General features: G+C 32.6%; 6 protein-coding genes across 6 annotated transcripts in view; 4 read left to right on the forward strand and 2 right to left on the reverse strand.

Annotated features, from left to right (window-relative positions):
* Window positions 1-2,810: 2,810 nt before the first annotated feature.
* LOC129225793 (BET1-like protein) lies at window positions 2,811-19,379 on the forward strand. Its single transcript, XM_054860302.1, has 4 exons — window positions 2,811-2,990; window positions 3,512-3,585; window positions 7,507-7,563; window positions 18,913-19,379. Exons 1-4 carry the CDS (start codon window positions 2,969-2,971, stop codon window positions 19,078-19,080), a joined length of 321 nt encoding a protein of 106 aa, XP_054716277.1. The 5' UTR covers window positions 2,811-2,968; the 3' UTR covers window positions 19,081-19,379.
* A 167-nt stretch (window positions 19,380-19,546) lies between these two features.
* LOC129225791 (tubulin gamma-1 chain) lies at window positions 19,547-60,267 on the reverse strand. The gene is made up of 11 exons (XM_054860301.1): window positions 60,131-60,267; window positions 59,911-59,961; window positions 59,680-59,741; window positions 59,357-59,524; window positions 57,653-57,801; window positions 36,954-37,167; window positions 34,365-34,514; window positions 32,721-32,873; window positions 27,259-27,420; window positions 21,941-22,132; window positions 19,547-21,235 (listed from the first exon to the last, which is right to left on the reverse strand). Exons 1-11 carry the CDS (start codon window positions 60,177-60,179, stop codon window positions 21,215-21,217), a joined length of 1,371 nt encoding a protein of 456 aa, XP_054716276.1. The 5' UTR covers window positions 60,180-60,267; the 3' UTR covers window positions 19,547-21,214.
* Window positions 60,268-60,629: 362 nt separating this feature from the next.
* On the forward strand, window positions 60,630-119,165 carry LOC129225535 (PAX3- and PAX7-binding protein 1-like). The gene is made up of 19 exons (XM_054859973.1): window positions 60,630-61,081; window positions 63,686-63,861; window positions 70,021-70,120; window positions 71,403-71,532; window positions 72,445-72,569; window positions 80,974-81,062; window positions 82,883-83,082; window positions 84,426-84,615; window positions 90,445-90,568; window positions 92,684-92,783; window positions 93,546-93,661; window positions 98,322-98,521; window positions 107,180-107,330; window positions 110,878-110,996; window positions 114,694-114,770; window positions 115,235-115,301; window positions 117,171-117,317; window positions 117,966-118,117; window positions 118,954-119,165. Exons 1-19 carry the CDS (start codon window positions 60,802-60,804, stop codon window positions 119,057-119,059), a joined length of 2,649 nt encoding a protein of 882 aa, XP_054715948.1. The 5' UTR covers window positions 60,630-60,801; the 3' UTR covers window positions 119,060-119,165.
* An 11,993-nt stretch (window positions 119,166-131,158) lies between these two features.
* On the forward strand, window positions 131,159-132,719 carry LOC129226607 (ubiquitin-like modifier-activating enzyme 5). Its single transcript, XM_054861235.1, has one exon. The coding sequence runs from the start codon at window positions 131,215-131,217 to the stop codon at window positions 132,391-132,393; it is 1,179 nt and encodes a 392-aa protein (XP_054717210.1). The 5' UTR covers window positions 131,159-131,214; the 3' UTR covers window positions 132,394-132,719.
* Window positions 132,720-140,715: 7,996 nt separating this feature from the next.
* Window positions 140,716-142,344, reverse strand: LOC129226096 (uncharacterized). The gene has a single exon (XM_054860689.1). It carries the CDS (start codon window positions 142,262-142,264, stop codon window positions 140,852-140,854), a length of 1,413 nt encoding a protein of 470 aa, XP_054716664.1. The 5' UTR covers window positions 142,265-142,344; the 3' UTR covers window positions 140,716-140,851.
* Window positions 142,345-142,793: 449 nt separating this feature from the next.
* The window catches only part of LOC129226915 (regulator of MON1-CCZ1 complex-like), a 2,365-nt gene continuing 979 nt past the window's right edge, over window positions 142,794-144,179 (forward strand). The window contains exons 1-2 of the mRNA XM_054861545.1: window positions 142,794-142,798; window positions 143,115-144,179. The exon at window positions 143,115-144,179 is cut by the window's right edge and continues 979 nt beyond it. Of these exons, the coding sequence (XP_054717520.1) occupies window positions 142,794-142,798; window positions 143,115-144,179 (1,070 nt within the window). The remainder of the gene's footprint in view (window positions 142,799-143,114) is intronic.

The raw sequence follows: 144,179 nt of genomic DNA on the forward strand, positions 1-144,179 counted from the left end.
AACGAATACGAGAGACGCCTGTATATTTACAAGAAAATTATTCAGCTTTATATATTAAAAAGTTTTATTAAGAATTGTTATTTAACTTTATATTTCACATAGAGTTTTATTAAGCGTTTGTCAAATTTTAATCTATTCAGAATTCTATCATGTATCATATGAAACACATTACTTGGAAAATACTTTTCTATTTTAAACAAGTGTTATCGTTTTTTTTTCTCCTTAATCCGTTTGCTATATGAACATTTTTCTGTATTAAACGTTTTTTTTTTTTTTAATTACTAAAAAGTCATAGTTTTGATTTTTTTTTTTTTTTTTTTAATGAAGGCTGTTTTGAGTGTACAGGCACCTGACAGGCTCGTCATTTCAAAAAAAAAAAAAGGGAACGATGCGGAAAATACTCAGTTTCTATTGCAGGAGAAAATCAAGAGTAGGGAATTTTTAAACGAGGAGGGGGGGGGGGGTGCACCCCTAGTCACGTTAATGTTTGTTAATCATGGAGTAGGAGAGGATAGGAATTTTTTTAGTTTGTCAGTTTGAACATACATTTGCCCTTTGTATACTTATATGCACATATCATATAAATTGGGCTAAGTAAATAACTTGATGAAGTAGTAACTTGCTCCTTGCCTTTTCGCTGCAATAAATTAATAAATAATAGTTTAACATAATAAATCGGTGGGTAGCCTTAAGTCCAGGTAGGTTTGCGTTTTCTTTGAAGTGGAAGGGGTGGGGGGGATTCTAACATATTCTCTATTAGGGGGCAGCACAATCAGAAATATTTTTCTGCGGTCCTTCATTTCGAAATTTGACATGGAAGGAGGGGGGTGTGCACTCAATGGGAATTGACTTGGAGAAAACAACAAAAAACACGCTCGCTATCCACTTATAACTAATAAAAAGCATTATTTTTCCAAAGTAAGGGGGACTTTCGACCTTCCTCCCTTTCGTCCACATGGAGGGGGGGGGGCAAGTGGGGGCTCAAGCCCCACCTTGGAAATTAGAACTTCCTTGCTTTTAGTGCTTTTTTTCTAGCAAGAAAGTAAAAACATTTCTTCAGCCATTAATGAATAAATTATTAAAAGTGTCAAATTTTAATAACTCTAATCTGTACTGAAATCGGTTTCTATGCGGAAAGTATCTTACTAAACCATGGAAAAAATATCTGACCCCCTCCCCCTTTAAAATTTTGCTTATGCGCGCCCATGCCCCGAACCCCCTAAATGACGACGGACTTACTTGTGGCTCATTAGCAATCTTCGTGTTTTCATAAGCACTCAAGGATTAGTAAGAATTGCTTGAGACTCAATGAAGGTGCTCCCCCCCTCCCAAAGCCCAATATCTAAGGTTGTGCTTCTGTTTTTGGGCATCCACTGATGTCCTGTGATTTCTTCATTTGCAAGGAAGTACTACTTTTGCTATTTACTCACGTTCTTAATAAGTCATACATATCATTTTATTACCAATCTCTGAACTCTCAATATTTATTGCCACAGTATCCAACTATTTATTGCTGCTTTTTCCAAAGCTTATGCATAACGGCATGGGGTTGGAAAAGCGATATACAGTTCATTTTGACACAAACGTTAATATTGTTTCTCTTGAAAGTTGCGTATGCTGTATCTATGTTACAAAAAAAGAAAAGAGAGAAAATATTAAAATTTTTAATGAACCATTTCTAATGAAAAATGTTACAACTATTATTTTGCAGAAAAAGTTTGCAAAATTACTGCATCTAGGGGTTCCCTCCCTCCAAAATAAGACCCCATAACAGGGAAAATATCACTCGAAATCCCCCCCCCCAATAACAATTTCGATGGTGCAGTGCGCCATGACCTCCCCAAGGTGGGTACCCCTCTGCATCTATATGTTTCGGAGTTGTCCCCTCCCCCCAATCGGGAGCAGCACCCAGGATACCCCTTAAAATTTCTATGGTACGGTTCGTGCCACGATCCCCCTTGAGTGGGCACTCAAGGGGGTCAATTAATATGTTATCAAAATTAAGGTAGTTAGTACAACGAGGGGGCCTCCGTAGCTCTGTGGTAGAAGCTTCGTCTTCCAAGCCGAAGATCGTGGGTTCGATTCCCGCCTGTGCCTTGAGTGTTATTTCCTTCTCTAGTGTTGTAAATCTTTCCTGTGTGTGTGTCCGGAGGCAAGGCGCTTGGCACGCAGTCCTCTATCTATGTGAAGCTGTCTAGCTTCTAAATAAATAGATAAATAAAGTGCAACGAGTGGGACTTCAGAACAGACAGCATGATTGAAATTTTTAGGGAGAGGAGGGTTTGCTAAAAGTTGTCTTTGTCGTTTTTAGGGGATCTCATTTTGGGGATGCATTTGAGGGGAGGGGACGTCATTGTTCTTGAGGGGGAAGATTAGCATCTCTGATTTAGGAAAGATTTTTTTGGTGCAAATGGAATTTCATAAAAAATGCGGAAAAACTGTAACGTCATTTAGTTTGTTTTATTACAATTCAAAATATATAACTTTAGAATACAGAACGGACCTTGTTTATTTTCTTAAACTAATTTGCATTTAATGATGTTTACCATTCTTGAAAATACCAAATACATGAAAAAAAGTACACTTAAAATCGGAAAGAACATACTCCTTCAGGAAGTGTTTCCAAAAAGGAAAAATAAACTGCAACTGTATTGCTTATGATATCGCACTTTTTTTTTGGCATCATGTTCGTCATGTTGATAAGAACTCGCCTTGAAATAGATGAAGTCGCCAATATGGTAACCATGGACCCAGGATCGTTCCTGCATTGACCGACGTGTGTAATTTTCGGTTGTTTACCGTGGAAATGACGTCACGTAACACAAGGCTGGTCGGGATCTAACCACTCATGAAATTTTTGTCGTACAGTTGTCATGTAATGTTTTGATTAGTATTTAAAGACATAGATTGATGCAATATTGTAAAGAAAACGAATCTTTTTCTCAGTACTGACGGAAACTGTATAAGTATGAAGCCACCTAGACAAGTGGGTATGTATTTGTACGTCGATGTTAAAAAAAAAAAATTTATGCAAAAAGACAACTGAAATTTAATTAACAATTATAAATAAGCTGTCAAAATGTAAACAAATCATAAATTAAACTGTGATTTACATTTGTGCTTGCTAATTTATGTTAATAAATTAGTTGTCTGGATCATCTCTTTATAAAAATCATTATTTGTTTTGATGTAGGCAAAATATAATCTATGAACATGAAACACAGGCTTATGATGAAAATCCTTTTGTAGTTATTATTTATGCTGATACGTCTCATCTAGACACTTCTTAGTTGACTGTGACTAAACAATTGTTGATTCTCCTATTTCCTTAAGTTACAAAAAAAATCTCTTTCGGATTAGTGGTCCTTAACACCAGTTGTAGTTATAGTAATTATGAATTTTCAGAAAACTTTCTTCATTCCATGTCATCATTTTTTCATTCATATCCTTTTGTTTCTTACTAAAATTCTGAATGTGATAATTATTAGGCATTGCTTTTTCCATTATATAGGTGAAGATGCTTTGGAAGCTCAGAATAGATTCCATACTGAAGAACTTGCTAAGAAAATTTCTAAGCTCAAATCTGTAAGAGACTTTTGTTATTTTTCAGAATTTTTACTTTCCATATCTAATATGTAGAAAAAAGTATTAAATTAATGCAAGTTTTCGAATTTTGATGGTTTTGAGGTGTGCTGAGTCCATTTCGACCATTTTTGGAAAATGTCTGTCTGTGTGCGTGAATCTATGTGTGTTAGACATGAGTTCGGGCTCATTTTTGAGAGCCCGGGCCAGCCCGAGGGATATTGTCTCGGACCAAAATCCGAGTCCGATGGAACCTTTCTTGTATCAAAAACTGAGCCTTCTACAGTCTGACAGGATCTCTCTGTTAATGAAAAATGTTACGTCAAATGTTCTTCATTAACAGAAGTTTCTAAATTTTCTTAAAATGCTCCACTTCAAATGCATTACTGATGACATATTGCTATAGTAATCGCAAAAAAACACTATAAATAAGCGTTAATTATTTTTTGGGAGGGGGGGGGGTAAATTTGACATTGATTGAACTGATTTAAATGTTCCTTTCATTTTCTCACAGTAGGAAGATGTTTATTTGCTTTGAATTTGTATGGAGATTAGCGATTGAATATCTGCTTGAGCCCGAGCCCGAAACCTATTTTCGGTTCTAGAGCCCGAGCCTGTCTCATCTCTAGTGTGTGTCATGTATGTGTGTGATCAGTTTTTTGTGGCCGCTCTTCAGCAAAAACTACTACTGCATGAAATCGAATGAAATTTGGTACACATATGTGCCAATTTCTTTTTGGCACGAATTCCTCCAAGGGGGGTGGAGCAATGGGACGTTTCTTGAATTATGCGTGACTGCTATTCCCCCGGAAGTAATTGGTGGAACCAAACAAAATTTGGTCTATATGTTGCCCCTAACAGGTACATGTGCTGATCCATTTTGGTGTCAATAGCTCAAGCGGGGGTTGAGCTACAGATTGTTTTATGTCGTCAATTGTGACTGCTGTATCTCAAGAAATAATGAACAGAATCAAACAATAACTTATCGACAAGTAGCCCATAGAGGGTATAAGAGCTAATTCTATTTTGGTGTCAATAGCTGAAAAGGGTGTGGCGCAATCGAACATTCTTATATTCCATTATGAGTGCCATATCTCAAGAAGTAATGCTATGTCCTGAATGAAATTTGGAATAAATGGGAATCCATATGTAAACAGGCGTTGGTTCAATTTTGATGCAATCGCTCCATGGGGGGCTGATTTTTTTTGTGTGTGTGAATAAAAATAGCTTTATAATTGTAACAATAAGAAAGATAAATTGTAATAGACTGTCGTCTGCGTATTTCTCGTGATTTTAATTGTTGGAAAATGACCAGAAAATCCCAGTAATTTAAACTTTTTAATTGTTGCCATCTTGTGTTTGTTAACAAATAAATGTTTGTTTTGCATGTTGTTCTAAAAATGTAACTACAGTAGACCCTGTACAGTAGTTTTACGTGGGTTTATTTTACGCAGTTTCGATTATACACGGTTTAAGGTTTGACACCTTTATTTTATTTTATGCGGAAGAATTTTGGCTTTACGCGGATGCGGCAATGCAAACAAATAAAATTTTTCCCTCTTTCAAAATCCCAACTTCTAAAGATTGCAGATTATACGTAATAGACTGCATTTTGGCGTGCTAATAATCAAGCTTGGGCCACTGGAGACATTTATAAAATGTCCAAAGTTCTTTTCAGAAGTAAAGTTATTAAACTCACATAGTTCAGAACTTACTGGAAGAAGAGCTTTTAGGAGTGACAAAGGAGGCTAAAACCAACGAGGATATCGACGTCGATGACACACAACCAAAAACGTTCACATTGAAAATTTTGAGCCATTCCTAGACAATAGAAATGATCTTTCTCATTTGTTAGTGAAGGAAGATTCTATCATGAAAATGATGCAAGTGATCATGGATGTGTTAATGCTCTGCAAAAGAATTATAGAGAAAAACTCTTAATGACTGCCAAAAGACTATCATTGCCTCCTCCCCCTTATAAACAGAACACAAAATTAATTTATGTTTTCTTTATGCATGTTATGCATAAAAATCAATATAAGTACACATTAAACTTATGATACAATTAGTCATAACTAGAATGAAGTATTTTTTTTTTATCCACGGAACCAAACCCCTATTTTTATTCTATTCTTAGGTCTCAATTTATGCGGCATTTCCGTGAAACGTTACCCCTACGTAAAACGAGGGTCTACTGTATACTCCAAATGACGGTTTTGGGTTTTGTCATGTTTGATATTCACACAATTTTTTATGTATTAATAATAAAACTAATGTTCATACTTCAGAAGAATTTTAATATACCTTGGCAACTCCTTTCATAAAGAGAAAAAAAATGATCATTATTGTAATTTTTAATCTAGGTTTTTTTTTTTTTTTCAATCTTGTCTTCAAAATTCCATGTAAAGGTAAAGTACTTACTATTTTACAAGACAAGTAATATTTTGGGGAGTGGGGGTACATGTGGATTCTTTTTTTATTTTATATAAAATTCTAAACTTTTCAGTTTATTTCCTCAATTTATTTACAAACCATAACACTAAATTTCTTCAAATGTATTTGCACAAACATTAAGAGATGTGACAACATTCTATGAAAAAAAAAAAATTAAAACTATACAAAAATTGTCCACATATACATAGGTGTAGTCAGAGGGGGGCAACTAAAAACCACTATCTTGTTGCGCCTATGTTTGCCCCTCCTGGCTACGCCCACTACATCAAGGGTGCCCACCCCCTAAGGGCAAGAGCGCACCCCCTCAATATTGTGGATTCCCGCCCCCCAAAAAAGAAATACCCCTCAGAACACCCCCCTAAAAATTTTAATCACGCCGCTTAGAGCAAGGGCGCATCCCTCTCCCTAAAAATTTCAATGGCACCTCCTAGGTGGGCACCTTTGGTACCTCAGAGCCAGAAGGATGTAAGTCACAATTTTACAGCAGAGAAGAAAACCTTTTTTCTGGCGCATGCTAAGGATAGGATGCATGCTCATTTCATTCTGGTAAAAATATGAAAAGGATTTTTTAAAAAAGTATTATGATCACATGGCTCAATGCGGAATAGGTGCCTACATACAATGGACTAATAAATGAAAAATCACAATTTTTGGACTAATGGCAGTCTGGCTCTGAGGTACAGAACTGTTTTTTTACCTTTTTCCAGAAATTACTTTTGGACTAGGTGGGAATATTGACATTTTAGACTCATCAAAATTTAGAAATTTGCTTGGAATGAACTCGTATTGCGCCGTTATATATTCCAAGCTTTCGAATAACCTAAAACTTTAAAATGTGCATGAAATATTTCTCCCACATATTATTAAACTTATGTGAAAACTGAGCTTAAATTTGGAATAGAAAGGGAATAAAATCGAATTTTTGAAAAAAAACTTCAAGGTGCTCACCCCTATGCTGCAAACTGATTTTGTGTCAAATTTCATGAAAATTGGCCGACCGGTCTAGGCCATACTCGAGTAACAGACAAACAGACATCCAAACTTTCAGCTTGATTATTAGTAAAGATTTCTAAATAAGCTGTTACAGATACTGAGAAATTCACCAGTTGTAGAAATTGAAGCACCTGATAAATGAAAGTAATGTTACTTCCTTTAAAAGATTAATGTGATTTTAACGACTTCAAATTCGCAATTCAAAATAGCTTCCAAATAGTAACTTTATATTTGTTTTACTTTACAACTGGCTGTGTACAATTTTGCGAAATTTCTTCCTAAAATAAAGAGTGGAAAACCGATTTTATAACCCTTATTAACTTTACAAAGTTTAAAGTTAAGGAGTGTACGCCTCCTAATGAATATTAAAACACTGAAATGTAAAAGTATGTAATTTATGTATTTTTTAATTAATGATAACTTTTAATTATTATATCATTTTCTTTAAAATATTCCTTTATCTATATTTGATAACAGGCTGCATATGACATTGAAATTGAAACAAAGGAGCATAACAGACTACTGGATGATGTAGTAAGTCATTCTTTTATTAGTTCAAAATTCTCACAAAATTGAAAAAAAAAAAAAATCTATATTAGAGAGCTTTTTTTTTACATCTGGACCTCTCTCTCTTCTCTTCTCTCTCTTCTCTGGGATGGGAGGTAAAAAACTCAATGTCCATTTTTTTTTTTATTGAGATTTATCAGCATTTTACTCAACTTTTTATACTTGATTCAGAGCTATAAACAAATTTTCATTTTGTAGGTCCATAAAAGATTAAATAGAAATCATCACAAAAGAAGAAAAACTTTCAACTCATCACCTGGCTAACTTTGTTTTTGTGACTTAATGCTCTTTAGCTCCCTCTGATATATATATATTATATTGTGATTTCGATAGAAATTTAGATAAGCACTTAATTGATCTTAGCTCAAACATTGTTTTTTTTTTTTTTTTCATTTAAACATTTTTTTTTCTAAACCATATCACAAATTTAGATTTTAAATTGCACACATGATTTTAGTCTCTGATTTTTTGTTATTTTTTTAGATCATTTATTTCAGTGTATTTTTTAAGATCATGTAATCAAGGCCGACAAAATGTCATGCCAGCCAAGCTAGAAACTAAGGGCCTGGCTGGGAAGCAGAATAGTATAAATTTTATGGAAGAAGGCAGGGGTGCAACCAAACAGTCAAGACCTTGGCTCTCAGCAGCCCTGCATGTAATCAAATTAATCCAATAGAGGGCCAATGGTCATACTAATGTCAAATGATTTTCTCATGCGTGTGATTTCCCTAAATGTATGGATTTAGGGGACGTACAGAGAGTTAATATTTCTTCTTTTTTTTTGCTGCAAACCTTTAATTTCTTAATTCTGCATTTTATTTCAACCATTTTTGCAACTGGAAGTATGCATCTAGAACTAACGGTTGCAAAAATAGAGGATTTGCAGATTAAACATGTATTAAAAAATAGTGGAAGTTTTTTTTTTGAAATGAGATAACTTGGCGGCTGTTGTTTAAAAGAAAAAAAAATCAAAACTCAGTCGTTACTATATGACAATAAAAAACTGAAGCTCTGCTCTGAAAACAATGTCATACAGATGAAGTCCATTTTCTGCAATGCATCGAGTTTGCCGTTCAAAGTTCTGCATCACCTTCTGTCACAAGTCAATATCAGCACTGCCAAGAGCCATGGTTGGCCCCTTGTTAAGCTTGGTCACTGGAGCCATCTTTTCGACTAGGCTGATATGATTTCTCATTAGCCCTGGTCAAAGTCTATTGCTCTAACTTGCACTGAGGTAACGTCCTTAAACTCTTGCAGTTTTCTTGGTTTACCGGCATACGAGGTCTGTAAATTAAATAGACTGATTTTTTTAAATTTTTTTATTGAAAAAGAATTACAATTCTATATTGTCACCTTCAAAATAACTTCCTTCTGAGGCCACACAGCACTAGAGACGTTTCTTCCATTCCTCATAGCAGTGCTGGAACTCCGATACTGGAATAACCTTCAGCTGGTCGGTTACAGCCGTTTGAATGTTTTCGACTGTCCCAAAATGATTTCTCTTGAGGTGATTTTTCAACTTTGGGAAGAGAAAAAAGTCACAAGGACTCAAGTCAGGCGAATAAGGAGGCTGAGGAGCCACAGGAATGTTTTTACTGGCCAAAAACTTGTTTATTAAAATTGCTGTGTGACAAGGAGCATTATCGTGATGCAACACCCACTTGTTCTTGATGTTTGGTCTCACACGAATGACCCTTTCTCGAAGTCTTTCAAGAACCTCTCGGTAAAAGTGTCGATTGACCGTTTGACCCTGTGGTAGAAACTCTTTGTGAACGATTCCGTGAATATCGAAAAAACAAATCAGCATGCATTTGATCTTTGACTTTGCCATCCTTGCCTTTTTTGGCCTCGGAGAGGTTGAAGTGTGCCACTCCATGCTCTGGCGCTTGGTTTCTGGGTCGTATTCAAACACCCAAGACTCGTCACCAGTAATGACACATTCCAGAAAATGGGGGTCATTTTCAATTGAATTCAAAAAGTCAAGGCACCTTTCCTTCCTGATATTCTTCTGGTCTTGCAAAAGGTTTTTTGGCATAAATTAAAGTTAAGTTTAAAATCCAGAAGTTAAGATATTTAAACTAAGCCAACATTAACTGGCCGTGTAATGTCAAGTTGGAGACAAGCAAAAAACATGTTTCAGAAAAATACATTTATTAAATATGACTAGAATAACATCCCCATAAAATACACCCCCAAAATATCATAACAAAGTGGTAGCAGAGCTCGGTCGAATGTCATTTTGGTTGGAGACAAATTTGCAAAAGTTTTCAGGATAATGGAAAGGGACTATCGAAACATTAAGAAACTTAACTCCTGCAATTGGGCAACATGGTCGAAAAATATGAAAATGGTACTGATAGAAAGAGATTTATGGGAATTAACCCAAACAAAAGTAGAAGAAGGTATTTCGGCAGAAATAAAGAAACGGAGGGGCCAAGCAGTGGCGATTATTTACCTCAACATAGAGGATGAGTTAAAACAACTAATAGATGATTTAGACGATCCATATGCTGTATGGACGTCATTGAAATTGAATTTTGAACCTCCGTCTTTAGCCCGTGTTGCCGGATTGTGGGAGGAGTTTTTTTCTAGCAGAATTAATGAAAAAGAAACTATTGGAATGTTCGCGGCTCGATTGAAGTGTTTGCTCCGACAGTTGGAGGAGAATGGCTATAAAATGGATGAGAAATTAAAGGGATTTCAACTAATACGTAGTTTAGATCAAAATTTTAGGGGAATAGTACAAAATATTTATAGATGGGATGAAAGTAAATTTAACTTTTCAAATGTTTTGGATGAACTTTTAGCAGAAGAGGGGAGATTAAAATTTTTAGGAAATGAAAATTTTGGAAATAGTAGTTCAAGTGTTAATGCTTTTTCAGTTCAGAATAAACACCAGACTGGGCGGAAAGTTGAAAATGTAAATAAATTTGAAACGAGAGTTTGCTTCACATGTGGGAAAAAGGGGCATATTTCGGCTCGGTGTTGGAGCAGAAAACCAACTAATCAAAATAAAGGTAATCGTAATTTTGTCAAACAAAGTAATCCCCCTAAGGCTGGAATGTTTTGCACCATCAGTAAAATATCAGGAGTGCAGGCCAACAACACAAATTTGAAGGAGGAAATACCAGTATTTTTACTGGATACAGGTGCCACGGCACATTTCTGTAAAGATAGGGACTTGTTTTGTGAATTGAGGCCTGTTAAAAATACAAAAATGGAAGTAGCTGTGGGCAATGTAAATAGTCAAGTCGAGGGGGTAGGGAAAATTGTTTTCGAAATTAAAACAGATGGTAAGCTAGTAACCATCACATTGAATGAGGTCTATTATGCTCCAACACTTAGACGAAATTTGCTTTCCGGATCCAGGATAGACAGTCTTGGTTTTTCATTAAGGTGGTATCCTGGTAAAATATGTATTTTTAATAATGATGGTATCAAACTTTTTTCTGCATTTTTAATTGATAAATTGTATTTTGTAAAACCCACTTCATTTTTAAGTAATCAAAGTAGTGACTCACCACCAAATGTAAATGTAACCGAGGTCAAAGGATTAGACCTGGAGTTGTGGCATGAACGGTTTTGCCATATTAATTATGACAGTATCTTGGAAACTGAAAAGAAGAACTGTGTCAAAGGACTTAATATAAAAAGTAGAAACCGGCCAGATTGTGAGCCTTGTATTATTGCAAAGAAAAGAAGGTGTTCATTTAAGCCCACTCCAGGGATAAGGTCTAAAAGACAACTTGAGCTTCTTTTCATGGATCTAGCAGGGCCATTTCCGGTGGAGTCACTAGGGGGGAAAAGATATATTTTTTCCATAATTGATGATTTCTCAAGGAAGTCCACTATTTACTTTCTAAAGTCAAAAGATGAAGCTTTTGGATATTTCCTTAGATACCAGAGGCATGTAGAGAGAGCCCTCAACAAGAAAATTTTGGCCATAAGGTCTGATAATGGGAGGGAATTCACAAATTCTAATTTTGAGACCCACTTAATTAAAGAAGGCATCAGCATAGAAAGAACCAACCCTTATACTCCCAAACAGAACGGGGTAGTAGAAAGATACAATTTGACATTAATGAATGGGGTTAGGGCAATGCTGAAAGACTCTGGACTAAGGGAAGAATTTTGGGCGGAAGCCGCCTTATGCTTTAATTATGTTAGGAATAGAACAGTCCTAAAAGAAAGGGGGAAAACCCCATTTGAGCTGTTCTGGGGAAACAGGCCTTCAGTAAGGCATTTCCGGAGGTTTGGATGTATTGCCTACAGAGGCATGCAAAAACAAAACCTAAAGAAATTTGACTCGAGAAGTAAGAAAGGCATAATGGTGGGCTACGCAACCCAAGCAAAAGGGTACAGAATTTGGGACCCAGAGCTAAAGAAAATTTTTGAAACTATTAATGTGGTCTTCAGGGAAAATTTAATTTGGGGGAAATCAAACTTGAATGGGAATGTAGACAATGATGATGATTATTCTTTTATTAAACCTATTAGTGAAGTTCTCTTAGATAAAGAGATAGATGAAAGAAAGGCTCCCACCCCTTGTGAGGAAATTGAATGGGTGAGGGATGCAGTAAAAAGAAAGAAAGGGGACCGTACTGATATCTATTACTATGAAAAGGGAAATAAAACCAGGTTAAGGTCACCCAATGATGTAGAAAAATATTGTAAGAAGAATAACATTGTTTACAATCCTGAACTATTTGATTTCAAAAGTAAAAATGTACCTTATAATCCTTTGTTTGATATTTTTAATTCTCCTAAGGAACAAATGGAACCCGAGCCAGAGGCAAATTTGTCAGAAGTGCTAATTCCACAAAACTATAATCAATGCTTGAAAACCCCAGAAGTAAAACATTGGCAAGAAGCCATGTCAGAAGAAATGAAAGTGATTCAAGAAAGGGGGGTGTGGCAGTTAGTTCCCCAGCCAGTTGGTAAACCAGTACTTGGTAATAAGTGGGTCTATGACTTGAAGAGGAATGCTAAAGGGGAAATTGCCAGATTTAAAAGCAGATTGGTTGCGATGGGAAACAGGCAGGTGGCAGGTGAATCGTATTCTCAGGTTTTCTCCCCAGTTATCAATTTCTCCCTGATAAGAATGTTTTTCTCAATTCTGGTGATATTCCTGGGTTGGAGCCATTTTCAATTAGACGTAAAAAACGCATATCTTTATGCTGATTTGCATGAAGAAATCTATATGCGACAACCACAGGGTTTTGTAATCCCGGGAAAAGAAGACTGGGTATGCCGTCTAAAGAAATCGCTATATGGTCTCCATCAATCGGGGAGAAATTGGTACCTGGAAATTGATAGGGTTCTCCAAGGTCTAAATTTTTTGAAATTTAAATGTAGTAACTGTGTCTATACAAGAAACAGAAATGTGTTTTTATTGATGTATGTAGATGATATAATAATTTTTGGAAAAAATGAAATCATAATTCAGGAAACAATTCAGGATTTATCAAAACATTACGATATTAAAGAATTAGGGAGAACTAAAAAATTATTGGGGGTAGAATTTGAAGAAATAAATGGGGGAATTTTTATACACCAAAATTCTTATATTAAGACAGTTTGTGAAAATTTTGAAAAGTATCAATACCCATACTCGACCCTCCCAATAGCGAAAGGTACAATTTTGTCTTTAGGTGATTGTCCAAAAACGGACCAAGAAATAAAAGAAATGGAGAAAGTACCTTATCGCAATTTATTGGGATGTTTGTCCTATATAGCAGGGAAAACTAGACCGGATATTGCATATACAGTTAATTTATTATCTCAATTTCAAGCAAATCCGGGTAAAAGACATTGGCAGTGTTTATTAAGACTTTTAGGTTATTTAAAATATACAAATTATTATAAATTAAGTCTATCTGCAATAAATGAAATTAAAATCAATGGTTTTTCTGACTCAGACTATGCTGCAAATAGGGACGATAGGATTTCGATGGGGGGAATTATTATTTACATTGACAAAGTACCTATTATCTGGCGAACATTTAAACAAAAGTGTGTTTCATTGTCCACCATGGAAGCTGAGTATATATCTTTGACAGAAGCAGCAAAAGAGGTGGTGTGGTTAAAAAGAATTTTAGAAGAAACATCACATTTTGAAATAGCTGGATATAAATTTAACGGGTCTGTAATTAATTGTGACAATATAGCTGCAATAGAATTTTCAAATTCCCCTATAGAAAATTCCAGAACAAAGCATATTGATGTCAGATATCATTTTTTGAGAAACTTAGTAGAGGAAAATACATTTGAATTAAAATATGTGAAAAGCGCAGAAAATCCTGCGGATACGTTTACCAAGCCTCTGACTCGGGGTACATTGAAAAAAATGTGCAAACTCATTTTCGGTAATTATGAAAATGTAAAAGTTTAATATTCAAATGTGTAAATTTTTCAATGTTTCTCAAAAGTGTTTAAAAATTTTTTTTAATTGTTGTTTGAAATATGTCAGTTTTCATGTCGTTTTGAAGTGTATCGTGCTGTGTAACCGAGAAGGGGGGAATTTGTTAGCATAAAATATTATTTTATTTTATTTAGTTTTTATTCTCGGTCCACAGCCGATAATTTAAAGAAAATAATTTAAAGTTAAGTGTACCTACTTTAAGCCCAGTCTGGTAAAAGTAGAACCTGTCAACTAGTTGGTGCTAACACTTCAATCGACGATTCCCCCACGCCATAATTAATGGCGACTGTTTACTGAAACCATCGGAGATTGCATGTCTCGATGTGTCGATTCAGAAAAGTTGAGTTGTCACCTGATCGACTCGAATTAATTCCACTTGTTGACCGCACGTGCTATGGAGAGGAGTACGAATATTCGCGGTAGTGGAATATGCAAATGAGTGATGGTCGAAGTAGAAGTTAGTGTGGTGACGTCATCGAGGCATGGAATCTCATTGGTTGATAAAACATATATATTGTGGCGAGTGGCAGCAAGCGATCGCTCTACGCTCTCGTTTTTCTTCTTTCAACGATCCCCAGTGGTTGGTTCTGATCGTGAAGCCTAGTCCGGCTCACGTGTGGGGGGTTTTTCCCCGCGATGCTAGCGGGGGTTTTTGTGGTATGTGATGTTTAATCTTCCAAGTCCTGGAATTAGTGAGTCCAGGTGAAGAACCTGTTGTGTTGTGTCCGGCCAATTAAAATGTCGGGGATGTGAGTTCCACGTGTCTACCTGTGATGTTTACCGATCTACGTATTGTGTAATGTTGCCTGTTCAGTCCGGACATTCCTGAAGTGTGATTCGGCGGACCTTTTGTGCGTTTTCTACCTGATCCTTCGGAGTGGCAAGTGACTGCATCGACATCTTGGTGACATTTTTCTTTATATTCTGGAACCACTTTTGTTATGATATTTTGGGGGTGTATTTTATGGGGATGTTATTCTAGTCATATTTAATAAATGTATTTTTCTGAAACATGTTTTTTGCTTGTCTCCAACTTGACATTACACGGCCAGTTAATGTTGGCTTAGTTTAAATATCTTAACTTCTGGATTTTAAACTTAACTTTAATTTATGCCAACAGGAACCATTTTTGCGCAGATTTTTCTCATCCCCAATTCATTAGTCAAAATTTTATGAAAGGTGGTGTGAGTCAAATTTAACTCTTCCCCGATCATTCTGATTGTCAACCGACGATCTGAACGCACAAGATCCCGGATTCTATCGACATTTTCATTGGTTCTTGAAGATGAAGGCCTTCCGCTTCGTGGTTCATCCTCAATCGACTCTCTTTCTTCTGAAAATGCCTTAAACCACCGAAAAACCTGGGCTCTTGACAAAACACTATCTCCGTAGGCCTGCTGAAGTTTAAGAAGAGTTTCCGTTGCACTGTGCCCAAGTCTGAAGCAAAACCTGATAGCACACCGTTGCTCGAAATTGATGTCATTCATTTTTAGAACACAATAGAAAAAATTGTTTCAAAAAAACAATCGCTACGCACAACCAAATGACTTGAACGAGGTCAAACTCGTACTGAAGGTGGATAACATGTTCCTCTGCCGCCCCACCAAGCCCTGAGCTTCCAGTGTTGCCAGATCAAACGCAACGTTGCCAGTCTCATTACTTAATTTACAGAAATCGTAAACTCTAGATGAACTCATAAAAAATGATCAGGAGCAGTGAGATCATAGACAAAAACTGCACTGAGCTAGAATAGCAGACTTACCGTATTTTCGTGCATATTATCCGGGGCTTCTAAAATCGACCTGAATAAAAAAAAATTCGTATAATCTGCGGATAATACAATGTACAAAAAATGAAGTTTTGATTTAACATACAATTTTAGCAACTAAATTAAAAATGTGAAGAAGTAACAGGGTTCATACTCTATTTGGATGAAAAAAATTCCATGACTTTTCCAGGACTTTTTCATGATTTAATGAAAATTTTCATGACCTTGTTACATGAAGAGAATAGTACTATTTAATATCAAACTTGCCCTTTTTTTGGAAATGAGCATTAGCAAAACTTCTATGTGAATGCCACTAACTGATTGAAAAAATATCAGTGTACACCTAAAAAACTGAATAAATCTTGCCTGTTTTCATCATATAAGTTTAAGTTAAGTAAAACTACAGTGAATGATGCTTAAATGTCGACTTTTTTTTTTATAAACAGGCAGAATGATAATGATTGGGGAAAAGGTTGAATGAATCATTACTAAGTTTCAATAAATTTGCTTCAAAAGTTGCCGTTTTAGTGTCAACTTGACAATTTTTTGGTTCTTTAAAATAAAACCACATTCTTTAGTAAATTCATGTTTCTAAACCAGATATTTATTTTTAAAAAAATAAAAACATTTCATAGTAAATAAATCTTTTGATTTAAACTTGTTTACTTATTTGTACATTTTCAAATGCATATAAATTAATAGGTTCAGAAATTCCAGAACATGTTTGAATAATGACACTGAACGTACCAGTGGGTCGCATGGATTAGTTTTGAGGGGCCATATATTGAGCACTACTGTTTCTGAGCATTAGAATTCCCCTATTTCTGTATTATATCGTCTGACTTAAGATTGTCCAAAACCTTCAACAAATTGAGATAAACTCTGATAAATTTTAAAATAAAGATTTAGGAGTGATGGAAACGAACTTGAATGCAATGTTTTTTGAGATTGTTCAATTTTCCAGTTTAAATAGCTTTCATGGTGCAGTACTAAATCACTCAAAATTTCTAATACTCTTTTTAGCTACTGTTACTTTTTCCCAGAACATTTTTCCATGACAGGAAATAAATTTCCATGACTTAGACTGAAAATTTCAATTTTCCATGACTTTTCCAGGTCTGAAATTTGCTTATTTTTTTTCCATGACTTTCCAGGATTTCCATGACCCATACGAACCCTGAAGTAATAACTTATAAGGTATAATCAAAATCAGGGTGGCGACAGGAACTGGAAAAAAAAGTACCCTTACTTTTCCCTGATTAAGTTCACCATATTTCCCTGATTTACATTACTTATAATAATGGTTCCCTTTCTTTGCCCTACCTGAAAAGCATTGCATATTAAATAAAATGCACTGTTTAAAACGGTTTAAGCTGTTAATTAAAAATATATTTTGAAAAGATGCTCCTTTTTTTTGGTAAAAATAGTTAATTAAATTATCGACGGAGAAATATTATAGGAAATCTAAAACAAATACTTTACTTTCAGGAACCAGTGAAATATGAATTGTAAGAAATTATTAAAACCACTCTTAAAGACATATCTAATCATAATAAAACTAAAAAATTTAAATGGAAATAATTTTGAACTGAATTTTCAAGCAGTATAATTGTTGCTGCAAGGATAACAAGTGATAGTTAAAGTATAGAGTAATGTAGCTTGACTTACGTACATAATACTGCCGTCTGCAGGTAAGCAGTAGTATCTGCAGACATTAGTTTTCGAGATATTTGAAGAAATGTGTGGTGGATTCAGTACTAACAATAGGAAAATGTTAGAATTAAGACTCTTTTCGCGCCTCTTTTTCAGTGTAAACCAAATGAATGAGTATGTACAGTAAAGATAACGTACCATATAATGACAAAAAAAAAAAAAGTATGTAAAACAGATTGAAATCTTAGGTTTTAATGAATGGATATAGCATTTTAACTATTAAAAAAAATAAAAATATATTCACTTATTTACACAACTCAATTTCAAATAATTTCATTAGTTGTCAAAAAAAAAAAAAAAAAAAAAAAATCATAGATTACTTTAGCAACAAACATTGAAATGAAAAAAACAATTAGTAATCATTTCAAAATATATATGTATATGGTTTTAAAATAAAAGAGTTTTGAAGTCTGAAAAAAAAAAAAAACCCCTGCGTGTAATCTGAAGTGACAGCGAATAATACCATGGCAAAAAACAAATTTAATTTTCAATCAAAATTCAATTTTAATACAACAAATAATTGGTGGAAAATTTGTAGGAAACTAAAATACTTGCAAAGAAAAAAATTTTTTTTTCTTCATCTGATCAATTTTCCCTGAATTTTTGTTATTTTTTTTCAATGTTCCCTGAGTGATAAAATTCCCTGATTTTTCCCTGATCTGTCGCCAACCTGAAAATTAATCTAAAAAATAATGATTTCTTCTTCAAATCATGATTATAGTACCGTAATTACTTTAAGACAAAAGTCAAGACAAAGGAATATACCGTCTAATCTTGCACACATGAGGGCTTCAGCCTTAAATGTATGTTGTTTTTTTACATAGCCTGAATCGCATAAGAAGAACATTCAAGCTATGTAAAATAAACTACAGGCAGCGGAAAAGTCATCATTGATGCACCTTACTGTAGTGGTGTTCCCATAAGGTATACTCCATGTACGCCGTATACTCTCAAACATTTCTTAGACACATGGCATATACTCTCAAGCTTCGAAAAATTTCATTTTTTGACATTATGTACATGATCGCATACATATATTGGGCGTAATGGAGGACTGGGAGCATATCCTCAGAAAAATTGATGGGAATATCACTGAAAGAAAAAATATTGAGAAAAAAATCAGGTAATCTGCACCTCATTAACTTGACTTTTTTGAAACGAAAATTGATGGATTATATGCAGAAAAATACGGTTCCTAATTCAGGTAGTCCCCCCTCCCAAAAAAAAACCTTCCATTCTACCCCACTCTGTAATTCAACATTAAAAATCCAAATTATTTGCCCTTAATGTTTCTGAAAACATTTAATCTTTTAGTGTCAATTTAATGTTTAATAAACTCTACATAATTCAAATATTGACTCTTTAACAAAATCAATATGATGTTGAACTTATTGAAACATATTTCTTCTTTCAGGGAAATGAGTTTGATAGTAGTCAAGGCTTCCTTTCCGGAAGTCTGAATCGAATGAACAAAATGATGTTTACTGGAAGAAGTGACAGAAGACTCATGTGTTATGTTTGTCTAATAACTGTTGGTCTTTTTATTGTATTTTATTATTTAGCTCATAAAGCAACACGTTGATCAAGGACAAGTTACGACCTAGTTGGTCAACATTAAGACCTAGACAGAAGTGTACATACATGATAAAAAGTTGTAAATATGTTGTACATATTTGCAAAACAAAAATTCATTTTGTTATGAAATGTTATTTTATTTATTGCAGAATAATATTTTAAGCATTTTCCTTACATTTTCTTTTTTGTTATTTTGTAAACCTACTTGTACAGTTCAAAAATTATATTAATAGATATAGTTTTCATTTTCGGGTAATTCTCAAAATAGAATTTTTTAAAAAATAAAAATCTTAAAACATTATTGCTCCTAAAATTTTTGTAAAAAAAAAATAAAAACATGGAAACTCCATTGTGTTGTCAGCAGAACTAAATATTCATAATTTCACATCATTTTTTTTTTTGATGTGCCATGCCAATGAAACTAGTATTTATGCATGCTAATGACAAGAACTAGAATGAAATTATAAACCACAAATTTTCATGATAATCGCTATTCATTCTAATGATATAGAATTGATGTACTCATCTAATATTTAACAAAATATTACAGATGCTTCTATTTGCACTAATGGAAGCTTTGTAAAATGGCTGCCTGTTGCCTAGTTGTAAGTAAAAATTAAATATGGAGAAACACTGATTATTTTGCCATGTATTATAATTAATTTAAAAAAAGGAATTATTGTTTTAAACTTATGTATTTTTTTACAAAGATATTTTATTCTAATACTTCAAAAATTTATACATTAAACAGACATAGCTGCTGTAAATATCCATGCTAATGACATTTCAAACATTTATTCTGGTGTTTCCAAGTGTTTTTAATTGAAAAGAGAGTAATTTTTTGGTTCATAAGAAGAAAAATAACAAATATGAAGTTTAGAAGAAAGTTTCACAAAGCCTGCCTTGTTATTTTGAATGCTGAAGGACAAAGATTCTTCCCTATTTTGGGAATAACCAATTCAGAATACTGCATTGATTACTAAAATATTGGACAGAGTAATCACTTTTGCAAATAATATTGTGCTCCATTAGTGGGCTTCACCAGGTGAACTCTCCCTTTCGTGTCACCACCTAATGAAATGACAAAAATTTTAAGCAATTTTCTGGAACACATTTTGAGATAGCGTGAACTACTTTTAGGTAGCTCTATCTGAAAACAATTTTTTTTTTCTTTCTGACAAGCTTTTTTTTTTTTTTCCAATTATTACAACGGTTATTCTATTTCATATAATCAAAACTGCAGCATTGTCTACTTTCAAACAATTACGGAGTTTGCCAAAAATTATTTTTGTTAGTGTCTAGCTTAGATGTTTAAAATTCTTACATAAATCTTTCAATTTTATTCCAATAAAAATTTAATGTCATGTTCGACTGTTCTAAATGATTCGATTTTTCTTCAGAATTTAATCATCTTATCACTATTAAACAACCAACTTGATTTATGATGAAATTTCAGCTCTGCCAAGTGGCAAATTATATTTTCAAAATGAATTCTGTACAATATATTTTACAGAGATATTACTCATAAGAAGCTTAAAATTTAAAACATTCTTTAAGGTAGGTCAATAAAAGATGCAGCAACATTTTTAAATCAATAACACTTTTATTTACAAGAGAAGATAAAATTTTAAACTTCTCATTCACTAGTGAGCAATAACATGTATCCAAAATAGTAAATGCAACAGGAATTCCTGCATTTTGAAGTTGTTAGTATTTAATGCAAGACACTGGCATTATATTGTGTCTGAAAGTTTTTTTAATGGTTTGACTTCTTATACAAAACATTTATGATATTAATTTACACATGAACATGTTACTAAAATTGCCAAGAAAGTTAACATAAACCTTTACATGCAAATTAGACATTAAAGTAAAATGTAATGCATCAAAAAGAAAATAGTTATTACAAGGAGTAAATCTGTCAAATAAATAAGAAGTTTTCTGTTATAAAAACGCATTAGTATATGTAATTCAAGAAATATCATTATTTGTTGAACAAGCTTGCATTTCTTACTGCACTAGTAATTAAGTAAATTAAAATTTCAAAACTGACATAAATATCAATTTCACATAAAGATCAGTTTACTGGTTGATTCTCCTTGAACAAATATTCACATCTGTACATGTTTGATTTTAGGGCACTAAATAATTCCAGCTTCAGCCTGAAAATATCATAGAAGTATAAAGTAAATATTATTCATTTTTTTAAAAAAGAAAATATGAATGAAAAAATGTAGTGCATTGTATAGTATATCGTACAGTATAAAAGATAATAATACAGTGTTAATAATAATAAGCAAACATTTGCAGGAAAATGCAGACAAGTGAGTTGAAAGGATTTCTCAACAAGAACCATGGGTATTAAAGCAATCAATTATTACTTTACTGCTTAATACCCAAGCTTTGCCTTCAATTTACGAATTGAACGCAAGTTCTTGGTTCTCGCTGGTGAGAAATTTCTGTTATCTACCAGTTTGTAGGCACTCTCAGCTTCAATGAGATGACACCTTCCTCCACAGACCAGCTACATTACATTACATTACATTAGCTACCAGTTTGTTTAGCCCTCTTGGCTTCCATAAGATGTTTTCCATCTCCAGCTCAGTCACTTTCCTATGCCAGGCTGATGAGTGCTAATAAGCACGAAACTGCAGTCCTCGGCTGGAAATGACTGAGCTGGCGGTGTAGTTCATGTATTTCTGCTTTAGCCTTGGCTAATGGGCGGTAATTTACTGAATATCAATGTTTTTGTTAAAAAATACTACTGAGCACAATATTCTAAGTTTCAAGAACCAATTTAGCTTAAATGCAAAACAAGCTGGAGTCAAGTGCTGAAATTTAAAGAAGAGAACAGGAAAACACAATACCTGTTTCATTCCCCATGTCAAGAAGTCGGGTTTTGTAGCTGCCACGTACTCATCAATTAATTGCTGAACAGTTTCTCTTGATTCATCCAATTCACTAAGACTCTCTTGAAACATGGTTTCTTTCCTGAATTGTTCCAAAAAAGCTTCTCGTTTCCGTAGTTTATCGTACTGCCTTAGGGTTCTTTCAAACAGCTGAAAAACTCAATAAAAGTGGTGTAAACTGGGTTTTAAATTATTAACTCACAGAAAGAACTAAAAATTAGATTTGGGTCAATCCATTTGAAATCACCCCAAAAAGAATAAAATTTGTTGCTTGACATTTTTGATTTTCCTAATTTTTTTTTTTTTTTTTTTTAACCAGTTATTGTTTACTACTAAGCGAGTTCAAAAGTATGTGCCTAAAAGAAAGAAAATTTTTTAGGCACATACTCTTTTTAACAGGCTATTTTAAGTTTGCTTAGTAGCCGTTTTTGGACCAAAAACAAGTTTTACGTAAATGCATCTAACTCTTTTAATTTTACAGCTATTAAGACAAAAGAAAATCCTACATCATCAGAATGATGCCTTAGATATGATTTGCTTGTAAAATATTATTTAAATGGTGAGATAGGGGAAAAAAATTCATAACGAAAAACTGAAAATTAGTGTAAATTACGAGGTTTTAGTGCAGCAAAATTGGTAAAAGGAGGTGAGTCTCAGCTCTAATTTTATTTTCTTGTGTATAGATATAATATAGAACTACTTGTTGTAGAAATTTCAAGCTTGAGAACTTTGTCATTTTTTTGTACACTTTTTCAAAAATGGCAAAATTTGTATTTCTGCAAAGTTTCTAATTAAAATATCTCAAAGGGGACTGAGTGAAAAATTATGAAATTGATACAGGTAACACCTTTTCATGACATGAAAATATGATAATTTGCTGACTGAGACTCAACTAGTACTAGAGTTATAGAGCATTAAAGTTGGCCAAATATTGCATTTTCGAAAAGTTTAAAGAGATATTTCAAAAGGGCCTGAGTGAAAAATAATGAAATTAACATAGATAACACTTTTTAATATGAAAATATGATAGCAATTTGATGACTGAGACTCTATGGGTACTTGAGTTAATGTGCATTAAAGTTGATCAAATATTGCATTACACATATACATAACATTTAGCGCCATTAATGGTAATGATGCACATTTAAACCTAATATCACTGGATCTGAGAATTACAAAAATATAGTATGTGTTCATTTATTCAATCAATATGTGAAATTTATATCTTTTTCAAAGTATTGAAAATGTTAAAATTTTGGTGCTCAGTTTCTCTCTCTCTCTTTTTGTGCTTTCTGTCATGAAAACATTTTTCGTCAAGAAGTTATCTCGCTTATAATTTTTCTTTTATTAATTGGGTGGCATTTCACAATAAAAAAATGAAAATACTTTTTAAAATAAAAAGTTGAAAAATATGCTGAATATAAAACTTTATATACAACACTGTCATTTGTATACTCAGAAAAGAACTTACAGCTACTGAGACCAATTTTAATTTGAAATGCACTAAACTTAAATTAACTAACTCAGCTGTAAAACTAAAAGAGCTAGATGAATTTACGTAAAACTTTTTTTTGGTCCAAAAACGGCTACTAAGCAAACTTAAAATGGCGCATCAAAAAAAAAGTATGAGCCTTAAAAATTTTCTTTCAACACTTTTGAGCTTACTTAGTAGTGAGAAATAACTAGTAAAAAAATTAGGAAAATCAAAAATGTCAAGCAACAAATTTTATTTTTTTTGGGTGATTTCAAATGGATTGACCCATTTAATAATATTTAGAAAAAAACAAAAAAAACAATGCAATTAATTTCTACTGCTAAACCCTTTTTCAACACTAAACTGATGAACTTGTTATATACACATATAGGGTACTTGGAAAATATCGGCCCAAATAATAAAAACTCGTAGAAGGAATCCAAAAAATTCACATTGATACCCTAAGCCAGATAAGGCAAAACTACAAGCTATACGAAACAGTTCATTGCGAGATCTAGAGACTATACATTACTACATGAATCTGACACTTGCAGATATTTAAATGATGCATGTTTCCAACACCTTAACTTATTTAAAATCTATGTAGTTTCAACTACTAAACAAAACTTCGCCTATATATTCCAGAGCTCATGCAAGACTTGAAAAACTTTCAGGACCTATTTTAAAATTTTACGGCACAATTTTATGCAAACAAAAAGCAAGTTTATCAATGCATTTATATATCTATGTCAGCGGTTCCCAACTCATGGGCCACGGCCCACAAGTGGGCCGCGAACAGCGTGTTACTGGGCCGTGGACACTGGTCGGGAATCTGAACCAAGATAAAACTTGTGGTCTTAATTTCCGTTTTTCGCGAAAATTCAATTAGATATACTATTACTCAAAAACTCTCCAGGCTCATCGCCAATATGGAACTTTAGGATTAAGATTTCTTAGGAACTTTCCCCTATAATTGAAGATGAAACCTAATAAATCAGAAACTTCTTTAATGAAAATTGCCAAAGAAGCTAGTATTAGATTCAAGCTTCAAGTTAAAAATGATCCTCTTTTGCTGAACTCTGGCAAAAATGAATTGAGGCACTTGAGGGGTTTTTCGACAACCTACCTATTTGAATGAGACTTTTCATTGCAGTTTTTTTAAAAAAAATAATATAGAAATGCATTGAATGTTGCAAATTATTTGAGACTAAAATCATCCAGTTTCAATCCAGATATCAACTCCATCGTAGAGGAAAGACAATGCCGAAAATCCCATGGAGCTTTAACTTTGAGGACTTGTTTTTGAGTTTCCTTACAGCTATGCCAGCTAAGTGAATGCAATAAAGTTATTTTCTTCGTTGAAAAATATTTTGAAAATTGTTTCTATGCAGTGTATTTATATATGTTATGCAATATAAAGGGAAAAAGGGATTAACATCTCCAGAACTCTTGTTTTTAACGCACTTTCAGTCCTAATACGGTATATTATTCAGACTTAAGTACAGTTATGAACAGGCACCCTCCAGATAGTAAATTTTGGCTGTGCAAGTAATGTATAGTAGTTTGTGGGCCTTAATCGTGTTTTCTACAAAACTGGTGGGCCGCACAATCAAAAAGGTTGGGAACCGCTGATCTATGTCATTCTAACTTCTTCTGAAATGACGATCGAACCAGGTATCTATCGTTTTGTAATTTTTCAGACATCATGCTTAGGCAGTTTTTGCTTTTCTACACTTAAATAAACAGAGATATTAATTAAAACAAATTCCCCAAAATGTTAATAATAAATGCCAGTTAAATAATAAATACAGCACATTCAAGAACCAATATATTCATAAAGCCTGATTGGACAACTTCAGGATAAACACTTTACTTAGCTTAGCTTTAGAAACTTAGGGAATTCATTTTACAACACCATACTCATAATAGACAGTAAAAAGCAAAGTGATGCAAGTGCAAAAATTAAAAATTTGGAGATAACCTGTACAAACGGTAAGAGAACGTCTCCTCTGTTTTGAGGAAAGAGCTAGTACTAGTAGCCCTGGTAGGTACTGCTCTACAGCATGATTTAAAGAAACGTTTCAATAAAAGCCTACCTAGGACTGGAACTTTGAATGTGTTTTACTCAAAACTTTAAAATGTCCACTAACATCCTTTTGCTTCTTACTGCCTCAAATGATGTAAGTTTGTGTTAATTTCTTTAACATTATACTTCACTTAAGTTTTAGTTAAGTCATCCATCAATTGGGATAGATGGAAACGAACTGGTCATTTTTGAAATTAAACTACTGGTGAGGGAAGACTGGGCAACATACAGAAGTTGGGAGTTCTGCAAGTTTTCAACCAGCTGTGTGAACACCACGAAAAAAGTTACATACAGTGGATGCCGGTTAATTAAATCAGTTGCTTTAATGAATGAAATCATAAAAAACAGAACAAAATCCAGCTTTATTGAATTAACCACTTTATTGAATCAGCCACTTTATGGAATCAAAACTGTTTAGAACAAAAGTGATTCATATAAGAGGCAGCCACTGCACCAAAGTTTAGTGATCTTATTTTCCTCTAAACCAAATCCACAAACCCTATGTCATTGGTCACAACAACTTTTTTTTGTCACCTGGAAGGTTAATAAAACATTTAGTAATGAATTTCATCTTCCATACTATTTTTGAATTCAAGTGTTTCCGTTTATCCCATACATACTAAACTTGTCATCCTTCCTGTCTTTAAAGAGAATAAAATTTTGATGTAAATTAAACTTTTATATGATTTAGTTAATTCCTAATATTTTCTAGCATTATGGTGGAGTGAGAAAGTTACATTTACCACATTTTGCTTAAAATAGTAAAAGTTTACAATTTCAAACAGACAATGAAAAAAAAGAAGAAAGTTTCCGTTGTTGTTCAGTATGTTGTGTATTTTATGCTATTTGAGAAATAATAAGTAATGTAGAAAACCAAATGCAGAAGTTGAAAGATTGCTGATCCAGTACAGCAATGCTTTAAAATTTTGTAATCCTACTTTTCAAGCAGAAACAAAGGAACATTACACGCTTGGCAATCTTTCTGCATCCTTTACGAGAATCATGTATGTAAATATATTTTATTTCAACAGTTTATGATATTCTATTACAAAATAAGTAAATTCATTTTCTTTTACATTAGGAACTTATATTTTAAATAAAAAACAAGTAGCTGAAGTTGTTTAGAGTTCAGCTTTCAAACGTAATAAACTTTGAATTCAAGAATATTTTTTTTTTATAATTCTATTTTACTAAGTATCATACCTTTATGAACAACATTTAAATCATAGAAGCAAGGTTGATGAAAGAACGTCATTCATTAAATTTTAAATAAATGCAATACAATGTGAAACATTATACAAGGTATAACTTTACCAATGGTGTCATCCCTTTGAATTAAGGGGCTGTCCAAAATAAGGTCATGCCTTGAGGGGGAGGGACATTAGGAAAATATTGATATTTTGTGACAAGGGAGGAAAGGGTAACATGAAGTGCGACACACATTTTTTTTATAACAATCTGCCTTTGAAAACTGTGGCACATAACAAAGGGGGGGGGGGGTAAATTTTTTTAAAAGAGTGAGACATCCTTTATGGACAGCCCCTAACATAAAATTGCTTTCGATATTTCTAAAACTTTTTGAAAGTAAAAAAGCAAAATTAAAAATATTACATAGCATAAAAGTTAACACTATAGTTAGTAGCATTTTTTAAAAATAGCTACAGTGAAAAAACAGTTTAATTAGAAAAGAATTTTAAACTGAAATGCGTAACTTACTGATGAAATGCTTGTGTGATTTGCCAACATGAGTCCACTTACACGATGTGCTGTTTGAATGTATGGTGATTTACGGGAGAGAGCTACTTGAATACTGGAAGGTCCCCAAGGTATGAACTGAGCTAATTTTCTTTCTCTTATTCTCATTAAACTTTTGTGAAGCTACAAAATATAATTTTATATTCAATATTCACAGCTTTTTTAAATAATCATTTACATACATAAATGGTTACTTCTGTATGTATGTCTGTCCGGGATAAATTTCAAAACTACAGGACCAATTTTAACCATTTTTCCACCATAGATAGTTACATTATAAGTAGTGATGTAAAATACCTGGGTATTTATTTTTAGGGGTAAATACCCACAATGGGTATTTACCTGGGCATTTATTTTCAACTAAAATACTGTTCTGTATGTATTCCACTATGTATAGGATATACAGAGTGTTTTGTTTTAACCTTCAAAAAACCTCTATTTTCGCAACCGTTAGTCCTAGATGCATACTTCTAATTGCAAAAATGTTCAAAATCAGAGGCAGACTTAAGATATTGAAAATATGAAGTAAAAATAAAAATGAGTAAAAAAAACAAATTTTAACTTTTTACACGGGCCCCAGGTTCTCCAACTTATATTTAGGGAAATAATCTCCATTGAAAAACAATTCCAAGAAAAAAAAAAAAGATATGAAACGCAGCGCTTTGTGACTTACACCACTTTACACTCGCAGCCAATAACATCTTTTGGGGGAAAATACAGCAGTTAAAGAGTGTTTATATAAAATTATATGTGTGCAGAGTGTGGTTTTTCAAATTGTTCGAGGTTTTGCAGCCTGTTTTCGTATTATGGCATAACATTTGCATGAATTTTTGAATAGCAATGAAAAATGTAAATACCTTGTGTTTTTTACTTTGCCAACCTGTCATACTTCTGAAAGGTGTGATAAGTTCTATTCTCATCTTCTGCATGGTCCCTTTAAACTTTCAAATGGAATATATCCTTGAGTTTTGATCGCACAAATTTTAAGTTTTTTTGTGTCAGTAAGTTTTAAATGGAGATCGTTTCTCTAAATATAAGTTAGGGGACCTAGGGCCATATAAAAAGTTAAATTTTGTAGTTTTTGTTTCATTTTTATTTTTGCTTCAAACTTTCAATATCGTTACTCTACATCTGATTTTGAATATTTTTGTAACTGGAAATCTGCTTCTAGGACTAATGGTTGCAAAAATAAAGGTCTTGTAGGTTAAAACGGAACACCCTGTATTACCAACCATATACAAAACAAATTTTCCCCTAAAATTTGTATTTCGATCACATATTTAAAGAATTATTGTGTGAAACAATTCAGCAATCTGATATGATATTCGCATTAAATGTGTTTGATATGCCTAATCAATGTTAATAGCCAAATTTCAGACATAAAAAGTCATTCTACAAAAAGTAAAAAGTTTAACTGGTTACAAAAAAAGAAAAAAAAAGCAAACATCTTCTCCAATTATGACGTTGAAAAGAAAGATTCTTTGGTTCACAATATGTTTCTTTCATAATTTCATTAAGTCTTTCAATAAAAAATATAAACAGTGTAATACATATGTACAGTGGCTCCCAAAAGTGTTCGTACACTTTGAAATTTTTAGTAAAACCAAAATAACGCAAAACTGAATTCGAATATGAAGTCCAATATTTTTTCACATCATTCCTATGTCATTCTAAATACAACCCAGTAGTTTTTTGCAAAATATTGACGGATCTTCTTTTAAAAATGGGTAAAAAAAATGAAGAGACGGAGAAATAACTCTTCACAAAAGTCATGGTACATTCAAATATTTTCGAATAAATTCATGATAAAAATTATCATACGTCGTTTTTTTATTATTTTTGCATTGTGTTGACCCTTAAAAGTCATTTGGCTTTAATTTTTACTTTCTTCTATATCTAATATATAGAAGAAAGTATTGGATTCGTGCAAATTTTCGAATTTTGACAGATTCGAACGTTTTGAGGTGTGCTGAGTCCATTTCGACTATTTTTGGAAAATGTGTATGTGTGTGGGTGTGTCACGTCTGTGTGTGACCAGTTTTTTGTGGCCGCTCTACAGCAAAAACTATCGCATGAAATCGAACGAAATTTGGTACATTTATGTGCCTCTATGTAAACTTGTGCCCATTGGTTTTTGGCGCAAATTCCTACAAGGGGGGTGGAGAAATGGGACGTTTTTTGAGTTACGCATGCTTGCTATTCCTCAGGAAGTAACTGGCAGAATCAAACAAAATTTGGTCCATATGTTGCCATTAACAGGAGCAGGTGCTGATTCAATTGTGGTGTCAATAACTCAAACGGGGGTTGAGCTATAGAACTTTTTTATCGTCAATTGTGACTGCTGTATCTCAAGAAATAATGAACGGAATGGAAGAAAAATTTATTGGCAAGTAGCCCTTAGTGGGTATAAGAGCTGATTTTATTTTGGTGTCAACAGCTAAAAAGGGGGTAGCGCAATCACCCGTCCTTTTTTCCCATTGTGAGTGCCCTATCTCAAGAAGTAATGCTACATTCTGGTTGAAATTTGGAATATATGTGAATCCATATGTAAACAGGCTTTGGTTCAATTTTGATGCCAATCGCTCCAAGAGGTGTTTTTTTTTTTTTTTTTCGCGAATAAAAATAGCTTTATTAATGCAACAATAAGAAAGATAAATCGTAATAGATTGTCGTCTGCGTATTTCTCGTGATTTTAATTGTATGGAAATGATCGGAAATATTATCTCAATGATTTAAAATTTTTAACTGTTGCCATCTAATGTTTGTTAATAAATAAAATATTTGTAATTAATTCAAGCAAGGCTTTTAAAGTAACTTTCAATTTTCGCTCTTTGCTTTGCTTTTGCAATAATTCAGACATTGGGATGGTCGTCAAGTTTTTGCATGTGTAACTTTGTTTTTGTTGGGAATATTGCTTCCTCGTCAAGCATGGGGAAGGATCAGAAAAAAAAAAGAAAAATATAGAAGAAAGTTTTGTGATGGCCACAACATACTAGCTTGTGTATTTATTCTTTAACATTGTGGTTATTACTTTAAAATGGCTGGTATTCGTAAGAAACAACAAACACCACTCTAAATTTGAATTTTTTCCTCCCAGTAGCGATAAATTGGTTTGAAATGTCTTTAAATTTGAATTTTTTCTTCCCAGTAGCGATAAATTGGTTTGAAATGTCTTTAAATTAGTTAATTTTTTCCATTCTATAGTAAAGTGCTTAAGTGAAAGTGCTTAAAGAAAAGAATCAGACCGAAAGTGAGGTAAGAAAAGGTCAACCGGCAAAGTTGACAAAGCGTGATCGGAGATTTAAAGTTAAAGAAATTATGGAAAATACACATTTGAGTGCTTTAAAAGTTTCTGCAGAGTTAAATGAAAAATTTTACATTTAATTTTCACCTAAAATTGTTCACCAAGTTCTCTGATTAGCTGGATTAACATGGGACCTCTTCACGCAGACATTTTCTTGGTCGTGCGAAAAATTGAAAGCTTGAGCTTTTCGTCGCAAAATCAATGATAAATATGCAGAAAACGTTTTGAAATTACGTCTTACTTACAGATAAAAATGAATTCAACATTTTTGGTTAAATTGTTGTACAATTCTAAATAGAAGAAAAAATTAGGACCTTAATCTTAAGAACTTAGTTGGATCAATTAATCAGGACGGTGAAGATGTTCTTGTGTCAAGACGCATACCAGCACCAGGACTTGGTTGTTCGGAATTTTTTGATGAAATAATGAATCATTCTGTTCTATTAAATATTTAAAAAACCAATTTTAAACTATTAACCCAAAATTTGGTTATTGGAAACAACTTTGTTTTTTATCAAGATAACGTTAACAAGCACACAGTTTTCAACGTTTGCGTCTAGTGCCTCGAAAATTTTCCTTAACTTTAGAAAATACCCCCTCAATCTCCAGATTTGAACTTAATGTAACATATTTAAGGATATCTGGATGCTAGATTACCAAAATACGGCTTTGAAACGAAAATAGAGCTAGAAACAGTAAGACTTGAAGTGTGGTTGAATACTTACTCAAAAATTATGCAAAAAAAAAAGAAATAAAAAAGAATGAAATCTATTCCCAGACGTTTAAAAGGTGTTGTTGCTTCTCCAGGATATTGTACTAAATAAAAACTTAGTAAAAAGTTAGATTATTCAATAATATATAGACATTTTTTAAAGTGTACAAAGACTTTTGTGACATAAAATTTCCGGCACTTTTTGGTTTTTTAAAAAATAAGTTTTAATATTTTTTAAAAAAATTTCATGTAGTTTAGTTAAAATTTGATCATAGATCTTATAATTAAATAACTATTCCGAAATATCAACTCTAACCAATGGATAGGGGCCTATTTCATTGAAACTCGTAGGTGTACGAACACTTTTGGGAGCCACTGTATGTATCAGTTTTACCAATTATTTCATATTTAGATTTAAAAAAAAAATTCTTATTCACTTTTTGCTTTTTTTTTTGTAAAATACCCAGTTTTTGGGTATTTACCCAGGCCTTGGGTAAATACCCAAAAAATATTTACCTACCCGCTGGGTATTTACCCGATCCACATCACTAATTATAAGGAACAGGAAGTAACAAAGGCTATATAATTTATTTCTAGAAAACTTAGTTAAAAAAAGTTATTTAATGTTTTATATGATTTTTAGCAGGTTTTTGTACTATTTACCACATCGACCCAAAACAAATTACATCAGAAATTTTTTTTTAAACTAAAATGTAAAAAAGTAATTATAAATATGGTGAAGAAGAAGTTTTTGCAAAAAGACCTTTTTTTGTAATTTTTATGAATTTTTGATTTTTTTTTTTTTTTTTTTTGCCCTTTTTTCTGGGTTTTATTTTCTTCAAAAAGTATCTCAGCCTTTTTTCTAAAATTCAACTACGTAATAGTCAAAACATAGCCCCCTCTTGAGAAGAAAAAAGTTTCAAAAATATGCAATAGTTTTTTTCAACAACTATTTAATGCAGAAGTACATCATATCCTTCATGTATCGGTCAAAAAAAGAAAAAAAAACATTCCTCGCTCTTTTTCTGTCATTGACCTCACAGTGTATTTCGATTTAATATTAAAGCAGTCGAATCTTAATCATTACAATGTTTATGTTATAATAATTATTTTTTTTTTTTAAACTATTGCTTACTTCTATATTTTATGACACTATGCCCACGTGATCTATTGGTAGTGCTTGCTTTTTCTTTACCTTTTTTTTTTGTTAAGCGATTTTATTTCTTTTTCCATCCTCAGACAAAATTTGCCAAAACAAATGCTATATGTGCAAGGTTAAACACAAGCAAAAATACTATGAATGTTATAAAATCACAAACAGTAATTTCATAACATGAAATTGGTTAAATATTGTACATTTTTTAATAAAATATTACAATAAATGGCAGAGCAAAAATGCTTACTAACCTGTGTCGGGTCAACTTCACCCTGAATAATATTTAAAATGCTGATGTAACAATGATGAGAATTTCTATCACATGCAGTAGACACCATCATGTTTTTTGGCTGTAAGAGTCGTCGCATGACATCTAGAACAGTAGTTTTACGTATGCTAGTAGCCTAAAAAGAGATGATTACATTGAGACTAATGTCATTATAATTATTCCTCGTAAAGCTAAAATGTAACAAATTTAAAAGCAAGTCAGTTCTTGTTAAATGCTGAAATTAGTATGGGCTCAAGGGAGTAATAGAAATAAGAGCAGGCAAAACATGAATGCAAAAAAAATTTTATCTTCAAAAACACATTTATGTGAAAATAAATTAATAGACAACAAACCGTTATGGTTCTGGTTATGATTTAACAAGTCCTATTGAAAAGAAAAATTCTTAGAGAAGCAGAGAAGATTAGAACATAAAATAGACCCAGATAAAATATAAAGCTATCAACAAACTCAAACAGTAAAAATAAAAAGTTATATGCAAGTGGAATGCCATTAGGCAACCCCAACATGCTTTTTTAAAAAATTATAATCACTTCTTTTCTAAGTGATTATAAGTTGTTAAGTTATTATTATGTAATATCGTTAGGCATATATGCCTGTTGGCAACAAATAGTTAAGTTTATCTCATCAGCTTACAACAATTGTAAAAGAAAGATGTTTTCGTTACTCAAAATGTGTTTCTTTCGTAACTGCATGACAGGAAAAAATGGATAACAGCATTCATTAACATTGGTTGGATCCACTGAATGTTTGTTTCTGTGCTTTCAACAGCCTTCAGCCGTAAGTGTTGGTCAATCAGGGGCACTTGTTTTTCATTTTATGGTAAAATCCAACTTTAAAGTAAATTTCGAATTAATCTCATTATAACTGACCAAATAGTTTCTCACATAACTAAGTCTTGCAAGTGTATTATTTGAAAATAATTTCACAATGATAATCACAGAAACAAAAGGGCAAAATTAACCAATGTAGTTTATTTCATACCTTTTTTAAATCACTATGTGGATAGTTTTTTTCCCCCAAGTATAAATATTTTTACATTATTCATTTATACGCTAAGATTTTCTGTTTAAAATTTAAGTGACTCATTTTTTTTCCACCAAAGAACTCAAACCTATTTCATTAATGAGTCCCTGGGACCCAGGTAACGGATAGTTAAGCACGAACACTGCATTATGATGTAAAATGTGTTAAATGTTGCCTGGCTGCAATTAGTTGTAAATACCAATTTTTTTTATGACATAGTTTTTAAAATAAATGATAGTATAAGTATAGAGTTATGTCAGGTTTAATATTTATAACTTGTGCTATGAAAAACCTCAAATTTTAGCAACAAATTTGGTGTCCCCCCCCCAAATTTCGATGCCCTGGGTCCGTCGTGCCCATAAGTTAATCTGGACCATCTCTTAAAACCTAGAAGAATCAGAGTGATAGGCATGAACAAACAAGCAATGATAAGAATGATGGATAAATTAATCCAATTCCCATAATATAAGAAAATTTATTTATATTTGCTATATATATAGAAACATGAAAGTCAAAACAATCTGCATGAAGCTTATAGAATGGCATTAAGTTACTTTTTAAGTTTCATCAACAAAATACTTACTTCTTGATCCGTCGTCAAGGGTGTGTAACCAGTCATCAAGAAGTGCAGTCTTGGCATAGGAATCAAAGGAGAAATAAGTCCTATCAAATCATTATTCATATAACTAGGATAGCGTAGTGTAGCTGTGCTGACTGACATTATAGTAGAAACCTGGAAATATACATTACACCATTGCTCAAGTAATGTAGGCAAAAATAATTAAAGAGCTCAGTGAAGGAGGATGTAGCGACAAATTTTAGTAAATCAGCCTTGAAGTTTTTAGCTTACAGTTGTCTTTTCTTTTCTTTTACTTCAAGTGCAGTTGGTCAATCAGGATAAATTTCAACCACAATTTCTCTATTTTAAACTGACTCGCTCATATTTTAAGAGAGGAAAATAGGAATGTCTAAAAAGGTTTTTTAATTCTTAAGTTAAAACGTGAAGTTTTTCTACATTCGATTAATCAGTCCAATATATCAGGCTCGTGTCAGGAATTTCATAAAGGGAGGGGTTTTGGTTTCTATGTTTTTTCTTTTTTTTTTCATTTTACCTGCATTGTTAGGCAAACACAACAGTGTGCCAATTAATTCAGTTCTGTTTAATGTTTACAATGAGGAGTGTAGCGGTAGGCAAAGTGGCGAGGGGGGAAGGTCCAAACTTCCAAAAGCCTAGATTTTAATTAATATTACCAATTCTATTATTGTATTTCATACATATGTCAGGACCATGAGATTCACCTCCCAAACGGTAAAACCTGGCTGTGCTGGTAACCTTGGTATTTAATCATTGTACTGCTTGTTTAAATTCAAACCTTGCTATTTGTTTATTGTGCGGTATATTGCAACATGTACTAAAGAAATAAGCTTTCTATTCTAAGATAACAGTTAGCAAACTAAATAGGAAGGGATTTGTTGCAAATGCAAATTAAATTATCAAACAATTACTATGCATCTTCATAGCGGCCACACACATTTCTTTCTATGAAATGCCAAAGTCATCATAACATCCTTATAAGAAGCAATATTAAATGCAGTTAATGATTTGTATTGACAGCTCATTTAGCGGGTCTTCCATCAGTTTTTCTTAATTCTAAGTCAAATGTACGCTTTTCTTCATTTGGCTTTTCATTATTTTTTCCCCAATAGGAGGAGTTTGACCCCTAAAAGCCTTTCCTTGGTCACAACCCTGAAATATATATATATATATATATATATATATATATATATATATATATATATTTTTAAGTGTGAAAGTCTGTGGATAATAGAAGTTTATTGTAAGTTAAGGGAGATAACATCTTCATTCATTGCGCACTTTAACGATCTAATCATTTTAGATGCTGAAAAACAGGACATGCATAGAAAAATCTTCAACACAAACTGAAAGGTCAAATTCCATTAAAGCAGTAATACTTGTTTTTTGAAAAATAATACTAACAACATCATCAAATCTTAAGTAAAAATTATAACAACTTATTTGTGGTAAACATGATATTTAAATTAAGTTTAATACTTTTTTTAAATGAAAGGTTCTAAATTACACTGAATAATTAAAAGCTTTTTTACAGTATCATACAGAAAGGATTGTCTTATTTTGAAAAAAGTATTTCTGTAGGGAAAACCTTTTTTCAATGCTTACAGACATGATTGAATAAATTTTTAAATAAATGGTTACATACATGTAAATTATGTGATATTCACTTTTTTTTTTTTTTTAAATTGAAATATTAGCAAATTTCTCCCTACTTCTCTTTTTTAAGTGAAAAATCAGAATTACCCCCCTTCCACTGAAGGGATGATGCATCAGCTTAGCAGGTTGTGTGTGTGTGTGTGTTTTTTTTTTTTTTGAAAGTCGACCCTGAAAACTTTTGGTTTAGCATTTCTAAAATTTATAAGATTAATCAAACTTAATTTTAATGAGAAGGTTTCAAGAAAAAATGAGAGAGTGATAAGACTTAGAAAAAAAGCTTTCAAAAGTGAAGAGGAAAAAATAATAAAAATAAATACAGTAAAAATCTTCAAAAAATGAATTTAAATTGGAAAAAGTCAAAAAATACTTTATCAACAACTTCCGGAGCATACCTATGATGTTTTCACTGGTCATAAAGTTATCAACATTTTTCAGAGCTAAAAATATACACAAAACAAAAAGGATCAATATTGACGAAGCAGAGTCACAAGCGACTGAAATAGAACAACAAAGAAATAGATGGTCTGGGTTAATGCTATTTCATGCACTATTTGGCAAAAGATAGAAACTTACTGCCCAATTTGGCACTTTTGAAAAATGAAGTAAGATTTAATCAGAGTAGAGCTCGTTGCCTTACAAAGAGGCTCACTCCTGCCATGAAATTATAACTTCAGAACATAAATGAAGAGTCTCGATTTTTGAAACCCCTGGATTCATGTAATACATTTATTCAAAAGTATGAATGAAAAATGTGGAAGATTTTACCATATGTACTAAAGATAAGGTTTAAAATGCAGAAAGCTGCTGCAAAACCTAAATGAGAATGTTGACACACACAAATTAGAAAGGAATCATGCAATTACATAGTAATATAACATATATCAAGTATTAAAAAGCTATATTAAAAGTATAAACTCTTACTAAAGTATTTATTTGAGAAAAACTGGGGTTAGATAAGTGAAGTCTTTCGGCTGCTATTCTATTCAGCGCTGTATTATCCAACACCACCACACAATCAGCGTTCTGTGTTAATCTTTTGAGGGTCAAGAGAGAGTTGTAAGGTTGAACAACTACATCGCTAATTTCATCTTGATTTGGGAATACTGAATATGTTTCAATGAGCTTCTTTGGGAACCTAAAAATATGAATTACTAATTAACAGAGAGAGGACATACTATGAATTATAAAAACTTTCTATCAACTCCATAGAATCAAAGTGTGAAATTTTCAGTATAATTATAAATAATCAGCTAAGTGACGGATGAATCAGTGCATACTAGTTAACACCTTTTAGATAGTTTTTACAATAAAGATCTTAGCACATAAGCTATTAATGAAATTTTTCACGTAACCAATTTAAACAGAATTCATTTTGATATAAGGTACTTCAAGACAAGAAGATATAGTTTAGAGGGAGCCCCCCCCTCTCCCGGAGCCCTTGTTTTCAACACATATTTCCAACTCTTAATATGGTAGTTTATATACATATGAGAGTTTATGGCCTAACACCGAACCCAGTAGGTAATTTCTGGCTAAGCTACTAAGCTCAAAACACCTAAGCTCAAAAATATTAGAGGTTTGCAAATCATTTATTAGTATGCTAAGTATCCAAATCATTTCTTCATATGCATGTATTAGTTGTTCCGCCACCAAGGTATTATAACTGTTTTCAAGATTTAATAAGAAAGAAAATATTTTATTGAAGTCGCTACATCCATAAATATGCAAATGCTGCTTAAATGATAAATACACTGAACGTAAATTTGAGCCTGACTTGCTGAATTGTAAGCAATTAATATGCAAGTTCAGATTCAAAAATATATATTTTCAAATTGAGAATACTCATTATGAGTATTTTCAGTAACAAATACAAAATAATTTAGTTTTTAGTTTTTAAAATAAAACTAAATAACATAATCTGCGGTACGGCGATTCCATGAAAAGTGGTCCTAACTCAATGAAATATTTTTTTTTATATAAATTGAAAACAAATCTTTTTTTTAGATTATCTACTGATATTAAAATATCTACTGTTTTCAATTTCAGCATCAATTTTGTGATGAAAACATTTTTTATATCAGATTTTGGCCATATTAGGTAGCATGCAGGCAGCACAAAAAAAAAAAGCACAGTTATAAATTTAAAAGCCATATTTTTGACTTTTAATAAAATTTTAACCCTAAAAAAATACTCAGACCATTTTTTTTTCGGTAACACACGTAACGCATAGTAGTAAAGTTTCTCTCCTAACCTAAATTAGCAGGCTAAAAGAAAAATGTTTCATATTATAAATTAACTTAATGTGTCAGTAATATACCTGAAGTTTCATGTTTCTACATTTGGTAGAAAATATTTATTACAGCTTTATAAAGGAGGTAACACACGTAACGTTTTTGTATGATTTTCTTCAAATGTTGGATCTTTACATTTGAGTGTTAAGAAGAGGCTGTTTTAAATGATTCATCTAAAAATATTGTGCGCTGATTCTAAAACTATGCCCCAGTGAAAAAAATCAAACAATGTTTAATGTATGAATATGAGCTTAAAAAGCGTTGTACTTGAAGAAAGAGAATAAAACCAAAGGGAAAATTATTTTCATACCTGAGTCATTCCATTTCAAATCAGGCAAGCAGGTATGAAAAGTGTCATATGACCATCACCGATTTTTTTGAAAAAAATACAGTAGTTACAACTAAGGGACATATGAAATATCCCAAAAGGATTTTGCGAGAAAATTTTTTTTCTTCAGTTACAGCCTATTAAAATTCTGCACAAAATCCGCCATTTTGGAAAAAACCGGCAAAACACTCCATTTCAAATGGACATTATTTCAAAAGTATTTAACCTATTTGAATAATTCTTTTTTCTAAAAATAAATAAGGACCCATATATCCTCTAGACATCGTTTTTGAAAGTTTAGTTAGGTTTTTTGATAAAGAAAAAAAATAATTTTTGTCGCGAAAAAACTGCATTTTTACCGATTTTATGATTTTTTTTCTCCATGAAAAAAAAGTTTTTTTTTACTAAACGGAGATGGCAGTCTAAAGCCCTAATATGATAGTTTCATAACATATTTTATTATAATTCTTGGATGCATACAGCCTCAGAAATAAAATTTAAAATTTTGAAAATTTTCAAAAATTAGCGATTTTTGAAGTGATTTTACTCAAAAAACCCATTTTTTAAAAATCTAAAAATTGGCTCATTTGAACCCCATATAATGCTTAACAAGTGGGTAGACAACGCATCCCGTATTTTTTCCCATAAAATGTTTTATGATTTTTTGAAAGTGACCTTATCGCCCATGGCATGCATGTAAAATAAAAATTTCTAATAATTTCAATAACTGAAATTCTGGTTATATTAATGCCTAATAACTACAATAAAGGTGCCCTTTATCAGGAACAACTAAAATCTTACTAACTTTTAATAACATATCAGTAACAAACCGCTGTTGATGACCTAGTCAATTCGTCTTTTTGTAAGACTCTGTGTGTAGCATTTAGATAGAAGAAGAGCCTTTGGTGATTATATTAATGACTAATAGCTACGATAATGATGTATTTTATCAGAAACAGTAAAAAGCTATATTTCTTTTTATAAATATTAGTTTATTTTGTCTCCAAAGCTATGCATTCACCGTTACTTTTTATATGCAGCAACGAATCGTATTTTTTCTCTTTCAATTCTCTTTCTCTTCAACTCAATTACGCGACAGGGGAAACCATCAAAGGGAAGAACAATACAATGCATTTAAAACGATTAAGTTAATTTCGTGTTTTGGTTGACATATGCGAATGTTGTCACATAATTTTTGGATCCTACCTAGTATGATTACTTTTATACGTAAGAATATGTATACTAAATTCATACCGCAAAACTCACTTGTAGTTTAAGAATTTAAAAAGCCCACTGTTTTATGAGAGAAATAATTAATTGAACATGGTTGTAAGTTGAGGTAACCAAACAGATCTCACCAAAGGTAGCTATTATAGCCAGGGATCCAATTTCTAACAAAAGAAGGTCAGGATCCCTATAGTCTTCAGAACTTATTTTAATGCTTAAGTGGCCTGAATTCGGTCAAAAATACAAAAATTTGAGTGAAACAAATAAGGAAGTATGGGATCTCAGCTCCCATAACAATTAGTCACTGATCAGCAGAAAAATATATTTATTTAACAAAGTACAAAAAGACAAATTGACTGGGTCATCAGAAGCGGTTTGATACTGCTACATTATTAAAAGTTAGTAAGATTTTAGTTGTTCCTGATAAAGGGCACCTTTATTGTAGTTATTAGGCATTAATATAACCAGAACTTCAGTTACTGAAATTATTAGAAATTTTTATTTTACGTGCATGCCATGGGCAATAAGGTCACTTTCAAAAAATCATAAAACATTTTATGGGAAAAAATACGGGATGCGGTGTCTACCCACTTGTTAAGCATTATATGGGGTTCAAATGAGCCAATTTTTAGATTTTTAAAAAATGAGTTTTTTGAGTAAAATCACTTCAAAAATCGCTAATTTTTGAAAATTTTCAAAATTTCAAATTTTATTTCCGAGGCTGTATGCATCCAAGGATTATAATAAAATATGTTATGAAGGTATCATATAAGGGCTTTAGACTGCCATCTCCGTTTAGTAAAAAAAACTTTTTTTTCATGGAGGAAAAAAAATCATAAAATCGGTAAAAATGCAGTTTTTTCACGACAAAAATGATTTTTTTTTCTTTATCAAAAAACCTAACTAAACTTTCAAAAACTATGTCTAGAGGATATATGGGTCCTTATTTATTTTTAGAAAAAAGAATTATTCAAATAGGTTAAATACTTTTGAAATAATGTCCATTTGAAATGGAGTGTTTTGCCGGTTTTTTCCAAAATGGCGGATTTTGTGCAGAATTTTAATAGGCTGTAACTGAAGAAAAAATTTTTTTCTTGCAAAATCCTTTTGGGATATTTCATATGTCCCTTAGTTATAACTACTGTATTTTTTTCAAAAAAAATCGGTGATGGTCATGTGACAGACCCTGCCTGATCTGAAATGGAATGGCTCACCTAACAAATATTTAATTTAAATTTTTGCTTAACTACATGCATGGCAAAGAGGTTAGTGACAGAGTGAAAGAAAAGGCAAAATCTTTTTTTCGGCAGAACAGTATCAATAAATTGAGTAACATAAAAATTCATTCATCAACTGATTTACTTAATATAATGAAGTATCCTACACATTCAACAAAGGTATTTTTATTCAATCAAGTTGATATTAACTTGAAGATAACCTGTGCAAAAATGTAAAATATACTCCAGGTATCAAAGGAGTGAATGTTACGTCAGCTATGAAGGGCAAAATTATAGCATGCAGATGCAGATGATCTGCACTAGATTTAATAGTGATTTTTGATGTTTGATCAAATAAAACAAAGTCTACATGTGAAATACACTGCCAGCTCAGTCATTAAAGCCGATGACTGCAGTTTCGTGCTTATTAGCACTCATTAGCCCGACTTAGGAGCTGACTGAGCTGGAATAAGCACGAAACTGCAGTCCTTGGCTGGAATGACTGAGCTGGTGGTGTATTTCATGTATTTCTGCCTTAGCCCTGGCTATAGGGCAGTAACTTACTGAAAAAAAAAGTCTGTTACTGAGCTACAAGTAGATGACTGGTGTTATGTGAATAAGAAAAATCCAAACAACATAACTTACCATAAAGGTTACCATCCCTTTCCAAAGAAGGTATCCCATTCACCTGGAACTCTACAGAGCAACTCTCTGCCCCCCCCCCCCCAAATGGCATAAAAAAACCCCTATTAAGTGAATTCCTTTAAAATATTCAATGGCGCTGTCTGCACCATAGCCCCTTCCCTCCTGGGTGCCGCTAGTTAACAATCTAAGGGGCTTTTAGTTCATGTGATTTGAAATTGACTTAAATAAATCATATTTTAGTGCTCAAATGACTTTTGAAACATATTTCACATGAGGCCGCACTTGTAACTCTTCCAGTGGCGCCGACTCCATGGACCCTGAGGGGGCCCGAGTCCCCTCAAAAATATTTTTAAGGGGGCAGAGCCCCCCCCCCAATAAATCAAGAAAAGTATTAGTTATATTATGTTTTCTAAACTCATAAATTTATCTTTTATTTTCCTTGTTTGAAGATAATTTACCTTGTAAAACACATTCAGTAATGAGTTAAAACAAATAATTATTAGGGTAGTAAGCAGGTTAACTGAAAACGAGTAGTGGGAATAATGATGGTGTTATAGTGCTGCAAGCACACTTAGAATTTGTCCCAGTGCGCGAACTTACTGGTCAAATCTGTTGCCGGTGGGCAGCGCTGCGGCGCACTCTTCTAAGTGTTGCTGATCTGGAAAAAAATATATGAGTTTTTGATTTGTATATTAAATGGGAGGCGTGATAGTTTTGAATACTTTGGGAATTGTGTTTAAAAGAAAAATCTTCACAAAATGATGTTCCTTCGCTTCCTCGGAATCGACCTATACCAAAGTATGAAAACAACGAAGTCAGCTCACCGCAAGCATTCAAAATCCCAAAGGCACTTTACATTGAGGTTTGTCAAATGGTGAAATCTTGCATTATTGGGCGGTTTACATCAACTAGACTCACACAGATCATTGCAGTTGAACAAGAGTGCTTGCTTTTATTAAACAGAGGTGAAACAAATTTTGAAAAATAAATTGTTTTCAAAAATAACCTAGACATTGAGAGACTGCGTTTACACTTGAATATGTTAGCCGGTATAACTAATGAAAAAACAACTGGTCTTAAAAAAAACATGCGTAAATGAAATTACCTTTTTACGAAAATACTGTGCGTGTTTGTATTTATTTTTTCCTTTTTTCAAAGCCAAAGAATATGTGTCAGGCTTGTCGAGTTTTTGGGGTTCTAATGTTGATTATATGACTTTAAAATGCTTAAAAAAAACTTTAAAACTCACTATTTTCCATCTCAAATTTAGAAAATTTCCCCCGGTTTCCCCCCCCCCCCCCCATTTTTTAAAAAGTTGGCGTCTCTGGGAGTGCCTTTCCATTCAAGTCAAGTGTTGTTCCTACCTTATAATATCAATGCTTAGCTACGGCACTGCACGGCTCCCCATAAAATAGAGCAAAAAAATCTCTTACTAAGACAAGTGATATGATTTAAAAGTTGAACCAGAAAATTTGTAAACCAATTTTGTCACATATTGTTTATTTATTAAAATTATACACAACAGAAAATATAGCATTTTTAAGGTACAAAAATCTGACCTTTATTTGGGGTGGGGGACCTCCGAGGGATTACATAACACCCTAAACCCCGGTGATGTCCTATCCCCCCAATAATTTTTGCAAGTCGGCACCCCTGAACTCTTCACAACACATTTGTGCGTAGTGTCCGAGTCCCCTCTTAAAATTTTTCATATGGGCACCCATGCTTTAATTGTACTTACTTATTTTTATTTGTGAGGAACCAGTCTCTTTAAGTGGCACTAAAAATAAGAAACACCCCAATACTTTGATTTTATAGCCACTTGCTTGAAACATTAAGTAAAAATGTAAACACTGCTCAGTGATTCTCAGTTACTTTTACAGGGAGGCAAAAAAGTTAGTTGTTTCATTGTCCAAGGTGCAGTCAAGGGCGGATACAGAGTTCGGTACAGATGTGATATACACCCCCACCCCCCTTGGCGAGGATTGAATTTTTAGCTCATTTTGAAAATCGCCAACGTTGGCGATAAAGCATTTTTCGGTAGCCCCTAGTAACCCTGCAGAATACACCTGGGAAGTAGAGATGTGAACTAATTCTTTTCGCACGTGTGTCCGTGGAGGTAGGTGCACATATGTTACGCTCTTAGGGGGATTTTAATTTGAAGTAATTTTCAGTTGAATACTCTAAAATAAAGTTTCAATTTAAACTTTATTTTAGAGTATTCTTCTTATTGTTACTATTTTCTGTTAATTTAGTTGAGTTTTATAATTTGAAATGAGTTCTGTTTGCAGTGTTATTGAAAAATATCAATTGAAATTTATGACTGAGTCATCTTTTAATTTTTCGTCAGATCGTCCAACCTTTGGACGTACCGGAGTGCTAAACAGATTTTTTATTTACTAATTAATTGAAAATAAGGATGTTTTTTTAGAATTTTTGAGGGAAATTGGGTTGATTCAAAATGAAATGTTATATTCTCGATGTAATTCCGTAATGAAAATTAAAGCAACAAAAAGATGTTCAGATGGGTTTTTGTTTGTTTGCAAAAAGGTTATTGGGGGAAAAGTTTGTGGTAAAGAAACAACAATTAGATGGGGTTCATGGTTCAGTTTAAGTAAATTAACATTTGAAGAGCTATTTTTGTTGACATATGAAATAATAATAGGAACAAAGACTGCAGATATTGAAAAGCAATATTTTTTTTCATCTCATACTTTAGCAGATTTTAGAAATTATATAAACGAAGAAATTTTAAATTATGTAGAATTAAAATCCAAAAAAATAGGGGGGGGGGGGAATTATTGAAGTAGATGAATCAAAATTTGGAAAGCGGAAATATAATCGGGGTCACGCAGTTGAGGGACAATGGGTTTTTGGGGGGGTTGAACGGGGTTCGGGTAGAATTTTTTTGGTTGCTGTTGGGGAAAGGGGGAGGGAAACTATTGTGCGATGAGGTTTTATCAATGAAGTTATCGCACCGATGACTAATTTAATTAGTGTATTTTTAGTTGCAGAGTGTAACTGGAGTCCTTTTCAGAAAATAATACCTATATTTGAAATTATGACTTTATTTCCTCCTTGGTGATATTATACAGTGGTATCCTTGGCGAGCTATTTACGTATGAAAATTGATATTGCAAAATAAGTTCTCTCGAAGCATAGATAGTTTAGTAAAACAGGCAAAACCATTATTTGTAAATTTGCATTATGACAAATGAAGAATCATTTATGCAATCTTAGTTTTAGTTATTTAAACTTAAGGTTTACAGATAAAGTTTACTGTTACAAAATGCCTATTCGAGAGCATGACGGCAAGTAGCCGACTTGGCTGACTATGAAACTAAAATACGGCGCCTTAACAGAGAGAGAGCAACTGAGCTACAGAAGCAACATATATAGTCAGCCAGAGTTGTTTGCATGTGAAATGCGCATTTCCCGATGTTAGAACAGAGGCCAATCAAATGGATAAGGAACTTCCGTCATTTCATGACATAAGGCACGCACGTGTCTAAGATCGGGAAATACGTTACATACATTGAAATTAGCATTTGTGACTTTGCAAGATAAAAGAAAATAAGGATTTAATTAAAGCCAAATGTATCAAAATAAACAAATAATTGATAATATTATTTGGAATTCCCAACAGAAACTTTATTTCAAGTCATAAAACAGTGGATATTGCCAGGAACAACAGTTTACTCAGATTGTTGGAGGGCTTATGATACATTAGGGGAAGAGGGATACAATCATTTAACAGTTAAGGCTGCTCTTCAGTGGGGAAGAAAAACGATCTCGCTTGAAAATGGGCCTTTTCTTTAAACGAAATCAGTGTACATCAGTGAAATGATTGACACTTCAACAACCAATAGAACGAACGGTGACCGATGAAAGTGTGGATCATGTGACCTGTCACATTTTGTGTTGGCTATTGAAAACATTATCGATTCCCCTGCAAATTCGTTCTTGCACGTCGGATGGGTGCGGGCCGACGCGATTGACGCCATCGCCAATCGGCGATCCGCACGTGCCGAGTCGACGTGCATAAGACACGTGCATTGAGAAGGAATGAGGTGGTGTTTGGAAGGAATGAGTGAGTGAGGGTGACTATCAAGTTGATAGATGGAGATCGTTTTTGTTTTTAAGCAATTCTGTTTTTATTTTATTATCCAGTAAATAGTTATGATTAAGTGTTCAAATAAACGACGAGTTTTCAAAAATTAGTTTTTCTTTCAAAAACAACATGGGTTTAGAACGTTGGGAAAGTTCAGGAAAGGAATTTTTTTCTTTCAACAGGTTATGGGCCATACCCATGTTGCACTATTTTATTTGAGAAATATATCGGCTTTGGGGGCCGTAAGGATTGAAAAATCTTATGAGCTTTTTAAAGTATGGAGATTTTCAAGCTTAAATTAGAAATTTTGAACATTGCTTTACAGCCATGGCTTTGCTCCCCGAAGGTTTTGAACTGCTTAGCAAAAAGAACTGGGATAGATGGAAAATAGATGTTAAAGTCTTACTTCTCGATAAAGGATGTTGGAAATTTATTGAAGGGAAAGTAGTCGCTTTAGATGAAAAGGCAACTAGTCGTGAGCGTAGCGAATTTCTCCTGTTGCAGGATCGCGCTTATACCACACTTTATTATGCTATAAAGCCTGAGTTCAGACCACTTATTCAGGACACTGCAGATGGCAAGAAAGCATGGGAGATTCTGCAAGCTGAGTTTGAACCAAAAACGCGTACCAGAGTTATACAACTTTTGGATGAATTCTTTAACATCCGTTATAAAGATAACGAAGAAATGGATCTTTTTATAGCTAGAGTTAAATTAGCAGTGAAGAAATTGTATGACGCGGGCCATAGTTTAGATTCGCTTTTTCAAGGTTTCCAAGTTATTAGGCATCTACCCCCGGAATATACCGGTATAATCCAACTAATTTACCGTTGGAGTGATGAAGATTTTGACATCAACAAGATTGCTGAGGAGCTGGTGAAAGAAGAAAGTAGACTGAAACAGGTAAAAGCTGACAATGAAAAACCTGAGGTGAGTGCTTTCAATATTACTAATAGAAGCAAGAAGACAGGAAAAGTAAACGAAAACAGAGGAAATGCTAAATTTGTTAAAAATACGAAGGATAGAAAGTTAATAGGACCGTGTCATAGATGTCATCAATACGGACATTTGATCGCGCAATGTAAAAGTAACGTAAATTGTAATAACTTTTCGAACTTCAATGATAAATATTCGATGTTAGTTGAGAGTTACATTTCGACCTCTGAATCACAAGCTGGTAAAGATTGTAATAGAAATCAGTTTCACTGGATTTTTGATTGTGCGGCAACAACGAATTTTTGTAATAACAAGAACTTAATGAAAAATTTCGAAGAAATTTCCGATGTAAATATGGCTTTGGCAGTGGGAAATGCTAATAGTAAAGTTTTGGGAAGATGAACTGTGAGATTTGCTGTAAAAATGAACGGGAAAGTTAATTGGATAGAGTTAACAAACGTTTTATACAACCCAAACATGAGAAGAAATTTAATCTCCGGTGCACGTTTAGAAGCAGCCGGTGCACATTTTGTTGGAAGTAAAGGAAAAATTTGCGTGTTCTTTAATAATTGGCAAAAGTTATTTCATGCAAGGAGAGAAGAGGGTTTATACTATGTAGAACTGTTTGCGTACGATACTGCAGAAAATAAACATGTAGAAAGCGGATTCAACGTAAATGCCGGTACTGTTAAACAAACGCAAATTGTAGAAAATAAACAAACAGAAGTCGGATTTAATGTAAATGCTGGAACTAATAAACAAAATCAACTCTCTAACCTTTGGCATAGGAGATTTTGTCATATAAATTATGATTACATCCGAGATACTAGTAAAAATCAAAGCGTGAATGGTCTTCCAAAAATAGAAAAACCAGACGAAAAATGTGAAGTTTGTATTCTAGCTAAGTCAACTAGGATTTCTTTTAAATCAAATCCTAAGACCTCAAACTCTGCACTACAGTTAGTTTTTATGGACGTTCGTGGTCCTCTACCAACGCCATCAAAAAGTGGGAGTAGATATTTTCTTTCGATAATTGATGATTTTAGTCGTTTTGTGACTGTTTACACTTTAAAACGAAAAGATGAAGTTTTAAGCAAATTCATCCACTATCATAAGAAAATGGAAAGAATAACGGGAAAGAAACTTGTTAGCATTCGTACAGAGAACAGGGGCGAATTTTGCAATGAAGAGTTTGAACGGTATTTAAGTTCTTACGGTATTCAAGCCCAAAGAACAAATGCTTATACACCAGAGGAAAACGGGATTTGCGAACGTTTCAACAAGACAGCTTTAGACGGGATAAAAGCAATGCTAAAAGACACGAAAATGAACAATGAATTGTGGGCGGAAGCGTTATATTGTTTCACTTTCACTTGGAATCGAATTTGTCATAAAACAACCAAAACCCCTTTTGAAATGTTTTTCGGAAGAAAACCCTTGGTAGTATTCCTAAAAGCTTTCGGTAGTAAAGCTTTCGTTAATGTTTCAAAACAACGGAGAAATAAATTCAAAATGGGTGCAATTGAGGGAATAATGATCGGATATGCGATAAATACCAGAGGATATAGAATTTGGTTAATTAACGAGCGAAAAGTAATTGAAACTTGTAATGTTAAGTTTAATGAAAATAAGAATGCAGTGGAAGAAGTCCTGGACCCAATAGAAAAACCTAAAAAAACTAACTCAATACTCGGAATTCCATTACGAGTTAGATGAGGAAGAAAGCGCGCAACATCGCGATGAAGATGGAACATCTAGTGAAGATTCAACTGAGAAAGTTTCCGAAGAAGAAAACGGATCTGAATTTGCGAAAAGCGCATCAGAATTGAATTGGGTTAGAAATGCAGTGCCGAGACCAGACGGAACGCGAAATGACATTTATTTCTTAGAGGGAACGAAACAAAGATTTAGATCATGTAATGATATAGAAAAATATTGCAAAAGTAAAAATTTAAAATTCGAAAAACAGCTGTTTGATTTTAGCGGAAAGAATGTTTTTTCGGGAAAGATTAAATTTGCAAATGATACGGAACGCGAAACTGAAAAAAATGAAGCAAACATTGTTGAGGTGAAAATTCCGACAAGTTTCAAGGACGCTATAGAATCCGAAAATGCTCAAGATTGGATCGAATCCATGAACGACGAGTTAAATACAATGAAAGAAAGAAAAGTTTTTGAGTTAGTTGAGAGACCGCCGAACAAAACTATACTAGGAAATAGATGGGTGTACAGCGTAAAAAGGGATGTAAATAATCGAATTTCAAGATTCAAATCGAGGTTGGTAATTTTAGGTTTTCAACAAAGGAGAGAAGATTTTGACGCTATTTTTTGCCCAGTAGTCAATTTTTCAATTATTAGACTATTTTTTTGTATTTTGGTTTGTTTTTATAGTCGGAAAAATTGTCAAGTAGACATCAAAAATGCTTATTTATATGCCGAATTAAAGGAAAGTATTTATATGCACCAACCCGTAGGTTTTTGTAAAGATAAAAATAAAGTTTGTCTTCTGAAAAAGTCAATCTACGGACTACATCAAAGCGGAAGAAACTGGTATATAGAAATCGAGAAAGCATTAAAAAATATTAATTTCATTAAAGTAGAATGGTGTAATTGCGTTTTTAAAGGACGAAATACCATCCTATTACTCTACGTAGATGATATCGTAATATTCGGAAAAGAAAACCAGTATATAGATGAAGTCATAAAAAGTCTGTGAAAAATTTTCGATCTGAAAGTCCTCGGAGAAACGAGAAAATTGTTAGGGATCGAATTTTGTCAAGATCATAAAAATTTGTATTTGCATCAACAAAGTTACATAGAAGAAATTTGTGAAAAATATAAAGAATATAAAATCCCGATAACTTCTTTACCCATAGTAAAAGGAACTGTTATTTCAAAATTAGATTGCCCAAGTTCGAAATGCGAAATAGGAGAAATGGAAAGAATTCCCTATCGAAGTTTGCTCGGGAGTTTAGCATTTTTAGCAAACCGCGCCCGCCCCGACATAACCTACGCGGTAAATGTTTTATCGCAAGTGCAGGAAAATCCCGGAATCAAACACTGGGAAATACTACTTAAGCTTCTAGGTTACGTTAGGTCTACCAAAGAATATAAGCTGAACTTGTCCAAAGTGCGAAACATTGAAATGAAAAGTTTTTCAGATGACGATTACGCTGCAAGTACGGACGATAGAGTTTCATTGGGAGGAATAATAATTTTTATCGACGAAGTTCCTATCGTATGGAAAACAACGAAGCAAAAATGTGTGAGTCTGTCCTCGATGGAATCCGAATATATCGCATTAGCTGACGCGGCGAAAGAGTCTGTGTGGCTGAAAAATGTACTAGCGGATAAAAATTTGAACTTCAGTCTTGGAGATTGTACTTTACTTTGCGACAACAAATTGGCAATTGATTTCACGAAATCAAGTGTAGAAAATGCACGAACGAAACATATAGACGTTAGATACTATTTTATTCGCAATTTAGTAAATGATGAAATTTTTAGTTTGAAATTTGTTTCTGGGAAAGAAAATGTTGCAGATTTGTTTACGAAGCCACCTACTAGATTGGAGTTAAAGAAATTTTGTGATAAGGTGTTTGTTTGAATGTGCTTTCTTTTGGAAATAATTACTTTTCCGGACTTTACGTTTTGACCAGCGAGATGCTGCATGATTTTGAGTTGCATGCATGGACTTTGAACTTTTTGACTTTATTCCAAAGTGAACTTTTTAAACATTAGTTATGCTGAACATTTTACTTATTAGTTTTTCTTCAAATTCCAATTTTTTTGATTTAATGCTGGTGATATTTATGTATTGTGTTTTTGAAATGTTAGTTACATTTGCAATAGATGTTGTGAAAGTGATAGTATGTTTGAAGAGTGATTTGCACGGGAAGGGGGCCGATGTTGGCTATTGAAAACATTATTGATTCCCGTGCAAATTCGTTCTTGCACGTCGGATGAGTGCAGGCCGACGCGATTGACGTCATCGCCAATCGGCGATCGGCACGTGCCGAGTCGACGTGCATAAGACACGTGCATTGAGAAGGAATGAGGTGGTGTTTGGAAGGAATGAGTGAGTGAGGGTGACTATCAAGTTGATAGATGGAGATCGTTTTTGTTTTTAAGCAATTCTGTTTTTATTTTATTATCCTGTAAATAGTTATGATTAAGTGTTCAAATAAACGACGAGTTTTAAAAAATTAGTTTTTCTTTCAAAAACAATTGCTACATGGGTTTAGAACGTTGGGAAAGTTCAGGAAAGGAATTTTTTTCTTTCAACATTTTGCAGGGGGACAGACCGGACGCTCCCCCTGCTGTGCAAGTCAAGGGAGGTATAGCTGTCGGCGAAATGAAACCGCAGCTTTTTACAGACCCTTCCAAGGAAATTCTAGTTCTTTCCCTCTTGAGTCTTGACTACATAGGTAAAAGAAAAATAACTCAATGTAAAAGGCGCAGCATTTTACATTGTCGCGCATTTTGCAATCCTACTTGTGATATTAATTTATTTGTATTCGCACTAAAATTATTTTGGAACGAAGATTTTTTCCCCCATTAATACAGTTTCAGATCTCATCTAGGAAAAATTAACAAATGAATGAATATTTGCAATAAATAAATTCATAAATTCATTTTATTTTTAGAAAAATGTTCGTTATTGAAAATTGATGATTTCAAAAAAGGAAGGAAAAAAAAGATAGCCTGTATGACCACACTGAATTTTAACGAAATGAACTCTAAATTCTAACCAAAACATTTTCTTTAAAAATGGATGATCTTACTTAATATATTTGAAAAATCAAGTGCCGAATAAAAGTGGGGACTAAAAATACCAGCTATCGGTTGGCGAAATTGTTTCGCTTCCGCTGCCTGTTTGCCACTCTCCCCAACCACATCCGAGTTGTCAGAAAACATTCTTCTTAAAAATGAAACTAGATCCTCCTTGCATAGTTAATACTTGATTGTACAATTAACATTAATGCCACTAATTAGTTACATTAACCTTTATTTGAACTGATAATATTTATATTTTAGTGGTAAATTAAATGCTACTTTGTTGGTTAGTTACCTGTTTTACAAATGGAGTGGCGACTACAAAAAATGTGGCTACTATAATTGCCTTTTCTCACCACTGGTGACCAGAAAATTCCCCCAATCTTTATCTTTGAATCCTTTTCTTTTTGAAAAAATATTTATTTATTTATCTAATTACTATATGCAGATGAGAAGGCTACGATAGTATTTCTCAAGGGGTTGTTATGGTGAAAGTTCTTTCAAATTGAGCATAACGGCAAAGTCGCGGACGGCTACAGAGAAAGATTTCCTGAATTTGAAAAATTAAAGATTTTTCTGTGATCTTTGTTTGTATGCAAGGGTGCTCACCCTGCTCCAAACTCAAAGGCACAAATCACCCCTTCACCCACTCTCAATGTTTGTAAACTATCTTACACTGAAATTTTGGAATAAAGCTAAACCTAGCACTTTTAGAGTCTCAAATTCCCAGTTACTAAATTCGTTAAAATACATGAGGTATTACATACACTATATGACCAAAAGTATTGGGACACTTTCAAAAATTCACAATTTTACGGATTTCTCGAGAAATAAAAGACTAATTGCTCTCTGCTCTGTATTTTTTTTCACATGAAAAGTATACTCCAGAGGTCAAATCCAATAACAATTAAGTCTGCTATTCATTTAGGGGACCAGCAACAAAATATACGTTCTTATCATGAATCACTCTAACGATGGCAGGAAAGTGTTGCCAGTTTGCAAACGACCCCTTACCATTTGTCGCATATCCTAGAATTATAGAAATTCGGCTCATTAGATCGCTGATAACTTTTTAAATTTTAAAGAAATTGCGGTGGAATTTTTTTCATGGATTGTAAGAAGTATCTGAGTTTTGGATTATGAACGTTATAAATTGCTATCTTCCGTGCATGCACAGTAAAAAATTAATTGCTTTAATTGTTCATATTTCATCAATTTTTCCATATTTTAACTTCAAATTTTATTATTATGTCTCTCTAAAATGCTGTCAAATATTCTAAAAGTTTAGTAACGTTTGACGAAATACTCTGCGTGATATGAGGCGAAAACCTTAAAAAAAAATTTGCATTTTTGAAAGAAATGCTTATATTTCCATGGATATAAGAGATACTTTCACAAAAATATAAAAATAAGTTTTTGATAAATTTTTAACTCATTTCTGAAAATTATAGCTTATTCCCAGCAATTTACAATGAAAAATGATCAAAAAACCTTTTTTTTTATTTCCTCAATTTGTTGTTGGTCCCTAAATGAATCAGACTAAATTTTTATTGGAAAATGACAACTAGAGTATACATTTTATGCGAAGCAAATTATAGAGCAATTGGTCTATTATTTTTCGAGAAATCCCTAAAAATGTGAATTTTTGAAAGTGTCCCAATACTTTTGGTCATATAGTGTATATAGTGCTTCTGCTTCAACACACTGAGTTTTTATTAAAATTTTCTAATAAGTCTTGTGAGTATCTGATCCTTGTTAGTTGTCATAATAAATATTAAGGGTTGTCCTTTTTCTCAGGAGGTACCAAAATATTACCTAGATATATATCTGCCTGAAAAAAAAAATCTCGAAATACTTAGGTTAAAAAAATCTCAACGCCTCGCTTTGCCAGATTTTCAAGTTTTTATCGCTCTGCCTCGTTTTCATGCATCTTGCATTTAATGAATCAATAATAAAAAATAAAAAAAGGGCAAGAACAGATTTGCAGGAAATACATAATGCTACGACAAAAATGAAAATGAACAGCTTACATTTAGGAAAGCAATTTTAAGATCAAGTAAGGGTATTTCACAATTAAAAAAAAAAGAAAAAGAAAAACCAAGACAAACTTTTTTTTTAAAGTTCTGTATTACGCACTCCTGTGCCGAAAAATTATAGCATCGTGTCTTCAGTCACAGAATAAAATGAATGTTCTAATCAAATAATTACTAGTAATTTTTTCATTCGTACTGAACAAAAATCTTTAAGATCCCACATTTTCTATTCTATTGACTCCTAGTAATATGTAAGTACAGCGAGAGAAAGGATTTAGCTTCTTGTTTAGGAGAGGGAACCATTTCTATATTTAATTAATATGATCTTTATCGTAAGCATACTATTTACTCAGAAATACTCCCTATTTTTCCAAGCACTCTGTTTGGGGGCTATGCCTTTTAATTTTCTCGAAAATAAAATTTTTAAAATGCAGTTTTAAACGATCTCTGGTAGTATTTGGAAACGGGGAGTTCGGAAGCTTTCCCCGGAATTTTTCGAAATAGTCTAAAAACGCAGTCTTAGTGTGATGTTAGGGGGGAGGCAAAATTGTCAAAGTGTTATAAACATGATTGTAGGCCATCTTTAGTAACGTTCTGGGACATGCAGGTTTTTGAAATCAAAGTTCCAAAAATGCAAAGACGACTTATTTTTTATGGTCAAAGGACTTTTCGCAAACTCCCTTTCCGAAATTTTTCAAAATTAAAGTCATAAAAACGAAATTTAAGACGATCTTTAATGATGTTTTTTTTAAGGGAGGAGGAGGGGGTGGGTGCTTATGTGACCTGAAAACCATTAATGCCCGTAGTTAATTTTTTCAACATTGTATTAAAATACTGATCTAGCTTCTGAGAATGAAAATAGAAAGCAGTGAAAATTTGTAACCCCCATTCTATATTGTTCACACCTTAAGGCTGAAAACGTCATAAAAACTAATACATACAATGCTTAGTAATTCTAGCATGGTGTGTTTTTTACATTAACCGAATCATATTAAATTACTAATATATTTTTCATGATTTCCTATGTATTTAATGAGTATGTTAGTGTACGGAATGTTTTTCGCAACTGAATAAATGTTTTTGAAAAGCATTTTTAACTCTTTCAACGCTTTCAAACTCTTAAAAAGATAAAAAAAAAAAAAACTATTGTGAAAAGTTTCTGAAGACATCAGAAAGCCTTCTGTATTTTTGTTTTCTTATCAATCTTAAATGTCGGTATTAGTAATCTGGAAATTTTGTATTTGGATGAAATTTTGTTTTTAATTTCATCCACATTGATGTTTTTTTTTTTCTGAAATGTAATTTTACACCCCCGTCCCCTTTTAAAAGTAAAATCTACTTAAGTTAAACCTTGAATGAACACAAACAATTAGTAACCATGGCGACGAAAATTTGACTTCTTAGTAAATATTAAAACAACGAGCTAGAGTTATTCTTGTCATCATGACAATCTGAAAAATCAGAGCAACATCAGCTTTGGTCAAGTAAAGATAATAAGCATTCGCAATTGCTCAAAAAAAAAAAAAAAAACTTATTTTTTTCTGGAAGAATAAATATTGTCCTGAATTTTAGTTGTTTTCCAAAAATGATAGCGCTGTTGGAGAAATAATATTTAAGCAAACGTACTTAAAAAAATATAAAACATGTTTTTTAATTGTAAAGACTATCTGTACAAGATTGATTCGCTCTGAAAGTATGGAATAACACAAGTACATGATTTTTTGATTTAAACACTCAAAACTTGCAGTTAATCACAATATTGATATATTTAAGCTATTTCCAAAACAGTTAATTAAAAATAAGTATTTTTTTTTCATTGTTTCCGGCAATAAATAAAAACTTGAGGTAAAACACAGGAATTATGATACAAAATGTAAGCTTGGAAATAGTCTTTAATATAAATAAAATTAGCTACAATTCGCATTGCTGCACTGGAAAATAAAAATTATGCTATTTTGTTTCTCACGTAATGTTTTAAAAACTGTATAATATCGTACATGTCTTAAAAAAAGGAGTAATATTGAGACCCCATAAGAAACGTTTTACGATTCTATTTGGGGTCAAATTATGCATCGTTTTCTTCCTTAGGAAGTTTTCTAAAGAGAAATACAGTAAAATCCTATTACAACGTACACTAATGCAACGAAATACTTGTTTCAACCAAATAAATTTCTAGTCCCGATTCTGAAATTCGATGAATTTTACTGTATGTTTTGAATTACATGTTCAATGTGTATCTACCTTCTAAAGAAATTTGACGAGTCTGGCTCTTAAAGATACAAATAATTTTCAAAAACGTTTGTTGAACTGTGGAAAGCACTTTATGTGTGTACATTTGTAGTAACATAAAACACATGTAAAACGATGCAAAATACCTAGTATCTGGAATCTGGAATACGATTTAATCCATATATAAAAATATTTTTTCTACTGGAAGGGAAAAATGTCGACTTTTCGCATTCGACAGCATTGTAACAATGTTCATTATATTGTTAATAAACAATTTGACTCAGAAATATCCCTTTCCAATCTATTTCTTTTCAAACCACAAACTTGAAAAAAAGAAAAAAAAAAAAAGAAAGCAGATGTTACTAATTTAACAGCTAATAGCACGCATCTACATGAAACCACTTTCAAAAGCACTTGATTCTTCAAGAAAGCCTTAGGAAAAAAGAGAAGAGGGTAATAAATCTTACACCCCATTAGCTCTCTCCCCTCAAAAAAAGGGGCGTTTACTATGAGGGGCGGGACGAATGCAAAAAGTGAACGTATTTTGAAATTTTTTTCAATAGTTAGAACCCGACATTTGTTTAAAAAATGGTCGCATTATTTCAAACAAGATCTCAAAAGAGAGCTGGAAATATTTTGCATGTTAGGGCGTTCTTAAAATTTCGATAGCACGAGTTCCAGATGTTTTACAGAGCGAAATGTCCAACAGTACCTCGTTTTCGAAGAAATTCATTTTTTCTTGAATTTTAAAAAATCGGAGAATGGACACATCAAAAAAGTAAAAACTAAAATTCACAGACATGGTCTTGAAAAATACTCAGAAAAAAAAATTGACCCGAAAACTTCACAGGAATTTGTAAAACAAGCTCCAACTTTTCTCGTAGGTTAACATTAGATCCGAATCTTTCAGACTCTCAGTGAAGAGCACCCTTAATCACAAATTGCATTTTGTTGATCCTGTTACTGGCTGCCACACAAACACTATTGAATCCACATGGAGGCACGTAAAAAGTAGTCTACCAGCATATAATAGAGGGGGGGGGGATTTTCAATGTTATTTGGCATATTATTTGTTTAAAAAGAATTGTGAGTATAAAAATAAGGATATGTTTATAAAATTTTTGGAAATAATACGTGACGTCAATTGGGCAGAATATCAAATAAAGCAAAAATAAGGATTTTTTTTTTTTTTGTCAAAACTAACACAGTTTAATAATTTTACCGTAATAATAATAATAAAAAAAGAGGATAATTTCTGTAAGAGCGGGACATATGTGCACGGCCTGATGCGGGGGTAGAGGAAAAAGAATCCAAAAAAAGGTAAGTGCACTTTCTTTTAAGTATTGTGCTCTTAGATAGTTTTTGATATCATTGTTACATATATCGCGATGTTTATTGTTGTTTTAATGATTGTCTTCTTAAAGTATTTGTTGATCATTCCTGCTGGTGCCAAAAAAGCATTGCCAGGAACGATGTACAACATATCTTTTCATACATTGTTCTCTTGGAGACACTTTTTTGGCGCCAACAGGAAAAAGTCACCAAGGGTGGTTGGTGTATATCACATCAGTTCCCAGACTTCCATTTTAGGGGGGGAGGGGTGTCATACTGAAGAATACCTTGCAGAGAGAACACCTGAAACATTTTGAAGTGAACAAAGTCGTCCACATGAACAAATTCCTTAAACACGTCGAAAGAATGAACGATCCTCTGATGAATGGATCATTAAAAAGAATGATATTGCCCATCTCTCTATCTGTATCAAAGACACATTTGTGAGGTCCACAAATTTGAACTCCAGTTCGTTTGTCTAACATAAACAATTACCTATCATTTATGCGTTCCAAAATATATGATCCCATTCCAGATCCTGTTCCTCCAGCTATAGAATGGCACAGTACAAAACCTTCCAAACTCTCACTTCCATCCGCTTCACGATCAATTATATCAAATATATCTTCATATAACTTTTCACCCTACAAAAGCAAAGAAAGAAATAATCATGTAAAATCTATTCAGATAGAAATAGTATTTTTAGTTGAATGGTATTTAAGGATAACATTAGCATTTTTGACACTTCGTCCCCACACCCAAATAGGTACCCAAAAAATGAAGTTAAGACTAACAAGAACATCAAAAATATTCATCAACCATCCTTTAAAAGGGATAAGTATATAATGCCTATTACATGCAAGAAAAAAAAAGAAGGGAAAAGAACTATTTCATTTTACTTCACGGATGATTTAGACCAAACAGAAGAAAGGTGAAGGAAAACGATTCACATCATTCGAAAATAAGTTTTTCTATTTAAAACACGCATATCATTGATCATGGCAGCAATAGCTATGTAAGGTTCTAGAGATTTTTTTCTTTTTTCAATTACATTAGACCATTGCAGTGTTACATCCAGTACAGATGTAAATAAAAACTTTCAAACATTTTCATAATATCAATCATAACTTCTGATTAAAAAAAAAACATAATGCACATATCCGTTACACACTACTATAATTTATTTTTCTTCTGCAAATTGAAACAACACAAGAAACTGTCTAGGCTTATTTAGACAATCCTTCATATATAACTGCAGTCTTAAAATAGATTTTAAAATAATGAATGTTTGCCATACATTGCACGGCTTTTACACATTATTTATTCCTGGTCGATTTGCAGCTTTGTATTGACACCCAAGCAGTTAAAAAAAACTTTCATACTTCGCATGCCCCCCCCCCCCCCTAAAATTTTAGTCTGTATCTGCCCTTGATAGTGATAAACATTTCACAAAGAAAAGGGACAGTATTGTTGACAATAATTTGTACTGCAAAAGAAGTAGAACCAGATACTCAATAGGCCAACTAGGCCATGGCGTTTTAGGGCCCTCCAAATGGCTAAAACTGTTTTTGCCAATGGCTGAAATTTTAAGGTTTGACTAGAGGGGCAGGGGTTGTTTGACCTAGGGCCTCCTGATCTGTTAATTATGCCCTGAACTGAGGAAACAATACTCGCCTAACAACTGACCACTTCACAATTTCAGTACCAAGCCCCAGAGTCATCACTATTAAACTAATAGTGGTCGCTTCTAGTTTGATTAAATAGTGAATAGATTATGTTGTTTCAGGCAAAAGTTCATACTTTTTTTTTTTTTTTAAATTTATTTATCTGTCATACAATACACTTTTCAAAACAAATTTGTATGGAATAATAATTTAGTATTTTCCCATTATAGGATATGTCACAGGCTCGGTGACTTGTTTACTTTCTACCCAGGGGAATACTATGAAAAATATAACATATTCACCACTACAAATGCTGTTTGCAGTTCATATTGTACTAATTTTAAATTTTCATGGAACTTGCGGTGTTTATCGCCAAGATTAAAAATACCTCATGTGACATATGTAGCCATGACGGAAAAATATCAATAATTCTTTTGAACAACTCATGTTATACAATGCTACACAGTTTGGCTTATAATGAATGAAATAAATTCATGATCAATACTTCAAATAAAAACAGTGATCAACCACTGACCTGAGAGTAACCAACTGCCCAATTATTACCAGCTCCACCACCAGATTCTGATAAGTAGATATTTTCAGGATTATATAGCTTTGCATATGGTGAGTTCATGATGGTGTGAATGACTCGTGGTTCTAAATCCAAGAGTACTGCTCGAGGAATGTAATGTTCATCATCAGCCTAAAAAATAGAAACTTTCAAATAAAACAACACTGCTTTCAAAAAATAACAATTCTCGATATTTTCTCCAATTAATTTAATCTACATATAGATTAAAATTTACCATTTACAAATTTAATTATCAAAATTTAGCAATAAAGAAGGATAAATCATACCTGATAGAAAAATACATCTTTCCTATCGGTTCCTTCAGTAGCAAAATCTTCTAATACCCCTTCTAAAAAATTTTTTTACTTTAATTATTTAAAATAAGTTTAGAAAAAAATTAGAAAAAGAGAATAGGTAGGAAACAACGGCCTTCCTTGAAAATACGAAGAAAAACCTTTCAAAATCAATTTAAAACAATAAACACACTTTTTTTTTTAATTTAAAATTAAATCATATACCTGGACTAATTCCATGTTCAGCACACAATTTTTTCCAGAATTCAAAGCCAACTGCAAATCAAAATAAAATATCCAGTAAAAATCAGGGAAGTGACTATCTGATGTCTTACATTGTACGCTTAAATTATACAAGGTAAAAACTATCATGTTTTTAAAAAGTATGAAATACGTAAATTACGCGCGCTTTTCGGTTAGACGCAAATGTATGAATTAAAATTACTTTGGTTTCCACATTGTCCAAGTTGAAGGGTTATCATTTCCCGAGGCATTTTTAGGATAAATAAATTGTGAAAGAAAAGTCAATATTTTATTTATAAACATTAATATTTGCTCAGAGCTTTAGAACCGCTATTTCGGTTCGGCTCTTTAATAATAAAAAAAAATTCAATTATAAAAATCGAAACACCATTGTTGCCAACTTGCTTCAAATGCAACTTTATTACACAGCGGGTAAAACTCCGGCGACAAGATTAACTTTGAGCCTTACAATAGATATTTCTTTTTTCTAGCAAAAGTTTTACATTTTGAATCACAGTACTACTTTTTTACTATTTATCATCAATTTGAAAATGAATTTTATACAAAAGAATGGTTAGGACAAAGGAGGAAGAAGCTTTTGAACAGGGACCAATGATTGGCTGATGCTTGAGGTACACGATGTACAATAGACTTCTCTACCGGCATGATAGACACTTCTTTGTTGTTTTTTTCTCCCTCTTTACTGTTTTGCTGCCAGGATTTATTAGATGTCTTTTAAGATCTTTAATTATTATCTTTTAAATCGCTCTTTTTCCTCGATGCCTCAAGTTTCCTTTCAGATATTTTGTTTTCACACTTAAAACTTGACAGAAATCCAGTCGGTACTGCTCAAAAATATTTCAAACCTTCATAATGGGTCTCTTCAAAAAACCCAATAGAAAATTTCGCCAGCGAGAAGTACGGAATGATTCTGATGAAGAAAGTACTACAAGTGAAGCTGTGCTTAATAAAGAAAAATCCTTAAATACTGAGCTGAAAGATAAAGCCTCAACGGTAGAAGCAGAATGTGTAGCTTCAGTTTCTACTGGAACTGGAAACTCATCTGGAATTGCGCTTAAAGAAAAGGACGAAAAAATTGATACTTCCATACCTAAGGCGACAAAACTTCTAAGTTTTCATGATGAAGAAGATGGTAAATTAAAGAAAAATTTTAACTTAATTATTTGTTATTTGAGTTGTATATTGGAGCGCGGGCTGGAGAGAAAAATATATTAAATTAAAATGCTCTTGTACTTGTACTCGTTTTTAAAACTTTTTAAGTTACGTAAATTCATTAAGGGTTCATTAGTTTTGAAAACTCTGCTCTTCATATTTAAACAGAAACATTACTTGGTTTATGATGTTTTAAAAAATGGTATTTGATATCCATTAGAGGTGATGAATTTGTTTCACCTCCATTGCTTTAGGTGGAACATAACTTTACAAAAGATGAATTTGCTTTTGGCATTTTAGCCAAGATTTTTGAGTTGACAAACTTTTTAATAATGCCTTCCTTTGCTTGATTTAAACCAGTGTTACTCAACCTACATTCTGCCGATCCTTTGTTAGTTCTATATAAAAGCAGCCTAAAATAACAGAAGTTTTTTGAAAAAATACTAAACACTTTGAACTCAAAAGGACATAACTTTTCTGCGTCAGAAAGGACAATTTAAGTATTCCTGTACTTTTTAATTATTACAAGAAAATGACATCACAAGAAAAGAATAGCAATTCAAGCCATGCAGAGACTTTCATATCATTAACTAGCTTCCAACATAAATTTGAGTGTTGAAGCATGCATTTATTTTTCTCAATAAGGAAGTTTGCTTTGAAATGACTTGAGCCGCACTTTTCTTCGTCTGTGGTGTCATTTTCTTAGAATACTTGAAAACTAGACGAATAATTTAACTCTCCTTTCTGGCTCAGAAAAGTCATTTTGTCATTATAAGTGCATTATCAAAAGTGCTTATTATTTTTTAAAAAAAAAATCTGTTATTTCATTCTTTTTAGTGTAAATGTATTTCAGAAATAGAATAATGTTATCATCGCGAAACTTCAGACTTCAAGTTATCAAGAGTTAACTTTAGATCATTTTTTGCTTTGAAACTTGTGCACGATATAAAGACATAAATATTAATTTTTCAATTTCGTTTCCCATGTTTATTAGACCAAAATATAACTTTTTTTGCTATTAGAAGTTGCTTATCAAAAAAATATTTTTTTGGTTCACCCTTATACCCATCCTTCTCAAAGGAGATGGCAGACCCCTCAAATGCTACAAATACCTTCTTCCCCAGAAAAACCCCAAACAACTCTCTCAAATTATCCCTTCCCATTAAAAATTTCTATGGGGCTGTTTGCACCATCGATTCCCCCCCCCCTCCCGAATAAATATTGTTTGTAATCTAATTAAATATTTTGAAGGGTTAACTTGTTGAAAACTATTTAAAGCAGGGTTGGCCAAAACCCTGGTTTTTTTAAAAAAGCCCATGAACCCAGGGTTTTTTGGGTTTTTTTAAAAAAACCCAACTAAAGCTGGGTTTTTTAAAAGAAATGTGGGTTTTTTTGTCTTTTTTTAGGGAAAATGTAGGGTACTTGTAGCATATTGTAGCGTAAGTATATGAACAAAGCACAAAAATTGTCTTGGGGTAAAAAAAGCTGGAAAACTAGTTAAAATTCAGCGTTTTCTGAAGAAGAGTATGAAAGACGACGAAACCCAAGAATGGTGAAGTTTCAGATTTTTTAGTTTCCATGATTACCAACAGTTAAGGCAAAATTGCTTCTTGAGTGATAAAATCTATTGTTCGTTTTTAATTACTACTATTTTTTTTTTTTTTGCATTTTACTCTATTGTATTTCATTTTTTATACAAAACTACTGTAGAACCTCAAGTAGTTTAAATCCCTATTTACTGAATTCCAGCTTAATCAAGACATTTCTTTGAATTTTATGTTGTCTGTTTTTCTATTTCTGTGTACAGATTAAAAAATATTAAATTTTTTTGTAAGATAATGAAAATACTGTACATCCTATTCTGTTTTCTGTTCGACCATTTGTAAAACCTGTTAATTTCTAAAAAAAAATAACTTGTTAATTCGAAATTTGTGACGTGTCGGGTTGCAGAAAATAATTCACATGAAAACCTTTTAGCTAGAGTAGTTTCCTCTGTACAATCTACAAATATTGAGAAAACCAGACGTGACAGGACTAAGTCAAGATAATTTGAGTTATTTATTGACCAGTTAAAGATAAAAGTTAAATATATATTTTTTAAATCTTTAAAGTATTTTTAATGCCGTTAAGAGTTAAGAAATACTATTAAAGTTCAAAATTCATTTTTTATGTCCATTGTCTGTGGTGAAGAACAAATAAAATAGAAGTTTAAATTGTAAAAGTTTTTAAATTAATTACTTTTTTAAAAAACTTCTCAAAAAATTTAAAAAAACCCAAAAGTGGGCTAAATAATGGGTTTTTTTAAATGGGTTTTTTCAAAAAAACCCATTGGGTCCAACCCAATTGGGTCCAATCCGGCCAACCCTGATTTAAAGAATATAATGGTGAAAGTATAATTTTCCCTCCATGCAAGGTTTGGTGTTGGATATACTTTTATTTAACAGCTGTTCTACTAATACAGTGGCAGGAGTAAAAAAATCAGGTTATCTATCTGTTTTAAAATAATTTTTCTACTAATGTACTCTTGTCTTATTTCTATGGTTGAGTTGACATTTATAATTCTTACACAATTTCTTTTCTTTAGATACTGAAGTTTTCAAGCTTAAAAAATCAAATTACAGCCGTCGATTGGCAAAACAGAGAGAAAGGGAAAGGAAGAAAAAAGAAGAGTCCCTGCAAGTGGCATCAAGATTCCAAGAAGGCCCTACAGATGTAAAATCTAAAGGGAGAAATGAAAATAAAGCTGAAAGTAGTTCTAAAGTGAGCATTTTAGGAACTTAAAAAAAATGTTTCTCTTTTCTTAGGAACATTCCATATTGAAGGGGGAAAGCAGGGCTGGGAAGAAGGGTGGAGAATGATGAACTCAGACTCCAGGAATTTTAATTTTAGAGCCTTCCACTCCTTTACCCCCAAATCAGTCGGGCTCCAACCCTGACTCCAGAAACTGGCAGAGTTGTGGTATTTAGGGGAAAATGAGCAACTCGAAGCCTTGGAACATTCAACCGTTTCTGGCGAGGGTCATTACAATTTTTGAAATACAGGGAAAAAACGCAATGAGTGGGTGAAATTGATCATCTTTAGATTTTACAATTAATTGATTTGCATTGGGTGGTATCTCCATTGGTTGACATTGTCCACTTAGAACTAGGGCAGGAAAAAATCATGTTTATCCACTCAAAAATTAATTTAAATATTTTAAAATAATGTAATTGAACCTGGGAAAATAAAGAAAAATAGTAGACTGCATCAGTGCAAATTAAAAATATTTAAATTTCACAAAAATTCCCATTTTTGAGTTCAAAAATTGGGGAGATTTGAAGATGAGTTTAAGGTATCAGAAAAAGCCATTTTTATAATGCTACCATCCTTGATCATTAAGGAGAATAAAATACTACCTCTGTAGCAATCTTTGTGGTTTTAAAGATAATTAAAAGAAAAAAAAAATTGGTGTCCTTTTTTGTGACCACCATGCATGAAAGGGTTAAACTTTCAACTCCCGACCCCTACTCTTTTACCCAAAAATCGATCTGATTCTGACGCTGCAACCCTGGGGAAAAAGATTTTCCTAATGTTATATGGCATTATGGAGCTAGTTATCCACTCTCCAATGGATCTGTATAATATAATATTCCTTAATAACTGGCCGCGTTGATTGTTGTAACACTTTTTAATTAAACCTATACACTCTAAACTTTTGATTTGGAATTAATCATTAGAAAAAACAGCTTAAGAATAAGACTAAAGCAATCATTATTTATGAATTTAAATTTTAATATAGTAAAAGTTAGAAATTCGACAAGGGACCAATTGCGAGATAATTCATTTCAATAAACTAAGTAATAGGATTATTTCCTTCCATAAATTTTGCCCTTTTTAATTGTTAGAATATAGTAAGAATTCAGAAAAAGGAATACTGTATGGGAACTTAATTTCAGAATTCTGGCTAGTTGTTTTAGAATTTAGGTAGGACTCGACCGATGCATCGGCGCGATGGTTCAACAATTTAGCCATCGGCATCGGCGGCCGATGCTAACTTGCAGGAAACATCGGCCCATCGGCCTTAAAAAACATCGAAAAGCCGATGGAATTGGCCGATGTTTTTGAAAAAAAAAGGACCTTTGTTGTTTTAATTTTTAATACAAAGTAACGGAAGTTATTGTTTTCATATAAAATTGTTTACTTAAATTTCAGTATAAATTTCTATTTTAGTCACTCCTGAAAGAGTTTTTCATACAGCATTCAGGTATTAAATAAGTTAATTGTTGCGTTTTTCTTGCGGCTGGATGTACGTATCTCTCATAACTCAAAAATGTTAAACTGTAGAAGGCTAAATTTTCGCATGTGGGGTGTGCGTACGTTCCAGTTGTGAACTTCACTTTTTGTTTTCGATCGGGTGTTCTAAAAAGCCTATTTACTCATTTTTTGTGGCTATTAATTACTTATTTCAATGCTAAACTAATATAAGCGTCTCAGACTGACGATCATTCGGTGATATATTGCCGAATCGGAGACCATGGAAACAAATATGAGATGGCAAAACCGGTTTTGTTTCATTTTGTTAGATTCCAGTTGAAACGACAGTAATTTTTAATTTTTCGATACAGTCGACTCCTGCTACAATGCGATTCGACTTACGCGAAATGGCTACAACGCGAATTTTTTCATGAGTAACAAATTTTAGAGTTAACGCGAATTTTTTGTCGACAACACGAATTTTTTGGAAGGAAGTATCAGCTTTATATTAGCAACTAAATATTGATTTTGTGAATGTTATTACATTCCTTTAAGCATCACTGACAGCGAAAGTTCCCATATCAAACGAGTCTACGTGTCGCGTTAGTGTATCCAATAACCATTCAGCATCTTTCATTTATTTATTTATTTATTTTTTTCATTTTACATATTAAAGTTGATGAAATATAATGGTATCTTCATCTAAAGTTCGTGAAGATGGGAAGAAAAAGAAAGTTTCTGATAAAAAAAAAGCTAAGATTCTCGATATGCTTGAACAACTACAAAACGTCGACGGTAACGCGACAATAAGTATGAGTGAATCTTCCATACGCATACAATTAAAATTCAAAGCAAAAAGATATCCGTAAAAGTTCAGAACTTAGTTTCAATATCGAAGCTTGCAGAGCAGTTTAGCAAAGTAAATGTTATTAAAATGGAAGCTGATCTTGTACTGTGGATTAGAGAAATGAGGAAGAGGGCCTGTGTTGCTACAAATTGAAACGTTATAAAAGAAAAGGCAAAGCAACCGTATTTAAAAATTTTTTAGATCTGAACAACGATCTGATAATGAAGCATAAATCATCATTATCTTTATTTTTTAACTCATATTGTTACTGTATCTACTGTTAGAGTACTGTTATAGTACAACATTTTATTATTACTAAATACTGTGCGTACTATGTTTTATTTTATGTCTTTCCCTCCCATTGATCATTCATTTTGTGTATCTTACGTATTTCAAGTTGAATAACAGTTTTTTATTTTTTAAATACAGTATAAGTTCAGTTCTTTATGCAAGAAACTGTACCGTACAGTTGAGGAATGCTACAAAGCAGTTTTAGGGGTGTTTATAAGTGTCTAAAAGAATTTGATATGCTTCTTAAAAAATTGTATACATATATTTTTTCACAACGCGAAATTTCGACTTACGCGAGGAGTCTTGGAACGCATTCCTCGCGTAAGTCGGGACTCGACTATTTGTAATATGAATCACAGTAATGCAGTCTTTTCTGTATTGCTTCGGCGGAGCTACAAGTTTGAGGCCCGTCGAAATACAATTTTTTGGGGCCCTATTTCTCTAGCACAGAAGTTGTAAAACATTTATCATAAGCATTTTTGTAACTCCTACGGTTCCCCTATGGTTATGGGGCCTCTCGCGCAATTGCAACATTTGCTATATTTTAAATCCGCCACTGCACGTCAAAACAAACTCGGGTGCAAGTTATAAAAGGGTTTTCCTGGCTCAATGTTTATGATTATTTTGAACTCTATTTTTTACGATTATTTTTTGTATTTCCAAGAACACTTGCGTGCCCTTCCTCCAAATCGAACAGTTTCTGAAATTAAACTCTAGTTGTACTTCTGAGTTGTTCAAAACTAACACCATTCCTAAAATTAGAGATTTTTTTTTTCAAGCTTTATCTATTGTTGTCAGAAATTGATTAAAGACGTTTTGAATGGAAACAATTCGGAAACCAAAGGGACTTTTGAATTTTTTCTTCGAAAGTGCTGAAGTAAATTCAGAAACTCTTCCGAGGCGTTGGTGGTAGCGGTTCTGTACTAAAAAAGTGAGGCCGAAGTTTAAAGTTGTGAGTCACTCCAAAATCAGAGGGTGACCCCCCCCCCTAACACACCCTCGTCGTTCCAAGCACTTCTTAAATATTTAGCGATTATTTATTTTGGTCAAGAAATATCATCTTGCGTATTTCTTATACTTGTTTCACCTATATTTCGTAATGCGCCATCTTTTTTGCATCATTAATAGCGATCGATTTTTTTTGTTGTTGTGAGTAACTATATATATATATATATATATATATATATATATATATACATATATATATATATATATATATATATATAAAATAAATGAATAAGTTATTTTCGTTTTCATCATATTTTTATATGTTATAGAAAAGTTTCTTAGGATTTTCTATTATGCAATTTTTTAAATTTCAGAAAATTGTTAAATTTCAAAATTTAATTTGAATTTGTTTGTAGTGCTTCATAAAAGATTAAACAATCAAATTGTTCAATATTACGTGTGAAAACATCAGATCAGGTAGTATATGTACTCAGTTATTAACTTGATGTAAATATTGAGTTTGTTTATTGTGGCTGCGTTTTAAGAACCTCGCTCTTTTCGTGGCTATTTCTTTTTTTCGCAAAATTTATGTCACGGTTATAGCTTTTATGAAAAATGCAAACTTTTCCTTTCATAAATTTTAAATAAGTATAAAAATATTCCTATTATAATTTAATATTGTAATTTATCTGTTCCCTTTTTTGTTTAATTTGATGATTAAAAAATGTCTACGTGCAATCTTTCCACTTTAATTGCGTAATTTGTTGACGGTTTTATAGTTTTATTCTTAATTTTTTTTTTGAATGATGAAACAACATAATTTAATGTTTTTTAACGATGTTTAGTGTACCTAAATCCATACATTATTACAATATTACTGAAATCTTAGTTATTTGTTCAATTTAAAAAAAGAAACAATTGGTTATTAACACCGCCTGTCTCTTAATAATAACAGTCTCTTTGTTTTTCTTCCTTTATTTTTATTTTATTTATTTATTTATTTATTTATTTATTTATTTTTTTTTTGCTGTTGTTCTTTCTCTTCCATCATACAGCAGTCAAAAAAGGAGAAGCATAACTACAAACTATACAGATTGTACGTAGTACGATCCAAAAGTTCGGGGGACAAGCTGTATAAAATCTTACCCAAAATAGTTCACATTACCTAAGCGCATCCACCTTCAAAAGGGCACCTTGAGAGACTATATACTTCTGCCAGTTTTCATATAACTCTTGGAAACACTCCTGGAAGCCATTTTTCGCTACCTTCTGTGATGCAGCTTTATCTTCTCCTGACGGAAGACAGCGGTGTCCATGCAAATGCTTTTCTTTTTGCTGGGAACAGGTAAAAGTCACACGGAGCTAAGTCCGACGAAACGTTATGTTATTTCTTTGTCACATCAACGTTGGCAGAAGTGCATAGTCGTTCAAGGTGAGTAATTTGTAGATAGATGTACTTCGGTAATGTGAACTATTCAGGGTAAGGTTTTAAACAACTTGTCCTCGAACTTTTAGATGATACTACGTACGTATGAGTTTTCAACTTACTATTTCATAACGTTTTTGAGTGACGCAAGTTTACGCGCATGAAGCCATCACAAGAGACTTTGCGATAATTAACTATGGAGGCGTTCAAAATAGATATTTCGGTCATCTATATGTTCTTAGGTACATATGCATGTACAGATGTGCCGAAAAAACTTGTGAAGTTTAAATTGGGTGATCGTAAAATAAAAACTTAGGTCGAAATCTGATTTTATCCCTTTTTTTTGTGATTACAATTCCTTATTCGTAGAAAGGAAGTAAAGTGAAATGAATCAATGATCCTTTAAATCCCTGACAATCTTATCAATTTATTTCTGTTAGATTTTTTTTTTTTTTGCCAACGACATCGGCCATCGGCAATCGGCCATTTGGAGGAAAACAATCGGCCATCTTTGAACAATCGGCCAACAATCGGCATCGGCCCATCGGCCAAAAAATGCCATCCGTCGAGCCCTAAATTTAGGTTAATTTTATTTTGGCATGGTTCTATATGCACACCTCAGCATATGTATCATCACTTCAGAACAACAATAGGGAATCTTAATGTTATTTCTGGGATTAGATGCCTTACGGTTGCTCTGAGGCAACGATGTAGCGAACCAAAATATCCATTTGCCGATTAGCCAATCCGTTCGCATTTTGCAGAAATTTTCCTTTTTTTAACTCATTCTTCCGCAGGATAAAAATCTTCTGCATTTCATATTCAAAATGAAATGTAGTTCAAAAAGTCAAACTACAACATTTTGTTTTCTGAGTATGAGTCTTGATTCATCTGTTTTAAGAGTCGATAATATGATTTCTTTCTTTTGAATTTGATAAAATATTCTTGGGTGAGTTTTGTTCTAACTAAATAATTTAGTTTTAAGTTGTATTGCAATTGATTAATTTTTCCATATTTTTTTGACTGGTTATTTTTATGCATTTGTTGCTATGTTTTTTTAAATGGTGGTGTTCTTTGAAAATTAATGAAGGCTGATATGTCCAAATTTTTCTTCTTTTATTCATTGAGTTGAAAAAGTCACAAACATTAAAATACATTTGGATTTTTATTTTAGGAGCCTTGGAATATTTTAGCTGGAAAGGATGCTGAAGATATGGAGGTTGATTCAGATGAAGAAAAGGAAAAAAGCCACCCATTTAAAAATGTGTTGCAAAGTAATTATATGTTTATTATTTTATGAAGTTTCAAAGAAAATAAAAAGTAGCTTATGATACAAAAAAGTCAAAAGATTTCAAAACTAGTTCCAAAAATTGGGGAAATATTGCATATATTTCACACTATTTCCAAATTTGCTGCCAACTAATATTATACAATCTCTATGATTTTGCATGAATTGCTTTAGGGTAGAACCTTGATCCATTATTTTTCTAGTAGCGCACAAAAAAACACAACAGCAAGTTAAGGTCAAAACACAAAGAAAAAAGTATTTATGCATTAATGCACGCACAATGTGTACAACATATATTCTGACAAAACTATGGAATATTTCAAAGTGAGTAATACTATGAAATGGAGTGCTTATCTCTTTATCGTAAATAAAAGTAAGGTTTCAAAGAAATTCTGGAGGGAAGTCTGTGGCGGACGTGGGTCCAGGAGACCCCATAGCACCTACAGCCTTGAAATTTTGTACAAAATTACTTCGAACCCCGGGGGTGTGCAACTGGGGTTTTATTTTTTTAAAATTTGAATTTATTTTTTTTCTTATTAATTTTTTAAGCTCAAATTTCCCATAAATTGGCTATTATTGCCTAATAAAGGGGTGAAAAATTACTTGCACAAATTGATATTATATATCAGCATTAAAAAAATGAAATTTTAAATAATAAGAAAAGAAAATATGATAATGCCGTACATTTAAAAATCACTGAAAAAGACCGCTAAATAATTCTATAAACAAAAATTCTGGGCCTTTCCAGACCCATTTTTTCTGTACAGCAATAAGTAAAAAATGGCTTTTAAATGACCATCTTTAAAATTAACAATATGCTGTACTGTATCATTTCATCCAAAAACACCGTATCCCGATATGGCACTTCCTGCTTCCGGTGTAGTCACATGTACCACCCAAAATGTATGGCATGGTGCCTAAACGCTTTTCCACGATCTACACTACAGCTTACAATTCAACTATATGTGTATCATATGACCCCCCAATTTTTGCACCTGTCTTGCATACTATTATCAGTAAAACAGTTAAGATACCGGATCCAGTTCAGCCTTGTCAAAATAAAGCATTTCCCTGCTTGTTAAACATTACCAAAAAATATTATCAAATTATCATGCTATGGCTCGAGTTTCATTTTCGGCAACGTCAGCGTTACTTGATCAGTGAATTGGCTATTATATATATACGGATGCTTAATGCTGTGAGAGATGTTTGTTTTTATCATATAGTATTATTTTTGCTCATGTTGAATATCCTATGGTAAAATTCAGGTGGAGTTATCCCAGATGCTGCAACAATTTATGCTATGAAGAAACATAGACAGATGGCTCGAGAGATGGGAGACTTTATTCCAGTTGAAGATCCTGAAAAGAGTGAAGATGGTAAATCAAGGCTAGTTAGGTAACATGAGTTCTTTAAAATCCCCCATATTTTCTAATTAGATGATTACAAATTGTTGAAAAAACACATTAAATTGTTTGAAGCATAATGAAATAGTTAAAGCATTTTCATGTTTCTCATTTTTGTGGGTATGTTACCATTGATTTTTTATGACTTTACCTTATTAATTTATTCTGATTTCCTTGCACATTTCACAATATGTGATCCATGAATGGAAATTGCTTTCAGTCCGATGATGTGAACTCATTGATGAATTTAAAATTTTGGTTTGATTCAGAATTCATGTTTGCCTCAAATAAAATTTTTCAGTTTTTTATGAAAATAAATGTTTATCCTTAAAAAAAGGAAGAAAATAAAATTCACAAACACGTATACACACAGGGTGAAATTTGAAAAAGTGGGCTAAACTGTAGGGTGTGATAAAATGCAGTTTTATGAGCAGTATTCAATTTAGAATGTATGTTCGTAATGTAAGCTGTGATAAGTTAGATGGTGCTGGTAGTTTGCTGCTGGCACATCAAAAGAACTTACACAAGAATAAGAGGAAGTACTTCAGAAAACATTTTATGAACAGAAATATTATTGGTACATTCTCAAGAAAATAGTTCAAAAGGGCATCCATCAGCTGTCATATACAGGCATCTCACCTGTGGCGTATGAACTGCCACAGATTTGCAAAGACACAATTTAAATTTTTTGAATATTAGCAACAACAATGGCAATCCTGGTAACTAAATCCATATTAGTTCAAGACATTGAAATTAAATGATATTTAATCAAGTTGGAATTAAAGGAAATCTAGTGTGTGTTATTTTAATTTACAGGTTTGGATAAATATTGATAAATAAATATTTCTCAATTAATAAAAACATTGAATTTTTTTTGTATCTGTTAAATTAATTATTGTTTCAGGGAAGATGATAATGATAGAAGTGATGATGATGATGACGATGAACCATCTAGGTTAAGTTTTACTGTTAATACTGGTGCTGTTGAAAGGCAGAAAATTCGGGAAACTTTTCTTTCATTACAAGATGGTAAGTCAGGTTCTTAAATACATTTCAATTAATGATCATTGTTAAAATTTTGAAGTCAATTAAATGTTTGGTTTTGTAAAGATAAATTATTACAGCTTTTGTATAATAGCTGGGACTATAGTTTTCGCATTAGTTTCGGAGTCATGCTGCTGAATTGCATGGGGAAACAAAATACATGCTCCATGAAAATTTACTTGTTCCCGTTAAAATTTTTATGACTCTTCTATTTTAAAAAAGCAGTTTCAGTGATTAATAAATTTGGAATTATTTTAGTTAAGTTTTAGTAAGCACCAATTATAATTATATGGCCACTCTCTACATATTTTTTTGTTTTAGATTCATTGAAATAATATTTTAAGTGCATGCTTCACTTTTTTTTCTTCTAGGAACTCCCCTTAATTATTTATTTCTAGTGACTTTTTTTTGCACATAAAAGTTTTTAATGATATATGTGACACCGTTAGTAATTTTTTCTTACAGAAGAAATATTTTAACTCAAAAGGGGAAAACTTACAGAAAATATATCATACATATATTTTTTTAATCTCTGAATTCTGGAACTGTTTACAATATCATTGAAATCTTAAGAATTGGAGATACAGTAAAACCTGTGAAGTTGACCGCTTTTTTCAGGCACGGAATTAGCCAATATCATATAAATCAACCTTTGTAAGTTGGCCACCTTTTTTGAGTTGACCACTAAAGTAGTGCACCGCAAGCTGGGTTGTCCTATTTTGTCCACCCCGGAAAAAACCGCTGGAAAAAACCGTCACGAACAAAATGTCATTTTGTCCACTTCATCAGCAAACTTAGGGTTTTTAGTTAAAAATTTGAAGTTTTAAAATAATGAATAATTATATAGATTTTTCCTGTTCAAGTAATATTTTACTATAAAAATAGCATACATAAATCTGTGTATAAAGAATTGATGATAAAATATTTTAAAGTGAAAAGAAAAAAAAAAGTTAGATCAGTTGAAGTTTATGTAAGTGTGTTAATAAATCAAATGAGTGTTAAAATAAATTATAATGCATGTAATAGCATTTATGAAACAAGCACATCAGCTGTAAATTTTATGATGTTTATCTGTGATGTGGACGTTCATTGCCTGTAATAAGTGCATTTATAAAATTAAAAAGTAGAAATAAAAAGTTTTTAAAGGCTGAAGTTTCAAAACATTAAAATTCATATTTAAAGAAAAGAAGAAAACTACTTGATATTAGTAGAAGAAATGTTGGCATGAAGTGTGTTCTTGCAGTACAAATCTGATGATCAGCAACAGACTCTGGCTAGACTGTTCCCTAGTCAATTTATTAGTCTCCAATGAAGATTAATGGCCCTTTTAAAGCTATATACCCTGTCTATTATAGCCTCTTCAGGTACACTGTTCTGAGTACCCACAAAACTACTAAAGTAGTAATTTTCCTTAATTTGCATGACATTAACATATTCATAAAATATGCAAGTACAAATATTTTACTATGGGGTGACATCAATAAAAACTCAAAAAATATAACAGTTAAAAAATATTTTTAGTTTATGAATCTTTGTTTTGTATGTATGTCTCCAAGAATTTCATTTTACTTTCCCATTGAGTTTATTTTCTACTATTGTATATAATAGTCTAATCATGCCTAATAGCATATTCACATTGTTAAATTTCATTCATTATACCATGGAGAGAATTATCCTGTGTAGACTGAACTGGTATTTAGAAACCAACGGGATCTTGGAAGAAGAACAGGCTGGCTTCAGGAAGTTTAGGTCAACCAACCAGCAAGTCTCATTGCTTAGTCAGAAAATAAAAGATGCTTTGGATAAAAGACAAATTCTCTCTGCGGTCTTCATTGACCTAAAGTCTGCTTATGACCTTGTTTGGAGAGAGAACCTCCTTGCGAAATTGTCTGACATCGGAATACGTTCCAATATGCTCAGATGGTTCGATGGTTTTATGAAAACTCGATTATGTAGAGCACAATACAACTATTCCTTGTCGTGATACAGAGCTCTTAAGACCGGCTTACCGCAGGGTGCAGTCTCCAGCTGTATATTTTTTAACATATACATCAATGATTTAATTAGTGAATTGAAAAAGATTGACGGATTGCAATGCCTGCTTTATGCTGATGACCTTGTCATTTGGTCTACAGCCCCTAAGAACAAAGCCAAAGTCACCATAGAAGGGATTTTAGGAAAGGCTTTGTTAGTTCTTGAAAGATGGACAGATTCGAATAATATGAAGGTAAATCTTGATAAGACTTTTGTTGAGTCTTTTTCATTGACGCATCAACCTTTTTACCCTCAAATTTTCTACAAAGGGTGTCAGATACCACTGACTGAAGACTTTAAATACCTGGGCGTCAGTTTTGATAGAAAACTTACATGGGGGTCCCATGTGGAGGACATCACCCAATGTGCCATAAAAAGACTTAATCTCCTAAAAATATTAGCGGGTTCTAAATGGAGTTGTTCAAGAGACACGCTAAATTTTACTTACAAAACTTATATTCTACCCATCCTTACTTACTGCTGTGAGCCGCTGATCACAGGATCAGAGCAAGTCCTTCAACAGTGTGAGTCTTTTCAAAATCAGGCTCTACGATGGATTACCGGAGCAGTGAAGACAACACTCATTGACTGCATGTTACTCAGCACTGATAATAGACCTCTAAAGATGATCTTTGAAGAAAGAGCTGTTCTCCTATGGAAAAGAATATTTAGAATCCCTGGGTGTCTGTCCCTGTAGAACCAGGACTCTCTGGTCCACGGGAGAAACTTAAAATCACAAAAAGGTTTTCTCCAGGGAGTAGCTGATATTTCTTCTAAACTAGATTTAAAATATGAAACTGAACAATTTCCTCCCTCCATAAACCCCATTTCTGAAAAAGGTTTCCATTCGCCTTAATTTGATCAAGAATGTGTACAAAGCGGAGACAAATGATGAAGTGTTAAGAGCTCTTGCTCTCGAAACAATAGAATCCTGTTACCCCAGAGAGAAATGGTTGAGAATATATACTGACAGCTCGAAAGTGAATGGATGTGTTAATACTGGTGCTGGTGTTAACTGTGAACTTTTTTCCTTTTACACCCCCATTGGCAACCATAGATCAGCTTTCGATGGCGAGATTGCTGCCATTTGCCAGGCCCTGTCACGGCTCCAGCCACATTTAGACTCTTTTTCAAAAGCAGTTGTATTAACGGACTCAAAGGCTGCACTCCAAGCTATCGATACACCTAGCCACTCCCGAACTTTAACCACCGATAATTGTTTGAAGCTCCTTAACCGGCTTGCCAGAAATAATAAGACAGTTGTTCTTCAGTGGATTCTGGCCCACTGTGGAATCCAAGGTAATGAGATGGCCGATTTTTTGGCCAAAAAGGGAGCATCGGTTCTTCAGAGAACCAACCCTAAGCTTCCATTTAGTAACATCAAAAGCTTAATAAAGAAAATCTTTCAAGACACTTTTCACGAAGAACTCAAAAATCGCAACAGCAATAAACCATGGTTTGAGCTGATTCTGAATGTCCCTAGTTGGCCTAGGATGAAATCTGTCGCCATGTTTCGTTTATTATCTGGCCATGACTGCCTACGAAAACGTCTCTGTCGTATCAACCTGGTTCCTGACCCTTTCTGCACTTTGTGTGATCTCCACGAAGCAGTGGCGTAGCTAGACCCGACTTTCGGGGGGGGTTACTTCTTTTATATATATATATATATATATATATATATATATATATATATATATATATATATATATATATATATATATAACATATATATATATATATATATATATACATATATATATATACATATATATATATATATATATATATATAATCTTACTAATATTATATATGCGAAAGTTTGTCTGTATGGATGGATGTATGGATGTATGGATGGATGTATGGATGTTTGTTACTCTTTCACGCAAAAACTACTGAACGGATTTTGATGAAACTTTACAATAATATAGCTTATGCATCAGAATAACACATAGGGTAGTTTTCGTCCCGTTATGGGGGGCAAAACCCCCTTAGGGGGGCAATAAAACACAATTTTTGTATAAATTCTCTAATATTGGGATGAATAAATACTTGCACATATTTACATTATATGTCCATCGAAAGCTCTGATTTTTCTGCTGAAGATGGCACCTATTCGAAATTTCTAAGTAGAATAAAAAACGAGTTATGAGCTTTTTAGATCCATGTTCGAAGGCTTTCCTCAACTCAATACAGTATTTAGTGTATCATCTCAACTCCCTGTCGATAGCGACAATTGTTGTATTGTTGACTTTCTTTGCTTTTCGTGATTGTTCAAGGCTTTTCTCAAGTCAAATCTTGAAGTAAGATTTTTGCACAAGATTGGCAAATAATACATGATTTGGCTGATGATTTTCCATTTAAACGGAACTTTAAAGTAATTAATGGTTTTTATTATTATTTATGCTAATTGAACACTTACTCATTATCCAAACAACCAGCAGATCGCCAAAATTTTTGCAGAAAGATTTCCGTAGCTGATGCATTTGGCAGTTTTTTCAACGTTGCTGTTTTTGAAGCCGAAGACTACGTCATAATATTTCTCAGCTTTCACCATGTAAACAAAATATCGCCAATCAAAGAATTTTCAAAAGACTTTTTTTACTGTGTTAAATAATCCAGCAACTAAATTAGGCAAATCCATAAACAGCACAAAAACTTCCATTAATTTTCCTTTTTGCACAATTTCAAACAATCACCAAATTTTATTACTTATTTTGGTAACATTTCGGATGAAACTGTTTAGCGCCATTTTATGGTGACCAAAAATGTCTCAGCATCTGGCGACGATATCTCTGTAACGAAAATTAATATCATATCGTTTTACAAAGTAAGGAAAGAATGGGGGAGCATCATCGAAGGTACCTCGAAACGACTATCGCAAATTCGGTAAAATCGCACCAAGAGCCACAATGATTGAAATTTCCCGAAATAACTAAAGCAAGTATAAGGGGATTACGAGCGCAGCTACTTTTTTTTAATCACTTCGTACTTCATTAGCCATACAGAGAAGGTTTTAGACTCCATGTTAAAAAAAAAAGTATCAACAGATTAATCTTTTTAAACATGAGAAGATTAATTTCATGTTTTTTAAATTTGTATATGCTTAAATATAGTGCTTTCGTTTCTAAATCAATACTACTTTGTTTTTATACTTATTGCTATTTTAGTTTTATGGGTAAGGAAGAAACTCTATTTTTAATCACGTCAAAAAGATGTGTTTTAAATTCTTTTACTTAAAACAGAAAACAAAAGCAAGTAACGATTTTTTCTAATAATTATTACTGACCCAGGCAACGCCGGGTATTTTTGCTAGTATATATATATATATATATATATATATATATATATGTATAATCGCTTGGAATTTTTCCCTTTTCTTCTTTTTTTTCTTTCTCTTCTTTTTCTCTTTTTTTTTTTGAGACTAACTTTTCGGGGGGGGGTTTCGTCCCCAAAACCCCCCCCTTAGCTACGCCCCTGCCACGAAGTAATGGACATGCCTCATTTGTCCAGATGTCCTGCTCTCCCTCGGACATCCATCTGGGAACACTATTCGATTGCTCGTTTTCATTTATAGTTTTGTTGTTATCCTTTTGATATTCAACTGTCTTTAAATGTGCCATTGGAAATTTAAAAAAAAAATTTCATTACTTTTAAGTAAATTATGATCTAAAATTAGCTGCACCCTTGTGTAATTAAAAAAAATTATGAAATTCTAAAGCTAATGATTCTATTTTAATTAAATGATTAATTCATAATAAAAAATGTAATAGAATGATATCCTAATATTATTACACCATAACAATAATTTTATGTATGTATAATCAGTTTACTTTTCATTTTGTCCATTTCGTCCGGTTTTGTCCATTTTTGTCCAGTTTCTTCCGGCGTCCCGGACATTTTACAAAAAAATGGACAAAATAGCAACTCTGACCGCAAGTGGTCTCAACTTACACAGGTTTCACTGTAATATGTTTCTTTAAAAATTAATGAATTATTGATGCAATGAGTATAATTTCACTTTAGTTTTAAAAATCCATAAGCTTGTTATTTTGCAAGAAAAAAGGGTTCCCAGTGAATGTATCAAAAGTTCTTGCTGGTATGTTATTTGAGGAAGTGTAAGATTATTTCTATGATTTTAACAAAACACATTGTTTATGAAAGTAAAAGCTTCATGATAAAGCAAATTTTATTCTATTAGAAATCAATCAGCAATTTGTAGAATTGTTTATCTATCTACTTATTAACAAAAGTAATTCACTCTTGATTTTATTTTTATAAAAAGTTGCTTATCATTTAGGACCTGATTAAAGCTGGATGGAAATGAAGACAAACATTAATTTTAGGGCCCACCTTCATCTAAATTGCTGTTACTTAGAATTTGACCCATAAACTTTATTTCAGTAAACTTCTATGGGCATAGGGTTTACTCTTTATTGAGGAGAGAAGGGGGATTACATAGAAAATTCTATTGCCCTGCATAAATAAAATTGTTTGTCAGAAATTAGATATTAGAAACTTGTATGCAACAGATGCAGAAAACTAAAGCAGTCTGTCATGAATATTTTGCATACAAAAGAGCTGATATTATCAGTAAAGTTTAGAGACATACCAAGCACTTGGTAACTACTTGGTACTCGGCCAAATTTTGATTAGGTACTCGGCCAATGCCGAGTAGTTGTAAAAAATTGGCTATTGTTCAAAGCAGATTTTACAATTAATAAAAAGATGCAAGCATATACTGCAATCATTTACAATTCAATTTTACAAGTAAAATTTAAATTTTGAGAATAATGAAGTTTGTTATGTTTCAATGGAGTAAATCTTTTATTTTAATACCCCAAAGTTAATGAAAGTTATTTATTAAAAATGGGACAAAAAAGGAAAGTACAAAAAATATGAAATTTTTATATTATTTTTGCCAGAAACAAAATGATTTATAAAAAGCATAAAAATACCTTTTCTTAAAAAAATAAACCAACGTTAAAAGCACAAATGAGCAGGAACACTGCAGACACGTGTTTTGGCATTATAAGGAATGCTTTTTTCAATGCACAAAGTATGAGATTATGGATTTAAAGACATACAACAAAAGTCAGATTTTTTAACATTCATTAGCTCACATTTTATGCACTGAAACAGACATTCTTTGTAATGCAAAAACATGTGTCTGCAGTGCTCCTGCACATTTGTGCTTTTAACTTTGTTTCATTTGCTTTTTAAAATTATTTACCTTTGGCGGACTAGAAATATATAGATTGATATAATTCGTTTTATATAATTCCAATTTGATTAATCATCCTTTTTATTTATTTGTTTATTTTAAATTTAAAATATAACTTATTTGTAAATTTATTGACACAAACAAAATCTTTTAAATAATGCATAATTAAATTTCAGCTGGAATTTTGTTTCAAAAACTATTATTGTGACATGGAGGTCTATACTCTTACTCCAATGAGTTCAAAATTCATCACGTATGTGTCGTTGGTTCTTCTTAAAACATAATTGAAACTCGGTACTCGGCCAAGTAGTGAAAGGCAGAGTACTCGGTACTCAGCTACTCGGCCAAAGTATGACTTGGTACGTCTCTAGTAAAGTTGTAAAGTTATATGTGAATCTGAATGAATATAATATTTGTTACTAAAACTATTTACTAATCTCACATGGTTTAAGAGAACAGGGACATAAATTGTTCATTAATGAATAATTGTTTAAGCTAAAGCTGCTCCATGTAACGACTCACTAATTTTTGTGTGTGTGACCCCTCCCCAAACAAAATTTTTACTTTGGCAAATATTCTTTTTTTGGTTTTCATGTTAAAAGTATTTAATCTTTTTTTAAAAATTATACCTTAGGTACACGAGTGTTTTGTTGCTTTGGGGAAAATGCCCCATTTTTCTCTACTGTAATCAGGCTCTGGTATCCATGTTGTAACTGCAATTGTTCTCAGAATATTTTTAGATGTGCTATGTATGCTATGGAATTAAAATGCCACTTCCCTCAGTGAATGCCTGGTTTATTGTATATATTAGTAGTTATCTTATATTGTATCTAATAATGTAATTGTCCTAAATAGGATTTAAAAAGGTAATTTTTCAGAATTGAACAAAATAAAAAGAATTTTGAAACAAAAATATAAGTTTTTCAAGTATTCAATGTGTGGCAGAACTTGTAATGTTTTCTTGATAAAACAACGACAACACAAAATGTTGAACTAGGAATTTATTGAAAATTCTTTAGAAAGCTTCTTTAGTGTACTGAAAAAAATAACTTAACAATAATAAATTTATCATGTTATCTAAATACAGTCATTTTTCTAGCTTAAAATACGTATAATATACTTATATTGCTGCAGGATCTACGAATGAGTTAGAGAATGAAGACGCAGCAGAATTAGATCGATGGGAAAGAGAACAAATACGGAAAGGAGTTGGAGTTGTTCAGGTGAGTGAAACGTTTAAGTAAAAGAAGGTATAATGAATAATTTTTCTTTAAATCCATTTGTTTTTTGCAATAAGAAGTGGACTGTTTATGAATTAATTTAGTATTGCAGCTTAAAATCAAGTTCTAGACTCTATTTAAGCTTGTTACTAAAATAAAATAATATGAAAAAAATTTGAAGAAAAAAAGAGTAACGAAAAATGAAATGAAAGAAAAAAAACCAAGTATTTAAGTATTTATTTACTAGTTTCCTGAGGCGAACAGCTGGTTCACCTTTTTCCGCAATTCAACTTTTAATGCAAACAGCTGCCTATGGTGGCTGTTTGGCTTACTTGCCATTCACCTTTTTACGACAAGATTGCCGCCTTCGGCAGCTGTTTAAATAAATTGCGGACTTTTTTTTATCAATCTATATCTATCGATATCAAACTTAATTTTAAAAAATATTTTTTCTGTATCTATCTCCAGTTGCCGTTGCCATATCTATCTCACGCAGCATTTTGTGCCATACACCGTTTTACGCTAAGATTGCCCCCTTCGGTGGCTTCTAGCTACCTATACGATCTAACTCTATTTATTTTACCTTACCACCTATTCCCTAAAACTCAATCTCAATAAAAAAAAAACTGTGCGTTTTATTTATTTAATTAAAATGCACAAAATTTAAAAAAAAAGCTCTACCTTTTGTTCCCATTAGTGTGCAAAAAGTAGCGTTAAGTGTTAAGAGTGCTAAGTAAGTGTTGGCACAAAAGTGCAAATCCAAAAGATTCCATGAAATATAATTTTTTTTTAAATCTAAAGACTTTATCTTAGAAAGCTTGGTTATCCCTAAAAAGTTCAAAATAAAATCGGTACATGATTTATTGGTTACAACACTGAATGATTGTATTTAATCCTAACATCTTCTTATTAAGGTAATTCTAAAGCTGCCAATAAAATTAAAATAAAAAATTTAGCCGAGAAATATAGGTATAGTAAAAGCTATTTGTGGAAAACTGTATACCACCGCATTTTGGGTAAAATTTGCTTCAGACGTACATGTACCCGACCTCTCTCCGCAATATAGTGCAATATTTTCGTTGAAAATTTTAAGATGAAATTTAAAATTTATTTTTGGGGAAATTTTTTAGAATTAAAATATTTCAATTTTTATAAACTCTGAAATAAAATTGAGGTGTTACCCACCAGATGGGTGTCTTCCAGGAGGGGGGGGGGACCGCCTCCTCTCAAGAAATTTTTTTTTCGATTTAGCAAAAAAAAAAATCTCTCAAGTAACAGTTTCAGAAATTGAAAGCACAGGATTTGATCGCATCGATTTGTTAAACATTAAAGTGAAGCAAATTAATCCTATTCAATTTTTTTTTAATGGGATTTTTAAGTAATCTCACTTTAGAAATCGCAACTGTTGGATAATTTGATTTTCAAATTGAATTTCTAACTTTGAATACATGTTAGGTTTACAATAAAATGCAACGCAAAAATTCCATAAAAAGGAATTAATATTTCAATCTCTGTTTAGGGGTTTCCCCCTTCCCACGAGGGGGTTGTAAAAATAAATAAATAAATAAAGGAGTCAGAGTCGGCCGTTTCAAAGTCCAGGAGTCGGAGTCACCATTTTTCTTCAGACTCCGCAGCCCTGATTGTAATAGTAGTTTTGAAGGAAATTTTGTACATGGTCAGATCTTCATTTTCATTTTTTTGCTAATATGTAAAAGTAAATTATTTATGTTTTCTTTTTTTACACTAAATACTCAGTAAATAATTTCACTAACAAGATTTTTTCAGCAGAAAAATGATTAAACATTCCTACATTCTTTCCACAGGTTGGCTCAACCGAAAGTGCAACTGTTACTGAAACACCAGTGTTTACCTATCCCCCTATTGGAATTGAAAATATTCAACCTTTTGACACCAATGCAAACCAACCCCAATTTCCGATGTCTAATCAAAGACTTGATGCATTACTTAAGAAGAATGAAACGGTGCTCACGACAAGTGATATAAAAGCTCGTCTCGAAGAAAGGTAATATCTCAATTTTTTTTTAGTCATTGAAACCTACCATTTTTAGCTTAATTTTACAACTAAAAAAGCATGAGAGAAAGCTTAATGTATCCCAAAAATATCGCGATAAACAAACAAAAAAAAAGTCAAAAATAAATAAAATGATCAAATCAATGTTGCGAAATTGAAAAGCAGGGTTTTAAGGTGGCAAAAGTGTGTTTGTCGGTCAGTCTATCCTTCCCCCCTAATAATTTTAGAGTGAATAGTCTGATTCTGAGGATTAGATAACAATGAATGCTTGATGTTAAAATGAAAGGTCAAAAATTAATGTGAAACATAATCTGCAGGAGGAGTAATAGCAGTTATGGTTAATAGTAGCACTACTTATTTCTGTATTCTAACTGAAAGAGAAAAATATTGATTTGAGTTTGTAAGTTCCAGTCATAGAAAAAAGCTGTCAGTTGTAGGCAAAGTCAGAATTATGTCATATATGTGATATGTGTGAGCATTTCTGTAAGGAAGCACCATTAAGAAAAGAACTATTCACAAGTTTCAGAGCTGATGTTCAGGTGGGCTCCAGAGCCCAATATTGATGAGCCTCTCTGCATAATGCCAAATTTTTAAAATTTGATTAGAAAAAACTAATTGCAAGAACTGAGCTCCTGTAAGGTCCCATGCAAGTTAAGCTTTGTTCATAACTTTTTTTTAATGGATTTTAGGCAGTAATCACACTTTAAGTGTGATTATTGTCTGAAAATGTTTGAGTGACTTATACATCAATATCAGGGAATGAATAAAAAAAACAGACAAGTGGGAAAGGTAAGTAAATTAAACTTATTTTTTCAATTAAATTTTGAAAATAAGTAAATGAAAGAAAAAATAGCAGCTGTTTGAGTCTTTGGCCTTTAAAATCCCTTCCAATGTTGCCTCCGGGATTTTAAAAGGTTCCCGTTGTCAGCAGTAAGTTACCTCCCCTAAGCCTGGGCTATGGCAGAAAAAACTACATGCAATATATCAGACAGCCTGGTTGTCACATCCAGAGACTGTAGTTTCGTTCTTATTAGAACTCATCAGTCTGGATTAGTAAATAGCCAAGCTGAAGGCAGATGTCATCTCTTTGAAGCTGACACTGTCAACAAACTAATACGTAAAGAAAATTTATCTCATCAGCGAGGGTCTGCAGCATGGTGCGGTTAAACTCGTGAATTGAAGGCAAAGCTTGGGTATTTAGCAATAACATTTATATGCCTGTTTTTGAAGCAGTAGCAAGAAAGCTGCAAAAGAGTTTGGGATGTCTGAGTTATATACTAAAAATTTACTATAAAATATTTCTATACTAACATTTGCTATATTTCTTTTTTAAGGCTCTCTGCACTAAAGACTTTGTACAAAGCTCATGTGCAAGAACAACTGAACTGTGAAAAAGAGCTAGTTGAAAACAACGAACTAATAAAGAAGTTGGAAAGGGAAGCTCCTGAAAGAGCTCGAAATTTCTCTCTGTACCAACAGATGAGTGGGTATGTGAAAGACTTGGTTGAATGTCTAGATTTAAAGGTGGGTTGCTATTTACACTGAAAACCCTGAGTGTTTTCTTTTTCAGTGATGCTACATAAATCTCTTACTATATGCCTATGTTATCTATGAAAATATTTAGTGTCACACTTTTAAAAGAGGATATAAGTTAATATTGGTTAAATAAATTGGAAACACTTGAAACATTTTAAGATGGCTAATCATGATCAAAGCAAAATTATTTGCAATATAACGTTATTTATGATTGAAGTGAAAAACCAACGTAAATAAAGCACAAATTATTAAGAAATTACCACATTAAGCTTTTACAAGGCTGCAATGGAGCCTCTTCATTTGCTCAAAAGAAAGTCGTGAGAGAACTAAACCAATAAACCTCAATTTTGTGGACACTGGTATACTTATGAAATAAGTTAGAAAGTTGACTGTCTCTCCCCTTAATGCGCTCTCTGGATTAATTTATAGTTTTTTGATCAGGTGGTTGTCATGCCCTGTTGTGAACTTCCATTTGTTCAACTTCTATTCAGACTCTTTTTATATATGCAGTAGACCCTTGTTTTACGTTCCAGGGAAATGCTGCAAAAACCAAAGCCGCATAAATTAAGACTTAATAATAGTGTTAAAATAAGTGTTCAATTCCATAGGTAAAAAACATACTTCATTCTAATGATAGCTAAATGTATAATAAGTTCAATGTGTACTGCTCCAGTACAAGTGCACAACGTGCATACAAAAAACATGAATTAATTTATTGTTTGTAAAAACAAAGCTGCTCATCATAGCCTTTTGGCAGTCATTAATTATTTTTCTGTGTAGTTCTTTATAGGGCATTTTGGAATCCATGATCATACGCATCACTTCTATGATGGGATTTTCCCTTCACTTACAAATCAGAAAGATCATTTGCCATTGGCAAGGAATGGCTCAAAATTATCAATGTGAACACTTTTGGTTGTGTGTCATCGGTGTCGGTTTCCTCTTCTATTTCATTCTCCTTTGTCACTTCTAAAACAGGGTTCGTACGCTCCGGGAATTCCAGGAAAACCGGGAATTGTCAGGGAAAATGACACTGTCAAAAATGTCAGGGAAAAGTCAGGGAGTTTTCAAATTTTGTCCTCCAAAAATTTTTTTCCATTTTTTTTCCCAAGGAATTAAGTACCATGAGATCTAGTCTTCGTTTTTATTGTGATTTCACGAAAAAAATTGTAAATTTTTATCTAAACCGACGCTGGCACTTAAAAACTGCGATCGAGAAATGAACGTTTTTTTTTTCACAACGAAAAATGCGCCAAAAGAGCGAAGATTTTCTTACATGGAGTCAGTGAGGGGAACGCATTTCTTTCTACTGCCTAAAGTTTTAGATGGGTTGCCACAACATTCTATTCGGTTCAGGGTTCGTACGCTCCGGGAAAACTTGGAATTATCATGGAAAATGACATAGTCAAAAATGTCAGGGAATTTTCCAAATGTGTCCCCAAAATTTTTCTTTTCCCAATTTTTTCCCGGTGAATTTGGTTTTATGAGATCTAATCTTCATTTTTATCGATGTATTTAAAAAAAAATTGTAACAATTTTAAAGCAATGAAAAAAGTGGCGACCCAAAAAATCTTCAGCAGCCGCTGTTTTTGGCTCTCACTGAGTTCCCAAGGGAAAAAAAATCAGGTGAACAGCAATTATGCACAAACTCAAAAGGAGAGAAGACAATTTACTGCTTCGGAAGCACAACCTGTAGATGGGGGAAGGTTGATCGGAGAAAATAGTTTTTTTTTTTTGATCAGAAAATCATTTCAGCTACGTGTGAAACGTAGTCGCCATCTTTGGTCATTCACAAGATGGATGTAGATACGATCCTAAAATGCCTAAGTTTCTAAAAACAAAGCAGAATTGGATGTTTTCTTTAATTGAAAACTGATGAAAATAACAAAAAATGGTCTACAAATTGTTTTTCTATTGTTATTTAAAATAATTTTCTTGAGAAATGAAAAGTTTTGTTCTTAAAACTTAATCTTATCCTCACTGCCTCGGACGCAAATGTGATAAAAACTTTTCAATGAATTGTAGTTTCATGAAGATTAATTATTTTTTAATTGTCTTCATGCGACAAATTAAAAAAGTTATTTCTTATTTTTGGGCATAGCCGCCATATTTGGTCATTCCCAAGATGGAAATACACAAGACTTTTTAAGTGCCTAAGCTCCCGAAAACGGCATTGGATGTTAATTGCAATGCAAATTATTGAAAACAACACAAATTGTGCCTTTTTTTTCCGGATAATTTGTAATTATTTTCTGGAAAAATGCAAAATTTAATCTTCATAACATTTTTTTGTTTTAATTGATTTAGACTCTTATTAGGGTGGGCCGAAAAAACTTTTTTTGGAAATCTGTTTTTGGATAGTGCGGAAAAGTTGCTGTATGGGCCCGTTATTACCCATAAAAAATTTCGCTAAATTTGTTTAATATTTAGCCGGCGCTATTTGACCTTGAAAAACTGAAAAAATTGCAAAAATGCACTTTTTTCAAAAAAAAAAAAAAAAGAAAATGGGGGAGGGGGGGGGGGGGGTAAAAATAAAAGTTTGAAGCTAGCTTTAGCAAACATCAGAAGTATCTGTCAGTGAATTAGTTGAAATCCTCAAAGAGTTTTATACATTTCGTAGAATATTTAGCTACGCTCCTTTAAGACTGACACATGGGGAAAACGAAAAAAAAAAATTAAAATTAGTTTCAAAATAATTATATACTGAAATATTACGCAATACGTTACTTAGAAAAAACTAGTGAAAATTCAATCAATTTTATGCGACATTTGTACGCCAATTTTAAAAAATGCACAACCTCAAATAAAAAATAGTTACATAAGATGCTAATTTTTTAATCTTCGGTTCCAATTGTTTCTCCTGGATAATAAACGGCGCTCAACTGCTTCTATTATTCCTAAGATTATGTTATAACTATTTTATATATGTTTGACAAATAGAGCCCTTGAGTATTAAAAAAATGTGAATCCTCTGAAGTCTTTTAAACGGGAGCCGGACATTTCGAATGTCATTGCATTATTATCTTTGTTTTGGTATACAACACGACTGTTATGTAGAAACGCGCGAAAAAGAAAGTAACGCGAGCAAGCACAAGTAGTCTTCTATTTGGACCTGGAAGAGATTTGTCTCCTCCCGATGCTTTATTTCTTCCAACATATGAGGACATTATCAGATGTTATCAAATCACTAAGATGCAAATAAAGGGAGAAGGAAGTAAGCAACCATCTTCAGCAAGTGTGGCCGCTGTAGTTGCAAAAAAAGCTATTGATATTTGGGGGCGTGCTTCCCTTCCCCTTGTTTCGATAAGAAGAGTGATTGCCATAATTTTATCTTATTATTCTAAATATAATAGCGCAACAAAAAATGCTAAAAATATAAAGACGCAATTTTTACAATCAAAGCTAGGCAAATTTAAAGCAGAGGCTATGACTTTGTTTGACGTTTGTGCCTGCAAATGCGCAGATTTATATTCGTGTAATTACAGAAAAAAAGCAAAAGTCCCTGATAGAGAAAAACAATTCCTAATTGATCAAAGGACAGTAAGAAAAATGGCTATTGGAAAAGTGGATAAGGTAACAAATAATGCATATTTCGCTCATCCTGAACAGCTACTGTTGACAATGTTGTTTGATTCAAGGAAATACATTCGGGAATTAGCTGTTAGGTGCATTCTGAACTCTAGAAATAGGAAGACGAAGAGCTCGGATGGTTACGATTTTTTAAGCGTCCTAAACTCATTTTGAAGCCATTGATTATGTTGATTTAGTTCATTGGGCAAACTGTGTTGCTACAGAGCCACCTCTCACAATGCATCTAAAAGACCAACAATTGAAAGAAATGTGCAAAGAACAGCCTACAGCTGTTTCGAGAAATTTCCCTGTCACACGGAAGCTGTGAAACGTTGTGTGAAACTAATAACCGAAGCTGCTATATAAGTTCGTAGTGAAACTGCACAAGATGGATACATTCGTGCCAAACTTCAAGCTAGGAAAGAACTTCCATCATTTGATAACAAGGGACAATATTATTCCAAAAAATAATATTCATTATGCATGAGGTATTATAAATCAAATTTGAAGATTTCTTTTTTAAAATTTTATTATCTTTATATGTAATCTAGAAAATGTATGATATTATTGCGTGATAATAATTACTATGATTAATAGTGCTATTTAATTAATTAGTCTATGACTTAATTTTGAAAAAGAATTTTCACAATGGTTTTTAAAAAAATTCAATATTTTTTCATTTTTCTCCAATTTTTTGATGTCCGAAAGGAGCGGTTAAATGCTCATTAAAATCAATGAAACATTTTATGGGCTCGAACTGGCTCATTATATAACATTTTCGGTGCATCCCAGCAAAATATTTGGAATTTAGTTTTTAAAAAAAAAATTCGACAAAAATTCATTTTTCTCATTTTTTTTCGGTTTTTTAGTGTTAAATAGCGCCGGCTAGATATTTTTTAATATCCAAGAAATTTTTTGTGAGCGCTAACTAGCTCATCATGCAACTTTTGCGCGCTATCCAAAAATTGATTTCGAAAAAAAAAATTTTTTCGGCTTATTTCGGCCCACCCTACTCTTATGTGCTAAATACTGACTATTTTGCTTTTATTGTATCCTTTTAAGGATTATTAATTATTTATTACTACTTTTATACTACAAATCCAAAAATCTACATATTATTTTAAATTTTTCACTTTGTCGCCATATTTGATCGTTTGCACAATGGAAGTAGACTTAAACTTCCAGAAACAGAATTGGATGTTTATATCAATGAGTAACATTGAAAATAACATTAAAATGTGCAAAAAGTTGTGAATTTTTGAAAATTAACTAATACTTTCTGGAAAAGAAAATTTGAAATTTTAATGTAAGCGTCCTTTAATATGTGAAAAAAAAAAGATTATTGGCATTGACCTATGATCGGCGGATGTTGATTTTTGTTACTATGCATTACATGGTATGCCAATTGATGCAATAAGTTAACCATATTTATACTAAAATTTAGCTTTGCATTTTGCTCAATATGTTTTGTGTAACCTACTTATAAGAAAATAAAAAGTATTGTAAACCAAAAGTGGATGCTAAAAGGTTGCTGCAGGACTACAGCAAAACGCTATAATATTACGCGTGACATAAAAAAAAACGCTAAAATAAGTTGAAAGTACTCTGTTTTCAACAAATAGTAAACAAATTAAAACAATTTTGAATAAAATGTTTTAAAAAGACTTAAAATTTTGACAGAGAAAACAAAGGAAAAAAAATCCAAGTTTTTTTTTTTTTTTTAAATCTAAGGGGAGAAGTTTCAGTTCTTCTGCATTGCTGCTTTAAACAATTTTAATTATTTTGAAAATATTACTATTTAAACTTAAATTTTTAATGAAGCGAGTAACCTGGAATTTTCTAAAAAACAACCTGGAAAACCTGGAAAAGTCAGGGAATTTTATTTAACCAAAAGTGTATGAACCCTGTAAAAGATTTTTCTATTGGGTATTATCTGCAATCTCAGGAGTTTGGATTTTGAAACAGGAGAAAATTTTATATGGTTTGAGGGTCTATTTATACCAATGTCGAAGTGGTTCATGCAGCTCTTTCACGACATTCTTGTTGAGCTTTTTTGCACTAATGAAGAGGCTCCATTGTAGCCTTGTAATAGCTAAATGCGATAATTTCTTGATAATTTGTGCTTCATTTACATTGGTTTTTCACTTCAGCCATATTTTAAAACAAAGTTTATTTCATCATTTTTTATTTAACATTATTTATGTTTTAAAATATTTCATCATTTATCTTTTTTAACCTCTTTTATAGGTTGCTCACCTGGAACTTCTCGATAGTAAAATGATGGATCTATATAAATCCAGAGCGCAGAAATTTTCTTCACGCCGTCAACAAGATGTGAGAGATCAGAGTGATGAGTTTTCGGCTCTGTCAAGTCAGTTCATATTTTTTGAATACACATTCTTTTAAGTCTCTTTTTTTACTCATTCCTTAAATCCTTACTTAATTAAACATTAATTTATGCAGCTACTTATAATTTCAACACTTCAACCAATTTTCACTAAATTCCTTAAGTCGGTGTGGTCTCAACTGCAAGCAGCCAAGTGCCTCACATATTTATTTTTGTTATTGGCCCTTCCTATTGGAAATATACTTTAATTTAATATTTGTGAAAAAATTGTTTCCCCTTCTTTCTGTTTTATGTTTTGAAGCGATGCCACTTAAGGTGTTTTAAAGTTAAAACCAAAATTACCTTACAAACATTTTTCTCCAATATAATGACCGTTCATGAACTCACAGTGGATATTAATAAACTTGTATCAGGAAAGCAGAGCCAGTCATCACACTTCATTTCTCAGCTGTAAAATGCAGTAATGTTAAGCTACTATATTAAACTTTTTTAACATAAATTTCTATAAAAGACTTTGAATCAAAATGTGGTATGGTTTTCTATCTGGAATGGCTCTGGCCCTCTCATTCCTGTACTGAAGGTTGGTTGACCCTCGAGGAACTAAAAGTAGGCACACACTGCCTTAAGCAATCTACCTTTTGTCTCTCCCAGTGTGTCAATTTACTGAAAATATGGATCTGTCTGTTCCGAAAATGTCTTCACTAATTCTGCAACAAAAAAAAAGAGGAAATGTTTAAAAATGTGTGACATGCACCTTGAGAAGCATATTTTCTGCTTTCTTTATCTAGGTATAAGGTCTGAATTTTATTATTTATAAAATTTATTCGAGTAGCAACACTCAGTTGTTGATAATTGAATAAAAATGTTCGCAAGCATATTGCTGCATAGGATTTTCGAGTTGTTTCTTAAGTATCGCAGAGTTAGTATTTCGCAAGTGTTTATTAGTACTTAAATGTTTTAAAATAAATATCAGTTTCGTATCATTTCAATCTTATCATCACCTTATATGGCGCAGTCGGTAGGGAGGGAAACAGGAGATCTCGTTTTATACGACTGGCCAAAACAAGATCATAAAATCTCTCCAATATTTAAGGGACCGTTTCAAATTGTTCGTCCAGTTAGGGCTGTATGCTATGAGATCAAAAACATCAATTTGCAAAATATTGTTCATGTGCAACATCTTCACACCAACTACTCACGGGATTCTCCACTGAACAAGGAAAACAACAGCTCGGAGGAAGAACTCAAACCGTACCACGATGACCTGCGATGCGATTGTTGCCCACCAGACAGATTTGGACAGCATGTTTCTTTTTTTTGTATTTACGCTTCAATTTTAAATTTAGTTGCAACTAAATTTGATATTGAGCAGGGCCGAATATTAGGTCTGAATTTTATTATTTATAAAATTTGTATTTGAGTGGCAACACTCAGTTGTTGATAATTGAATAAGAATGTTTGCAAGCATATTCTGCATAGGATTTTCGAGTTGTTTCTTAAGTATCGCAAAGTTAGTATTTCGCAAGTGTTTAGTATTAATTATATGTTTTTTCTATAAATATCAGTTTCACATCATTTCAATCTTATCATCACCTTATATAAGCTTAAAGGATGAAGGACATGTTCACCCCTTTACCGTTGATTGTTGTCACGTGAAGACAGTTCCAGTTTATTCAGGAATTTGAATGGATGATACTCTGCTTAAGTTGAGTTTCTCCTTTTCATAAGCTGTAGGAGGTTGAAGTGTTTACTTAATGTTAAATATTTGTTTGCAATATCAGTGCTTACCAATTTCAAGTATTTTCTTAATTAATTTAACATAAGTCTGTTGTAAAAGAAAATACTTCTATTTTAACTGACACAGATTTGCAGAGAACTCCTTGGTGATTGAGGGTTTCAAAAAATGCCTTTTTCAATGCAAAAAGTGAACCTTAGGATGTAAAGTCATCTGATAAAAGATTTAGGCTTTTATCTTTGATAGTTGACTATTTTTGTTTGCCTTGTTAAGCTTTTAAGTTAGTTAACTTGCTTTATCATAATTAGAAATATTAGTTAGCTATAGCTGTGAAATAAAAATGTATGTATTTTTTGACTATTTAAATGCATTTTCTCTGAAGCTAAATTTGAATTTTTTTTCAGGTGAAATTTTAAAGGGGGTTAGTGCAGAATTTTTAAATGAGAAGAATACTTGTTCTGATGAGTTAAAATTGAGGCGTGCAGCTGAAAGAGAAGGAAGACGGTATTTTTTAAATTATATTTTCTTTTTAAAGTATTTCCAGTGGCCACAATGTTTAAAAATTCATATTGAGTTCTGAAAAAAATGTTTATGACCATTTTCATATCTGAAAATAAATTTTAAAGGATTCTCTATTTTGCTAAAAAAAAAAAGATTTTCTAGAGTCTCAGTTTTTTTTGCAGAGTTCCTCAATATCTCTATTGATTTCTTTATTTTGATTGAGTTTGACATTACTTTTTTTTCTTTTTCAGTATAATGTTGGTTTTATAGTGTCTTTTATTAGGGGGGGGGGAGAATTTTGTATTCAACTTTTTGTGAACGCTTCTGAACCTTTTCTGTTTCATCATTAAAAGTTTCTTCGTCATTTTCATAAATGATTGATTTTCAAGAACAATATAATTAATATAGTCAAAGCAATGTTCTGACAAATCAAAATTAGTAAAGTTGTGCTCTCAAATCATCTATAAAATGACCTAAAATAGCAATTCATCAAAAACGTGTAATTATAATATTATTTGATGAATTTTATTTTATGTTATGTATTAGTAAAAAATATTGATAATATTGTTTTTGTATGTGCAAAAACAATAAATAAATAAATTTGATTTTGAAATAGTATTTTGAATAGAAATTAACAGAAGTCAAGGGAGTCTGAAGATGTCTAATTTTCAAGTGAATTTCTTGCCATTAAATCAATTATTAACTTCATCCCTTATGTTTAGCTTTGGGGAAAATGTATATGAATATACAGATAATGTTTTTCAGTATGAGGAGAAGAAAACACAGAGAAAAAATGATGCTCATTGTGAAACATCAAGATGGAATGTCGTCTGATGATGAGGAACCAGATTTGGAAGTTATTAGATTCAAAAAGATACGAGGTGCATAGCTAAACCTTTTACTTTTATTGTTTACTTCCTGATATAAGCTTATCGAAGCTGATGTAAGATCGCTGACAAATCCTATTTTACTTATAGAGGCGTCTCTCGTATAACACAGTACTTCTACACCACGGTTTTGATATTACACGGTAACAAATTTGCGATTATTATATCACAGTTTTGATATTACACGGTACCAAAATTGAATTTAATACTTTATGGTTTTTATATAACACGAAAGTTTTGTTTAAAAAAGATGAATTTCATTTTGTTTAATACATTCTTTTAATGTTTGATACTAAGTCTTAATAAATTTTTACTTAGCTTTTATGAAACTTAGTTTCGATATAACACGGTACACATCCCTTGATTAACATTATTTCTAAGACTAGTATGACACAGTTTTGATGTAATAAGAAATGGATTGGGGGTGGATAGCTTTAAGAGGGCTATTGATCTTCATTGAGGACTAATAAATTGACTAGGACCAGCCTAGCTTGGCCCAGAGCCTGTTGCTGGTCGTCACATTTGTATTTGAAATTGGGTTTCGATACAACACGATACATATCGACATGATTTTTACTATGTACATGATTAATAAGTGTAAAAAATAAGTTAAAAAGTTATTTTTAAAAAAGCCTCGTATAACACGGTTTTGATTAGGGTTTCCAATCTTAATCCCGATCCCGCGGGATCCCACAATATTTTTTGCGGGAATGGTCCCCTGGGATTTCGCTCGCAATCCTGCAGGATCCCCGATCCTGCAAATTTTTCCCCATTCAAGTGTTTTCCAGCTTTTGCCACTCATAAAACGATTATTTTCACAAGCATCATCTTAAGTCTGAATCTTCTTCCTCATATATCTGACAGAAGTGCAAGTAAAACTGTGTCTCATATGAACAACAATGGATTTACCATTTCAGAGCACAATAAAAATAAGAGCATATTTTTCTGAGAATGAATTGTATTCTCATTCGAAGTTTCAATTTTCATACGTTCATCAATTGAGAAAATGCGTATAACTTATAAGCATTTTAAAAACCATCACTAAAGTTTAAGTCCAGTAAATTACCCTTAAAAAATAGTGTATTATGCATTCTAAAACCCGCTTAGTAACCTGAATGCAATGTTGGAGCACTTCTGTAAGCTTTAGTAAATCACTCAAAACCTAAAAGTTACAAAAATGTGCACTCCAAGGAAGAGAGCAATGAAAAATCTGACATTATTTATGTATTCAGCATGACTTTAAAAAGGGTGACAGAAACTTGTATGAAACACAGGATGACACTCATGAGAATGCAGTAAGTTAAGCTTCTCAGGGGTGTGCATAGAAATTCTTGGGCCCGTCAACAAATAAAATTTACGGGACCCCCTTCATATTGTTTACTCCTATAGTTCACCCATCATTTTAAAAATATTGGGCCATCTTCAGCCTCGTGCTTGGGCCAACAGGTGTCCCATCTCCCCCTCCTCCTGTACATGCCCCTGAAGCTGCTCATGTTTTTGAATTCCTCTTTAAAGTGAGAGGTAAAATTAGCTAAGTTATCCAAACACTTTTACTGAGACTGCAATTTGGTGAAATCAAGCAGTATATTCACCCCATGATGTAATGAATCAAATTCACTGATACAGTGAACAACGTTAATGAAGCAACAATGGTATTATCGGTGCAAGTTAAATTAAATCAGACATGTGATTTTTCAGTATTTTTACTGAATTCAGTATTTTTTGAAACGGAGAAATACTATGTGCATCAAAAAAGAAGGACATTGGAAGCTAAATTCAACATGTTCCAGTTAATTTCATGCATCTATTTAAAATAGTCTGCCTTATAAATACAAAACATACATGGGAGAGCTTTCAGATGTAGTACAATATACTAACAATTTTGTGTTTGTTCCCAAAGCCAAGTAATTTCAGTATTTTTCATTCTGTTTTGGGCACATGTCTGTTAAATACAGCAAAACACATATCCAACAGACATCGTTTTTGTCCAAAATTTGCAGTTCTTGAGCAAAAACCCAGAGTAAGAAAAGAAAAATCTATTTCAGAAGGTGATTCATTTAATTCAGATCTTTTTCTAACTGTCCCCAATTTCTTAATTTTAGGCAAACCAATTGTAGTGGAACCACAGCGCATGTTTTCATCAAGTGCATTATTTTTAGAGTAAAAATCCTTTACCATTCCATACGAGCGGCACGCTTTTGCTTACCAAACGATAGTTGCTAATTAGGATTTGACTTTGTAGTGCTTTGCAATTGTTGTACGGAAATCAAGAAGACTACTAATTCAAATAATAAAAGCAGTCCATCCTAAAAACTTTTTCTCTGTAGTAAAAATTTAATTTTTTGAAGAATAAAGTCAATCCCACGGGATCCGGCTGGATTGGCACTTTACAATCCTGAAATCCCACAGGACTGAATTCGACGTCAGATTAGAAACCCTAGTTTTAATACTGCAAGGTACGAATTAACCGTGTTGTACGAGGGACGCATGTACTAATTTTTAAAGTTTTTTAATGGCATCACTTTTATATTTTTTATAAGTGTTTCATTTTCTGGTATTTTTACTATATTTCTGTTTTCCAGAATTAGTGAATGGTTTGTTGTAAAATGTATCAATTATTTTAATGACATTAATTTGTTTTTACTTATTGTTTTGTTAATTAGTATTGTAACAATGTATATATCTTCTCCTGTTTAGGAACACTCTTTATCTGGTTAATTTCTGCTTTTTGTATATCTGTAGAAATTATCCCCTCATCCCTCACTTCACATTTCAATTCATATAAAGAGGTTATTATTAAATGCTTGAAAAACAACTCATTGAAAACTTGTGGTTTCAGGCTCATCAAAATGTCTGCCATTTATTCTATAGCATTAACTAGTAAAGATTTAATGAAGAATATATTTTTTTAAGTGTTTGTGATGGGGAGTTGCGAAAGGTGGGGGGAGCTTTCTGATTTTTAGGTGATTACCTGTTCTTGTCCTTGTGTACGTGAATAATTTTAGAAATCTTTGGCTGTATTGGATGTTTTGTAATTTTACTGAAATTATTGTCTTACAAAGCTGACCTGATGAAATCCTTCAACCATTTACTTTTTGTGAGTCGGAAAGTAAAGTTCAAAATAAATTTTAAAGAAAAGAATTATTTTTGTTTCATTTTTTCAAAATAATAGTAAAGCTAGTTCTTCATTAATAGTCACCTGAAAATATAAATTTTTGCATTTAAAATAGAGTAGAATAAGAATAGAGTTTTATTAATTGTACTTAATCTATAATTTTTGTAGTAGGAAATCTCCAAACTAAAAAATATTAGAAGTGCTTAAAAAATTGATATCTGTGTAAAAAAAAAAAAAAAAAAATTAAACTGTGGGGGAAAACACAAAAATATAATGGAATTTATTGACAGGTCAGTGCCAACAAAATCAATAGATTTTGTTCACGGTCACTATAATGACAGACATATGCTCTTAATAGGTTGTGTCCAAGTACTTAGAAGCAGCGTAAAGTTCAGTGGCCTATATTTACCTTTCAATGTATATATTTCTTTGCAGGACATATATTTTCATTCTTGAACTCTAAAATTGCTTCTCCTGAAAACAGGGCTTAATTTACATGGAAGCTCACAAGAGTTCAGCTCTTGTGCTTCTTTTCTATGTTATGTGAAATTTTAAATATAGTAAATCAAATCCATTTTAAGTATAGTAAACCAAATCCAGTCCTGTTAAAAGTTTCAAAGACTGTAGGACTCCGCACCATTTTCATTAGAAATTAAACCCTGCTTGAAAACTACATATGAGGCAGTGAGAAGCAAAGGATGTAAGTGTGAAAATTAAAATTTTGGAAATAACTAGTACAAATAGTAGGAGAACCTCTCCTCTATTTTCAGGCAAGAGATAAAACTAGTAGCCCTGGTAAGTGCTGCTGTACAGCATGGATTAGAAACACTTTTTAATGAAAGCCTACCTTGGGTCTGAACTTTAAACGCGTTTTACTCAAAAGTTAAGAAAGTCCACTTACATCCCTTTGCTTCTCAGTGTCTCATGTGATGTTTTTCCCTTTGAAAACCGAGCATGGGTTCAATGAAGAAGTAAAGTTATGATTTAGGCATTCAGTTCCTGAATCGGGGGGGGGGGAGAAAAAGCATATTATTCTTTTTTTTTCCTGGGGAAGGGGCATATGTTTAAGTTTTAACTAATCCATTACACTTTTCAATATGGGAGAATTTGGAATGATTTGACCAGTCTTGCGCTCCAGTGGTTATGTGCTAAATTAGGGCTTCACTACATGCAATATACCAGACGGCCCGGTTATCATATCCTGAGACTGCAGTTTCGTTATTTTTGTTGGCATTCTCAGCTTCAATGAGATGACATCTGCCTCCAGCTCGGTTATTCACTATTCCTGACTGAGGAGTTCTAAGAAGAACAAAACTGCAGTCTCAGGATGTGATAACCGAGCTGTCTGATATATTGTATTTTGTGAAGTCTTAGCCCTGGCTTGGGGGGAGGGGGTGGGAAGTAACTTACTGTTTGGGCTTCCTTGTTCATGTATTGCATTATATAGTACTTTCTTGCATTATATAACTGTTCATGCATTGTATGACACACATATTTACACATATTTTGATGAGATATTTTCAATTTTTTCCCACAAAGAAACAATTTTAGATGAAGCTAACACTATTTTTGAAGACGTTGTTGAAGAATTTGGCACTTTGGAAGGTGTGATGTCGAACTTTGAGAAATGGAAAGCTGAGCATCATGAATCATATAGTGAAGCTTTTGTGCCTCTCTGTTTACCAAAAATTTTTGGTACATTTGTGAGACTGGCTCTTTTAGATTGGAACCCTCTTGAAGTATATATTTTGTATTTGTGCGTTGCAAATTTTCCTATTCAATGCATCATCTTGATTTTGTAACACCAGTAATGTTTTCCCTCCACTAATCATATTACTTTATGTTGCAAAAATTCTAATACTGCTTCAAAGAACTTAAAATACAAATTTCCATTCTTTTAAATTCAAGTACTTTAAAATTAACTTGCTATTCAAAAAAGGGGGGGGGGGCAAACACAATATTAATAATTAAGTGTAATAAAATGTGTGGGCATAAAATGTTTCTTGTTATGTGCGAATATGACTGTGAATTTTATTTTGCATTTATGTTTATCTTCATTTTGTTGCATCAGTATAGTTACAATTAATAGTTTGATGAGCAATTTGTTACTGTTTTACATATAAGTGTTACAGTAATATGAAATACTTCTTGTATATTGTCATGTTTAGGGTAAAATATGGAAATGAAAATTGTGTGTGTGTTCTTAATGTCAAACTTTTTTTTTGCTTAATTCACCATTCTGCTGTGTCCCAGCCCCTCCTTTTATTTTTCTTTACTTGCATTTCCCTCTAATAACTTTGACTTATTCTTGAATGTATTGCCATTCTTTGATAGCACAAAATCATACCCAGGCGTAATAGTAATTTATTGCTTAGTATTGAATTAATGATCACTTTAATTATATTTGTCAATTAACTGCTGCATGATGTAACAGTTATGTAAATGTGTTGTAAATACAAAGGAATAAGTCATATTTTAGGCGGAAAGTGATCATAAATATTTGAATCTCACCCTTTTAGACCGGGATCTGAAGGGGGTTGAGCATGCATGGAAAGGCTGACGCAATATTATTTCTGATTATTGTTACAGGCACGATGATGATTATGAAACCACATGTCGTCGCCCCCTTTAGTGGTCGACAACCCCGGGGGAGGGGGGAAAGCAGTAAGGGAGCCGTTTTCTAAAAAACTCATAACTTGCGAACTATTTGAGATAAAACATTGAAAAAAGTGTCAATCGACGCAACAAAACAAGGGCTTCATAAAAGCTAAATATGATTATGGACCTATCTTTGTTGGTTTCTGAGAAAAATTCCATTTTTCGCAAACAAGCAAAATTTTTGAATAAAATGCGCAAAACAAACTTTTTTTGACCAAAATAAATTCCAAATCAAAATTGTTTGATTTTTTTTTCAAATAAAGTCCAAAATATCATTATTCAGTTTGTTAAAATCATTTAAGTACTGTTATCGGATTGAAAAACAAAATGACAGTAGCAAGCTCGAACACGATTTGCATTATAGTTCAGGATCTGAAGGGGTATTTTGAGCATGCATGGAAGACCTGACGCAAATTTATTTCTGATTAATGTCACAGGCACTATAGTGATTATAAAACCACATGTCTTCGCCCCCCTGGATGGTCGACAACCCCAGGGGAGGGGGAAAGCAGTGAGTGGGGGAGCCGTTTGCTAAAACACCCATAACTCGCGAACTATTTGAAATAAAACACTGAAAAAAGTGGCAATCGACGCAACAAAACAAGGGCTTCATAAAAACTAAATATGACTATGATCATATCTTTGTTATTTTCTGAGTAAAATTCTATTTTTTGCAAACAAACAAAAAATTTGAATAAAATACGCATTTTTTTTTTTCAAACTATCAAAATTATTTAACTGTTTAAGGAACCAATAAAATCTGAAATATCACTATCCAGTTAGTTTAAAATTACTTGAATATTATCAAAGCGTTGAAAAGTGAAATAAAAGCAAGCTCAAAAAGCATTTGAGGTAATTCACAAAAGGAAAAAAAAAAACAAGTTTGCGGAATGTACCTTGAAGACTCGACGTAAACCAAAGTAAATTTTGTGGCTCTCCTGTTTTGGCGGTTTTATTTCGTAATATTATCAAAACAATGTCCCAGTTAAGTAATTACTTAACCTTTAACGCATTATAACTGCTTAGTATGGGTCACAATGGCACTTTTTTAAAAATTAAAACATTCAAGTTTGCAAGTACGAAGTAATTACGGAAAGGATAAATGATCAGGATAACCCTTTTGCAGGTTTTATACCTGAGTTATGAAACATAGTGAGCGAGGCTATTGCCACATAAGCATCATCAAAATTTCAGTGGAACGTTAAAAAAAATGTGAATAGTCTCTTATCCAGAGAAGTCCTGCAATGGCAATGTCTACAATAGCGACTGCAAAACAGCAAAAGAAAACTAAAGAAAAACATTTAACCTGGGAAACGTTAGCTCAAAAGTGATGTTAGTACATCTAAAAATCACTCCCATACAATAAGCCCAATGGTAGGTTAGGTTCATCAAAATGGTTCACTGAAGCAAAGCGCTAGGTCCGATTTCGTGAATGTAATTGAAAATGATACTTCTTGCAGCAAAACTCTGGAAGAAGCACCCTATTTTAAGAACAAAGTTCAAGTTATCGATGGAATGACTCTGGTCCATAATGTCCCAAACACTACTTTCAAATGTAGCAAAGATTTTTGCAGGTCTCCAAATAAAAAAATAATAAAATTTTCTCTCCAATAGTCAAACTACAAGAGTGGGACCTTAAACACGATCGGTACATCTCACTGTCGTTTTCATAACTTGAAAACCAGAAGTTCCGGAAAGTACATTACACACACACACAATAATTTCTTGTCATTTCCATCAGAAATAAATATAATATCAGCTCTTTACCATGCTTCTGGAATTCTTTCCAACATGTGCTAAGAAGTATTGCTCAACTCTACTATTGAATCAATTCCCCTGTACCTTAGCAGTGCCTTTAGATGTAACCAAGTTTGGGCTTCACTTGAATGAAAATAAAACAATAAAGCCGCCCGCACCTTATGATGCAAGTCAATGTTACCTGATAGTTTAATTCCACCCCTGCGCAGGCAAGAACTGTAAATAATCTTGTAATTTTTTTTTATTAATAATTCATCTTGCTGTAAATACTGTGCTTTTAAGACTAAAGCAAAAGCCCATAAACTACAAAATACAAAGAGAACGATTCAATAGAACAATTATAAGTCAACAAAAAAGAGTATGATCCAGCTTTCAGAATTTCTGATATATTAATGATTTTTATGTATGCATATTGATGTTTCTACAATTATTTTTTAATGCGCATTATTTTACTAATTTTATTTAATTAGTTTTTTTTAGAACTCTAGTGTATAATTTTATATTTATATTCTTTTTCATAAAAGCTCAAGCTTCTCATTTTTTACATTTATTTAGTACATATTATTTCTTGTATCATTGTTCTTTGTTGAGTAAATTATAAAAAGCAATATCCGCAAAACAATACCCGCAATATTCTTTTGTGGTAAATTGAAAACATAAATTAATAGATATAAATTAAAATTATATTTGAATTAAAACTACTCTGGGCCTGGTTCCTTAGTTCCTCTCAAATTTAAAGCAGTATATAACAAAATTAAAGCCATAGTTGAATACTTTGCAATTAGAATAAGTTTGTAAACTGAAGAATGAATAGTTCGTCATAAGGATAAGGCTTTTTTTTCCTCCTTAGCATACTACCGTTTTATTCAATGCACTATCTTAGGCAAGTGCTTGCATTTTCTATTTCGCTTTTTAACGCTCACGTTTGGTAATAATTAAGTAGTTTTAAACAAACTGAATAATGAAGTTTCAGGTTTTATTGATTCCCTAAACGGTTAAATAATTTTAAAAAAGAACTTATCTTTAAAAAAAAAGCTTTTTCGTATTCTATTCAAAATTTTTGCATGGCTGCTAAAAAAGGAATTTTTAATTAAAAACCAACAAAGATAGGACGATAAACATGTTTTAAGTTTTTCAAGCCCTTGTTCTGTTGCATCTTTTGCCACTTTTTCCCGTGTTTTATTTCAAATAGTTCGCGAATTATGAGTGTTTTAGCAAACGGCTCCCCCCCCCACTGCTTTCCCCCCTCCCCGGGGTTGTCGACCATCCAGGGGGGGCGAAAGACATGTGGTTTCATAATCAATATAGTGCCTGTGACATTAATCAGAAATAATTTTGCGTCAGGCAGGGGTCTGCCCAGAGGATATTTGGGTCCGTTAACGGACCCTTCACAAAAATCCGATCAACCAAAACGGACCTTTCACAAAATCCCGATCAAACAAATCGGACCCTTCACAAAATTCTGATGAACAAGATCGGATCTGTCACAAATTGATTATTGAAAGAGCAAATCTGAAAGCAAAATAACGCATATTTCTGTGTATAAACGATAATTTTTGGAACCTTTTTTTAAGTCAAATTAGAGGGATCAGCTTATACGAAATCGGCTAATTTTGAAGAAAAAAAAATATCGGCACTCTTGCAAATGCTCCTGCAAGCGATAAATAATTGCTACTGCCAGATAAATATAATGGTTGTTTGTTTTATCACAGCTAATTAGTAGCGGTGTTGTTGTAAACTTTTCTGAAAAGGCATTGGTAAGCACTTTTCTCCGCTCATGATTTAATAAACAATAATAATATATATCTGCGAAATGAACTTAGAACTGCAAAGGGATAGTAAGGGTGAGGAAAAAGGGCGTCTGGCGTTGAACCTTTTATAATGACTTGATTAGAAAATATTCTCTATTCTCGTCATTTTGTCGGGCTTGTCAATATTTGCGTTTTTTACGGTGCAGTGCAATGTTTAATTGTTATTTTGGGAGAAAATTATATGGGTTTTGATTTTTCAATGCTAACAAGGATGATTAACTTTAAATAAACTCTTTTAATTATCGTTTTTTTTTTTCTTTAGATGTCTACATGTCCGATATGAGAATCATATTTTGTTCTTTTTTCAAGCTAACTTCGCTTTATTAGGATTCAAATAAATGAAAAGTCTCTTTATTTCTGTTAGAACTCTCATTTCAAGTTTTTTAAAGCAAAATTCCATTTTCTGTTCTATCAAAAATTAAAATGCTGAATAGATGGTTTATTTTATTTTTTTATATATATATTTTTTTTTTTTTGGGGGGGGGGGGGGTCAACTGTGTTCACAGATATTAATGATATGTTATCATAGGACTCTAAAATTTTAAAATAATTTTATCAAAAATATTTCTTTTACAAGCCGTTTTTATACTTTTGATGCCTTCACTTTGAGAATTGCGATCTCTTTGCATCCGCTATGAGAATCCGATTTTTCGAATTTTTGATGATTATTACGCTTTGTTAAGAGGTAAACAATTGAAATATCTTTTTATTTTTGTTAAAATCACGGAATTTATAAGTTTTGAACGAAATTCTGTGCTTTTTAAGAGTGTCTTGGGTCAAAAAGTTGAATGCTGAACCCTATTCTGAAATTTGTTTTATTTATTTATATTTTTGTTACAATTATTTTAAATACTGTACAGAAATATATCTAGTATAATTTAACATAATGCAGAATGGTAGATAAATATTGATACTTGAAAGAGCGATACCCCCCCCCCCCCCCCCGCCAAATATCAGGAAAAAAATCCAGAATGATTTTCTCGTCATAGAAAAGGAAAACACTCAACTTTAAGTTCAATTGATACAGTTTGTGCCATCTCTAAATTCTAAAATTTTGTTTTAACAAAAAAAAAAAACAATTTTTTTTGGAAATTTTTTGATTTTTTACAAAATTAATTCATTTTTCACAAAATTATTTGATTTTTCACAAAAAACGGACCCTGTGAAAAATCCTGGACAGACCCCTGCGTCAGGTCTTCCATGCATGCTCAAAATACCCCTTCAGATCCTGAACTATAATGCAAATCGTGTTCGAGCTTGCTACTGTCATTTTGTTTTTCAACGTGTAAACAGTATTTAAATGATTTTAACAAACTGAATAATGATATTTTGGACTTTATTTGAAAAAAAATCAAACAATTTTGATTTGGAATTTATTTTGGTCAAAAAAAGTTTGTTTTGCGCATTTTATTCGAAAATTTTGCTTGTTTGCGAAAAATGGAATTTTACTCAGAAACCAACAAAGATAGGTCCATAATCATATTTAGCTTTTATGAAGCCCTTGTTTTGTTGCGTCTATTGCCACTTTTTTCAATGTTTTATCTCAAATAGTTCGCGAGTTATGAGTGTTTTAGAAAACGGCTCCCCAACTGCTTTCCCCCCTCTCTCGGGGTTGTCGACCACCCAGGGGGGCGACGACATGTGGTTTCATAATGATCATCGTGCCTGTAACAATAATCAGAAATAATATTGCGTCAGCCTTTCCATGCATGCTCAACCCCCTTCAGATCCTGGACTATTTAAAGAGTAGGTAGTACGTATAAGAAGCAGCCTGGTAACTCTCTACAAAGTAGGAAAAAAATGTTATACATTATAGTTTTGACAATAAGTTAAAGATATTCCAATTGATGACTTAATATCTTGTCAACAAGTACAGTAAGATCTAGCAAATCAAGTAATCAATAGATCAAATTTCTTCTGATTGTCTTTACTTTTCCACTCCCTGAAAAAAAAAAAAAAAAAATTGAATTGTTTTCTATCATGTTAAAATGTAGCTTCTAATTTCCTTCTGCCTTTACCTATCATTCAATCTGCAGTCTTGCAAGATACATTCAGAATATCCATTTCGTTTATCTATTCCCCTATCCTACTCATTTTTAATTTCGACATTTTCCAAAGAAAATGTTAAACTAAAGATTGAAAAGCCACCAAATTAAAATAAAATAGTAACTAAGATACAATAGTCACTGATGAAAAATTCAGTTTCTTAAGTGAAAAATTCATTTAGAAACTGTTGCGTTAAAAATGTCCAAATTGACTGAAAACTTAACACATAATTTGTTAAATATAGGACATTGCTAAAAACAAATAAATAATGCTATCTTGGCTTGAGCAACAAAGGCACCAACTGCTACCATGTCCAAAAAATCACACCTACTAGTACAAATGAAACTAGTATGTTGTGGCCATCACGAAACTTTCTTCTATATTTTTCTTTTTTTTTTCTGATCCCTCCCCATGCTTGACGAGGAAGCAATATTCCCAACAAAAACAAAATTACACATGCAAAAACTTGACGACCATCCCAATGTCTGAATTATTGCAAAAGCAAAGCAAAGAGCGAAAATTGAAAGTTATTTTAAAAGCCTTGCTTGAATTAATTACAAATATTTTATTTGTTAACAAACATAAGATGGCAACAGTTAAAAATTTTAAATCATTGAGATAATATTTCCTATCATTTCCATACAATTAAAATCACGAGAAATACGCAGACGACAATCTATTACGATTTATCTTTCTTATTGTTGCATTAATAAAAATATTTTTATTCGCAAAAAAAAAAAAAAAAAAAATCAACACCTCTTGGAGCGATTGGCGTCAAAATTGAACCAAAGCCTGTTTACAAATGGATTCACATATATTCCAAATTTCAACCAGAACGTAGCATTACTTCTTGAGATAGGGCACTCAAAATGGAAAAAAAGAACGGGTGATTGCGCTACCCCCCTTTTTAGCTGTTGACACAAAAATAAAATCAGTTCTTATACCCACTAAGGGCTACTTGCCGATAAATTTTTCTTTCATTCCGTTCATTATTTCTTGAGATACAGCAGTCACAATTGACGACAAAAAACGTTCTATAGCTCAACCCCCGTTTGAGTTATTGACACCAAAATTGAATCAGCACCTGTTCCTGTTAATACCAACATATGGACCAAATGTTGTTTGATTCCGCCAGTTACTTCCTGAGGAATAGCAAGCACGCGTAACTCGAAAAACGTCCCATTGCTCCACCCCCCTTGGAGGGATTCGCGCCAAAAACCAATGGGCACAAGTTCACATAGCGGCACATATGTGTACCGAATTTCGTTCGATTTCATGCGGTAGTTTTTGCTGTAGAGTGGCCACAAAAAACTGGTCACACACAGACGTGACACACACACATACACACATACATACACACACACAGACAGACAGACATTTTCCAAAAATAGTCGAAATGGACTCAGCACACCTCAAAACGTTCGAATTCGTCAAAATTCGAAAATTTGCACGAATCCAATACTTTCTTCTATATATTAGATATAGAAGAAAGTAAAAAGAGAATATATGCAAGATATAATAAATCATTTATATCTTAGCTTAGCTATGTATTTCCTCAGCCAATGAACATTTGTAACCCAATTACATCATAACAAGACATACATTCATATGAACATCATCCTTCATATTGGCAAATGCTGAAACCTACACTGGCTGATGACATGATGCAATTTACAGGAATTACATTGAAATAGGAGGTTCTTTAATGAGATAATGGGGGAGGGGGGATTTTTTATGTTTCGAACCAGTGACCTCCACATGCTGATTTTTTTTTCCTATATCGACACTTCAGTGAACATTAGTTAATGGGTTAAAGCTTAATCCCCTCAAAAAAAAAAAAAAAAAAAAACGTTCTTTTCAGAACATTTTCAAAATATTCTATCAAATATTTTTACATTTTTGTCTTGCTCCTAAAGTTTTGTGTCTCTGAAAATGTTTGGCAGTTTATAAAAACACGATTGGTTGTCTAAGCATTTTACTAATATTTTACTACATTTTCAGCCTTAACATTAAAATTTTAGAAACTTTTTTGCATGTAGTTTTAACTTTATTCTTTAATAAAATATTTTCTGTGTTAAGTAACTAAAATATCAATAATAATGTTTTTACTTTTGTTTTGCATAGGAGGAAAGGAATTTTGAAAAGACTACTTGGTATCGTCAACTTGTGTTTTATGGGTATTTTAATAGAAGTGACAGAGAGGATAATTCAGTAGACTCAGATGCTAACTTACTTCCGGGAATTATGGAGAAAATTGTGATCCCGAAAGTAACTGGTAAGTTTAGTTTTTTTTAATTTTATTTATAGTTTTGTCTCTTATGGATAATTTCTAAAATCATACAGGGTCCAGCATATTTGCCTCCAATGTTAAGGGGGAAGGCGGGGGAGCTGTGTGAGTTGTGACTGGGATACGGTGTTGGAAATGTTATCAACAGATGGCAGTTTATGTGCAGCAGTAGTAATAGTATGGCATGCTAAACATTGTCATGGGGTTGTTATGGAGGAGAATGTTGGAAACCGTGGTTTTTTGATTGCTACTCAGCAAAATTTTTGCATTTGGTTTCAACTTGGCTGACATGGTTCTGTTCGCCCGGAAGAAAATCTATTCACACTGTGAAAATCAGTCCAAAATGTTTTGAATTTCCTGTCAGAAAATTGTTAAAAAAAAGAAACATTCGATGACTCCGTCTCTCCGCCAAAACTGTGTGTCGGTGCCAAAACTGAGCCAGCATATTTTTCTTAGAGTGTTACCCATGGACTTTTTTTTATATTTGATTCCATTCATTATTTCTTGAGGTATGTTAGTCACTCATACCAAGAAAATGTTCGAATGTTCTACCCTCCAAATGGAATTTGCGACAAAAACCAAGCATTCCTAAATTACAGACGGATTACTAATTTCGTTCAAATTCATGCGACAGGTTTTGAGGTAGAGTAGAAACAAAAAAATCGGTGACGCATGCACCCACACACACATTTTCCTTTAAAAAAAAAACAGTCAAAAATTATTTAGCGCAGGTCAAAAGTATAATTCTTCCAAGTTAAAAAAAATTTCACGGGTGCAAAACTTTTGTATGTATATGTTATCGTTTAAGTATGAAATCTGTTATTTTATATAATACCTAGTTATTTCATCGAGTAACTGATTGTGTCCATTAAACAGGGGTCGAAGTAGTCCTATATTTCCTATATTTTCAAAAAAAGCATCAAAATTGTCCTATATTTTTCAAAAATGTCCTATATTTTCTATATTCCCTTTTTTTACATTATATATCTTTTAAAAAGAACAGTAAATAAACTTTCTGACATCGGATTTTTCGCTGAAAGTACGTGCCAAAACGAATTTCAAATTAAAAAACGCAACTGACTAAATCCTGCAACAGGCATCTTCTCTCATTGGCTACAGCAATGTGACATCACTCTATAGTTGATGGAGTTTCGAGAACTAAGTCTGAAGTTGGTTTTAGAATTTTGCGTTTGGGGGGCAACAGCCATTTGTTTTGTTTTCCATCATGGGGGTTTTCGTTTTTGTTGGTATAGGGGCCTTGGTGGTCGTGTGGTTTCGCCAACTTGCTTTGTAAGCAGAGAGGCGCAGGTTCGATTCCTGTCTGTAGCCATGAGTGTTCTTTTATTCCTATGTAATTTACATCTTTCATGTGTATTGTCCTGGAAATAAAATATGGAAAAAGGTTGTGGATTATTAGAGGTAAAATCTTCTTCGCTGAGAATAGCTATATACCCCAATGTGTGTTACCATAAATCAAATCAAATCGTTGGTATATTTTTGTGTTCAGTGCATTTTCTAATTGGAATTTTCTAATGTTCTTTTTTCAATTTTTTCTTTTGTAAAATTTTGGGATCATCGAATGTTAGTTCCTTATGACGTTAAAACGTAGTTTGTTGTATTAAGTGGAATTATAATGGCGAAATCGCATCGCTTAACACAATTTTGTGTGGAGTGGTTGAACCAGGAGGACATTAATTGTACAACTTTTGGTGCTTGTGCACTAAAGGAAAAGATGATTTTACCGCTTTTTTCCATTTTTGCCACTGTTTGTCATTTTGCAACCATTTGCGGCAGCATGCTAAAACATTCAAGCTTAAAGAAAACGTCAGGAGGATCCTCCTCAAGCTCTGTTTGTTCTTAATAGAAGTGGTAAAAGGTTCAGTTTAGATATAAAATCAAATAATAGTGGAATTTGTACTTGGGTCATGAGTGAGGAAGAAAAATAAAAATCAGCTTTGTTCAAATTTTGTTCAGTTATTTAGTCTATAAAGTACACTTTTTTCAAAAATTATTCTTTCAACTACAGGAAAGTCATTTGAGATGTAAGTTATAATTTTGTTTGAGTTTTTTTTTTTTTGAAACAAAAACATTGATAAGAATAACTAAATAATATATGATATGTATTATTTCTTTTTTCATAGAAAAATTATTCATATAATGTGTCCTATATTGTCCTATTTTTTTTGTGGAAAATGTCCTATATGTGACAAGTCGGTCACTTCTACCCCTGATTAAAGTGTAAAACTTGCTTGTATATCATGGTTTCGCTAGTTATTTCATAGAATAACGATCTGCAGCCTGTTAAGGTGTAAAATAATGTATATTATATATCTTGTACGACAAATTTTCCTTCCACCCCTGTGTTACCCCCAAAATGTTCGTGTAAAACCCAGTGTATCAACAAAAAATGTTTTCGTTTTAGAAATAATATTCTTTGTAATTCCAAGTGTCATTTTAGTAATCCTTGTTGTAACAAATGATTTTATGGTATGTTTCCATAAATAATATTTATACACTGCATAAATTAGATAAATTGCTTCGTTTCAATTTTAATTGTCTATCATTAGTTTATTCATAGAATACCTAGTTATTTCATTTTAGATAAATTGTTTTACAATTTAACTGTCTCTCATTAGTTAATTTACAAAATACCTAGTTGTTTCATAGAATAACTAGTTAAAGTGTTAAATTAATAACATATTACACACTTTAATGGACACGATCAGTTATTTCGTGGAAAAACTAGGTATTCTATAAAATAACTGAATTATCTACTTCAACAGTAACATATATAAGGTTTTGAAAAAAGTAAAAATGCATCTATTTTTTAAATTATACTTTCCATTATATCAGGAATTTTCACAAAAAGCAAATTTCAAAACTAGTTTTTAAAAAAAGCTCTTTTATTTCATTCTTCTTCTTTTTCTCTTTCCTTTTTGTTTTGACTAGTCAAACTTGCTTTTTTTTTTTTTTGAGCTAACCGGGATACCGCTGTATCCCTGGTGACTCCCCACGTGCACACCTCTGCTAATATTACCTAAATAAGTACTACACTGGACATCAGTAGACCGGAATTAATATTTAAAATGTACAATAATGTGTTTACAAGAACTTTAGGATTTATAGTAACAAAGATTAACTATTTGTGATTACTCATGAAATTTTTATTATGGGTATCAAGCTTTTAAATGAACAACTTGTAATATTAGGAGCTTTAATCTTTTGATTTTTTTTTTTTTTTTTTGACGGGAATCAACAGTATGTTTAAGAACAGAATTCAGATATTACTAGGTAAGTGGTGCTGCAAACTGAAAATATTTTACCATTTCACTTTACCTGGCATTCTCCTCTCAGATATATTTAGAATGGTGACAACTATATTATTTTATAAGATTAGAACTGTACTTCTAGAAGTTAAACCCTGTTATTTATTTTTTTTCATTTGCAATGAAACAATCAAAATTAAATATTTATCTGCTTTAAATATTACCTTTATCTTGTAAAAGTTGGAATAATGTTTTATTTGACATTTCAGGTTTTATTCAAAATGTTTGGGATCCTCTCTCGCAAAAGCAAACTATAAGACTTGTTGAGTTAATAAAAGATTTATCAGGAAACTACCCTACCATTAATGGTAAAAGTAAGCAATTTCAGGTATGTAAGCTGCTATATTCTGTTAAACCCAACCGACCCACACCCATCTAGCCTGAAATCTTTGTTAATTCAAACGTATAATGTCACATTTTTGAAACTAAAAGCTTTTTTTTTAAATTAATAAACTATTATAAGTTAATGCTTTTCATTCATAAGCTTTGAAAAATTTCTTTGCATTGAAAAAAAAATCAGTTCCTTGTAACCCCAAAACATCTGTCTGGAGTTCCCTGCAAGTGTGTGCAATTTAATGTTGTAATATTATCTTTTATGAATCTAAAATTAATTAATGTTGTTTATGTGACTATCTATCTATATCATCGATATATTCGTAATTTTCTTGGTCACATTTTTAGCTATGTGGCATAGCTGTATGACTTTAATTAGAAGGGATATTAATTAAAAACAATTTAAACCCTAACTCTTTTTCTTCACAGTTCTTCTTTGGAACGCTTTTTCTCCAAAAAAATCCCTATTATTTTCTCTTTTGTGACACATTTTCTCTAGGCTACATTGGTCCTACAATCATAATTTCTCTCTTATTTATACTTAAAGCGGAAGTTATTGAATCTCGCAGACAGGAAAACATGCACGGAACTCGAATGGTTATCAAGTGGCTTAGCGTTTTAAGATGTACAAAGAAAAATTGCGTTTCAAATGGCTTAAAGCGTGTTTTTTTAATGCCATGATTTTTTCTTCTTTTCTTTTAAAGGAATGTAATTTGTGTTCCAAATATGCCAATTTAAATTCTTTCACTAGCATAGGCTGTCTTACAGAGGCAAATATGAGGCAAAGCCCCAAAAGTACCAAGCAGTACTTCCAGGAAATTAGGTGCTGCAGGCTGGTTGAGCAAGTCACCGTAGGCCGGGGGCCCCTCCGAAGGTGGTATACATTGACCCGTCGAAGGTGGCTAATCTAGCCTCCCTAGTGGCTTGTATATTTTAGAATGTGTAAAAGAAAACCCCAAAACTTATTCTTTTGAAATAAAAAAATATCTGATAGAATGTAAGAATGAAAGCTTTCACGTCCGGTGTCAATAATGTTGTTTGATTCCGGGCTGTTGTGCCATGATCTGAGTGTTGTCAGTTGCTAGGTAGTCGCTTCCCTGGAAGCTTCGACCACGTAAACACTGAAGATGGCCACTGCAGATGCGGTCGAAACGTTTGGAGTAACAATACTCAGACCATGGCACAACAGCCCGGAATCTTACAACATTATCATCTGATAGAATTTTTTTTTTTTTAAATAACCATTTTGACTAGCTGACAAATACATGAATATTTATGATTACAGTCAAGTCCCAATAATCCAATGCTGACTACATTAAAAAATCAAAGAGAAACGCTTATTGTACAACTTAAGTAGAGAATGAGGAGGGGGTGGGGTGCAAGCAAGCGAGCACACAGATTTTTAATTGTGAAAAGGTATTTCAAACTTTTCAACTATCAGAAAGCTTTACTCTTTTTTTTTTTAATAATCATTTTCGTACATTGATATTCACAATTTCTTCTTCAGTCACTTTGTTTCATTTCTCCAACACTTAATTCCGTTGCAATATTTCCAATACTTTCCCTCAAAGACGGGGAAAAAAAGTAGTTTTTGAGCTACCTCGAATTAACAGGACTCAGGTCAAAGACAGATACAAGGGAGGGGTGATGGTGGCGATCGCCCCTTCCTTGAGGGACCCTGCCCCAACATTTTTTTCAGAATTGAGGTCCCAAAGCAAAAGTGTAGGCCAATAGTGATATGACGTGAAGGAAAGGAATCTGGTTGGAGTCTCCCTCCCGGAAACTTTTTGGAAATGAAGTTTCAAAAATCAATTTTAGATGTTTTTTGATAATGTTTGGAGGTGGAGTTTATAGGCTTTCTCTGGGAATTTTTCAAAATTTAAGCTTTAAAGACGCGATTGTAGACATCTCAGGTAGTCAGGGCCAGATTTAGGGGAGGGCAGGCGGGGCTACTGCCCCGGGCCTCCACAACAAAGGGGCCTCCACAATACAATTTTTACAAAATATCCTAACTTTCACGGGTCAGCAAATTTTTACTTTTTTTCTCCCAGACTTTTTTTTTTTTTGTATTTCTACAAAGAATGCTTGCACAAAAATAATATTATTATAAATATATCAGAAAGCCCTGATTGCAAGTATCCATCTACTATCAATTTTTTATTTGATTGAGCATTTTAGTGGCACTATATTTTTTTTTTATTCATTTAATTTGTAATTTGTACCTATGAGTTAAAGAAAAATAAAGTAAGTTAAAAAAAACGAAAAATGGTTAACTTTGCAGATCATCCTTACAACTTCTCGCTTCTTGAGCTCAAAAAATTTAAAAATTATTTGACAAAATGAATTTAATAGAAATTTTTTAAATCAAAAATATTGGATATATACATAGGTATTCAGTAAATTCTGACTGAGCTTTGGGTGTATTTCACGTATTTCTGCTTTAGCCCTGGCTAACGGGCGGTAATTTACTGAATATACTTTGCCTTGTGTTCAATCTTCGAGTTGAACCGAACCATTGCTTTGGTCACTCGTCTGGTCTGCTAATTCTATATTAGCTACCAGTTTGTTTCGCACTCTTGGCTTCCTTAAGAGATTTTCCGTCTCCAGCTCAGTCACTTTCCTATGCCGGGCTGATGAGTGCTAATAAGCACGAAACTGCAGTCCTCGGCTGGAAATGACTGAGCTGGCGGTGTATTTCACATATACATAGGTATCAAAATGTTCAGATATACCTCAAAGTATCGATATTTTCAAAAATATGATGATCTTTTCGAACCCTGATTAAGGGCCTCCACACTTCAATCCGCCCTTGCAGGTAGTGTTAGAGGAAGGAATGGGTTCAGTTACTTTCCATTGGTAATTTTTGAAAACTGTTGTTCCAAAAAGTGCAATTTTAGTCGACTTTCGATGACGTTAAGGATTGGAGGTTTCGAACCATTCCTCCAGAAATGTTACATAATTGAATTTTTGAAACATAATTTTGGAACAGACTGAAAACTCTATGAACAGAAAAGGAAAGAAATGGGCTCTGGGACATCTTTGGCTAAATCTCTAAATTTTAGTTGTTGTAAGTAAAAATAATGTGGTAATTTCCCCCCTCCCTCTCCCAACAGGTGTCAACAAGATACGTAGGTAAAAAAACAATCACCCCCTCCTTGAAAAATATCTGGATCCATTTTTGACTCGGGTTAACAGGACTCTAATGTATTTGAAAAGAGGAGGAGTTCCTGTTGTTTACTACCATCATTTTTCTATTTTTATGTTCAAATATTTATACAATTTAGAGTATTATTTTTTCAAACAGAGAGTGATACTTATTAGTTTTTATTACAATAGAACTACAATTATTCTCATTCTTACTATCCAAATTGCTTTCATAATTTCAAAGAAAAAATTAAGCAGAAATGTACTGCAATAAGCAGAGTAATGATTCTGTCAACATGCTAATTTCTTCACAAAGCTTGTCAAACCTCTTTTCCTTAAAAATAGTTTTTTCTTCTATTTTGAAGATACATGCAGTAACTAAAATAGACCGTTTTGGGGGGAAAATCCAACTGTCTGAATTTTTAATAATTTGAATGGGGTCTGGCTCCAATTGATTTGGATAATTGCAGTTCTACAGTTCCTAGTTTTAACTGTATACAAAGCAACTGTGAATAAGTTCTTATTTGTATCCTTGTTTCAATTTCTAGTCTTGTCTGAAAGCTGTTACCAGTAGGATCTATAAAGCTTTAGATGATGATATTTTTATTCCATTATATCCTAAAGAGTAAGTAAAAATATTCATAGTGTATATATATGTGTGTACAATGTGCGTGTTATAAAGCATAATTTGAAAATTATTAAGACTTAGCTCTTCCAGCACTTTGCAAAGTATTACAGTAACAATGTTCGAATATGATACAGCATAAATTGATATCATTTGATTGCTGTGTTTTTGCTAATTATGCTGGATTTTTTTTCAGAAAAAATGCATTTACCTTTTTTAAATGATATATTTATCAGAGTAATATACACTTCCTTTTTTTTTTAACTGATCTATTTGATTATGTACATCACTTTAACTTAGTAAGAGTTTAAAATGCTGAACTTAGATTTCATAATGTGAAATATTCAACTAGATATGTTTTGAAATATTTGCACTCTAAGTGTTGTGAGTATTTAAATTTTTTGTAGAAGATTTTCATTTTTAATATGCAATAGCTTTAATTTTCATATACTATAATATTTCAGACTGTTGGAAAGTAGATCATTAGGAGCATCTGATTTTTTTCAAAGGCAGTTTTGGACTTCTGTGAAGGTAAGAAATACTGTTTGTATGTCGATATGTATACTTAAATCAGTATTTATTTATTATATTTTTATTTTATAGTGAGAAATTTATTTTTACTACCATTGAGGTTCAACTTTTGTGAATTTATAATTTTGTGTTATTGTGTTAAAGTATTACTGTGTGATATTTAAGCTGTCAATACAAGAAATACGATGTACGCAAAATAAAAATTGATGAACTCTTATTAAGTTTAGTTTTATAGAATTATGTTCTTGGTTAAGAAAATTGAGATGGGCACAGAAAGCCTTGGGGTCCCCATGGGCTCTTGCACCACTAAACTGAGTTTTGTACAATTATATTATTTCTAGATGTAATTTTCTGATCTTACATTGACAAAATCTTTTCTGAGTAGTATGCTATGGCAAAATTGCAGTTGCTTCAAAAGTGTTGCTTTACAACTGAAAAAAATGCTGAATCATGTTCCAAGTTTACCTTAAAATATCATTAAGAGTTCAATGGAGCATCCTTTTTTAGCCTGCTTTCCCAGTAAAAGTCGGAGAAAGAAGAAAAAAGCATGAAAGAAGGCTTAATGCATCTTTAAAATATCGTGAAAAACAAAAAAAAATCAAAAATAAATTAAATAAATATCGAAGAATTATTAATTGGCAAGTAGGTGATTGAGATGGGGGAAAATGTCTGTCTGTCCTCCCCCCCCCCAATAACTTTTGAGTGAATAGTCCGATTTGAACCTTTTTTTTGCTTGAAAGATCTCGGGGAGGACACCTCATTCCCATGTTTCTCTTTTTGATTTTGACAATGTTTTGTTCATTTTTGAAGGAGTTCAAAAAAACTTAACATTAGCGCCTATGGAGAAATTCAAGGCAATCCCGAACTTAGAGGCGAATTCGCTTCAAAACACTTTGTAAGAAAAAGCTTTTGATGAAAATCATGCATAGAAAATATCTTTTTGATTTGAACAATTTTCCATTCAATTTTGAACAATTCAAATCCTTTAACATTAGTACCTACAGGAAAACTGGAAGTCAATATAGATTCTGAACTTAAAGGCGCATTTGCTTCAAACAACTTTTGTTGAAAATAGCCCTTGACAAACAACTCCAGACTCCAAGAGTTTTGTGGCACCCGACTCCGACTGCTGTAGCCGAAAAAAATCGGGCTCCGACTCCTCGACTTCGAAGGTTTGGCAAAAATCTACATAAGATGCTTCTACATAAAGATATGCGCAGACGATTTTTTTTTTTTGAAAATCTAAATTATTTCTTCAAGTTGACATTTTATTGTTTTTATTTGTTTTTGAAAGTGCATTAATTTATTTAAAAAATTATTTTTTGGCAACAGGGGGAAAACAAACAATTATTTTTTTGATATGATGTATTTATTTTAATAAGCTTATTAATTTTAATCCTTTTTTGTTATTTTTTAAAGCTGTTAAAAAAAAATTAACAGCTATTTTTTTTTTCTTATGCATTAAATTCTTTAGATGAGTGAGGCATTTTATTCCTTGAAATCAGCATAAAATATTTAACATATGTTTGAAACAATTCGCGATTGTATCTTTTTTTGAGAATATTGATTAGGTACTAGAAAGTAGATATTGGTAAACGGGAAAGTAGGCTTCATTAGTTCTGGATGGAACTTCTTGTTACATATGCTTAATCAAACATATTCTCATTTATATCGCTTGTCTTTTGCTGTTAGATGTATCTTGTAACTAATGTGTTTTCTTTTAACCAGACATGATTCTAAAAGCTTTGGCTCTCTTACCTTTCAAGCTCATATGTTACTATTTATATTTAATTGTGTGATAATTGGTTGACAACATCTTAAAAGATATTTTCTCTCCAAAACAAAAAAGGCTTTAACTTTTTTTTCCAGTTTCTTCAAAACATTCTCATGTGGGATGGTATTATTGCTGAGCAGCCTATGCAACATATGGCGTTAGCATCTTTGTTAAATAGATACTTAATGATGGGTTTACATACATCCATCATGATGAGAGACACATTGGACAAATGTAAAGTGGTAAGACTATTTTCAATATTTCCCAAACCATTTTCAAATTTACTATGCACTTCCACATATAGGTGCTATATGCTGGTTCTAAATGGCCACTTCTTATTGTTGTACTATAAATTGCAATGTAGAAGATTTCCTATTTCATTATTTTGGCAAAATCCTTCAACTGTATTTGAAACTAGAATTGCATTTAAATAACATTACAGTTGTTTTTGATTCCCCATAAATGTGAAATTTGAAGGTAAAAAAAAAAATGTTTTATTTTCAGTGGAAACCAAATAAGCACGCTTGTACATTGAGATAAAAGTAAAATAGATGACAAAAATGAAAAAAAATAAAGAAAAATTTCTAGATACTGCCATTTTAGGCTATCATTGCACAATCCTGTCCAGAGCAGTTGTGCCTTGGTATTCTTTTGTGTATCTGATACTTTGCTTATTGAATATTACTTTGGGAGATTATGATCTTGACTATTTTATTGGATGTTTTCAAGTTTTGTCCAGTTGTCCAATTTTGTATAAACTTGAAAAATAAAAGCATTTGATTTTTTTTTCAAACACATCAATTTTTTTTGTATTCAACTATATATTGCACAATATTTTTATAATATATGAATGTTTTCACATTCAGGTTTACCTTTTCATTTTCTTTAAGATTGTAGCAAGTTTACCTAAAAACTGGTTCAAGTCGCCAAGAAAAGAAATAACACTACCTTTATTGAAGCAGTTTTGCTCATACTTACTAAAGTTTGCTGATGCCTACAGTTCACAGTGTATGAAAAAAGGACATTTAGAAGATGATACCAAGTATGTAGGTTGTTGCTGCATTATTTGTCAAATTAGTATCAATATCAATCAAAAATTTCTCCTCCCTTTGAGATGACTTTTTTTTAGAACACTGTTTTATTATTATTATTATTATTTATTTTTTGATGATAATTTTATTTATTATTTAATTTTGGAAATTAAATCATAGCCTTAAACAAAATTAAAAAGTATTTGACTGAAATATATCTCCTCCAATTTACTTGCTCTATATTTATTCCTGTATATAACATAGCAGTTTCTATTAGAAACATTTCATTTACATAAAATATTTCATGTTTAAAATGAATTCAGTTACTTGTTCTGTTATTTTATGAACATGAAAATATACAATATAAAATGAAACACAGAAAAGAATGCATTAACTGCATCAAACACCCAAGTAAAATTATTTTATTCATGGACTTAAAATTTTTACGTTTTAAAATTCTTGAAGCACGAGGAGAGGGGAAAACATGCATGTTATATAACATTTTAACTTGAATGAATCTTACAACTTTCCCACATTACAAAATATCAACTAAGGTTTGGGAACCTGAACCCTCCCTGATGTATCTGCCCCTAACTTACATATGAATTCTAAACTTCCATTCTCAGAAGACAATGTGGTGAACATACAGACGCTTTATGTATTAACTTTTTGTTTTTAACTACATTCCATTTTGTTATGACAATTTTTTATTTTATATCATACTTCATCTATTATTCATTTATCAGCAATTATTATTCAAACAATACTAATTAATTTGTGCTTATTTTTTGTCTTATCCATATATAGAAATTTAATGACTCATATTTTTCTCTTTTTTTCCCCCCAGAGATGTTGTTAAAGATATTGTTCAATTGCTCTTGACAGTTAACTATCGGGATGAAGCAGTCAGTTTAGCAAAGAAATACTCTGTCAGTTCTTTCAAGAATGGATGAAAGAAATCTTAAAGTACCTGTGTCTACAGATGTATGATAAAAATTTTAATAAATCAGTGTAATCAAAGAGCTATTTATAAACATTAAAATGTTTGTTTTTATTTTATTTTGAAGTCTTGAGTTTGAATGTTTGTATTGTTAAGTTTTTTGTGCTGCAAGAAAACAGGGAAAGCAAATCCAAATATTTCAAGTTTAATTTTTCTCTGAGAACAAGCCTGTCATTAAATAGGGGACACATCCTCCATATTAAAAAAACGATCTTTGTGTGGGAGGAGGGGGATTGACTTTTGTTGTTTTGTCGACATAATACTCATGTGGTATATACCTCTAGAACAGAGGTTCCCAAACTTCAGACCCCCTCCAGAAAAATTATAAACTTCACGGACCCCTCCCCCCTTCCTGTATGCAATTTTTTTCAAAAAAAAAAATGCATTTTTTCCATTTCAATTTATTTATTCATTGTTCTATTTTGAGTTATGAAAGTATAATTCTATTTGAAATTCAATTAGGAATAAAAATGTCATCACCAAATTTCTACAACAAGTTTACTAATAAGAATCAACTTTGAAGTAAGTGAACAAAACACTGTTAGCGTAGTTTAAGTTTGTTAATTTTTTATATGAGTTGTATTTTTATGGCGTATTAGGATTTTAATTATTGACTAAGGTTAGGGAAAACCTACCCTGGCAGCATCATAATGCTATGATTAGGATCTGTGTAGCCCTCACAATGCTGCCTGCTTGAATTTGCCTCGATTATGGGGAGCCACCACTCTCTGCTCACTATCGTTTTATTTGAAATATAATGTCCCAAAAATGTGCCTCAATGTTTGCATTTTACTTAATATAGTTTTGTAACAATATGAAGTTTGTCGAGTACACAAAATTAATGGGTAGTGTGTTTACTTCTGAGAGTTCACAGGTGGGAGGGGGGGTTGCTGCGTCCTACATGTACTTAAGCAAGAACTTTATCCCTCATGAATGTGTTTTCTTTTTGAATTAAAATATGGTTACTCTTCCTTCAATCTCAGTTATATCTAAAGTTTTAGCTAGATAGCACCGAGGGCCCCCTGGCATAGACTTGCGGACCCCCGGGGGTATGCTGACCACAGTTTTGGAAACTCTGCTCTAGAAAATTTTGAAAGTACGGACCTGCTTGTAAACGTGAATTTTAACTTTTTTTAAAAAGTTCCAGTTGCATAACTGTGTTACTCATGTCACACAAAGAACAAGCAGTCAGATTAAATGGAAACAAATACCCCCTGCCCCCCCCCCGCAAAATATATATATATATATATATATATATATATATATATATATATATATATATATATATATATATATATATATATATATATATATATATATATTGTGCTGGTTTGTATCCAAAATTGATAATCCAATCACACAAAAGTCTGTCTCCATCTTTTTTTTTTTTTCAACTGAGAGAACAATTTTTCCCCCTTTATGCGCAAGGCTCGTAAAGAGTTTTAGCCAATTCAAATTTGGGAAAGGAGGGGGGGGGGTGTATATACTTGATGTAAATTTTACCAAAAATCCATGCCCACTCACATGTAAATGCATTAATTTCCCAAAGACGGCTAGCGCAATTAACTTCTCTAAACTCCTTCGGGCCTTGTGTTAGCCACATTTCCTCCATGTCCAGGTTTGGACACGGCTTTGTTTTTAAGGGGTATTTGACCAAGGAGGACACAAGTACATCACATTTGTAAAATTACTGAATAGGCCTAAAAGGTAAGTAGATGGACCCTGAAACAATACTGTGGATCATTAATGTTACAAGTCAAAACCCTAACCCTTCCCTATAGACCAAGCCCAAGGTATTGGGGGATCAGAGCCAAAAGCTTTTTCAAGACCCCGTGGAGTTGGAACTCACAATTTTAGCCACTGTCTAAACATTGTCTTTAGCCATTTGGGGTTCCTAAACAGCAGGGCCCTAGTCCACTGCCTAGTTGGCTCAGTAACCAGGCCCTGCAATGCAATACAAAATTCTAGTGAAAGACTAATTTAAGCTAAACAGACTTCTTATTGCTACAAATTCTTCTGAGAGAAATTCCTTAAGAACTGAAACATATCTAAAGAATAAAATGAGCAAAAATAACATGATGCAACCCCTGATGAGTTTTTTAAAAATTAGCTGCCTAATAAAAGAATATTACTGTAGTTTCGTTTAGTTTTAACATTTTGTACATTAAATTAAACCTTGCTTTGACTTCAGTAGTTTTACTTTATATAAGAGTTTCATGTAATAAAAGCAAAAATAATTCCCTATCTTGAAACTGCATTTTGTTTATTTCTCAAATGCCGCCATCTCAATTTTCTAAATATCCTTCACACTTCAAAATGACTACTCCATTGGTGAAATATATATATAAACTATGAGCATGCTTATGGTTTCATATAAACTTACGACTATGTGAAACAGGTTTTTCTATTAAAGAACACATAATCCAAGTATAACCAGGGGCATGCAAAGAAATTTCGAGGCCCATCACAAATGACTTTTATGGGCCTCTCTCCATATTGTTCACCCCTGCCCCTACGTCTTTTAAAATATTTCACCAGGCTCGGATCCATAAATTTTCGGCTTCTTGCAAAAAAATTTGTAGGGGCACTCCTCAGAGGCCAGCAGTGTGTATTTGCAACACTAATAAATCTTGGAGCTGGATATTTTCTTTTAATTTCTTGTGCCAGGTGGCCCCTTAGGGATGTGGGTCCCCACACAGAGCGGGAGGAACCCACGTCTACGCAGATTCAGGCCTAAATTTCACCCTCATTTTAAAAATCTTGGGCTCCTTCAGTCCCGGGCCAACAGGTGTCCCTACTCACCCTCTGTGCACTCATTTTTTAAATATACTTCTATTGTTCTCATGCATACTTCAAGTCAGCACCCCTGGCATTGAGAGTAAAATGTTTGTTTCTAATGGGGCTGCACTCAGGGCCCGATCATGCCAAAAGCGATGTTCCGATCCTGGAAAAATTTAGTTCTCCTCTTGCGAAAAAATTGTACATTTTTAAAGTATTTGTTAAAAAAAAAAAAAAAAAAGAGTTGAGGGGGCAGAAAGAAGGAAAACTACTCTGTTTTGTGTTCCTAAAGTTATGAAGCCCACATCTACGGTCCAAGAGGGACGTGCGTTAACCGGGCCCCTGCTGCAACTGGCTTCTCACCATTGCATTGTCAGAAGTTTGGAGGCCATCTTTTGAGGTGCACCATCTGTGAGGCGATTACTTCTTGAGAATTTTAACTCTCAGTTTCCTACCAGGTGGTGGCACCTTGTAGGTACCTATGGTAACCAATTTCCATCTCAAAGCTACCAAAAAATTATAAAACTGCCTTACTATTTAAGAAGTATTAACACTTGTTCCTTATAAAATTAAAAGAAGTAGGCATTTTCAAGCGTATTATACTTTTTTAAATAAAAGTTCTACATTTGTTAAATAATGATTAGTGCATTTATAAGTTTAAAACTGATTTCATAGTATCTTTGAAATGTGCATATTTCAGAGTATTTTCGTGATTATTTATATTCACAACTTCAACAAACTATAGGGAGAGCTGCAGCCAATGTCTAATGGCGGATGCAAAAGGTAAAACAAATAAACGCAATAACTTATAACTTGCTTTGACGCTTAGTGAATGGCAGTAATTTTTCATCGTGTTTGTGGGAAACTTTCTTTTCTATTCTTCTCAAATTACATTGCACCAAAAACTGTCTGAAGCTTGTAATTTACTCCAAAGAAAACACGTTTTACTTTTTTCTTTAGTTGTTAATCACCGCTAGGTAGCCTATTCGAGCTCTGGAATTTCGAATTGTAAATACCCTTCAGCAGTAGGCTCAGTGATGTTTTGCCTTGATGTTATATAGGCAAATGTATGCGTGTGCTAATGTAATGCATGGTCACGGTACCTCCGGTCATTGTTGCTCATGGATGTAGTCCATAGCGTCTTTCCAAAATGCGGACATCTGAGTAACGCGCGGTCGCCAACTGGCTACATTGTAAAGGAGAAACGCGTTTGGCGAAAAAATTTATTAACGTACTAAAGCATGCGCAGTGCGAGAGCAGAATACGCACTTCATAGTTTTTCTTTCCGAAAGTGCGTGTAGTTGCTAATAAAACGTGACTATGGATGCGCAATGTTTCAATGAGAAAAGTATTCCGAAACTAAAAGAAATTGATGAAGAGTTTGTGTTCGTGTCAGGAGGTCCAGAAATTTGTATATGATCATCAATAAATTGTGAAAAAAAAAACATTCTTGAAAAAATTTCAAAACATAACACAGAATACATTACTTTTAGCAAGACTACAAATCCCACAAGGTGAGTTATATTATGAATATGTATTAATATTTGTATGCATTTCACAAAATAAATGTGCTATATTTTTTCTTTATTATTGCAGTTTTAAATTTCAGTGTTTAAAATCTCCACTTTCCTAACCAGGGTTGTTTGGCCAAAATGTTTTCAAAAATTTTACAAATTGTTGGAAAATGTAAAACTGAATTAATGCAAACTAATCTGCAAAGCTTTAGAGATTAGTTAGATCAATAAATTTCCAAATTCATCACTATATTTAATGCAATTTAGGTTTGTTAGGTAGTTTTTTCTTTTTCAAAATCAATGCAGCTTATTCTACTGAGTACTTAAGTGTACAAAGCTGACCAACTAAGTTCCTTTGAATTACATGGGCCAAGTACTTCTTACAATTCAATACCCCAAAAAGTATATGTCAAACAAAACGTAATTCAATACCAAACTTGCTTGATTTGTGATATTACTTATATGATGATCTTTGGAATTTTAAAGCTATGTGATGTTCATTTGACTTGTGCTCCATTTATCCATACTTCAAATTGCTCTCTGTACTTGAGAATGAATGATTTAAATTTTATTTTTTTTTCACAAAAAAACTATTATCAGGAAATTAATTTGCAAGATTTATTCTTGATTATATATAATTATGTTTTAAATATCATAATAAATTATTGCTCTGATTAATTATTTATGCCAAAGCCTATTTAAGTATAGTTTTTCAAAAGTTAAAAGATTTTCAAAAAATATTTTTGCTATAGAAAGCTCTACTTATGGAGAAATTAAATTACAAGTTTTTGCTCTTAATTATTTAATTAATAATCATGAAATTAGGTACAACTATGAATATTTAACATTAATTGACAATTAATAAACAAAGTCTTTGGGAATCTCAGAAAATAAAGCTGTTCTTCTAACAAATAGTGTTTCAACCAAATAAACCCATTTTGAACCAAAAAAACCTAGTTTAAGCTAAAAACCCAGTTTTTTTCCAACCCTGACACTAGCCTTATTTTACTCACTCATTTAAAAAGAAAACAAAAAATAAACCCTTACAATGTTGCAAATACACAAAGACAATCAAAACTTCAACTTATTATAATACATACAGTTATTTAAAATTAAATATGAGAGATTAAAAAAATGTGATCATTTCATAAATCTTGAAAAAGTAATTTATCTTAGTCGGGCGTAGCGGTAAAGTTGAAAACAAATTTCGGAAGGGGACATGATTAGTTTTTAAACTTGCATTATTTATGTGTATCAATGATATACTATTTTAATTTCTGAAGCTTTTATGTAAGGTAAATGCAGGATTCTTTACTTACAACATTTGGTGTATGTTACCATGACTCTCAGTTATCAATATCGAGTTGGATTGACAGAGTTTTGCCAAGATGGAGAAAACCCCTTTCAGTAAAAATACTTCTTTGCTGTAGTGGTAAAAATGACTAGTTTTATTTACAAGGAAGTAATTTAATTTTCACTTCAAAGTGTTTTTTATAAAGTTTGTAGTATATTTCATTTTTCTATAATTGCTTTGAAACATAATTCCCAATCTATTTAGTTTTATTTCAATAATCATTTTTAAAATTTAAATTATCAGAAAGAATGATTTATTATTAAGGAAATTTCTAATTAATTTCTGATTTTAGTCGCAATTGTAGTATGTACAAAATCATATTAGTTTTAGTATGCTTTTTGAAATCCTGCCAATTTTCCTAGTTGTCATTTTTTACCAGGTTTTTTCCATTGTTTGCCACTATCTCGGCAAAATGCCAAACTCAACTTTGGAGAAAGAAATTATCAATGTATATAGAATCGTAAATAAACATCAATTCAGCTTACTCACCACATACTGTTTTGCTTTTGGAAAATTTTTTTGAGCAATCACGATTGCTAATTGATTTCATTTGACCATCCTTGATGTCCGGTTCCTTTTTCAACCCCACCGTCCTCTGCAGGCGCAGCTAATCCGGTCCTGAGCACTGTCCCCCCCCCCCCCCCCGGGTAGCCGCTTCTCATGGTCGGTGGCATCCATATCCTACACATACGCACGCTCATACACACATGCGCCTTTACACACATACATGCCAACATGCATTCACGCAAGTCTACACACACACAAGCATACACATACACAACTAAACACACGTAACCGTCTCAGGCTTGGGGGGACAGAAGCCATTTCTAGACACAATAACTCTAATCACTAGTCGTAGCTCGTGATTGGGAAAAACTTTATTTGAATTCAAAAATTTCAGAATTCAAATAATTTTTTTCCCCATTTGTTTTAAATTTAGCTCTTAATTATCCGACTGCTCGTGCGTGACGCAAAGGAGGGTAATGTGTTTATCAGTCTATATATGTATGTCTGTTCCTATGTGACGTTCTAGGGGCTAGACGCCTTGGTCAATTTTGGTAATTCCTACGTCAAACGATTTGTCTTAGCATTGGGAATGTCACTAAACACATGACAGTAATCAAAATTCACCATATCAGCAACCAGTTGCCATATTTTGTCATTTCCGGAACTACCTACATACTGTCGCAGGCTACCTGCGTGCGACAAATGCAGGTAGTTTTCGCTGCCTGAATTTTTTCGTTTACCAAGTCTACTAATTGGGATCTCAGTGGCCGAGTGATCTAAGCCATTGCTTCTCCCACTTGAGGCGGTGGGCCAAGACACCCTCACTCCGGATGTACTTTCCCCTCTTTCTGATGAAAATCCTTTCATGTGTTCTTTATTTGTATTCTGTACTGTAATAAAAAGTATATTATGCGTAATGATGGCAAGACACTCAGATTGTATTCCTCATCAAAATAAACCCGTGCAATAAGCACCAAAAGATAGAAAGTCTACTAATTCGATTTTCATCTCTAAGATGTTGCATTTGTTTTTGTCGTGATTCAGGGGACTGAGTTTCAGGACAAATACTTACTCAACAGGCTTTTTTAGTTTTGCGAGAAAGATTTGATTGACGACATTTCCGATTTTGGGTCATCATGAGTTATACAGGCAGTTTATATAGCTGTGCTGTGGTTGACTTAAGTTAGCGCATTTTTGCCGAAAGACAAGCACATGTAGCTTTAAGCGGAGTTAAATCCCTAGAGGGACTAATTATCAGTAGTTTAGACCACCGCAATTTATTTAATAGACCTCACGATACAAACAAACTCTCTCAATGAAATGACAAGATTGCGAAATGTACCGTATCATAATAACTAAGTCAATGAAAATTAACTAAAAAGTGTCAAAAAATAAATAAATAAATAAAAATAAATTAAAACAAAAAACCCGACTGTGTAAAAACCGAAAAAACTAGAAAGAAAAATGTATAAGGCCAGTAGTTTAGAATATTATTAAGTACTACTGAATAACTATACCATTTAAATAGTTTAATAACCGTACATAGATAAGACAAATCATAAATTCAAAAGCAGAGTAGAAGGATCAAGAGTCTGGGCCCATTCCTTTCTGATTCAAGGAAGCCCGTAAAATTCGAATAAGCCCCGACTGTTGATCCTTCTATTCTGCTTTCAAATTTATGATTTGTCTCATTTGTGTACGGTTATAAAACTATTTCAACGGTGTAGTTATTCAGTAATACTTAATAACATTCGAAACTACTGGGCTTATACATTTTTCTTTTTAGTTTTTTCGGTTTTTATGCAGTCGGGTTTTTTGTTTTAATTTAATAATTTTTTATTGTTAATTTTATCTTAAGAAAATAAACCTAGCATATTATACGACTATGTATTTACATTTCACAAAATAGGTTTTTTTTTGAATGACACATAGCAGGACCCTAAGCAGTTGCCTGCATTGCCTAGCCTGATGCCGCTCTTGATTAACAGCGTATTTTAGACGTTTTGAAAAAGAAAGTTCGCATCACCATATAAAAGAAAGTACAATAATTGGAAATAATTGTTTGCAGTCCAATGTTGACCGGAATTAGGATCATTGTCAACAGACGTGCGGCTATTTAAAACACTTTTACTTGCATGTACTAGGTCTCACAAGACGGTTTATGAACTCATGCAATTCAAGAGAGATACATTCTGTTTTTGATGCACTGTGAAGGACAATTTACAGCACCGGGAAGGAAGTTGCATCCAGGACGGGAATCAATCTCACTGCCTGGGGATCCAAATTTTTAATTTTGCCACTTGTTACTTTTGCTTCTCACTGTTTCAATTGGTGTTCTGGTATTTGCAGGGACCGACTGGGTTCCTTGAGAGTGTCAACCTTGACTCTCAAGGGTGTACTGGTTCGAAGGCGTAAAACAAAGTGGGAGCACACAAGTTTTGAGGTCGGGGAAACAAAAGGTGCACAGGTTTAAGGGCGCAAAAAAAGGGGGGGGGGCTGCACAGGTCAATAAACCACTTAGTTTTCTTTTTTTTTCGTTATAAAAATTGAAAAGACTAATGATGGTATGCTTTTAAAGATTAATTGTAGTTTAAGTTGCATTGCTCTTAAAAGTATTTGAAGCAATAAATTGGAGGAAGAATTGTGAAAATATAGAATTTTAACATTTACCTAGGAATGTGTACCTCCAGTGTCAGCATTAATGTATTTTCTTAAACATTTTGCCGCATCGGCTGGTTTTGGAGACGTATAAATTAAAACTGACTTTCAATATAATGTAACTTGGATTCGCGTGCAGGAAATAATTGAAACAGTTGTCAAAGTAGAATAATGACCCGAAAACATTGCTCCGAAACAGCCTATTGACCAGGGTACCCCTAGACAAACTCGAAGCAGAGTGTTGAACGCCAAAACTACAACTAGAAATAATCTACCACACCTGGATGACCCTAACATGTGTGATGATAGCCCGGCCCCTGAGATAGACGATTCAGCAGAAGTGAACAGTACACCAGAAATGGACAATTCACCTGAGTGAATACTTTTTTCTTTTCAGATGACATTGCTACATGTAAGTCAAGGGGCATCTGAATCCAGAAATGATCTACAGCTCCCTCAGATGCACTATGCAAAGTAAAGACAGACAAGTATTTGAATTTTATCGCAGAACCCAAGTAAAAACAGCACCTGCATTACATCTTTTTGATCGCAAATGGACACAGCTCCAGCATGAACTAAATGCTGAGCACCAAGTTATAAGAAACAATTTAAAATTACAGAAATCATTAAAGGATCAAGAAGTGTTTTCCTCGAAATTTAATTTTTTTAACTTCAATGTTCCAAAATAAACGCAGCGGCTTACCGCAAAGCAAATGTATACATACCTTGTCTTATTTCTTGTCTTCTTTCAAAATAACGAATTCTTGATTGTAAAGAGCTTGTAGATAGTTAGGAGACCTGAAAACCGACAGAAAAGAAAGCTAGATAAATATCTAGGGAATCTACATTCTACCGGTCATCGGGATATCTCCCTTTATTTCGCATTCACAAAGCATTGTATACACTGGTCCACAGGACTTTATACTATAAAAACATAAGTATAAACGAAGACGACGAAAAAACAACATTCTGAAAGATCAACGACATAAGTATAAACATATAAACAGTTAAATATGCCAGAAAATCCAACATTCCGAAAGATAAGTATAAACATATAAACAGTTAAATGTTCCAGAAAACCCAAAAAAACTCCATCAGATAGGATACCAGTCCCAGTCATCACCACACTGTCCTCCGTACATTGAGTATCCATCTAAAAGATCAGATTCATTTTTACAAATGAATGAGTAGATATTCTTGGTCATGTGGTTAGTGCATCGGAAATAAATCCCTAGAACATCTTTTGTTGGACTCGGGTTCGATTCCCGGGAATGACATATTCGGAACTCCAGCGCTCGAATACGCTACCTTGCGGTGATTTATAAAACTGCGTCTGCACCTAAAACATTGCCACGTTGCGCATCACGTGTGTCTGTTGACGTAAACACAGGCAGTTTGTTCTGAGTATTTATTAACGCAATCGATGTGTCTTAGTTTGCTTTCAGCTACAGAAATTAATTCGTCCCTTAGTAGTATTCTCGAGCTTCTCAAAATAATGTTAGTTTTTCTTATTTCTTTCAAAAAAGTATTAAATGGTGGAAGCGTAAACAAGAAAAGTCTGGATTAACAAAACTGGATAACGTAATACCAGGTAAAATTTTTTATTGTTTTGTATGAATTTGTAAGAATATGAGTTTTTTTTAATCTTAAATTAATTTAACTAATCATATTTTACAGCAGCATTTAGTTGGAATGGACAGTATGCAAAATATTTTCTTGAATATATTATCGTAGAACAAAATGAATAACCGAGAAAGAATTTACTTTATTCCTTTTATTCTCAGCTGAAAGGTTTCGCCAAATTTGTTTAGGGTTATAGTAGTTTTAGTATTGTGCAAGCAAAGTAGCCTTGGCGAGTTTTCGCGTTTTTAGTTAAACCATTTTTAATTTTTATCATGAGTGGAATAAAATGATAGTAAGATTACAGAATTCGATAAGTAAAAAGAAATAATGGTCAATCAACTGAAAAGAAAACTACCACCATATATAAACTGTGAGTACACATTTTATTTATTTTGTTCTGAGTGAATTTGAATAAATATCAGTTTTTCAATTCGATGAAAAAAAAACGAACTTAACAACATTGACTGGACACTTTTCTTTAACCTAATTCCACATAAATGATTTAAATAAAATTTGTTACTACAGTATCATACTGAAATAGACAGTATGCAAATAAATTTTCTTGAAAATATTTATCGCAGAACAGATTGAAAAATCCAGAAAGAACGTTAAGAATTTGAACAATAAAAAATAAAAGTTCGCCAAAAATCTGTTTATAGTGTTATGGTTTTAAAATTATGTGAAAGAATAATGTATCTTGACAAGATTTCGCATATCAGGTAAATTATTTCCATGACGAATGAATTAAATGCATGATTTCTTTGGATATCCAATCATATAGTCATAGAAATAAATTATCTAGTGTTAAACGTTACTCTTGACAGTCTGCCACGTATGTGCACTATGTGACAAAAATGTCAACAAATGCTGGAAATGTCACGAAACTGAACTTAATATGTACTAATGTATAGAAAAAACGGTACAAAATGAAAATGCCGTTCGAAGCGAACCAAAAATTTATGAATTCCGAATTCAACATCGTGAAAATGGCTGCTTCAGAACAACTTACTGTGTGTTCTACATTAATTGTTTACTTTCGTAATACTTTTTGGTTTCTAATCTCTTTCTATATGGGTCAGAATATCCACAAGACTTTGAAAAATCTTTTCAAACGAATAAAGCGAAAAAATCATACATACGAACAAAAATCACAACACTTTTAGCATTTTCTTCGCTACCACATGCGTTTGTTTTAGTTTTCAATTCCGCCATTAAACAGTGACTGCAGTGCCCCCTATAGTTCGTTGGAGTTGCGAATTTATATTTACCTCTTGGTACTGACACTACTTGCCTAAGGCTAGGTGAGGTGAGGCTTTTACAATGATAAGCTTGAGGTAGGTAAGCCTTTTACTGGCGATTTTGTTCGGTTAATTTTTTTTTAGATCAGTTAAATTTTTTCGGATCTTTTGTTTAATTATCACTATTATAACAATTAATTAATATTATTAGTTGTTTCATTACAAATATTTAATATTTACCACGTGGTCATTAGTCCTCACGTGATTAACTAACCGGTCGCTCTCGTCGAATGCAACCATAATACCACTCCTACCTAAAAATATCTCAGTGCACTCGTCATATTTAGCTGTAACTGTTTGGTTACAACATTGACGTAGCATAGCAGACGGTAAATATTTTCTACGCGTATTTACTTTCTGTATCCTAATTTGCAATATGTCTTTGTCGGAAGAACAACTTCAAAAGAGAATCAAGTTTTTAGAAGAAGAACTGTCTAGAGAAAAATCAAAAAATGATTTCAAAGTTCGAGAAAAAATTGGTACAATAAGTTTTGAAGTAGTTGATTCAAATCCATATAGCAGATTGATGGCCCTGAAACGAATGGGTATTGTGGATAATTATGAAAGTATTCGGACTTTTTCTGTGGCTGTTGTTGGCGTAGGAGGTGTCGGAAGTGTCACTGCTGAAATGCTTACTAGATGTGGCATAGGGAAACTTATCCTTTTTGATTATGATAAAGTAGAACTTGCTAATATGAACAGATTATTTTTTCAACCTCATCAAGCTGGTCTAAGTAAGGTTGATGCTGCTTCAAAAACTCTGTATGCCATAAATCCTGATGTTGAATTTGAAACTCATAACTATAATATTACTACTGTTGACAACTTCAAACATTTTATGGATGTGCTTAAAAGTGGCAGTAAAAACAATGATAAACCTGTTGATCTTGTCCTAAGTTGTGTTGATAACTTTGAAGCTCGGGTTGCAATAAATACAGCGTGCAATGAGCTGAATTTGTCTTGGTTTGAGTCTGGTGTTAGTGAAAATGCTGTGTCTGGTCACATACAATTTATTGTCCCGGGAGAGACGGCATGTTTTGCCTGTGCACCACCTTTGATTGTTGCTTCAAGTATAGATGAGAAAACTTTGAAAAGAGATGGTGTTTGTGCTGCCAGTCTTCCTACTACAATGGGAGTTATAGCTGGTTTTTTGGTTCAAAATGTTTTAAAATATTTACTGAAATTTGGAAAAGTTTCACATTACTTAGGCTACAATGCCTTGGAAGATTTCTTTCCAACAATGACTTTGAAACCCAATTACGACTGTGACGATTCCTATTGTCGTTTACGACAGAAGGAATACACTGAAAATAAAAAAGTGGAAGTAAAACCAAAGGAAATTGTGACAGAAATTATTCATGAAAACAATGAATGGGGTATTTGTTTAGTTTCTGAGACTGATAACAAAACTGCCAAAGAAGAACCTACCGTAGAATTGGTTCAGGGTGTAAAACTTGCTTATACGAAACCTATTATTGAAGATGATGACAGCAATTGTGTTGATGTTAATGAGCAGAATATAGAAGATTTAATGGCACAGTTAAAGTCTATGTAATCATTTGTAATTTTTTACCAAGGCATGTTCATATGTATTTCCCAACATTTATTAGACTCTAAGTTTTCTAATAAGATTCTATTTTTATTCAGCCATTGAAACATTCTCTCTACTCGATATGAGCTTACTATTTTTCAGTTCTACTATTGATGTGAATTCAAGTATATTTATTGGAATTGAAATTACTGATGTATACTTAAAAAGACTACTTATGTACATGGCAGAACATTAAATGTAATTAGTAACTACATTTTAAGCAAAATTGAGTTTGAACTACATTTGCTTGGTTTTTGGTTTTGAAATTATAATGATGAAAATAAAATATTATCCACTGCATATTTTGCACTTTTTATTTTAAAACACAAAATCTGTTATTGACTATTCCAAACTGATGAATCCAAAAAAGGACAAACCGCAGTCTTTAGATGTCATCACCGGGCTGTTGGCACATTGCTTGTAAAATAATTACTCTTAATTTAAAAAAATACTCAAAAATCACTTATAATAAAAACATTTAAAGAAACCCAAGTGTTGGCTTACAGATGCTGTTCATTTTTAAAAAATTACAAAAATAAGCACCTTGTAGCAGAATGTAACCAATATTAATTAATAAGTCTATAAAAATAATGTATTCAGCAGCATGCCAAAAACATTTGCACTAGGCAGAGTCTAGAGCATATTTAGCTCAAAGGGGAGGGGGGGGGCATGGGACAGGCTTGTCATTTAAGTGATCAGGGAAAAGTCAGTTTAAGAGTCGGAATAAACACGTTTTTTTTTGGCAACTCCGACTTTACTGTCCTGGTACCAAATTTATGTTACTTAAAATTTATCATTTTCAATTTCTTTTGCAAAACTATACTTTCATACTGTAATAAAAGCATCTTTTACCTATAAATGAAATCATTTTTGAAATATGATAGAATAATCATAACAAAAAATTTCTGTAAATTATAAAACACTAGCAGTACCTGCACAGCGATGCCTGTGCTAAAAATTTAAAGGAAGCTGGTTGAATAAAAAAATTCATGCCCCCTCCCCCTCTGATGCGAAATGATCATTTTTCTCTGTAACATATCTTAACATGCAGATGATGCAACTAGGGATGTCCATTCCCCCCGACTGCGATGGCACCCCCTCAATTTTACTAAGTCTCCTTTTCCCTCAAGAATTGCGACCCACTTATAAAAAGACTTAAATTCTTCTAAAGTAATTTCTCCAAACCTTTCTGTAGTATAATCTGCCTGATGATCCCCCCCCCCCCCCGACACAAACACATGAAAATCCTTGCTGTAGCTATATTATTAGAATAAATAGCTGAAATATTCACCAATATGGCCTATGGCTTTTCCCTATTGCAGATACTTACAGTCATCTTCCCCCTCCCCCATAAAATGTTGAATTTAACGACCTAAATATATCAATATTTTGAGAGCAGTATATGGCAGTATTAAAATTCTGATATCGCATAGCCCTAGTCGAGAGAGATCTGGAGTAAAAAATGTCGCTTTTTCCAATGGTATCTAAAACTGTGGAACAATTCCTTCACTTTTTATTGACTGATTTAATGAAGAAAGTAGTGTCAGCTAAACCTAAAAAAGTTTCAGCTAAAAACGCAAATTATTTCTGCCATAATTAAGTTAGAGCATTAAAACAAATTGTTTAGAAGGTGGAAAATTATACCCATTTCAACGATATAAAATATTAATATGTGCAAGTAATTGAAGGAATTTTTCAAATAGATGAAGTGGTTCCGGAGATTACCTTGAACAAATAAGCACACAAAAATCCGCTCTCTCTCTTTATAATATTAGTATAGAGTTATTAATACAAATAAATAGATGTATTTTTTTAAGTTAGAAATGTTTAAAATGCTAATGGTCAAGAATATGAAAACAAAAAATAAATGGTTTTTATAGTTAATTTAAAAAGTATTTTAAGTATAGCTCAAGGATCAATCCTTCAAAAATGCATGTAAAATCTAAATGCAATTTCAATCGAAATGCAATGTCCAATCGTTTCTTTTACTATGAGTAAATTACGCACCTTGTGGTAATTTAATCATTTTTAGAACAATTTCCGAAAACCATGGCCAACCTCAGCAGGTTTGACCCAAGACTACATTATTTTTGTCTTTTAAGAAAAGAAAAACATTGCACTAGTACAGTGGTTCTCAACCTTTCCCCCTTGCGTACCCCTTCCAAACTCTGAAAGAAGTTGTCGAGAACCCCTTGGGTACTAGGTAATAAGTAACAAGCAAAAAAAAAAATACGTGTGCACACACACTAGCCAATAAAATTGGAAGATTTCTTTTTAGTTTGATACTGCTCCATTGTTTGTTCAAGAATGAAACATAATTGCAAAATATGGAATTACAAATATTGCTACGAACAAAATTTATCGCTAAAACATTTACTCTATTTTTTACACAAAAAAGTTAATTTTTAACAAAACAAATATTTTTAAGCTTACTTACTTCAAGAGAAATTTTCCACACAAACTTCACAAATTCCTTAAATAAGGATATAGTGCAAATTAAGTTGCATGGTTGAATTCCGTTGATTTTTTTTTACTGCGTAAACCTCACAATTTTGGGTTGCTAGCCATTCCTTCCCTTCTTCGACAATAAGGCTCAAAGTAAATTGTAGTCTATGTAGTGCAAAAATTATAGCAACAAACAACGTTATCTAACTTCTATGCATTTTTGACCAACACAAGAGAAGAGCAATAGCTCTTCGCCGGACTCAAATGGTAAAGAAACTAAACATCAGAATATTTTAGATGCTCGCATATGCTCCATGTAATGTTATCTTATCTCCATATATGTTATGTATAAGTTTAATTAATCCTTCTGATCTAACGCTTCTGAGGAAACGAACGCTTTCAAATTCTTTTATCTGAGGACATTGTATTCATAATTAAAGTTTTTTCACCATCGTTTCAAGGCTATCATTCTTAATGGAAGCTATTGGTACTAACAAGAAGTTCCGTCTAGAACTAGACGAGCCTACTTTCCCGTATACTCATACTACTTTCTAGTACCTGATCAATATTCTCAAAAATAGCTAAAATCGCAAATTTTTTCAAACATATTTTTTTAAATATTTTAAGCTGATTTCTAGGAATAAAATATTCCTTACTTTTCTTCAAAAAAAACGAACAAATAAAATAGCAGCACCTTTTAAACAAAGCAGCTAATACACTTCTTTCCATTAAAAAATTTTTTTAACAGCTTTCAAAACGAAAAAAAAATAATAATAAGTTCATTAAAATAAATACATCATATAAAAAAAAAATCGTTTCTTTTTCCCCTGTTGCCAAAAATAATTTTTTAAACGAATTAATGCACTTACCAAAATAAAAAAAAAACAAAATGTCAACTTAAAGAAATAATTTTCATTGTCAAAAAAAAAATCGTCTGCGCATATTTTTCGAGTTTATTCACCGAAAACTAAATACCTAAATTAAAACTTGAGAGTGAAAATAAAAACAAATCATATCAACAATAATTATTTCACAGTTAAAACCACAGCAGCGGAGTCGGAGTCGGAGTCAATCTCATTTTGGGATAAAAGAGTCGGAGTCGAATATCCAAGAATCGGAGTCAGTCATTTGTCCTCCGTGTATAAATGTTTGCCAAAGCTACGAAGTAAGAGTCGAAGTCGGGGAGTCGGAGTCCGATTAATTGTCGGGAACAGGAGTCAGAGTCGGTGTCCCTAAATTGTCGGAGTCGGGAGTAGGTCGTCAAGAGCTATTTCCAACAAAGTTTGTTTGAAGTAAATCCGCCTTTAAGTTCGGAATCTATATTGACTTTCAGTTTCCCCTTAGGCGCTAATGTTAAGAGATTTGAACTGTTCAAAATTGAACGAAAACTTGTTCAAATCAAAAAGATATTTTCGATACATGTTTTTTATTAAAAGTTTTTCCCTGCAAAGTTTGTTTGAAACCACTTCGCTTCTAAGTTCAAGATTTATTTTTGATTTGAATTTCCCCGTAGGCGCTAATGTTAAGTTTTTTTGAACTGTTCAAAATTGAACGAAAAATTGTTCAAATCAAAAAAATGAATTATGGGAATGAGATGTCCTTGCCGAGATCTTTCTAACAAAGAAAAATTTGTTCGAATCGGACTATTCATTCAAAAGTTATTAGGGGGGGACAGACAGACACACCGACAGACATTTTCCCCTATCTCAATACCCTACTTTCCAATTTTTAATTTTTCAATATTTATCTAACTATTTTATTTATTTTTGACTTTTTTTTGTTTTTCGGATATTTTTAAGATGTATTAAGCCTTCTTTCATGCTTTTTTCTTCTTTCTCTGATTTTTACTGGGAAAGTAGGCTAAAAAGGTGAACATTAATGATAAATTTATGTTGCATTATTAAATACTAGGTCCATTTTGCTCAGACTTGACAGTTTTACCCATATATTTGCCCTTTTGTCTTGGAATTGCAAACTTGGGCTTTTAATCCGCACATTTGAATTTAAGATAATATTATGTGGGGAGAGGGGGGCACATGTGAACAAAAACGACATTTTTCTATATTTTTCATTATTGATTTGAGATAAAAAAGAAAAAGGTGCTAACTATGATAAATCAAACATTTGCTAATATTTTCATGCAGTTATCCCCCTTCTACAAGAGGAAATTCCAACCTAAAAATTAATTCTAAAATATGTTACATTTTGTTCACATCTGCCCCGGTGGGGGGGGGGGGCAGTTGTAAACACACCTGGGGCACAAGTGAACAGATACATAAATGGTATAAAATGCACCTAAGCATATCTTTAAGTACTCTTTATTACACATTAATAAACACAATGAAAATATAAATAATGAGTACATAATAAATTAACTTGATTCAACGAACATTATAGCCTTCAAGTTTTACAGAAAAAGAAACTGAAGAAGTAGCTCGATATGTGCTACCTAAAATTGTAGGTGGGGGTAATTTTAGCAGAATATCATCAGTGTTTACCATCGATGTATCATCTGTTTCTGGAAATACAAAGGTTTCATTCTTCTGCTTCCTCATGAACTTAACATTTGCTTCATCACTCTCCATTTTCTCGATACGGCCAACATAGTGAATTTTTGTCTTTTTTGTAGTGAATTCTACGAGGACAAAGTCATTCACAGCTAAATTTTCTGGTGCAAGGTTGACTTCAGCACAAATTTCTTGATGGCTACTCTCTTCAAAGCTAATGTCGAACTCGGAGTCACTGACTACAACCTTTGACTGCTTCTTTTTTAACAGTTCAGCAAGTTCTAACTTTCTTTTCTTTGCAACTCGTTCACATTTTATCTTCATTTTCTCTGCCTTTTCTTCCATAGCTTTGACAACAATATCTTTTTCGGGGGTGTCTGTTAAAATTCTTGATTCTCTTTTTTGACGCTGCTTACTTTTCCCTAGAGTGGAATCGTGAAATTCTATTTTAGGCAATGGTCTCACACATTCTGGGGTAGGACTTGAATGTGCATTGCAGCTGGTGGAGGCATCCTCAGGATTAACTGGCATTAAACTTGTTATTTGAATTGGGATGAAATCAGCGTCAGTAAAAGCAAATCGAGATATCGGCCAAATTCCTGGTTTAGAAAACCCCGATTTAATATTTTTGGATGTAAAGGCTGCTGTGAAAGCTGGTGAAGAACACTGACCAATTTCATATATAGTTATTTTTTTCATTGGGTGTAATGTCAACCAGTCATTGAAAGAAGTTTTCAGTGCAGATTTAAAGGGGCCATAAACACCTACATCCAAAGGCTGTAAGCGATGTGAACAATAAGGGGGAATGTAAGGAGTACTATTCTATTCTCACGACAAAATAATATTACATTCAAACTGATATGACTTTCATGATTATCAAGTAGAAGCAAAACAGGATTTGCTGCGGTACAGCGGGAGTACTTTTGGAAGTGTTTTACAACTTCTAGGAAGATATCTGCTGTCATCCATCCAGTTTTGGATACTAACCCTAAGCTTTCTGATAGCGCTCCATTTAAGAAAATATCTTTGTATCTTTTTCTTGGGAATACAAAAACAGGAGGTACAGTGTTTCCCATTGCATTAACTATACCACAAAATAATACAAGTTCACCTCTCTCGCCTGAAACATTTTGTCCAACTTTTTTCTCTCAACAAACTGCGATCACTTTTGGAGCCTCCAACACAGTCGCGATACAGCTGATACTAACTTCAATTATTAAAATTTTGAATTATTCAATGTTTCTTAATTAGCCTAATCAAATAAAAAATTAAACAATTTTTGAAATTGAAATAACTAAAAAAAAACAGTATAGGGCACATGTAAACAGATCACATCTGCCCCTACTTAGTGTGTTCACATGTGCCCCATATAACAACTTAAGCCTAATCTGATAAAAAACAATATTTCTTTCAAATTTTTTTAAAAAAATAAAGTACAAAAACTTATTTTATAAATCCCACTTCAAAATGAATCAAGTTCAAATTACAATCAAGATAGTGTTGAATGTGTTTTTACTCTGAGAACTGGAACATGAAAGTTTACTAGCACCTTCCAAAACAGAAGTTATTATGATAACTAAAAAACAAAATGGTTGAGATCTTTGAAATTTCAGGCAGCTTACAGTACTACTGCTGCCATCTACATGAATTTTTTTCATATTTTTTTCCTCATGTTATCTGGGTAAAATATGGTTTGTTCACATGTGCCCCCCTCTCCCCTATCATAATATTAAATAACAAAAAGGGGTTTCGCATTTAAAAAATAACGATTTTGGACGTGTTAAGTGCATGACTGTTCAGACACTCAACACAAACAACTGATTATATTTCAAGTTCAAAAAAAAAAAAAAAAAATGTAGAAAATTGATATTTTACAATTCACTTCATTAAGGTTCCTTATATTTGAATACCTCACAATTAAAAGTCAAAATTTAAAATTGGAAGATAAAGTGCAAATACATCCCATTTATGTACAAACATCAAGCATAAAAGTGTTATATTGGGTCTTTAATAGCCACTTTAGATGTTCATTAAAAGATTATAACAAAAAATGCAAAAGTTTTTCCTATTAGATCTCAACAGTTTGAAAACCCCCAGAAATTATCAAAAACCTCGGGGATTCTGGGGTAACTAGGGAACATTATTTTAGAAGATATCAAATTCTTTAGAAAAAATTAATTTGCAAAATTTAACAAATTAGCCCTTCATGATGTCTGCTAAATATAAAATGATCTTTTAACCACTGAGGAAATTTCTAAACTATAGAAAAGCTTACATATTTTGAGTTATCTAAGTATTAATAAACAAATAGAAAAAGCAAACAACACCGGACAAAATGGTCACCCTTAATCATAGGGGGAGGTGGGGTACATTGGACCACGGGGGACGTTTGACCGGTCTCAATTATTTTAATACTATTAATATTTTTTATTTTATTTTATGACCAACAAATAACACCTATGGTCCTACAAATCCTATAATGAAATCACATAGTACAGTTACATTGAACAAATTTTATTCCGGAAAGTGTTATTTCAGTAGTCCTGAGTAACTTTCAGAAAACTAACTTTATTTTTTTTTTAATGATTTTCACCAAGATTGCAGGAAAAAAATTGAACTCCTTTCTTAAAGTAAGTTCCTTTAGTACAATATAATTGGCAGTTTTTTCATTTTTTGTCAAAAAGAAAAAAATTATGACATCACTATTTCAGGCCAAGAAGGTGGGATAGGTTGGTCCATTCTTTGTGGGGCAGGTTGGACCCAACCAATCTACCCCACATAATTTAAAAACTTTTTTTTTTTTTGCTCTTGAATCTCAATAATAACAGCAATATTATATGATTTAAAAAAATAATTGTGTACTAATGGTGAATGCTTATTGCTGTTTTTAAATACAGATGATTGATCAAAAAATCAATTTAATATGTTACATTGATCTTTAAACTTAATTTTTACTCTACACAAAACAGAGAATAAGGTAGTTACAAAGTTTAATAGTATTTATCACTAAAATTATAACAAATGTTGTTTGAGTTATGCGGTCCAACGTACCCCATCCGGTGGCCCACTTTATGAGGTTCCGTTTAAAAATTAATATAAAAAATGTTTATCAATTCAACACTTCCAAAAAATCTGTGGGGTAGAGAAGTGTTTAGTGAAACCTAGTGTAGAAAATCGAACTGATCATTAAATTTTTTGATGAGATAAAAATGATGTGTAAAAAAGCGAACCAACGTGCCCCACCTCCCCTTAACTATTTTTTCTTTCCTTTTCCATAATTATTTCTATTATTTTCAAGGTTATAGTATAATAAAGAAAGATGGAATAAAATACATGAAAGTAAACAATTATTTATTAATACAAAAATGAGAAAAAATACTGTATATTACTTTTGAAAGTATTATAAAATTGTAAAAATAAATGCAAGCATTAAAATTTTACCAAGGCACAAAATTTTGCTTCTATAAACACTAAACTTTAGTTTCTTTGGCTATGTATTTTAAGTAGGCATCATATGCTCTATTTTTATATTCAATAGCAGTTTTGGAAACATCCACAGCTTGAGTAATTCCTCTACCTACAATTATTACATCCGCTCCATCTTCAATAGCCTTCTCTGGAGATTTATATTGTTGCCCTAGTTTATCATATTCTTCATGTATTCCTACACCAGGACACATATGCAATAAACTATCATGTTCAATTAGCTTATGTTGACTTATGAATCCCATGACAAAATCCAAATTCCTTTCACCCATTTCGACTATTCTTTTTGTGTATGTCTCATCTATTAAATTTCCTTTCGTGCTCATTTCCGCCACAAGAATACAAGCTCTGGCTTCATTCCCCACAGCACTTTTCAGGGCGTCGATGACTCCACTTCCGGCAATGCCATGAACAGTCACAATATCAGCCCACTGCTGAATAGCGTACATACCATCTTTATATTGATGCTTTACGGTGTTACCAATATCAGCAAATTTTCTATCTTCAAATAATAGAAATTCAAACTCCTGAGCTGTTTTAGTTAGCTCTGCAATAAATGTTTTACTGAAATCTTTCAAAATATCAACATGTGTTTTCAAAACACAAATATGAGGGCCCAAAAGTTTAGCCAACTCTAGAACTTGTTGACAATCGACAATGTCAACTGCAACGCAGAGATTCGATTTCTTTTTGTTGATTATTCCAAATAATTTCTTCAAGACAGGGTTATTGCAGTGCTTGGCTCTTTCTCCAAATGGTTTGGAATTGGATTTAGTCTCAATTTGAATGTGAGCATTCTGTTCCAGATAAGTATTAACTTTTAAAATAAGCCCATCATCTATACGATTAATTGAACAATATTCAGTGAAAATATCAGTTATACTAAATAAGGGGTATAGCTTGATTCCATGCTCACTTAGGTTTTCACAACCACCTTGTTTTCTATCCACAATAACAATACAGTCAGTAACAATCAAACCTTCTTTTCTTAATGCATCTACAGTTTCAATGACACTCATTCCACTGGAAACTATGTCTTCAATGACTAGACACTTAATTCTAGTTTCAAAAATCCCTTCAACAAGTTTTTTAGTGCCATAAGTTTTCTGCTCTTTTCGTTTCATAACCATAGGAATCTTATACTCAACAGAGTATACAGATGCAATTGGTAGTGCGGTATAAGGTACACCACATATAACACTGGACTCGATATTTGCTTCAATTTGTTTATTCCGAACAGCTTTAGAGAGTCCTAGAATCACATCAGGAAACTGGATAACCTTTCTTAAATCAATGTAAATTGGAGAAGATATTCCACTTTTTAAAATGAAGTTTCCTACGTTGAAGACTCCACATTTTAACAGCTGCTGTATCAAACTGGTTTTATTAGCCATCATGCAACTTTCTTAAGCGATTCAAACAGCACAAAACCAGAAACAAGACAAAGTTATTAATACTGGACACTGGCCAACACCGGTAGCGCTACGACTTGTTTCTAAATATTGACGTCATCGTTACTGCCGTACAGTTTGCGCTTGTACTAAACGGAAATACAATGTCCGCTTCCTTTGTTTTTAAAATTTATTCGCTTCAAGGAAAGTTCAGATTTCTACAGAAGGAAGAAAGGAAACTGACACTCAATAATTTATATTTTGGCGGTGGTTTTTTTTTCCCTATTTTAATCATTAATTTCCTCGGATCGGCCTAGCCAATGAAAATCGCCCTCCATGCGTTGCCATAGTAACCACCGGAAGTCAGCTCTACCTGTAGCCAAACCTCTCCTAATTTACCTTACTTTACAAGTTACTAAAGATTAGTATTTAAAGCTCAGAAAGATAAAAAAAAAGGAAAATAAATAAATTAATAAACATTGATTTTTTTTGCTTGCGTACATTTATTTACTTCATTTCTACATATCCAAAGAACATGTGGCAAAATACTTATCAATCCATCGCTGTAACCGTGAAAAGCTATTTAATCCTCTAAGGGCAGGTATACAAAATATAAATAGGTAATGGGATGAGGGGTTTTAACTGCTCATCTTTGTCAAGCGTAAATATTGTAAATTCTCTCTTCATTTGCAATTTAGTTGTCTAAAATAGTTATAAATTCAAAAAGCATATTTATTTTTTCTTTGAAATTTCTGAACATATTTTAGTCCAAATTTGTGTGCTGTTATATGATCCCATATTAATGATATTATTTTTTGGTGGGTGAAACTCTTTAACTCACTTTCTTGTTGTGAAGTGTAGAGATGTCAAATTCTTCTCGATATATATTAGAATTGGGTTTGGATACTGTTCGTTTTGAACCTGTTAGTAAACTTACCAATGTATTTTTCGATGAAGCAAACTGCCAAGTCTTTGCTGTTAGATCCGGAGGAACTACGGGAGTCGTCGTTAAAGGACCATCCGACAAAACATCCATCAGTTTTAGAATGCTTGATAAAGGAGAAGTGATGTCAATAAAATTTTCCCCAGATAAAAAAATTCTTTCTGTTCAAAGAAGTTACAAGTCAATCGAATTTATTAATTTCAACGGTGAGCCCGATAGTCTGGAATATTCTCAAAGTTGTAAGGGCAAGACTACGAAAATATTAGGATTTTCATGGACACATACGAATGAGATAGTGTTTGTTACAGATCACGGAATTGAGCACTATCAAGTGATTCCTGAAAAACATAGTCTGAAATCTCTGAAAATTTATAATGTCTCAGTCAACTGGTTTGTTTTTCATCCAGAAAATTCATTGTTACTGTTATCATCAGGAAGTTTATGCAATGTTATGCACCCTTTCCAATTCCGTCCAGGGGCTGCGTACAAATTATCGAAATTTGAAATTGATTTGCCAGCAGTGCCAAAAACACAGAAGGTTTGTTTATTGGAAAGAGATGTTAGTATTGCAACAGTATATAACAAAATATGTATATTTGTTTTGAGACATCAGCCTAGATCAGTAGGGACTCCTGGTGCTGAAATTGTTGTTTATAGTGTTATTAAAGATGGTCCCCCTCGCAAAACACACATTTTGAAATTGGATAAAAGTGGCCGTTTTGCTATTAATGTCATAGACAATGTTATTGTTGTTCATCACCAAGCCTCCAAAGAATCAATGCTTTATGACATACAAATACCAGGCGATTCAGATGGGTTTGTATCCTATCATTCTCCAGTGGTCTCAAAGTGTCCTATCAAGCCTTTCAAACTGAAAGTACCTACAATCCCAAGCCACAATGCTTCAGTTGATAATGAAGTCAGTTGTGAACTCTATTCTCCGAATTGGGTTGTTTTCCAACCCAACATCATAATTGA

Source organism: Uloborus diversus, chromosome 7, assembly GCF_026930045.1.
Source record: "Uloborus diversus isolate 005 chromosome 7, Udiv.v.3.1, whole genome shotgun sequence".
NCBI classification, from domain to species: domain Eukaryota; kingdom Metazoa; phylum Arthropoda; class Arachnida; order Araneae; family Uloboridae; genus Uloborus; species Uloborus diversus.

Coding starts and splice junctions, on each gene's coding strand:
- LOC129225793 (XM_054860302.1), top strand. CDS start 2,969: ATGAAGCCACCTAGACAAGTGG. Junction 3,586..7,506: donor AAATTTCTAAGCTCAAATCT/GTAAGAGACTTT, acceptor ATTTGATAACAG/GCTGCATATGACATTGAAAT. Junction 7,564..18,912: donor ACAGACTACTGGATGATGTA/GTAAGTCATTCT, acceptor TTCTTCTTTCAG/GGAAATGAGTTTGATAGTAG.
- LOC129225791 (XM_054860301.1), bottom strand. CDS start 60,179: ATGCCTCGGGAAATGATAACCCTTCAACTTGGACAATGTGGAAACCAA. Junction 59,962..60,130: donor TGGACAATGTGGAAACCAAA/GTAATTTTAATT, acceptor TTTGATTTGCAG/TTGGCTTTGAATTCTGGAAA. Junction 21,236..21,940: donor TGACATGGGGAATGAAACAG/GTATTGTGTTTT, acceptor TGATATTTTCAG/GCTGAAGCTGGAATTATTTA.
- LOC129225535 (XM_054859973.1), top strand. CDS start 60,802: ATGGGTCTCTTCAAAAAACCCAATAGAAAATTTCGCCAGCGAGAAGTA. Junction 63,862..70,020: donor AAGCTGAAAGTAGTTCTAAA/GTGAGCATTTTA, acceptor TTTTTATTTTAG/GAGCCTTGGAATATTTTAGC. Junction 92,784..93,545: donor GCTGAAAGAGAAGGAAGACG/GTATTTTTTAAA, acceptor AATGTTTTTCAG/TATGAGGAGAAGAAAACACA.
- LOC129226607 (XM_054861235.1), top strand. CDS start 131,215: ATGTCTTTGTCGGAAGAACAACTTCAAAAGAGAATCAAGTTTTTAGAA.
- LOC129226096 (XM_054860689.1), bottom strand. CDS start 142,264: ATGATGGCTAATAAAACCAGTTTGATACAGCAGCTGTTAAAATGTGGA.